At 40.5% G+C, this 124160-nt stretch overlaps 7 protein-coding genes across 9 annotated transcripts; 5 read left to right on the forward strand and 2 right to left on the reverse strand.

Annotated features, from left to right (window-relative positions):
• Positions 1-2293: 2293 nt before the first annotated feature.
• Positions 2294-16855, reverse strand: LOC133531455 (V-type proton ATPase subunit e 2-like). The gene is made up of 4 exons (XM_061869682.1): positions 16663-16855; positions 16526-16573; positions 14418-14505; positions 2294-2685 (listed from the first exon to the last, which is right to left on the reverse strand). The coding sequence occupies exons 1-4, from the start codon at positions 16758-16760 to the stop codon at positions 2659-2661; spliced, it is 261 nt and encodes an 86-aa protein (XP_061725666.1). The 5' UTR covers positions 16761-16855; the 3' UTR covers positions 2294-2658.
• Positions 16856-17069: 214 nt separating this feature from the next.
• On the forward strand, positions 17070-47405 carry LOC133531319 (uncharacterized). The gene is made up of 18 exons (XM_061869454.1): positions 17070-17504; positions 21263-21397; positions 22734-22830; positions 23588-23731; positions 23985-24668; positions 25260-29664; positions 30543-31134; positions 31445-31463; positions 32154-32274; positions 33513-33571; positions 33853-34193; positions 34718-34909; positions 35201-35240; positions 35655-35757; positions 36272-36402; positions 37395-37481; positions 41040-41242; positions 44292-47405. Exons 1-18 carry the CDS (start codon positions 17383-17385, stop codon positions 44347-44349), a joined length of 7533 nt encoding a protein of 2510 aa, XP_061725438.1. The 5' UTR covers positions 17070-17382; the 3' UTR covers positions 44350-47405.
• Positions 47406-48388: 983 nt separating this feature from the next.
• Positions 48389-64709, forward strand: LOC133531633 (phosphate carrier protein, mitochondrial-like). Its single transcript, XM_061869954.1, is given in 10 exon segments — positions 48389-48535; positions 49567-49663; positions 51111-51210; positions 58643-58812; positions 59075-59236; positions 59783-59962; positions 61878-62015; positions 62759-62890; positions 63955-63985; positions 63988-64709. Coding segments are annotated over 9 exon segments (1059 nt in total). The 5' UTR covers positions 48389-48535; positions 49567-49570; the 3' UTR covers positions 64041-64709.
• A 6072-nt stretch (positions 64710-70781) lies between these two features.
• Positions 70782-86063, forward strand: LOC133531382 (cytochrome P450 4d2-like). Of its 3 annotated transcripts, none has more exons than XM_061869576.1 (11): positions 70782-70996; positions 73715-73901; positions 75758-75847; positions 77249-77362; positions 78293-78478; positions 79167-79363; positions 80091-80139; positions 81448-81646; positions 82008-82159; positions 82632-82811; positions 83882-86063. In XM_061869576.1, the coding sequence occupies exons 2-11, from the start codon at positions 73745-73747 to the stop codon at positions 84076-84078; spliced, it is 1521 nt and encodes a 506-aa protein (XP_061725560.1). In that variant the 5' UTR covers positions 70782-70996; positions 73715-73744; the 3' UTR covers positions 84079-86063. The 3 variants fall into 3 exon arrangements, with proteins under 3 accessions (XP_061725560.1, XP_061725562.1, XP_061725561.1); XM_061869578.1 differs by having other exon boundaries at positions 70904-70922; XM_061869577.1 differs by lacking the exon at positions 70782-70996 and adding an exon at positions 72139-72505.
• Positions 86064-86374: 311 nt separating this feature from the next.
• LOC133531383 (zinc finger protein 664-like) lies at positions 86375-92640 on the reverse strand. The gene is made up of 4 exons (XM_061869580.1): positions 92145-92640; positions 89990-90127; positions 89442-89561; positions 86375-87472 (listed from the first exon to the last, which is right to left on the reverse strand). Exons 1-4 carry the CDS (start codon positions 92236-92238, stop codon positions 86505-86507), a joined length of 1320 nt encoding a protein of 439 aa, XP_061725564.1. The 5' UTR covers positions 92239-92640; the 3' UTR covers positions 86375-86504.
• Positions 92641-92691: 51 nt separating this feature from the next.
• Positions 92692-99342, forward strand: LOC133531664 (zinc finger protein 184-like). Its single transcript, XM_061870012.1, has 4 exons — positions 92692-92982; positions 95085-95252; positions 96191-96487; positions 98432-99342. Exons 1-4 carry the CDS (start codon positions 92931-92933, stop codon positions 99061-99063), a joined length of 1149 nt encoding a protein of 382 aa, XP_061725996.1. The 5' UTR covers positions 92692-92930; the 3' UTR covers positions 99064-99342.
• A 2514-nt stretch (positions 99343-101856) lies between these two features.
• LOC133531570 (luciferin sulfotransferase-like) lies at positions 101857-119752 on the forward strand. Its single transcript, XM_061869875.1, has 7 exons — positions 101857-102836; positions 105047-105175; positions 110090-110189; positions 113196-113458; positions 114848-114942; positions 116590-116764; positions 119220-119752. The coding sequence occupies exons 1-7, from the start codon at positions 102767-102769 to the stop codon at positions 119333-119335; spliced, it is 948 nt and encodes a 315-aa protein (XP_061725859.1). The 5' UTR covers positions 101857-102766; the 3' UTR covers positions 119336-119752.
• The last annotated feature ends 4408 nt before the right edge of the window (positions 119753-124160 follow it).

The following is a 124160-nucleotide window of genomic DNA, read 5'->3' on the forward strand; positions in this document are numbered from 1 at the left end:
CCAAAAGTGTTTTACAAAGTATATCTTTCACGGTTAGGTACAAGTATTTTTCATACTCTTTATTACATATGTATTGTTTAAAGACAGCTCTAAGGCTATTAGACAAGGAATTGATATATCACCGGAGGCCTAAGAGGGCAGACGCAGCAGAGGGTCATATATATTGTAGGTATGTAAAATTTGAGCCCCCTGGCGCTGCCTACGCCCAATAAGCACACCCAGCCGCAAAATTGCATGGCTACTTTGCAGCTCACTGTAGTTTGAATGCGTAGAGTCAGACCAAGATAAGTTCGCAGCGATTTTGAAAGCCCAGACGTTGTAAGTAATAAATAAGTACACTAAACGTCATAATTTCATATTAGAAGCGTGACGTTTAAAATAGCACTCCAAGGCACCAACGTCATTCCGTCAGGCCTCTGCATCAGGGGCGTTAACACATAAATTCTCACTAGGCCCAGGATTCTATTTAAGAATCCTTCGCTTCGTTCAAGATTCAATGTACGCTCTCGCCGTAAATATGTCATTTTGCTCCCTTGTGACTCAATCTATAATTAGGCGCCAATAAAGAGCGATTCTTGGTTGGATAGGAATAGCGCGGATTGTTGTGGCCAGTGTTGCCCGATGGTCTTATCTTATCTTCTAACTTTCGGGGGCACTTTTGGGATCTTTTGTGTAGTGTGTAGTCGCCCCCTAAGGAAAGATCCGTCAGCGAATCAAGAGCTTTTTTGACCATCTCCATGTGCCGGATGACGGAGCTTATGGGTGGCCTTTTGCTTCCAGATTAGCTTGCTCCAAAGTCCTTCATTCTTTGTCTGGGGAGGGCGTTGCCCTGTGGTCACAAAAGAAAGACACATTTATTATTTCTGCCCTGTGCGGGTGCGTCATTGTGCATGACTTTGATGTGGCCGCACTTGACCAGGTTCGTTTGCAAGGACAAAAACGTGACTTTTGTAATAAAAATGTGACTTTTCATTAAACGAAACTTATGACTCAATTCAAGAGCTGGTGCCGGTGGTTGTCAATTCACACATGTGCGCTAAATCGGCTCCGTTCTTACGGCTAATCGCATATCTACACGTCCAAGACTCTTGAGTCTAAATTTGAAGAACTTGACTAGTTTTAGGTACACGAGACTGTGCTAAAAAAAACCCCGAGTCTTAAATCTCGAGTCGAGTACTGTATTGATTCTTTTTAGCGCAACTCAAAGGATTCAAGCCTCCGAATAAAGGTTTCGTCAACAACGTTGTAGGTTTTACTTATCTAAATAAGAGGCTGCTACTCCTGTACCTATCCGTAATGAGTCACTTGTGATTGTAGCATGATTTAAAAAAATCCTTGTTTTATCTTCAACGGATTTACAAGAGATAAAGATAGTTTATTATTTAAGTAGGCAAATTACAATGCGCTTATGGCGGTGGCCTAGCGGTAAGAGCGTGCGACTTGCAATCCGGAGGTCGCGGGTTCAAACCCCGGCTCGAACTAATGAGTTTTTCGGAACTTATGTTCGAAATATCATTTGATATTTATTTACCAGTCGCTTTTCGGTGAAGGAAAACATCGTGAGGGAACCGGACTAATCCCAACAAGGCCTAGTTTACCCTCTGGGTTGGAAGGTCAGATGGCAATCGCTTTTGTAAAAACTAGTGCCTACGCCAAATCTTGGGATTACTTGTCAAGCGGACCCCAGGCTCCCATGAGCCGTGGCAAAATTCCGGGATAACGCGAGGAAGGAGATTACAATGCGCTTATGAACGTCAAAAAAAGCTACGCCACGCGCCGGCTCTAACCCGACATATCTGACCCGAGAAGATTTAAATCCCCCCTAAAATGGAGGAGGGTATCCCAGTATGGACCGGCAAGAAAATCGGCGGGACACATCTTTTCAAAAAATTACATGTTAATATTAACATTCATTTTATTCACTTTTCTTTATAGAAATTTGATTAAAAATATATATGTCCATCAAATTATACAAATACTTACGTAGTTCTTTCAGAAAACATATCGAATTCTTACAAAAGGAAATGAACACAATAATAGGGCACAAGGAAATGTCATGTAGCCAGCATGTAGCTCGCTCGAATCTGTTACAGCCTGCGAAATCTCTTTGCCTCACCGAAAATCAAAGCAGCTATAATAACGTTGTCGGTATTCAAACGTTGTGTTGGGTGCTCGCTTACAATCAGGCTGTACGCCTATTTGCTACGGCATCGGCATTGGCGTAAACAACAGTTGACGGTACGCTAAACCTATAAAAATTTAGAAAACGAACGTAAAATAAAACAAAAAAGCGTAACTCATATAACTTTATTGAAGTAAAATATCTACAATAGGTACATTAAACACTTCACACCGTGTACACAGCGAGAACGCGGAATGATAGTTAAATACTTTGCAACGAGCTTACATATACGTTTGTTTATTTTATTAAATTATTACATAAAATTCAACAGTCCCTTTTTGTTAGGGAGATATTCACGAACATAATTAAAGGTGTTTGTGTTATTTTATATTAAATCCAAGCCCCATGTTATGGAGGTATTCGCTTACACATATAATATATATTGATCCTTGAATGTTTTTGATGTTATTAAACAGTTCCTCGATTTTAGGAAAATAATTATACAAAATTAAATTAAATTATAAGTGGCCGCCGATCTATGCAGTCATGTTGATGGGGTTGCCCTGAAACAAAAACAAACAATTTTTTATATATAAATAGGGTATTTGACTACTAGTCAAATCAAGTTCCTTTTTCGAACTGTCAAAACGATTTTGTATACGGGTTTTAAAATAGAAGTTGTGTCTAAAAATAACTGTTGTCTACGTTTCTCTATTAATCTGCTGGAGTTTTATTTCATGCATGATGTAAAATAATTTATTTTAAATACATTTAAATGCCCTATGGGGTCATCCATTAATTACATCACACGTTTAGGGGGTGGGAGGGGGTCAAGGAAATGTGACATGTTGTGACAAGGGGGAGGGAGGAGTCACAAACTTTGTGACGTCACTTTAAAATCATCAATAATAGAATTTTTTATGTTATTTTCTATTCGTTTTGGAACGATAATCTTTATATTCGTTTAATTTTCCTTCCTAATCGGTTTTGTGTTATTAAATTACTAATATTTCTTTTAGCAAAAATATTTTGATAAAATATTAATAATACCTAATTCGAAAAATGTGACGGGGGGGGGGGGGTTGCTAAATGTGACCAAGTGTGACAAGGAGGCAAGTGTACACGCTAGGGGCCTTATAAGATAAAAATAAATTATTGATTATCCCCGAAATTAGTTAATTAGGATACCGGCGTCTGAGAAAGTTACTTAATTTAATCTCAGGAATGCACCCTTGAAATTACGGAAATAAAAAAAACACGGTGTATACTCGGGTCGAATAGAAACATTTGAACTTAAGGGAGTTTTCAGAAAATAGTGTGTCCCAATTTGCGTGAGTTGTTAAGAAAAGTTAATGACTGTCAGTTTTGTAACGATAATTAAGCTGTAAGTTTCTTAACACATTCACTGCCAGGAACCCACCTGGTGGGCGCTCGTGAACTTTGTTCAGATGCCGGACAACCCGCTGGGCGGGTTGTTTTGTACGCAGCTATAGACCACCGGTTTCTGGGGTAGTGCGCCGTTTTTTGTCTGGCACTAAATGTGTTAAGCTATAAGTTTCAATAACACTTTGTTTTGGTAACAACAAGCGATATTCCAATGTAAAAAAAATGCCAAAAAGTTGATTCCCATAAAGATTCCATGCAATTCAATTCAATTCAAATATACTTTATTCATGTAGGCCTAGCAACAAGCACTTATGAATAGTAAGACAGTATTACATATAATTATCTTAATCTAATTATCAGAGCAATTTATTGATGTTGTAAATATTATTCCATATATAATACTAATGAATATAATTCATACATCAAATTTAATACTAAAACTTTCACAAAATACAGTCATACAAAAAAAAAATGTATAAAAAATACTTGTCTAGATTGTTTCTAGAATAAATTCTAAATGTCAAACAAATATAATAAAAACAACAAAGGAAATACATGCATTGGAATATCCATTTCATCATCATTATTCAAATATAATAAATAATTAATCATTTCGAATCACAATTAATCCCACGTTGTTTTATCATTCATGTAGTCTTGTGTGGTATAATAAGCTTTAGAAATAAGTTTACGCTTTACATGACTCTTAAATTTATTAATTGGTAACTCAGTAATATGGTTTGGAAGTTTATTATAAAATCTCACACAATTACCCATGAATGATTTTTTAATTTTATGGAGCCGAGTGAAGGGCACGGCGAGCTTATGTTTATTTCTAGTATTAATATTATGAATGTCACAATTTTTCTTAAAATCGGCAATATTTTTATGCACATACAGAATATTCTCATAAATGTATTGACAGTGCACTGTCATGATGTCAATTTCCTTAAATGTATCTCTCAGTGAGTCTCTATGGTTCATTTTATATATTGCTCGAATAGCCCTCTTCTGCAGAACAAAAATGGTATTTATCTCTGAAGCACCACCCCACAGTAAAATACCATATGACATAATGCTATGGAAGTAACTAAAATATACTAATCGAGCTGTTTTGACATCAGTTAACTGACGGATTTTGCTTACTGCAAAAGCTGCAGAACTCAGTCTATTCGAAAGAGTAGCAATATGGGGACCCCACTGGAGTTTAGAATCTAAAGTTATACCAAGAAAAACTGTACTATCAACTAGTTCCAATTCCTCATCCTTCACAATGACACTTGTTTGTACATGCCTTACATTACTAGTGACAAACTTAATACATGCTTAATAGTGTACCCACTATTTTCTGAAATCTCCCTTAAGTTGTCTTAATAAATTAGTTTGCTTTTAACTACAGTAAGATAAGGAAGGTTTTCTTTAAATTAATTAGCTGCTGCATTGCCGGCCTTTAAGATGGGAGCACGCTCTTTTCCCTTAGAGTTCAATTTTTACATACAACCCCCTCTACTCCCTTAGGCCTCAGGCGATGTCAAATTTCCCCCCCTCCCCTAGTTCACTGGCTAGCTACGCCCTTGCACGGGGGCCCGTGAAGGCGTGAAGGGGTGCTGTTTGTGGAGACCGGTCTGTTTAAGCTTACACGGGGTACAGGTTATAGGGTAACTTTACTTTTGAGCGGCATTAACGTGAGACACTTCATTCGGTTCTTGTCTGTTTTAATTTTTTCTTTTAATTATTTATATAAGAATTCAAGCCTTGGCGACCCTCTACATCTCTAAGGATAATTTAATATCTTTTTTTTATATTTTATCTCTCGGAGTTCCACAGGGTTCAATTTTGGGTCCTTTTCTCTTCCTTGTATATATAAATGATCTGCCGAACCTTGTAAAACATAAATGTGAGATAGTCTTATTTGCTGATGACACCTCACTAATTTTCAAAGTTGACAGGAAACTGAGCGATTATAGCCAAGTCAATGAAACTTTGGAAAAGGTACTAGAATGGTTCACAGCAAATAACTTACTTCTTAATGCGAAAAAGACGAAATGTGTCAAATTTTCGCTGCCGAATGTAAGAAAATCTGAAACTATCATCACATTAAATGGCGAAACGCTGGACCTTGTCGAGAATACGGTTTTTCTGGGCCTTACTTTAGATAGTAAACTGCAATGGGCCCCTCACATATCTGCCCTGGCGAAAAGGTTGAGCTCTGCCGCGTATGCAGTAAGAAGAATCAGGCAGTTTACTGACGTGGAGACAGCTCGCCTAGTTTACTTCAGCTACTTTCACAGTATTATGTCTTATGGCATACTGGCGTGGGGCAAAGCAGCTGACATAGAAACCATCTTCGTTCTTCAGAAGAGGGCAATCAGATCTATTTATAACATGGCTTCTCGTGACTCACTGAGAGAACGATTCAAGGAAATAGATATTCTCACAGTAGCTTCACAATACATACTAGATGTGATAATGTATACGCATAAGAATATAAAGTCCTTTAAGAAACTGTCCGATATCCATAGTTATAATACGCGAAATAAACATAAGTTAGTAGTCTCCAAGTTTCGTCTACAGAAAGTTAAAAAATCGTTCATGGGAAACTGTGTAACATTTTATAACAAAGTACCCTTAGAGGCATGGAACCTGCCCTATACTTCATTCAAGCAATACGTCAAAAATGCACTTCTCAAAAAGGGATACTATAAAATAGATGACTACTTGGGAGACACGGAATCATGGCCAAGTATCCAGTCTCAAAAGCTGTAATAGTTTTGCGTGCAGTGTCCCGGAGAGGCATATGGCGCTGTTGTTTCTAGCTGTTCAACCTTATGTATTAATGTTTGTTATGTTTTAGTTATTTTGATGATGACATTGACATATTAAATACATAGTAGTTATGTATTCTGTAGAACTAGTTTTAAGATTGTTACCTTAACAGTCTCTTGACGTGAAATATGTATTTCATACAATTTTTTATTTTTTTTATTCTTTGACATTTGGAGAACCTTTACACCTCCAAATCTTATTATTGTGTATTATTATTTTTCTCAGACCGTGGGGACCTTATACATCTCCAAACTTAATGTATTAACCGTGGAGACTATACGTCTCTGTCATATTGTATAATATACTTGACTTGGTACATACTAGTTATGTACAGAATGTAGCATTAGTTTATGAGACTGCTAGTTTAACAGTCCAGACGCGGTTTATTTATTTAGTATAAATTTTATTTTGACACTTGGAGAGACTTTACACCTCCAAATTTTATTAGTATTAGTACTCTGACATTGGGGACCTTTTACATCTCCAGATTTAATGTGTTTTTAACCATAGAGACTATACATCTCTATTGTATTGTATTAATTATTTATTTTAAGATTATTATAATGTAATGTTTACCCAGGTATTGGCTGTTGTATTTATAAATGTTGTTATGTATTTTTCATGTCACTATATGATGTTACTATAAATGTTGTATTGACTTGTAAAAGAGCCCTTGAGGCCTACTTGCAGAATAAATTTTTGAATTTTGAATTTTGACACTTAGAGACTTATACATCTCTAAAGAATTTTAGTATTTTATGGTTTTATTTTATTTATCATAGTTTTTTTTGTGTAATTTGACATTTAGAGACTAGTATACATCTCTAATAAAGTATTTATTATTTCATCGATTCGATATTTGTAATTGTTTTTTTTTTGTTTGTAAAAATGGACATGTAAAAGTGCCCCTGTGGCCTATTTGCTGAATAAATGTTTGATATTTGACTTGCGCTTTTTCTACTGACAAAGTGGATTTGCCAGAGTATATTGTTGAGTAATATATGTGCACACATATTTTTACACTAAACTGTAGGTGAAAAAGACGTAGGTACATGACGTCACAGTGATCATCAATGAAACGAATAAAACCGTGCACCACAAGCAATTCTTATATAACGATCCGTACACATAAAAAAAACACTATGTCTATGCAATAAATTTACGAATTGTCATTGTGACGACTAGGGAATGCTAACCGGTTAACCGGTTACCCGGTAATTTGACCAATATTACAGTCGGTAAAATACCGGTAATTTCCAGCCGTAACCGGGAATTTACCGAATGTTTCTATAACGTGCTGTTGATTACTTTTAAAGGTTACTGACGAAAATAAGGACACAATCAATAATAATGCAAAATCAATGTTTTTTATTTCATAAACGTTAACCGGTAATTTACCGGTCAACCGGTTAGTGGGACCTCGCGTCGGTAAATTACCGGTAATGAAAAACGCCCGGTTATTGCATTCCCTAGTGACGACGTTACACAAAATGAAAGTTTTCGGGCGAGATTCCTACTATCACCGAATGTTTGAGTGTATTTCGGGAATGTATTTAAAAATGAGAGCACTTATTTAAGAGTTGGCATTATGCTCCGCAGACAACTATTACAATTTGTGATATGGACGGCCCCGAAAAAATAAACACTCTTTATTATGTGTTATAGGCATTATCGTTCTAAAAAAAGTCCTCATTAGACGCGGTCAATTCATGTGTCAATTTAGGTTCGGTTTGATAAAAATAATTAATAAGCTTGAATTAAACATAAAACATTATTTATTATTTATTATATTTTAAAAACATACAGTCGTTTACAAACAGTACTTATACAATATTGCTTTAGACCTAGAGTTTCATTTTTTACATAAAACCACAGTCTGTTTTTTTTTGTCTTTAAGATTACAATTTTAAATGTTACCCAAAACTAAACATTTGAGAGCGTAAAGAAAAGAAAACATGCATTATTACCTGAATAAAAGCAGGTTTTAAAGTATTAATGGAACAAGTAAATATATCTATGTTATACAGCTTGTCATTTTCGTTAAATAGTTTGCGGGCACGTCTTATGAATATTCAGCAAATAGGACACAGGGGCACTTTTACACGTCAAATTTATACAAGCAATAAAAATAAGCCAGAAATGTCAAAATACAATTTAATTTGTACTTTTACTTCGGGGCATGGGTAAGTTCAAAAACTTTTTGTACAAAGTATTTTAATATTGCATATTTGGACCATGCGAAGAACCTAGCGCATAAGGTGGTAAAAATTGGAACTAACTGCGGATAGCGTATTTAACATTTCGTACAAGTTATATGGCTCAAAATGAATAATAAATAAATAAATAATAAATATTATAGGATATTATTACACAAATTGACTAAGTCCTACAGTAAGCTCAATAAGGCTTGTGTTGAGGGTACTTAGACAACGATATATATAATATATAAATATTTATAAATACTTAAATACATAGAAAACACCCATGACTCAGGAACAAATATCCATGCTCATCACACGAATAAATGCCCTTACCAGGATTTGAACCCGGGACTATCAGCTTCGTAGGCAGGGTCACTACCCACTAGGCCAAACTGGTCGTCGAAATGAGACTTTAATTTACGATTACTCCTGAAATATTCATTTAAATTGTACGGTGTAAGGGACCATTGTAATCTGTATGAAATGTTTAATATAAGTAACGAATTTAATTTGATAATTATTAACACTGTATCCGTGTAAATAGCTTTGCAAATGCCACTTATTATGTGATCTTTTCCTAGAAGTTAAGAATGGGTATAGAAAGCTATCCCTAAAAGATAGACATTGAATATCGCGGACTTTTTTTTAGGCCCATGAATGAGAGACAGCCCCACCATACATTGTGTTGTTATAGCTCAAACGGATTAGGCAGCGTCTTCGATTAAAGCTCCTAGTCAGTGTGATTTTTTCCAACAACATATTTCAACCAATTTACACAAAATCTTCCTCAAGAATCACTGTATTGATAATAGATGGAAGTCGTATGAAAATCCGTTCAGTAGTTCTTAGTTTTGGAGTAGTATTATATGATTTAAGGAATTGACGTTTTCCCTTAGATTTGCGACTGCTAGGATGCGTGACAGTCGTCATAAATAATGTCATAGAAGTTTAACGTTAAAAATGTAAACACTTGCACTGTCTGGGCTGTGAAAATCGCTGCCAACTTATCTTGGTCGGACTCTATAAACACTAATAAATATGTAAACAGGCCCTAAGGCAAGTGCACCCGCTCGTAAGGATAAGATAAAAAAAATATTGATTATCTCCGAAATGGAGTTAATTAGAATACCGATGTCTTCGAGAAAGTTACTTAATTTAAGCTCAGAAATGCACCCTTGAAATTAACGAAAAAAAACACAGTCTATAATTACGATTTCTGCGTTAAACTTTGCTTACCCTCAAACGCCTTTGCAAATGTCAGTGGCCCCAGTTACATACCTTCCCAAATAGTCTCTCGACAGACTTGGCACGCGACAGTCGGCGCGCCAATTTTGGCAACAAAACGGGTGCCATAACTATAACACAGCTATATGAACCAGCAGTCGAAATAGGCCGCATGTATTTGTGGGAGATAAAGTACAGAATTTCAACAGCTAAATGCATGTTGTTCGAGTTTATGGCAATTTCTTTGGCACACGAAAACATGTAATTAAAATCATAGCCTCCCGTCGAGGCAGCTGTTATACCAGACTCAAAAAAGAGAATGTCAAATAAATATTTTTTTTTTATACCACGACGGTGGCAAACAAGCCTACGGCCCACATGATGGTAAGCAGTCACCGTAGCCTATGGACGCCTGCAACACATGCTCGTTGCCGACCCTTTAAAAACCTGAATATATTATAGGACATTATTACACAAATTGACTAAGTCCCACGGTAAGCTCAATAAGGCTTGTGTTGCGAGTACTGAGACAAAGATATATATAATAAGTATATACATATTTATAAATACTCAAATACATAGAAACGACTTGCCTATCGTTATAAAAAAAAAGAAAAAAGAAAAAAAAAAGAAAAGAAAAAAAAAAACATTCACAACATCCATGACTCAGGAACAAATATCCATGCTCATCACACGAACACATGCCCTTACTAGGATTTGAACCCGGGACCATCCGCTTCATAAGCAGGGTCACTACCCACTAGGCCAGACAGGTCGTCAAAAGGGGGTACATGCTTTAGATGCTGCTTTATATTCCTACTACCGATGAACAAGGCTCGGAAACCGGTTAAATTTCCAAACCGTTATCATGTCCTTGGCGCAAAACCTTTTAATTTCGGTTTCGCTCGGAAAACCGTTATTTTTAAACCAGTTTTCATGAGAACAGTTCTTGTCAAATTAACCGCTTTAGAATAATAAAAACCGGTTTCTTCCTAAGTCGGTGTCTATGTTTACGTGGCACACCACCAGGCCGACCGGTCGTTGCGTAGCTCATTTAATAAACCGTTTTTTAGGTAGCAATAAAGTTCCTAAAACGATCGCGGTCTTATAAAAGTTTGAAAAAAAACCGAAATAACCGGTATTTTAAAAACCGGCGCCGAGCCTTGCCGATGAGATTTTTTTTCTAAGAGCATAACACTCGTTCACAAAGAAAATTGCTCATCGCTACGCGCTTCTCGTCGGCGGTGGGATATGTGCCTAAGATAACTTTAATCGGTAGGAAATATTGGCGTCCTGCGCTTCCGCGTGCGTGGCGAGAATGGACGCCACACGTGGCGTGTTACACGTGTTGTGGCGTTATAACACGTACAATGTCGAACAGTTTCCATACCGCGAGTTTAACATTGACATTCGCTAGCGACAGCGTACACTAACTCACAATGCAGCTCCCTTGTACTGACATTGGTGCAAGCGAGATGCACTGCGTTTGAGTTGACGCAATCGCTGTTTTAGACAACAAAAAGTCTAATGCGGTGGGAGGGTGGTAACATTAATTGCATGTAAAAATACGCAAGTAAGTATAACGGGTTAGCACTGATTGACTAACACGTTATTTTCTCGCGGATTAGCAAAGTAATATTTCTTGCTTTAATTAGCATGGATTTCCGCAAAGTAACGCCTGATTCTATTAATTATTTGAAAACGGCTTGCGTAGCCGAACAGGCACGACTTTACGTTAAACTAACTAAACAACATCGTGCAGCTGTCCAGAATGTTTGGTTTAACCAACAGTGCAAGCGTTTGAAGGTTGTTCCTAATTACATCCATTTTCGCTGTAGTAGTAATTCTAGGGCTGCTAGGTTGGCTGTTAATGGGGCTCAGAGAATTTGGTTGAGCGAAGAATCTCGCCACTGGTTTTCAGTAAGAGATAATTTGAAATTACATCTTAAGGTGTTATATTCAGAACTTTCGTTTAAGTTGCATAATCTCGGGTTCGATATACTGGACCAAAAGGCGAGGTACTTTGCTTCTGAACTTGCACACGAGATGTATACCACCCAGCTTAATAAATTGCATAGGCTAACAGAGTCAAGTTCTAGTTCATTTTTAAGGAGGAGGGAAATGGAACCAACAACACACCATGATTTCCATCCTCGCGTAAAGAATTTAACTAATGTGGAGTTTGTTGAGAATGAAATTGGGCTTTTAGAAAAAGGATTAAAATATAATTTCCGGCCAAAAATAACTCGGGGAACTCTAGAGAATTAAGCAGTGGATTCAGAGGTTGCAATAGTCCGGGGCCGTGGTGATGTAGATACGAAGACAATGGTAGCTAATGTTATTAAGAGTTCTAGTCCAGCACAGGCTGAGGGTGCTGTTTCTGATGGTTTGGTGAAATCTATACAACAGAAAGTGCAAGACAATGATCTGGTGGTTTCAAAAGCGGACAAAGGCAATTGCATTGTGATCATGGGGAAGGGACAATATAATCAGAAAGTACTAGATCTCATTCAAGGTGATGGTTTTTCGAGCTTGCATAAGGACCCAACTCCGGGGTTCCAGAAAGATCTCAGACATGCAATAAAAATTCTTTGTTTGTTTTTGAAACCGAGCATCAAAAGAACTTGATTGTGCCTATGAATCCACGAGCTCCTATTCTTTACGGACTTCCAAAAATCCATAAGGATAATATTTCGGTTCGTCCAGTGGTCTCTTACTTGGATGCGCCAACTTATAATCTAGCTAAGAGGTTGAATTGTATTATTAGACAGAAGTCTCAGTTCCAGCCGAAATATTGTTTGAAGAATAGCTTGCAGTTAATAGAGAAAATAAAAGATATTAACATACCAGAGAATGCTGTCCTTCTTTCATTAGATGTAGACAGTTTGGTTACGAATGTGCTATATGGGGATACTTTGGATATTCTTAGGGGTATTTTTGAAAAGCAACGTTTGCATCCAGGGGAGGTAGATGAGTTGATAGATCTAACTGCGATTTGTATGAAACAAAAGTAATTCAGATTTGGGGGACAGTATTATTTGCAAAGTGATGGTTTGGCTATGGGTTCTCCGCTGAGTCCTTTAATGGCGGATATTTTTATGGATCATTTTGAGAACCAGCACATTGTAGGCAATTATAATATATTATATTATTTTAGATACGTAGATGATTTGATTATTTGTTGGGCGGGGAGCATGGGCCAACTGGATGCTTTTATTGCTGAACTTAATAGAGTAAACATCCGAAAATCAAGTTTAAAAAGGAACTGGAGCAAGACAACTCATTGAATTTTCTGGATTTAACAATTTCGAGAGTGAATAATAGGCATCGTTTCCAAATTTGCCATAAGCCTACACACACTGATTCGGTTATCCCGGCTTCTTCGACGCATCCATGGCAGCATAAGTTGGCTGCTTTTCATTCTTATGTGCATCGAATGTTGACTGTGCCTCTTTCTGATGAACACTATCGAGCTGAACTAAATAATATTTATCATTTAGCAGTTTCAAATGGTTATAATAAGTCAGTTGTGGATGGAATCATCAGAAAAAAGCGAAATAGTATAGTCAACAATATGTTGTATGCTGCACGATCCTCTGAACCGATTAAGAAATACAAAGCGAGCATAACTTATGTTGGCAAATTGTCAGATGCAATTTACAAAATTTTAAAATCTAACGTCATTCCTGTGGATTTTAGGACCAACAACACTTTGCACTCTTGCAATGGGAAAGATAAGATCGAGAAGGGAAAAAATCTGGAGTTTATAAGCTTACTTGTGATAATTGTAATAAAGTGTATGTGGGGCAAACAGGCCGTAATTTCACTACCAGGTATAAGGAGCATGTTGCGTCATACAGACACAACCATCCAGAAAAGTCTAATTTTGCGAAGCACTTGATAGACAGTGGCCATGCTTTACCTGAGAATCATTCTTTTGATATTTTACATGTTTGCGAGAAAGGATTGCGTTTGAGTGTTCTGGAACAGTTGGAAATAATTAGGTACAACAATAGGGGGATAATTCTTAACGAACAGTTGAATGTTGCGTCATCGCCGTTATTCCGAATTCACTTGCACCGTAGGGGGACTGGTCAAGGTATAAATATGGCCGACCATTCTAGACAGCTCAGTCAGTTGTCGGGTGTCAGACCGTCAACATCTCCAGCATCTCCTGAGGATGCCTCGTAGAGAAGCGAAACACGTGTCGAGTTTTGTACTTTTGGTGGTGGGGTGTTATATTTATTTGCGTATTTATTTTTGCGGTGGGAGGGTGGGAACATTAATTGCATGTAAAAATACGCAATAACGGGTTAGCACTGATTGGCTAAGGCCGGTTGTAGATGTCCGGTGTTTTCGCCGGAAACCGGACCGTGTTACGCGACTACGTCCGGTTTTGTACATGGCTACCGACAGCTACACCCAAGAAAACCAGACATCGTCGCCGAACCCGGACAAATGTCCGGTGAAAACAACGGACGTCTACAAGCGACCTCACACGTTATTTTCTCGCAGATTAGCAAAGTAATATTTCTTGCTTTAATTTGCATGGATTTCCGCAATGTAACGATTGATTCTATTAATTATTTGGAAGGAAGATGAGTTTCTGCTGGAATGTTGTTCCTCAATTTGTAGAAGGAAATTATAATGTTATTTACCCATTTGCGCGCCATCCAGATGAGCGTCTCGTTGCTGAGTCTGGGCCCGATGAGCGGGTTCATCTGCGCCATGTACGCGCACAGCCAGCTGGAATCACAAAGATGCAGAGTTCAGACATCACATTAAAGATTAAAAGGGTTATTTATAACCCAACCAATTCACTGAAAGTATAAGTTGGCAAAAGTATCTGCCGTAGGGAAACCTAACTATATTTTTGTTTTATTTGTTTCGGTTTGGTGACCATTAATATTTTTGATTTTGTAGATTTCAATACAGGGGTGACATCGTCACTGCGTGACGAAACCCCATTCCTTAAAAATTGATTTAAAAAAAAAATTACATTCCTTTACAATTGGCTCGACTGAAACAATTTGACACGAGCTGAATAGATTTGGTTGATAAGTAAAGCCAAAGTCTATTGCAATTGAGTTCCGTTTTACATTATGAAATTCAACAATATTTAAAAAAACTTTTAATTTCAATAACATAATATATATTTTGGTGATTCACAATATTACAACTAAAAATTTACACAAACAAACTGCTCCCAAGTGGCATGAAATGAATAAATTTCAAATGTCACCCTACCCTTTGTGTCTGGAAAACACTAATAATAATAACATGAAAAGTAGTCAGCAGGAAACAGCCAACCAAAACTCAGCTGACCTTACATTTGGCATTGAAAAAACTTCAACAAAAAAATGACATATTTTAGTAATTTACAGTTAATGGCTGGGGAATTATATGTTTTAAGGAGAAAAACACCAGGAAGACGATTCACGATAATGCCAACAATTTAGTCACTCCTAAGAGTCACTCAAGATCATCATGGAATCGTGGCACTAAGCTATAATTTTAGCTCACTATAGAGGGACCTGCAATTTTTTTTTATACTACAATAGTGGCAAACAAGCATTTCAGGCTCGCCTGATGTGAAGCCCCTGCAGCCTATGGGCACTAGCCACAAAGTGCAAAAAATATTCAGTCTCATATAAGTTTGTTTCAAGATATTTTAGCACACTACACTGTAAGATACCTATTCAAGAGAATTAAATATTATTGGGGGCCATATTACACAGATCAAACTTGCCCCAAACTAAACAAAACTTGTACTATGGGTACTAGGCGACGATATACGTACGTATATAGATAAATACATAGAAAACACCCAACAACAACAAATATCTGTGTTTATGACACAAATAAATGCCCTGGGATTCAAACCTGGGAACATCGGCTTCCTAGGCAGGGTCACTACTAGGGTTGCCAACGTCCCGCAACACGTGGGACGTCCCGTTTCTGGAGCCCTAAAGTATGCGACCCGCAAAGGGTCCGTGCGGGACACCGATTGTCCCGTTTTGGCTAGGCTAGCCTATAAGCAATGAAACGGAGGTTGCATCAGCGCGTGACTTTAAATTGAAGTTTTCAGAGATTGAACCAATCTATACCGAACTATGTTCTTTAATGTTTATGTCATAAAATGTATATGCTAGTGTGCTATAAATGTTTAGAAAGTGACCTTGGTTGAATTTTTTATGCCTTTCAATACATTGACGGCAAATAGGTATACCATTTCCCAGTTAGGCCGGGTGATGGAGTCCCACATTGTATACTCAAGTCCCACAAATTGATCGCAAATGTACCACAAAACTGTGCATTTAGGTTGGCAACCCTAGTCACTACCCAAGTACCCACTAGGCCAGACCGGTCGACAAAGATGTTATTGCAAGTGACTTTATGTAGTATTATTTCTATGACTTACTGTACCAATAAGATAAGAGATATAAGATTCGTATTCCTGGCCTCAATTACTAACACACTTATTTTTTTCTTTCTCCTTTTATCTATGTATTAACAGTAGCAAAAATTGTTTATAGAACACATTAATGGGTAAACTTAGTTAGGTTGATATGGGTGGGTTACCATTAGCATTCAAATAGCACAATATTTGAAAGATAGCATGGGTTTATATTATTTATATCATGTTTAAAATGAAAGCACCATACAGGATTTGTTAGTAGTTAGGCGTAAAGAGCTAGATTTGATCTCAACAAAATGAAGAGTGTCCATACAAGGTTAAGCACTTTTTTAAACGAGAAATACTTACAATAACCAACATGTGGCAGCTGTTAGCATCAACACCACCTGGATAATCCTGGAATATAGTGGCGAAACGTTAGTTTTATCACTTTTAGAGGCAAATATAGGTGAATCATTAAGTGCTTGGATAGACATAAAACTTACCCTCTGTTAGGACCCTTAGGGGCAAAGAAGGGGCACACAATACCGACGACACCCCAAAGGATGGTAAAAACAGCAATAGGAATCGCAGAGGCACCCATTTTGAGCGAGTGTTTGCTATATTCCCCTGGTTTTTCTCTCACAAACAAATGTCAGCTGCCCCCAGCAAAATGGTGGACGCCTGTAATGTTGGTATTACTGTTCATAGTCATATGACAATTCGACGTTTTGATACTGCACGTATGTGCGAAATCTTGCTTTGAAAAATAAAATCAAAGAAGAACCGGTTTTATTGTCCTATAAAAGAAATTGCATCACCATTGGTCTGAATTAAGTAAGAAGAACTATAGTCTGTCAAACAACTTTGTCAGTAGAAAAAGGCGTGTATTTCAAATTTTCCATGGGACGATAACCACAAGATAACTCTTTGCGCCTTCATTTTTTAAATTTGCCGCTTTTTTCTAATGACGAAAATAGGTTGACAGAGTATACTTGCACTATACCGTCCGATATAAAATATGTAGTATAACATAAATCCTCTTTAGCTCAAGCGGATAAAATTTAAGAAGAAAATACTCTGTCTAAAGATAACATTATTTGGACAGAAGCCAAAATAATGATGTGATTTCGGCTGTCAAAATTCAATATTTTAATTAAATTAAAATCTTAAAAAAATAATAAAGTGATATGAAATGAAAAGACATAAATTTTACGTGGTATCTAATGTTTAACCCAGTGGGTGTAGACGTAGATAGCTACTACACCTTATTTCTTTTCTGGCTTCAAATTTTCGGTGTCTATACGACACTTCTCGTTGTTACTGCACTTATTGTCATTTACATTTTGTAAGTATTACTGTAGAAATATTGTTTCATTCTTGTTTACCCTTATCACAATAACTCTCCTTTTGCTTCTCCGCAGTCGAGAAAAACTAGATATAGTAGTTATAAGTATTCTGCTACCTAACCATCTCAAACTTTTAGAAACAAAGGTTTTTACTTGGTTTTCGTTATGAATATTTTATTTTTTCCTTTTTGGGAATATATTCATCAAAATATTCTTACAATCATTAAATTTAATAAGAAAAATAAACTGTATAAATAAAAAACAGCCAAGACTAATGTCTCAATTTCTCTGAATGTGAAGTATAAGAAAAAAAAATACAGGCCAGCGGCGCTGTCAAAATGATTTGAAAATTGTACGTTGATGTTTGTGTTGTGCGTGCTTTTTATTGAGTTAGTTGTTTATACTTTACGTTTCAAATAATTAAAAGCAAGAGGAGTGTTGAACAATGATTTAGAGGTTACTGTGTAGTTGTTACTTAGTTGGTTCTTAAATAAAATGGACGGTTCAACGTCGAGGAAGTCCGATGCAGCGGCGACGTAAGTGATGTTACCACTTTTATCCGTAATATGCTTTCCTATCGGTAATATTGTTGAATACCAAATGCATCTTTAATGTGTATTATGGAACGGACTCGTTTGCCACGTCAAATCCTGCTAGGGGAGGTTGCAGACGCAAAAAGACTGGTCGGGCGGCCAATGCTGCGCTTCAAATATTGCGTCAAGCGTGATATGGTTGCGTTTAATATCATATGTAACCAATGGCAAAAACTGGCCGAAGACCGACCCGTATGGCGTCGTGCTATTCACGATGGTCAAGCCAAACACGACGATGCCTGGTTTACCTCTTTAAGAGAGAAACGTATGAGGCGCCACGAGCAGGCCTCCAACCCTTGCTCACCTGGGCAGGCATACACCTGCCGCGTATGTGGACGTGGGATCCTCTCTCGCATAGGGCTATACAGCCACGAACGCAAGTGTCGTTACCAGGATGCTGCTTAAAACATCTCACACAGATGAAAAGGCCTATTATATTATATTTATCCTAAGAACAGACCCCTGGTTTTGTAATCGACCGAGCGTTAGCGGAGGTCTCCGTTTAAGCTTTGACAAAAATGCTTCGTATGTACGGATGTTCTCCTCTGCAGGTTCGATGATCAAATAGATTTTTTATTGTTGATTTAGTTTTTAGAAGTTTTTCAAAAATCCATAATAAAAATTACCTCCTTTTTAACGAATACTCTGTCTACAAAGTTAAAATTCTTTAAATAAATATATTCATATTTTGTACATTATTTCCTATCCTGATGTGTTTCATAGTTTTAGTAGTTAATGTGATTAAAAGGAACAGACAAGGCACAAACTTCACATCTTGTAAAATTGACAACATTTCAATTTTCTGACCCTATTACATACATTTTAATTGAAACAAGGAATACGCTTTTTAATATGTACTTATTCCAAAATGGCGTAACTCCAGTTCTACGCTAGAAGCTAGGTCTTATCTCGATAGAAAAAAAAACATCACTTAATTAGTCAATTGTCTGTCATTGTCAATGTTTTAACTGGTCTGTTGTTGTTTTAAAACAATTTTGATAAAATATCAGATTTCTACAAAGATTTGGATATTATAACGGATACTGATACACTAATACAATACCAGGCTTTTATACGGATACAACAGATTGACAGATAAACACTAACGAATGTAAAGTAATGAAATGTTTGTCCGATATCTTCGATGAATCATTTTTGCAGTAGGTAAGAGAAGAAAAAGTATTCAGTATACTTCGGAGGAGTATATACCTCATTGACCCATATGGCTTGATCCATTTTAAAAACGTTTAGTAGATAGTAACTTAATTTATATAAATAAATTTCTCTTTGTGTTGAAATTCAATCCATAGTATTTAATTGACAATGGCAAATCCAATTTTTTTTTTTGTTTCGTGATGAATGGCAATGGCATTTCACCTATTGTGCCATAGAATTGGTAAAATCACAACATGTTTAAATTCTTTTGAATTTTTTGTAATATGCCATATTAAGTTTTTATTAATATATTGCAGTGTTTAGGAAGCAAAATACTTCCAAAACTAATGTATAATTTCAGGTTTTATAAAATTGAAATGTTGTCAATTATTGGGAGTATAGGGCTATATTATTGGCAATACAACCTATGAAGCCAATGGTTAGGGTCTAAGGGTATTCACTTTTGTGATGAGCATGGATTTGTTCTTGAGTCATGGGTGTTAGTATTTATTTAATATACATATTGTTGTCCAAGTACCCACAACACAAGCTGTATTGAGCTTACTGTGGGACTTAGTGAATTAGTGTAACAATGTCCCATAATATTTATTTATGGAAGAAAACTTATCTTCCTAGATTGTATGTTTCATTTAAGGTTTACATTATATAACTTAATGTTTAGTACATTGTATAGTGGAGTTCATAAATATGATATATTCTTTTCTTCTTTTTAGGGTTCCGTACCTCAAAAGGAAAAAACGGAACCCTTATATTATTATTATTATTTTATAATAATCTATAATTCAGACCAAGGATCCATATTTTGTTAGTAATGTACATAAAAACATAAAAAAAAAAAACATAGAAACTAGTGTTAGTGTATAACAGAAATAAAAATAAAAATAATGTTATGTAAGGGCATGGAGCCCAATCCACCTCTTCAACACAACACTGGCGAGTCCCAGCGATCAATAACAGCGCACAGGAGCGTGTTGCGGCTGTCGCGTGTGCGCTGCATCATGGAGGCGCAGCGCGCGTGCATAATGGCGGCGAAACCCGCCGTGCGCGACTCTGCGAACATCGCAGAAGCACTGCAGTAGCGCTTATAGGATCACTTGTTGTCTGTCTGTCCATGTGTCTGTCTGTCAAGACCCTTTATCTCGGGAATGTGTGGAGGTATCGAGTTTGAAATTAAAACCATCCTGCTACCAAACCATCTACTCTACTACTACTCAGGTCTACAGTCCCTTGAAGCTGTGAAGAAATCAAAATTCTAAGTTTACGTAAAAAAAAGATATATGGCCGTTTTTTCCTCAAAAAATTTATATTTATTTTGACACTCAAGGGGATTAAATTCAAGCATTTATATGGTACTTACTGTTGACCTAGAACTATGAAATTGGGCAACTAATACAAGTACAGATAAAAATAAATATTAAGTTTTTGTACGGAACTCTAGTCGCACTTGTTTTTGTTGTAAATGGGTGAAGAGATTTTTCTTGTCACTCGTTTGCGATGGTTCCGTTCTCTTGGGTTACAATAAAATCAGATTTTAAGGTATTTTAAGCCATAAGGCCTTTCTATAAAGTTCTATATAATAAAGCGTGTAAGTAAAACTTGGTATACAATCTCTTGTAACAAACTGCTACTTTTGTCCTCTGCTCTGGGTGATGAGACAGAATAATAAGAAATAGTTGATCCATTGATCCACCCAAATAACTGACCAGCTTGATTGACGACCCTAGTCACACCTGGCGGAAAGAACACAAGGCCTATGATGGAGCTCTTACTACTCTTGCTTTAAAGAGAGCAAGGACATATTTGTCAGGGAATACAGATCCATTGAGCTCGACTGTACTTTTAAAAATTTGGGATTAAGTAGGTTCAAATTTTCACAGATTTTTTGTATTTTTTACATCTACAATTGTCCAACTGTTACTGGTAACTTGTAAACCTTTTTGCGAAGATATTACACCAATGGTCAGTTAGTACATGACTATAAGTTGCAGGAGGAAACGTCGCTCATCAATCCTGAAAAGCCAGCGCTACGTCCGCGCGCCGCTGTCCGAGTTGGAGTTCAACGTGGCCACCCCCGACCAGACCAAGAGCCGCCGTGTGAGCTTCAGCCGCCGCACCGGCGTGGCGTGAGTGTACTACTGTTACAGGCAACTCTGATCCGCTGTGTGAGCTGCGGCTACCCCCGTTCAGACCAAGAGCCGCCGTGTGAGCTTCAGCCGCCGCACCGGCGTGGCGTGAGTGCACTACTGTTACAGGCAACTCTGAGCCGCTGTGTGAGCTGCGGCTACCCCCGTTCAGACCAAGAGCCGCCGTGTGAGCTTCAGCCGCCGCACCGGCGTGGCGTGAGTGTACTACTGTTACAGGCAACTCTGATCCGCTGCGTGAGCTGCGGCCACCCCCGATCAGACCAAGAGCCGCCGTGTGAGCTTCAGCTGCCGCACCGGCGTGGCGTGAGTGCACTACTGTTACAAGCAACTCTGAGCCGCTGTGTGAGCTGCGGCCACCCCCGATCAGACCAAGAGCCGCCGTGTGAGCTTCAGCCGCCGCACCGGCGTGGCGTGAGTGCACTACTGTTACAAGCAACTCTGAGCCACTGTGTGAGCTGCGGCCACCCCCGACCAGATCAAGAGCCGCCGTGTGAGCTTCAGCCGCCGCACCGGCGTGGCGTGAGTGCACTACTGTTACCGGCAACTCTGAGCCACTGTGTGAGCTGCGGCCACCCCCGACCAAGCCAAGAGCCGCCGTGTGACCTTCAGCTACGCCATGTATTTTTAAGCGGAGGAAATAGCAAGGTGTGCACTGTGCCTTGCACTAACTAAGCGCTGTGGTGTGGTGTTTTTTTAATAACAAATGGAGCTCTCTTAGGCCCCATACGCACTATGCGGCCAGCCGCGTGCGGTTGCGGCGGACCGCTTAGTGCGTTCAGTATTTATGGTTGAGGTTTCATACATTCTTAACCGTCATGCGGCTGTCCGCACGCGGCTAGCCGCTTAGTGCGTACGTAGCCTTATACTCTGTCTGAGCTCGTGTGCTAGCTAAAGTAAAAACGCTAAACAGGACGAATTTTGCTAATGGACACGCGATTTCCTATCTTTCTCACACGTGCATATTTATATTGCAGTCCCACTCGCACAGTGGCATTGATCGCCGGTATCATCAGCTGTGAACAATATACTTATGCGCTCGCGAAGATAGGAACAGGCTCGTCAGTGTACAAAATTCTTCGTGTTTAGCGTGCTTACTTTAAACAAAGATATATTGATTAACATGCGTAAAATCTAAGACATTTTCGTGCTTCGAATTTGACAGGCAAACGAGATGGCGCTGTACAGCTCCATACATTTTGACGTTTGAAAACTCAGTGACCGCGAAACATATGGCCTTACGTTTTGGAGGCCAATGGGCCTCTTTGCTTTAAATAAGCTACGTGCACTTTTAATATGTATTTTTTTCTGTTTACAGAGAGTTTGAGGTCACCGAAGCCACCACCGCTTGGAAGAATGTGTACGAGGAGCACAACAAGTCCCTGGAGACGTCGGCCAACGAGTCCGGCGTGAAGGTGAAGTCCCCCCTTCACTACACCGTTCTCGAAATTACCTCAATGCACCTTACACATGTTCATGTTGACGGAGTGAAAATGAAAAAAAAATATATTGCTTTTGCTAGCACAGAAACCTTTTAACAGGTTCGCCGACGTTGAAGCAATATATTACATTTTTAAACAACAGGGCCGACTTACTTGAATCTCTTGGCGATAATAACGTCAATAATAGTGGTCAAAAGATATCCAAACATAAATTTCAATTGCATTCACATAGCGAGCCACAAAAGACGCATAATTATCTTACAACCACCAATAATAATGCTTATCGCAAACCTATTGTTTGCCCTTATTGTAAGCAAAACCATTTCTTATTTACATGCGAATCCTTTCGTAAATTAGATTTTGATAGTCGGATAAAAAATGTAAACACTTACTCAGTATGTAAGAACTGTCTTCGCCCGGGACACTTAGAAAAACAATGTGTGTTGTCTCATTGTAAATATTGCAAACTTAAGCATAATACTCTTTTGCATAAACATGTTGACAAAGCATCTTCTAGCAGTGACGTTCCGGTGCCAGATGTTCACTTTAACGGCGATAAGTTGCAGTCAGGTATGGCAGAAAACCTTATTAACTTTAAATTTAGCCCGGCTTACTCACCACACTTCGGCGGACTTTGGGAAGCCGCAGTAAAGTCAACTCTCACAGCAGGAATCATTTAGGTATTATCTGAAATAACGCCTAAATACAAGTTTTGTATTTTTTATTTTAGGCGGCACCGCGTCGCGTGGGGCATCTCGGAGCGCGCTCTTGTGTCTTCCAGGACGAAGAGGCCGACCTCATCGACGTCTCCGAGCCGCGGGCCCCGCCCACTGCGCAGCTGGACGAACTGCCCGCCAACACTAATACTACACAGGTAACACCTCACGAGGCCGACCTCATCGACGCCAACACTAATACTTTTTTTTTCTTGCATAACATAGTTTTTCATTCCCACAAGGACTCCAAATAACAAAAAATACAGCTTTACATGACGCATTGTTTTTTAGGACTTTTTTTTTTGTAACATTTGACCTATGTATATGGATACTAGGCGACGATATATCTACGTATAGAGACAAATACATACTAAGACACATAAATAACAGCCATATTTTCCTATATTCCAGCTATTCCGACTAGACTCGAACCCGGGCCTGCGCGAGCTGACTGACAAGCTGGACGTGGACTTGTCGGCCGTGGCGCCGCTGGCGGACGACCTGGAGCTGCTCGCGCGCGACCTGCAGCGCGGGCCCAAGCGCGCCAACATCTCCGAAATCAGCATCGACGTCGACTTCAACGCCACGCACTTCAGCCTCAAGGTGGACAATGATGATATGTCCATCACCGACACGATCCGGAGCCCCGCTGTCTGTGCGGCTCACAAGCAAGTCGACGATTGGACGGCAGATAAAGAAAATATAGTTGTGAATCCGTACATCGCGCCTCCGCCTGCGGAATTCTCTTGCGAGGATATATTAGTGTTCGATGGGAAAAAGTGCAAGTTTCAATCGAAACTGGATCAAAGTGCGCCTTTAGTGTCTGAATCGGGGAATATTCCTCCGAATACCGTGTTTCTTGATGATATGACAGAAACGCAAGCGATACCCGTGAACATTTTACAAGAAAATATACTAGATAAGAGTGTTCTCAATACTGAGCGTAGAAGGACTGTTGTGTTTGGCGATGATGGAGATATGTCGGTAACTCAGGCCGTTGCTAGTAATATTATAGCCCCGAAAGCTGTACAGGAGGATAAAGAAAATCAGAAAACTATGTATTTCAATGATTTGGCGGATATGTCAGTTACACAAGTAAGTGTTAATACCATTTATTTTTACTTACATTATCCTACATATTTTTATATGAAAAGAAAAATGGTCACCGCTTCCGGCAAGACTCGAACTTGCGACATGTCTGATTCTTACGGTAATTGTCGCTATGCGCCTCCTTAAGGCGTGTGGACAAAAAGGATGGAATGGAAAGATTTACACCTGTCTGGTGAACTTCGGTAGCTCAGTTGATTAAGAGCACTCGGACCGGTGTACCGAAAAGCCGAATAAACTTGGTAAAAATGAGTTTATTAACCTGCCATCTCATAATCTTGCAAGTCGAAATTTATTAGACTGGCTAGTCTCGATATTTAGCATACCTAAATTATTCCGTTGACAAAGTATGGCCAAGGAATTTAATTTCAATACCATATCGTACTTTGACACACTGACAAAATAGTATGAGGTCCCTAGTGACTTTCATATTGATTGTTAAGTGACAAGGTAGGAAATGGTAGTGAAAATAAATCCCTGAGCGTACTATTGTCAACACATTTAATTGACCATTAAAAGTTGGTGTGACGAAAATGGAACCCAAATTACCGCATTTTTTTATTCATTATTTTTTTACAGGCCCTACCAGCGGATATCATTGAAAATGAACCCCAGCTCAAAACCATATTGTACGAAGACGATGCACATATATCCATGACGGAAGCTGTGCCAGCCCGCGTACTCGCGGGGCTTGAAAACCTTGGCCTAGAAAATAAAAGAAGAACTATTGTCAATGAAAACGCCGATGTTTCCACGACTGGCGTGGTATCGGGAAGACATGAAGTAAAGGGTAATGAAGATCGGAGAAAAACTATTGTTTATGGTAATGATGATGGGAATGTTTCCATAACGGGGGTATTGCCAGCGAATATTATTGATGAAGCTAAATTAGCCCCCCAACCAAATACGGATCGAAGAAAAACTATTGTTTATGGGAATGATAACGGCAATCTGTCTGTAACCGGCGTCTTGCCAACTAATATAATTGATGAAGCGAAATTAACACAACTTGATACAGATCGCAGAAGAACTGTGGTTTTTGGAAACGATGATGGAAATTTATCAATGACTGGTGTAGCACCAGTGAATATACTTGATGGAGCAAAAGTTACTCAAGGACCTAATACAGATCGAAGAAAAACCATAGTTTATCATGATGATGATGGAAATGTCTCTATGACTGGGGTTCTACCAGCCAATATAATAGATGAATCAAAAGTACAACAGCCAATTGATCGCAGAAAGACCATAGTTTACGATAATGATGATGGGAATGTGTCTGTAACTGAGGTTCTACCGGCCAATATTATTGATGAAGCAAAAGTAAGTCAACAAAGTACGGATCGCAGAAAAACGGTAGTTTTTGAAAACGATGATGGAAATTTATCTATGACTGGTGTAGCACCAATGAATATACTTGACGGTGCAAAAGATCCTAATACAGACCGCAGAACAACCATTGTTTATGGAAATGATGGAGGTAATATTTCAATAACTGGGGTAGTACCAGCCAATATATTTGATGGATCAAAAGTAACTCAAGATCCTGGAACAGATCGTCGAAAAACCATTGTTTATAATAATGATGAAGGAAACATTTCTGTTACTGGGGTAGTGCCAGGTAACATATTTGATGTAGCAAAGGAAATCCAAGAACCTAATGCAGATCGCAGAAAAACCATACTTCATGATAATGATGAGGGCAATATTTCAGTAACTAGTGTCCCAGTCAATATACTTGATGAAGCAAAACATTTGCCTACAGATCCTAGTAAAACTGTAGAATATGATAAAAATTATGGTAACGCGGCTGAGCCCGGTGTCTTACTCCCTATCCTTGATGATGGCACAAATATGCAACCTGTAATTGCAGAACGCAGAAAAACAGTAGTTTATGACGAAGACAATGGAAATTTATCCATGACTGCTGTAGCACCAGTTAATATACTTGATGGAGCAAACAAACAAAATACAGAATATAAAAATGTAGTATATGCAACTGATGATGGAAATTTGTCTCTAACTGTGGCAGCATCAGAGTTATTTGAGGATGCCAATGAACAACTCGATGAACAAGTCAATGCGCCAAATAGAGAATGCAGAAAAACTGTTGTTTATGGTGATAATGATAACAATGTACCTGCTAATATTATTGAAGAAGAAGCTAAATTGATCCAATCTCTAAATGAAGAACACAGAAAAACTACTGTCTATAGAAATGAAGATGTAAACGTATCTATGGCTGGAGTGACCCAAGCAAATATAATAGATGAAGAAAATGATAAACAACAGCCTAAAACGAATCGTGAAAGCATTGTTTATGGAAATATACCTGTAACAGGAGTTCTGCTTGATAAAGAAGATGTCGCATCCGCATTAGAAGTTGAAATGACTCTACCTTCGAATGCGGATCGCAGAAAAACCGTTGTTTATGAAGAAAATGATGGAAATATGTCTATTACAGGAGTTATTCCCAATATTATTGATGAAGCAAAATCTACGCATCCAATTGAACGCAGGAAAACTGTCGTTTACGAAGACAATGATGTTTCAATGACGGATATCGTTCCTGCAAATATAATGCCTGAAGACAACATCGTAGTACCAGAGACACAAACAAGTTTTATATGTGAGAATACTGAAACTCAAAAGAACGAACTCCAAGTTTTTGATGAAAAGGTTGAACAGGTTGAAATGATAGAGATAGTTACAATACCAAAAGTAATAGAATCTGATGAAGTGGGAGACGTTTCTATGACGCAAGCTGACGGACCACAGTCGCCAAAGAATCTTTGTTCAACCACATTAAATAAGTCATTGACCAATCAGGATATAACATCACTCAACGAATCTTTGGTCGGCCAGATAATTTCCGCCATGGATAACACAACTCACCAAACATTTGATCAGCCTCCGGCCGATCTCCACTCAGCTACTATTAACAAGTCTTTGGCTGGCCAGACTTCTACTGTGTTAGAAAAGTCGTTTCCTAGTCAAGAGCAATCTTTGGCTGGTCAGGTCCTTTCCACCACATTCAATAAGGCTGATGTAACCACAACATTAGAAAAATCCCTGGTCGATCCACATTCAGCCACATTTAACAAATCTTTGGCCAACCAAGAACCAGACATAAACAAATCATTACCTGGCCAAGAATATGTAGCCACATTAAATAGATCTTTAGCCGGGCAGAAATGTCCCACAATCACTAAATCTTTAACTGGTCACTCAACATCAATGAATAAAACTTTAACGAGCAATATTTTAGTCTACGGTGCCACGACAGGACGTGAAGCTAAGGGCAGTGAGGCTTCATACTTAGTAGAAGGCTTGAATTTAGAACACAACCAATCTCAAGAATCCTCAATCAACCCGTCACTTGTCCTATCTAAAAGTTCCACTGAGCGGTTGGCCAGGTCTCGGGTAGAAGCAGTAATGACACCACCAAAAGAATCTGTTCTCGATGTATTACTTGATATGTCACAGGCTTCAGGAGAAGATATATGGAAACCTCCGAGTAACACTGTAACGGAACCGGTCAGCAATATAACTGTAACTGTTACTGATAGCATTCCTACCTCTGAAAGCTACATCTTAGTCAAGGATGATGAACCCGATGAACCAGCGTTAGAAGTCACCGAACCTTTGGCTATAGAATACAAAAAGCAAAAGCATGGTATAGTGTGTAAGCTTCAACGGAAACTCAGTGAGCTAAAAGACACACTTCTTATCAAACAGAAATCTCCTAAAAAAGAAAAAAATAAGAATGAAAATCAGGATCTGACGCAAAATACTTCCAATTTGGATACTCCTAAAACAACTGATAGTTTTGAAAAGAGTAAACTGCCGAAACCTTCTTTAATGTCTCCAAGTTCTCCAAATAAGGATGTTCAAGAAAAGAACAAATCAGTGAAGATAGATTTGACTTCTGAAATGTCTGTAGATGAGGAAGTATCTCAGGTAGAAAATCAGATACAGGTGGATCTGACTTCCATCGAAGACAAGGAGGAAGCGGACACAACTAAATGCCAAGCCAACGATACTAAAGCCATTTTGGATGCTTTGTCAGACTTTACTGACACTAGACGCTCCGGAGACTTCGAACCGGCTCCAAACCCAGATAAAACTAGACGCAGCTCCGCTCCAGATAGAAAATCCATGGTCATATCAAGGGAAGACCTGCTTCGAGAGATCTCCATGGCCCAAGCGCTCATGAAAACTGAAATGGCGCAGACGGAGATAGAGCTAGATGCGACCGAAGGCAGTTCAGATGATCAGGAGCACAGTCCACCGCGTCTAGGCGGGGAGGTCGTCAAAACTCTTCGTTTCGAAGACGACGAGTCCATACTAGATTCAAAAATCCTTCAAAAACCACTATCACCCGATTCACCCCCTTTCCGTACTTCCTCAGTCATACCGACATACGAAATCAGCGATCCGGTGAAAGAGCTCATGAAGGATCTTATAAAACCATTGGCGGACGTGGAGCAACCTTCCCTGACCGAACCTTGTCAAAGCTCCCAAGCGGACCACTTAGATTCCAGCCAGATCGACTTAATTCCCGCTAAACCTATTTTAGTATCTCCTCGCTCCTGCTTAAGAAAGAACGAACAGGAAGTCGCTCACTCAGAAATGCATGTAGAATCACCACGAAGGGAACCGGAACCCGTAATAGTGTTCGATCCAAGTAATCCGCTGAACAATGTTGTCATTCCCCCGCTGGACCGGGCGGTGGCCCACAAGTACAACCCGGTGCAGTCCGGGCACAGCCTCAGCCCGAGCCTCCCGAGCATGGAGAGCCGGTGCTGCCAGACGGACGAGCCGGAGCCGAGGAGCGTGGAGGTGGGGCTGGTGCTGGCGCGGCCCACGGTGGACCGCGGCGTGGCTTCCGGCGTGAAGCTGGGCGGCGGCGTCGTGGACCGCGCCGTCTCGACCAGCGCTACTGTCAAGGATTGTGAAGTCAACACAACTATAGTTATGAAAGGTAATTGTATTATTTGTTTTACTCATTTAGATGTGGGAACATGCGTGGTGCGGCCTGCGACCGGGTGGGCTATCTAAAGCAGACTCTATTGGTTCAGCAAATCGCACGGGCATTTTGTATTTATGGTATTAGAGTCGGACCACGCTAAGTGTTCATGCCAAGCGCTACGTCAAGTAAGGAAGTCATTTATAGGAATGTGTGAACATTGCAAAGTTTGTGCAAACTTAGCTTGGTCTGAGTCTAGGTTTGAATATTCTCGAAAAATCCTAATCTTTTTTCAGGACGTTTTGAAATTTTCGATTTTTTCTGTAATTTTCAGTTTTTTTGGGAAACAAATTAAACTTTTATACTAATTATTATTATTAATTATTTAATGTCACTGCCATTAAGCAGGTACAGCTGCCTAACCTGTAGTTTAAATATGAATAGAAAAATTCACAAGTTCTTTTCAAAGTTCGTTTTTTTCCGATTTTTTTCGTTTTTATCGCAAAAATATAGACACTAATGGCATTGTTTTTATCAGAATAAAACTTTAAAAAAGAAAGCTTTTAAAAAAAACCGGCCAAGTGCGAGTGCACGCACGCATTCGCGCACGAACGGTTCCGTACCATTATTTAAAAAACGGCAAAAAAAATCCTTAAATATTTATTTTATTCTGTTTTTTAGTATTTGTTGTTATAGCGGCAACAGAAATACATCATCTGTGAAAATTTCAACTGTCAATCACGGTTCATGAGATACAGCCAGTTTTTTCAACCCTACTCTAGTAGCTCTTAAATTTTTAAATTATTAAATTAGAAGTGCGCTCTTTTACTGTAAAATCGTTGTCTACTATTTTATTTATTTATGTACAATAACGTCAATATTGTATAATGAAGGCAACCGCGAGCTGCTAGCGGAGAGCTCGTCGCTCACGCTCGTGGACGACGTGCTGCCGCGCTCGCCCGTGCGAGTCATCTTCAAGCTGGACGAGCCCGACGAGCCGGATTCGTCCGTCGTGCTCGACTCGGACCTGTCGTCCGTGCACGACTCGTCCGACAACGGCCGCAAGAGGGGCCATGTCGCCGCCAAAGGACCGGAGGTAACATACTCGCTGTCGTATATACACGACTCGTCCGTCGTGCTCGACTCGGACCTGTCGTCCGTGCACGACTCGTCCGACAACGGCCGCAAGAGGGGCCATGTCGCCGCCAAAGGACCGGAGGTAACATACTCGCTGTCGTATATACACGTATATACACGACTCGTCCGTCGTGCTCGACTCGGACCTGTCGTCCGTGCACGACTCGTCCGACAACGGCCGCAAGAGGGGCCATGTCGCCGCCAAAGGACCGGAGGTAACATACTCGCTGTCGTATATACACGTATATACACGACTCGTCCGTCGTGCTCGACTCGGACCTGTCGTCCGTGCACGACTCGTCCGACAACGGCCGCAAGAGGGGCCATGTCGCCGCCAAAGGACCGGAGGTAACATACTCGCTGTCGTCTGTACGACTCATCTCATATTTTTTATTTCTTTTTGCCTCGGAAATGCGTGGTGTAACTCTTTCAAGGTCCTCGTTGAGCTCCTTGTGTAATAATTGTGAGTTTTTAGTACTTAACTTACACTATAGAAATATTGCATCGGGTCGAAATATCTTCAAGTCGAAGATCGCTCGACATTCGCTCCATGACGGGGAGCTTCAACGGCACAAGTTTTTCCCGTGATTGGTTGGTTCGCGTCGGTCTGCCAGCGCATCCTGTTGAAGCTCCTCATTGATATATCTTCTTCTTTAAGTGCCTTCTCCATCCGGAAGGTTGGCGACCTTATGTCTACATGCCATTCTATCTGAAGTCATGCGAATTAGTTTCTCTGTACTGCCCACGTCCAACCAGTCTCTTGTGTTCCTTGTCCATGATATTCTCCTTCTCCCACGTCCTCGTTTCCCTTCAATCTTCCCTTCAATAATTAGTTTTAATAAGTCATATTTTGAGTTTGTATAATGAAGGCAAAAAATTAAAAAAGATCAAATATCGGGGTCTCGGCCCCGAATACGATTTCATACCTTTTGGCGTCGAGACCCTTAGCCCGTGGGGTCGGAATGCATCTACACTATTTAAGGAATTAGCCAAAAAAATAGCAGACGCTACCGGTGATCGTAGAGCTGGCAGCTTCCTCGCACAGAGAATAAGTATTGCGATACAACGAGGAAATGCTGCCAGCATCTACGGCACCATGCCGCAGTATAGTTTTTAATTATTTATTTTAAGATTAGTTTTATTTATTTTTAGATTTAGATTTTAAGTTTTATATATTATGTATTATGTTGTTGTGTTTGTACCCATTCTCTTTTTGTTTATTTTTCTTCATAAGTTTGGTTGTTTATAATATGAATGTAAAATTGTAATACCAATGTTATTTAATGTTATTTGTTGTTGTAGTTGATGATTTCACTAAGTTATAATATGTTTGGTTTGAATATATCACTAACTTGTAATTTGTGTAGGTGACGCCGAAGCCCGCCATGAAGGTGCAGAAGGTGTCCAACAGCACCAAGGTGTCCAGGAGACCGAGAAGCCAGTCTCCCAGAGGGAACGAAATCAAGGATAATAGTCCGTCTAGCAGAGGTTTGTTATTTATCATATTATTTAGGGATTTATTATACAAGGTGTAACAAAAATAGCGGGGATCCGTGAAGCAAACTACTACTCTGGTGAGATTTGGAACTATTATTTATAGCTGACAGCTGGACAGTTTTGCAACAGTTCTACCATAAGTGATGGACGAAAGTTGATTGTGATCTGTTTTTCCTAGTATGTAATCCTATTATATAATCTGAATTGTACAGTGCTTTGGTCTCGACTGTAATGCTGTATATTATTACGTTTAAAAAAAAAAAGAGATGCCACTCCTCTTAATTCCACACTCCATACGCAAAATGTATGGAGCTGTATAGCGCCATCTCGTTTACCTGACAAATTCGAAGCACGAAATTGTCTTAGATTGTACGCATTTTAATCAATGTGCAGTTGCTCTGAACCGTGCGATTTTGCTAATATGAATATCACGGAATGACTTGATTGATGACAATGTCAAAACACATTGTTTACATTTATTTAACTACCTAAAGAAACAGACTAGAGTACTACCAAAGAGAATTTGAAATAGAGATGGATTGGAAAGAAAACTTTGTTGCCACAGTAAATTTACTGCCATCTTTCGACACATGATTAAAACCTTTAGGACGCCATTTAGTTAGTTAGATTTAGTAGAGTTTTATCCTTATTATTTCACTGATATGTGTTCAATTTGTTAAATATCAAAAAGTGGCGCCATCTACTAGGTCATAGGCCAAAGGTATGGTATATTGTTTGATCGATGGCGCCACAACCTTTGGGTTATGCCCGGTAAGATGGCGCCACTTTTTGATATTTAACAAATTAAACACATGTCAGTGAAATAATAAAGACCGTGCGCGTTGGAGGGTCTGCCATCTTGTGGCCTGAATCGGAACCATAAACATGTACATTTACACGTCACGTATTTTCTTGTGCATAGTAGGTTCTGCCAACTTGTGGGCTACATCGGAACAATAAACATCACATTTACACTTCGCGTCAAAAATCTGACAGCTCCTGTGCTGCCTCCTACAGTTCATGCACGCTCCCTATAAGGATAAAAGTCAAATGGCGTTCTAAAAGTTTTAATCACGTGACGAAAGATGGCAGTAAATTTACTGTGGCTACAAAATTTTCTTTAACAATCCACCTCTATTTCAAATTCTCTTTGGTTAGTACCGCAACAGTGAAATTGATTTGATGATAAGTGTGTTAATAAAGTATATAATGGTTGTAATGCGCGGCAGGGTCCTCGGTGACGGTGGCGCAGCTGTACGCGTGCGCGCGCGGCGCGGCGTCCGCCTCGGCCACCGACTCGCGCTGCAGCAGAGGCAAGTTTTTTTTTTAATACTACGTCGGTGGCAAACAAGCATACGGCCCGCCTGATGGTAAGCAGTCTCCGTAGCCTATGTACGCCTGCGACTCCAGAGGAGTTGCATGCGCGTTGCCGACCCAACCCCCCCCCCTCGTTGAGCTCTGGCAACCTTACTCACCGGCAGGAACACGACACTATTAGTAGGGTCTAGTGTTATTTGGCTGCTGTTTTCTGTAAGGTGGAGGTACTTCCACATTTAATTATTTACATTCATGAAAGGCATCATCATTATGACGAAAGCTTGTCTCACTCCCCGCTTTGTTCATGTCGTTAGTTTATCTTTTAATTTAAGATATGTGTTAAATATCCAAACGGTGTCGCCATCTACTCGAGAATATGCTGAAGGTATATCGCCATCTATTCGAGCTTACATTTTTGATTGTTTTAAGGCACTTTTTTTTCTTAGACTTGATTTATGTTATACGGAGTTATATATGTCAGTGTCCGACTGGCGCCCGGAGCTGCTGCACGAGGCGAGCTCCAAGAACCTGGTCGCCGAGCAGGAGTCCGGCGTCAACGTGGTGGCCAAGATCGACGTGCTGCCCTTCATGGGGTAAGTCCGTCCTAAAATCATATATAAAGGTCAATCTTTCGTTTCTTTTTTTTGTAAGGAAATTATACCACACTTAGTATAGTTTTATATTTTAATTGAATTTATTTATTGAGAAGTTCTACAGCGTTTATAAGCATAGCCAATAACAGGACTCCAATATTTATATTTTATTTATTTGTAAAAAATGGGTATACATAAAAGATCTTATTCTATAGACAGTTTCTCCATTTTCAGCCTATAACAGACATACGAATTAAATAACCTTACAACTATATTTACAGAACTTATATCGATATTTACATTGCTTCGCTTTCTCAATGACATGATTTATTTATTTATTTTCTTTATTTAGAAACAAACAGTCTCTTATATTGATAAATGACATGATATGATGATATGATATGATATGAAAATTCCGAAACAAGTTTTCTGTGCAAATAAGCTCTTTTGAAAAGACTTCTCAAATGATTATTAAACTTTTCGGAGGTTTATGACGCCAACAATCTTTTTATTTCATATTGCAGCACGTCGGAGTGCGAGTGGGAATCCCGCGCGGCCGACACTTGGACGTTCCGACTGCTGCGCGCGCAACTACGACTGCTGATACGACTAGAACATAGAGCGACTAACACGACCAGGGTGCTAGTGCGGGCCGACACGCCCGTCAGACTAGTGACGGTACAACATGTCGCCGTCGACCAAGGTAGGACACACCTGTACTAGCTACTACGACTAGAACATCGAGCGACTAACACGACCAGGGTGCTAGTGCGGGCCGACACGCCCGTCAGACTAGTGACGGTACAACATGTCGCCGTCGACCAAGGTAGGACACACCTGTACTAGCTACTACGACTAGAACATCGAGCGACTAACACGACCAGGGTGCTAGTGCGGGCCGACACGCCCGTCAGACTAGTGACGGTACAACATGTCGCCGTCGACCAAGGTAGGACACACCTGTACTAGCTTCTGCGACTAGAACATCGAGCGACTAACACGACCAGGGTGCTAGTGCGGGCCGACACGCCCGTCAGACTAGTGACGGTACAACATGTCGCCGTCGACCAAGGTAGGACACACCTGTACTAGCTTCTACGACTAGAACATCGAGCGACTAACACGACCAGGGTGCTAGTGCGGGCCGAAACGCCCGTCAGACTAGTGACGGTACAACATGTCGCCGTCGACCAAGGTAGGACACACCTGTACTAGCTACTACGACTAGAACATCGAGCGACTAACACGACCAGGGTGCTAGTGCGGGCCGACACGCCCGTCAGACTAGTGACGGTACAACATGTCGCCGTCGACCAAGGTAGGACACACCTGTACTAGCTACTACGACTAGAACATCGAGCGACTAACACGACCAGGGTGCTAGTGCGGGCCGAAACGCCCGTCAGACTAGTGACGGTACAACATGTCGCCGTCGACCAAGGTAGGACACACCTGTACTAGCTACTACGACTAGAACATCGAGCGACTAACACGACCAGGGTGCTAGTGCGGGCCGACACGCCCGTCAGACTAGTGACGGTACAACATGTCGCCGTCGACCAAGGTAGGACATACCTGTACTAGCTACGACGACTAGAACATGAGCGACTAACACGACTAGGGTGCTAGTGCGGGCCGACACGCCCGTCAGACTAGTGTTTAAATACTCGCCTGTGATTGGCTTAGACCGGGCTGTGGAAAGTTTGTAAAATATGAAATTAATTATTTAAAAATCATAACATATGTGACGAACTGAAAGCCGACGTGAAAATGACAATTTAGATGTCCATATTTTTGTAACGATTGAAGTGTATATGTCTTATTAAATATCTTAAAACGGGTCACTTGCGTAATTTAAGTCGAAAACGCTCGTCATGGTGAAACATGACGAGCGTGAGTCGTCGTAAGATGGGTCACTCACGTGAGGCACGTAAACATTTAAACATATTTAATATGTCTGTGTCTCACGGAAGTTTTGTATATGTCTTCTTCGGCACCCTGCCCGCTCAGGTATATCTGCTGCTGACTGTACTGATTGGTAGTTATTTGAAGGTTGTTAAGCTGATGTTTGTTTTCAGATCGCACGGAGCCAGTGGCGGCACTGTGCCTCTGCCTCGCGGCGGAGGCGATGCGCCGCCTGTGCGGGCGCGGCGTGGCGCGCGCCGGCGCGGTGCCGGCGCTGCTGCGGCGCTGCGCCGCCGTCGCGCGGGTGAGCACTGCCATGAAGAACAATAAACCGGCCGAGAGCATGTCGGGCCACGCTCAGTGTAGGATTCCGTAGTTACTCTTCCGTCACAATAAGCTAAACTGGAGCTTAAAGTATAGGAAATTGTTAACCAAGGGATGAAACCGTACCTTTCACCCGAGTTAAACTAATAGGCAAATTTGCATAATCAGTACCTAATTAAAGTAAGTCTTTTTACTATGAAGGGAAAACTTTTTGCGATAACTCAAAAACAGCTAAACTGATCATGTCCGCTATAGTTTTCATTTAATGTCTTTCTTAAGCTCTACTTTCACGATTTTTGTCATATTTTTTGGACCTATGGTTCAAAAGTTAGAGGGGGGGGGACACATTTTTTTTTCGTTCGGAGCGATTATCTCCGAATATATTCACTTTATCAAAAAATGTTTGTTGAAGACCCCTATTAGTTTTCAAAGACCTTTCCAACGATACCCCACACTGTAGGGTCGAAGCAAAAAAAAAAAAATCACCCCCACTTTACGTGTAGGGGAGGTACCCTCAAAAAAATTAAACTTTTAAATTTTATACTTTGTCGGCTTTATTGTTTTATTTATCCATGCCGTATTTCAGCTTTCTAGCACTAACGACCACGGAGCAAAGCCTCGGGCAGACAGACAGACGGACATGGCGAAACTATAAGGGTTCCTAGTTGACTACGGAACCCTAAAAAAGAGTAGTAACTATATACATCAGTTTTCTTACCAGAACGCAAGTTATTTCGTAGCCGACATCTGGCGTCAAGTAGCGGTACTGTTAAATCCACTACTTGCCATTCGATGTCGACTACGAAATAACTCGTGTTTTGGTAGAAAATCTGATGTATGGAGCTCTTACTGTTTCTTTACTTATATTTTTCTATGGCACTACTCCACACGAACATCACGAAAATAATTGAAATAAATCAAATAAATAATATGGAATAATAATGTTGTGTGTGTGTGTGTGTGTGTGTGTAGGTGGCGCTGCACTGGGGGCGCTGCATGCGGCAGGCGAGCGCCGCACTCGCCTTCTCGCTCTCCGAGGACGGCTGTCTCTCTCTCAAGGTAATCCAAACGTCAAGCTCTTATAGGGGGTATTACTGCAATGTTTTGCCGCTAGAGCGCAGCACTGGCACATATTGTAAACCATAGAGTAACTTAACTTATACTTATATATATGCCTTAAACTGTTTCTTGAGAAGTTTTCACTATAACATTGATGCATCAAAACGGTTTGTTTACAAAGGGCCTACCACGAAACACAAATCGGAATTTCGTTATCTGCCTCTTCATCGCTCGAATATGTAAGTGATAGAGAGGCAGGTAACTTAAGGTATTAAGATTTTTGCGTTCCGCGGTAGGCCCTCAAATCGTGTTGTAGAGTTTTGCGTAATATTCCCTATTAAATAAATAGCTTTTAACAAAAAATCGACTTGACAAAATGGTAAAAAAAACAGTTTATTAACACGCTTTTATTAGGTCGAGCTGTATGTAACTATGTAATGGAATCTAAGGTAACAAATTTAACCATCTTCCAAGGGTCGTAGCGTCATGAAAATTGGCAGCTGTATGTAGTTCTGATGACAATACAATAATATGGTACTGTCGAACTGATCTGATGATGGAGCCGGAAGATATGAACTTCTTCTTCTTCTCGTGTCGATGGTTACGTATTTATCGTCATATATATACGGTTTTATATTAAGCGGGACCAGAAGGTAGCGACGCTTAACGCCCTGTCTGTTGCGTCCCGTAGATCTTGTTCGGAACATGTGTGCGGGTTTGCTGGGCAGGACAGCATGTGTATCATCGTTTGGGGAGCCGTGCCACATGTGCATTGAGTATCTGAGCCGGAACTGGAACTTCATGATGGAACATCGTATCGTAGCTGTGTTTGGATTTGTTAGATAAGTCTTGTAATGAACTTTGACACGATTTTTACGTGCATTTATAAAACCGTGTTTTTCTAGTGTTTTTTAAACTAGTAATTCAGCAGCAGTTGCACTTCATCGAGTATTGATTTTTGAAGAAATGGGTCAAAAACGTTCGGGAAGTGGCGTCTTTTCTCTGATTAAAGCAACAAATATTACTTTGTTGATTTGCGAAAAAATAACGGATAATCAATCAGTGCTAACCGTTATATTTACTTGCGTTTTGGTTGGTGGCTTATTTTTGCGGTGGGATGGTCGGAACATTAATTGCATGTAAAAGTACGTCCTCTTAATTCCAAGTACCATGACTATGGGCACTAAAACACAGATATCTTGTATTTTGGATTGTGACCCTCAATTATAGATCAGAGGTTCTGCAATTGAACGGGTAGTAGAGGCTAGGAACCTAGGTGTAGTGGTTGATAGCCAGTTGAGGTTTGAAAAGCACGTAGGTGAACTGGTGAATTCGTGTTTTTTTTCGCTTATAGGTCCTGTAATTGGGTTTTAAATGAGAAAGTCCGCATGATTTTATGTGAATCGCTGGTTTTCTCCAAGTTAAATTACGATGATATCGTCATATGGTCCACGTTTGCTGCAATAGACTCGTCACACGGTGGGCTGGATGGCTCGAAGAGGACATTCGCACTTTTTTCAGAAAATCATTTTTTGATAAATGCTATCCGATACAGAATTATATAAGGAACAATAAATGTGGTATACGTTTTTTCGAAATAAGGCATATTGACAGCAGAAAAAAATAAAGTCTGTTTTTTTTTGTATGGGACCCAAAAATAGGTATCTTGTTTCTCAGAAACTATTAGAGGTCCCGTCTTCTACCTTTCAAGAGTTTCTGAGAAATAAGATACCTATTTTTGGGTGTGCGTCACTTAATCCAGAGAGAACAAAATGCATGTTACAGATTTTGTTACTCAATACCCCGAGATGCCATATCACGCCGTATTTAAACGAATTATCCATTCTGAACATGACTTCTCGAAGACATTTACACCTGGCATGTCTTCTCTTTGACGTTATAAACAATAAATCGCCGGAATATCTCTTTTCTAAGATGAATATTTTATCCTTTCACACCCGTCACGGCACTAGAACTACTCGGCGTTGTCTCCTAGAAATGTACACTCATAGAACGGTTGCTTTTACCGGTTGTTTCTGATATCTCGCAACCAAATGCTGGAATGATATCCCTCCACCTGTAAGACGGCTGTAAAGTAAAGTAAGCAAACTTTCAAACATAACTTTAAAAAGTTATTATTTGCAAAACAGAAATCGGGGATACCATACGGCTTTTTGGTTGTGGATTTCAGAACATAACAGGTAGGTACTTCGGAGGATTTTTAGGAGATATTACACCGTACTCACACACTTTAGATATATTTTTTAAAGTTTTTTTGTTATTTTTTTGTTTCTGGTACTATTTCGCTTATTTATATTATTTAGAAGAAATTATAACTTCAAATCTGCAGCATATTTAGTATTATCCTTTAGTACTTCATCAACACTTTTATGTCACACTCACCACGTGATCTGCATTCCGGTAGAATATCAGTGATTTGTTCCAAAGAGTGTCCCAATTTAATCTGTTAATGTGCCATTATTGTTTTATAATTGTTAATACTTATAATTATTAGTTAGTTTAAGTTTCGTGACGCATTGGTTCAACTGTAATGTCATGTAAACATTTTTATCAATAAAAAAAAAATAAAAAAAAGTGTACAGCTGAGTCGGCACCCGTTTGTTGTTGCCGCGTAACTACTGCAGGTTGTTCCACTATTCCTGTTACGACCGTAATATTTAAAATAATTTGTATTTGGTTTTAATTGATTGCGTATTTTGTTAATAGGGTTGTTTCCAATTTTTTGATATCCTTGTATTACGTTCTATTTTAACTAAAAGTTGCCCTAAAATTCAACTTGTATACTAAAAACGGCTTTAAATATGTTAAATTAACAAAATATATTTTGACAGATGCTTTCGCGCCCAAAACGCTCTTTGAAAATTGTGTGACGTCACAGTTTACGGTTTGACACAACTACATACACACGTAGAAGATATGAACTGTCAACTGACATTTGTCATTTCTTGTTTATCGCCTAACTGTCAACAATGTCAATCCGAGAGTTGTGACGTCATCAGGATCTTCAATGGCGTTTCGAGTTTGGTCACGTGACTTCTGCCAAAAGCTATTTTAAATTCAATATTTACAAAAATATGGTCATTACAGGTCCCCTAAAAGTAGTTTAACATGTTCTTATAATCCAAAAGAATTTATTGGGATACAATTCTGCCCTAAGATTTGTAGATGGAAACAACCCTATTGTGTATTCCTCTGTTTGTCAAAGTATTTCTAAATTGTGTATATTTGCAGCAATCAAATAAACGCTTTATCTATCTATCATAAAAAAAAAAATCTATGTTTATATGCTGTATTGGCATACATCGTATTGACTATTTTATTTATGTATTTTTCATGTCATTATACAAGGTGTAACAAAAATAGTAAGGATCCGTTTAAGGGAATATTCGGTCTCGTGTTTTGATTAGGAAAAAGTAAAAGCAAAAAAAAATGCACTAGATACTTTTCTGGAATGCCCCACTTGCAGAAAAAAAAGAGCAATGTAATTTTTATGAGTTTAAAATTGTATAAAATGGAACGTGCATCAACCACCTCCAGGTGGCGAACATCCCGCTGCGCTCCATCTGGGAGATCACGCTCCGCATCTCGCTGCTGGACGACGGGCGCGGGGCGCCGCACCCGCGCGCCGCCGGCGTGGCCGTGGCGCCCGTCGTGGCCGCCTGGGCGCCCGGCGCGGCCGAGCTGCGCGCCCTGCTGCACGCCGTGCCCGAGGACTGGGGGCACGTGCCGCGCACTGTGTGGTGAGTGCCCGTCCCCAGCCGACCGTCGTCTCCGCCTGGGCGCCCGGCGCGGCCGAGCTGCGCGCCCTGCTGCACGCCGTGCCCGAGGACTGGGGGCACGTGCCGCGCACTGTGTGGTGAGTGCCCGTCCCCAGCCGACCGTCGTCTCCGCCTGGGCGCCCGGCGCGGCCGAGCTGCGCGCCCTGCTGCACGCCGTGCCCGAGGACTGGGGGCACGTGCCGCGCACTGTGTGGTGAGTGCCCGTCCCCAGCCGACCGTCGTCTCCGCCTGGGCGCCCGGCGCGGCCGAGCTGCGCGCCCTGCTGCACGCCGTGCCCGAGGACTGGGGGCACGTGCCGCGCACTGTGTGGTGAGTGCCCGTCCCCAGCCGACCGTCGTCTCCGCCTGGGCGCCCGGCGCGGCCGAGCTGCGCGCCCTGCTGCACGCCGTGCCCGAGGACTGGGGGCACGTGCCGCGCACTGTGTGGTGAGTGCCCGTCCCCAGCCGACCGTCGTCTCCGCCTGGGCGCCCGGCGCGGCCGAGCTGCGCGCCCTGCTGCACGCCGTGCCCGAGGACTGGGGGCACGTGCCGCGCACTGTGTGGTGAGTGCCCGTCCCCAGCCGACCGTCGTCTCCGCCTGGGCGCCCGGCGCGGCCGAGCTGCGCGCCCTGCTGCACGCCGTGCCCGAGGACTGGGGGCACGTGCCGCGCACTGTGTGGTGAGTGCCCGTCCCCAGCCGACCGTCGTCTCCGCCTGGGCGCCCGGCGCGGCCGAGCTGCGCGCCCTGCTGCACGCCGTGCCCGAGGACTGGGGGCACGTGCCGCGCACTGTGTGGTGAGTGCCCGTCCCCAGCCGACCGTCGTCTCCGCCTGGGCGCCCGGCGCGGCCGAGCTGCGCGCCCTGCTGCACGCCGTGCCCGAGGACTGGGGGCACGTGCCGCGCACTGTGTGGTGAGTGCCCGTCCCCAGCCGACCGTCGTCTCCGCCTGGGCGCCCGGCGCGGCCGAGCTGCGCGCCCTGCTGCACGCCGTGCCCGAGGACTGGGGGCACGTGCCGCGCACTGTGTGGTGAGTGCCCGTCCCCAGCCGACCGTCGTCTCCGCCTGGGCGCCCGGCGCGGCCGAGCTGCGCGCCCTGCTGCACGCCGTGCCCGAGGACTGGGGGCACGTGCCGCGCACTGTGTGGTGAGTGCCCGTCCCCAGCCGACCGTCGTCTCCGCCTGGGCGCCCGGCGCGGCCGAGCTGCGCGCCCTGCTGCACGCCGTGCCCGAGGACTGGGGGCACGTGCCGCGCACTGTGTGGTGAGTGCCCGTCCCCAGCCGACCGTCGTCTCCGCCTGGGCGCCCGGCGCGGCCGAGCTGCGCGCCCTGCGGCACGCCGTGCCCGAGGACTGGGGGCACGTGCCGCGCACTGTGTGGTGAGTGCCCGTCCCCAGCCGACCGTCGTCTCCGCCTGGGCGCCCGGCGCGGCCGAGCTGCGCGCCCTGCTGCACGCCGTGCCCGAGGACTGGGGACACGTGCCGCGCACTGTGTGGTGAGTGCCCGTCCCCAGCCGACCGTCGTCTCCGCCTGGGCGCCCGGCGCGGCCGAGCTGCGCGGCCTGCTGCACGCCGTGCCCGAGGACTGGGGACACGTGCCGCGCACTGTGTGGTGAGTGCCCGTCCCCAGCCGACCGTCGTCTCCGCCTTGGCGCCCGGCGCGGCCGAGCTGCGCGCCCTGCTGCACGCCGTGCCCGAGGACTGGGGACACGTGCCGCGCACTGTGTGGTGAGTGCCCGTCCCCAGCCGACCGTCGTCTCCGCCTGGGCGCCCGGCGCGGCCGAGCTGCGCGCCCTGCTGCACGCCGTGCCCGAGGACTGGGGGCACGTGCCGCGCACTGTGTGGTGAGTGCCCGTCCCCAGCCGACCGTCGTCTCCGCCTGGGCGCCCGGCGCGGCCGAGCTGCGCGCCCTGCTGCACGCCGTGCCCGAGGACTGGGGGCACGTGCCGCGCACTGTGTGGTGAGTGCCCGTCCCCAGCCGACCGTCGTCTCCGCCTGGGCGCCCGGCGCGGCCGAGCTGCGCGCCCTGCTGCACGCCGTGCCCGAGGACTGGGGACACGTGCCGCGCACTGTGTGGTGAGTGCCCGTCCCCAGCCGACCGTCGTCTCCGCCTGGGCGCCCGGCGCGGCCGAGCTGCGCGCCCTGCTGCACGCCGTGCCCGAGGACTGGGGACACGTGCCGCGCACTGTGTGGTGAGTGCCCGTCCCCAGCCGACCGTCGTCTCCGCCTGGGCGCCCGGCGCGGCCGAGCTGCGCGGCCTGCTGCACGCCGTGCCCGAGGACTGGGGACACGTGCCGCGCACTGTGTGGTGAGTGCCCGTCCCCAGCCGACCGTCGTCTCCGCCTGGGCGCCCGGCGCGGCCGAGCTGCGCGCCCTGCTGCACGCCGTGCCCGAGGACTGGGGGCACGTGCCGCGCACTGTGTGGTGAGTGCCCGTCCCCAGCCGACCGTCGTCTCCGCCTGGGCGCCCGGCGCGGCCGAGCTGCGCGGCCTGCTGCACGCCGTGCCCGAGGACTGGGGACACGTGCCGCGCACTGTGTGGTGAGTGCCCGTCCCCAGCCGACCGTCGTCTCCGCCTGGGCGCCCGGCGCGGCCGAGCTGCGCGCCCTGCTGCACGCCGTGCCCGAGGACTGGGGGCACGTGCCGCGCACTGTGTGGTGAGTGCCCGTCCCCAGCCGACCGTCGTCTCCGCCTGGGCGCCCGGCGCGGCCGAGCTGCGCGGCCTGCTGCACGCCGTGCCCGAGGACTGGGGACACGTGCCGCGCACTGTGTGGTGAGTGCCCGTCCCCAGCCGACCGTCGTCTCCGCTCCGTCTGGGAGATCACGCTCCGCATCTCGCTGCTGGACGACGACCTAATGTTTTCCTAAAACCGGTTAAACATGACGGTTTTATGTACAAAATCTAAATTAAATGATTATGCACCAGGTACATGATATTGATAACAGTTTGGAAATTTAACCGGTTTCCGAGCCTTGACGCGTACCAATAATAATTAACTTATCAACGACGAGTCCTTTATTAGTGCGTTTTATTACAGGAAACTATTCAAATACCTGAAGAACAAGAGGCCAGAAGACGACCTGCTCGTCATGTAACAACATCACTTACACATCCACACAGCCATACCACAACACACCGCATTCACACTAGACCGCGGTTCAGAAACTGATTTCCGTGACCAAAAGCATCCCGGGCGTATTTTTCTCAACCACCAACGAAGCGTCAGCTGACGTCCACGAGGACTCTTTACACAGCGCCAGGAGTTAACGCCCGGGATGCGATGCCGAACGAAATTAGCACCTGGCCCGCGGCCTATATATACACATATGTGGGTCACATGGAAAGTTTCTAGAATGAACCACTGAGAGATCATGTAACCAGCTAAAGGGTGGATCAACTTTTTAGCGTTACTCATTGCCATGGTTACGTTTTTTTGTCCCATGGACAACCACTCTTGAGATCCTAATTTTGTGGTATTTTAATGTATGAAACATGCAGTTTTATGACATTTCTATAACAGGCCATCCACTGAGCACACTTCGAACAAACTGTGCCAATATTGTCCCTTGGACAACCAGACAGAAAACACAAAAAAAGTTGATTCGCCCTAAAATGCAGCGAAAAGTTTTATCATGTAGCCATTGTAACAGACTATAAGATTAGCCAAAATCGACGCAGTAATTTTCACGCTACGTTGGTACACGACCATAACATACCCACATACATAAGTATTCATTTAGATTTAAAAACTTAGTGCTATAAACTTAAGCGCAAGATTTGAGCTGCGACCGCAAGACTGATTGTTAATAGACTTTAATACTAACACTAACGAGCCGAGGTTTTCCCGAGGGGCTGTTAAACGTCCCACTTTGTCGCTTGCCAGAAGAACGAGATCTCCTTGTATCTTTATATAAATAACCTGTCAAGGCGTCCTTATGACAAGTGACAAGGTGGGATGATTTGCCGGCTGCAGTTTTTCTTACTTAAGGGTAGAAGCGGGTCAAAAACTGGCAATAATAGGGGCTCCCCGCAATTTTCATAGATTTTTGACGAGTTTTGAGTCGTTACTCCTACATTAGCACTATAGATAGACTTATAAGACAAACAGCTATCGGTTCTTCAATCTTTTATCTCTATTCTGGTCTGCCGGATTTTGAAAGAAATGAACACTTCTTTTTTTATGTATTTTTTAAAATATTGTCTATAAAAACACTTTTTTCGTTACTCGCAATCGAGTCAAGGATTTTACATGTACGAAATCTACACACTCGGGTTCGTCTTTGACGTCTCTAGAAACTGGTCAGAGATTTTAATTTTAAACTAATAAACACAAAAGTTATGGCCAGAAAACCAATTTTTTGGCCTAAAATTGTTCAACTTTGATGCCAAATATCTCGAAGACAATGAACTTTGTAGTAAATATGGGATACTATCGAGGTTTACCCGAGGGGCTACAGTATGGTGTTCTTCAAAAAAGGAGTGTACAGGTTTTTAAAGGGTCGGCAACGCGCATGTAATATATCTGGTGTTGCAGGTGGCCATAGGCTACGGTGACTGCTTACCATCAGGCGGGCCGTATGCTTGTTATATAAAAAAAAACTATATTGCTTAAGGCCGTTGTTGTTAATATAAAAAATATTAGAAAACTAAAGGATTCAGATCGAAGGTCATTGGCGCCAGAGAGCCCCTTAAGTAATAAATGATTGACGCCTATGGAAATAGTTTCTGTCCCGGGGAAAGACGTAGGATAGTTTTTATCGATCATCATTATCATCATCATCATCCGATGCAGTATTTCTCTGAAAACCTTTCCAATTTGTTGGTTCTATTACGTGACTATTAATTCACTATTGTTAGCTGGGGTGTTGTATATTTATTTTTACAGTAGGGTCAAGGAGGGAACAGTGGCTCGTTAGAAAATAGCCGGGTACAGTGGCTCAAGCCATATATTTGTGTGGTAGAGCACAGCACAGCGGATGTCATTCCAGATCTAGAGCAGAGCCCAACTGGGGAAGTACCTCCACCTTACTCAGTGTTGTGTTCCTGCCGGTGAATAAGGTTGCCAGACATCAATGAGGGGGGGGGGGGGGGGGTTTAGGGTCGGCAACGCGCATGTAACTCCTCTGGAGTTGCAGGCGTACATAGGCTACGGAGACTGCTTACCATCAGGCGGGCCGTATGCTTGTTTGCCACCGACGTAGTATAAAAAAGTCACTGTTCCCTCCTTGACCCTACATATGGTGACAGACTAAGATAACTAAGATAAGTTGACAGCGATGTTGACAGCCCAGACGGTGCAAATGTTATTTTAAACGTCATTCTTCTATGAAATTATTATGTTTACTAGGCTGGGCTATCAAAATCGCTGCCAACTTAGCTTGGTCTGACTACTTTCCCGCACTAGTGCGGGAATGAGCACTTTTCGTGCCTATGTCGAAAGTTGAAAGGGCCATATGTACTCGAAACGTACGATATACGTGCGAATAGGTAATTCGCAACTCGTGTGGATTTCAAACACCCTTCAGTAGGGCTAAGATGGTCGTCTCTTTATCATTTGTCACCATACCTGTCACGTTCTAACAAATATGTAAGCGCGAAAGTGACGGGCACAGTGACAAGTGATAAAAATGGAACCATAATACCGCCGCAGTTCGGTTTTAATTTATCGACACTCGTTGCGAATTGCCTACTTTCCGCATTTATATCGTAAATAACTATAGGGACCGTGCGCGTTGGAGGGTCTGCCATCTTGTGCTCTGAATCGGAACCATAAACGGGCACATATACACGTCAAGTGTTTTCTTGTGCATAGTAGGTTCTGCCATCTTGTGGGCTACATCGGAACAAAAAACATCACATTTACGCCTCGCGCCAAAAATCTGACGGCTCCTGTGCTGCCTCCTATAGTTCATGCACGCTCCCTATTGTATGTGCGTGACGTACCGCATGGAATCAAAGGCTTATTATAAATAAAATTTACTTTTAAAATAATAGGAACCAGGATGTAGCGTTCATGAACATGCGAGATCATATATGTAGTTGGATACTACGAAATAAACAAAGGTAATTTTGTATTCTATATTGAATTGTGTTTTATTCGTGCATTTATTATGTTGAATTTTGATATGAGAAATATATTGTGTGAACGTAACTTATTGTTTTTCTACTTTTCTGTTCTTCTACTGCTATCTGTCATTTGTACATTCATCACTAATATAAGGACAGGACATACATAATAGGTTTGAAGATAATTATATCTGTATAATCTGTAATGTCTATTCCTCATAACAGTACGTGTGCTTTAAAATCGCTAAAACGACACTGCTATTTATGGCTACCAACCTAACAAAATCAAATTAATAACGTTTTCAAACTAAGTGCATTGCTGCCAATCTACAAAACATTTTTTTGATAATATCATCACCTTATATAAAAGATTAACGTCAATTAAAAACAAAGTTCACCATAGACAATGATTTGCATTTTTATTTGTAAAATAATAGTTATTTGTGCCGACTTAATAATAAAATGTATGGCTTATAAAATAAGATTAAAAAAAAATAGTTATTTGTTGTTTATTTTCTCATGCTAATATTGATACTAGAGCAAGCCAAAGATTCCAAAATTGAGCCACAAGCGTTAGCGCATGGCTCAGAAAGTGGAATCTTCAGCATTGCGAGGGTTAAACAAAATTTGCTACAGAGTGAAACACAAAATCTTTCAACCACATCAACTGGAGAAAAATACTGACTGTAAACCATTACAAATTAAATCAATAAAAACTCTATTAAATATTTATCATTTAAGTCAGTTCCACCCGGCAACATTAATAAGTGAAATTAAAAAACATTCGTTTTTAAAAGAATAAAGAGATACGATGTTTTTAAAATAACTTCTTTAAATTAAGTGACTGAATTTGACGTTAATGACGTTGTGTAATGAACTAACTAGTACTGCTACTCGCCGACAGATGTCAGAATTATCAAATATTTCACATATGTATAAATATTGTATATTTTTATGGAAGTATATTCTCATGATTTAATGTGATTTTTTATTTATTTCTTTCAACAGATATTATATTCAGTAAGCGTTTGGAATCCTTTGTTGTTCATTGTATTTTCCTTCTATATTGAACGCATCCATAACCAAACGTCAAAATGGTTCCACGTGATTACATAACTTCCGTCAATGGCGCTCGCTTCGCCCCTGCATTTCCTTTAGCACTGTGCGTCAGGCGCGGTGTGGAGTGTTGAACGGTGAAATAGGATTATAAGACATGTAAGTAACGAAATTTCCATTATTTTTATTGCGTGGCAAGTCTAGGAATAGCACGGGATTCTGTTTGTCAGTGATTGATGTATTTTTTAGTTTAAACTTGAGTTTTTCCTTACGTAATGTGTTAATGGACTTATTTTCACGTGACCTTGCCCTATATTTTAGGGTTTTATTAATTTTAATATTGGAACTATTTTTATAAAATGCCCTTAAATGTTTTGACGGTCAATGTCTTCAATTGGCGCAATATCTAGACGGTCACTGCGTCTACCCGGTTACAAGCAGTATTGATTATCGTCATTATTTTTTGTTCAACTGAAAAGTTTTGCTTTTTAATCACATTACTTAACCAATTGTGTTGGGAAATGAATTACCAAGCTTCAAACAGTGCTTTAGTGAAATATATTTAAGTTAATTTTAACAAAAGAAGGTTAGGTATTGTAATTACCTAACATTATGACAGAACGTCTTAACGGTCATGACACGAAAGGTTTCCTTCAATGTTAGTGTGTCGAATCGATGTCAGTACTTTTAAGAGTCTCGTAAAGACAGAAAATACTGTATGGTGATGCCTACTGCCTATACCAGTGCTCAGTACTCATCATGTTGTAATTAAAGCAATTGATAAAACAAGAAACGAGGCGTAGTATACGAGAGTAGGTACCATATGATTTAGGTACTAACCGAATCGTGGTACGTTTATGTTTATTTACATTGAAATGAAACAACTAAGCAAGTTATAGTAAATTGTGTCTAAATTACACATAAAATGATAAAATTTATTTATAATTTTGGATACTTGTTCCAAAGCCCAGACATGGCATTTCTAGTTAAAAAGTGGTGCAAATATTGATTGATAATATTACAATAGAAGCAGCAGGTAACTTACAATAGCTACACCTACACAGTTTAGCTTGTGATAACCTGGTTATGTCCATTTTGAGAATCAGGACATGGTCTTAGATTCTTCTTTCTTGACATATTTAGAAAAGTGGCCTTGAATAGTGTGATTTAGAAGTTGAATGGTGTTCCAGAATAATGTTCTCCTCACTGCTGGAGGCGGCGCGCAGCTCGCCGTTCCATGGCCCGCTCACTCCTGCCAAATGTGATGCCATCACTGCCCCCTCACAGGTTTGTGAAATATATTTTTTGGTAAATCAGCTGTAAAAAATCATTGCCAATTTTTTGTGTTGGAAAGACACCCTTGCTGCCCTAAGATTAGCTTGAACTTGCTGACAGTGACAGATTTCCTGCTGATTTATTATTTGAGAAAAATTCGTTTCGTTATAACATAAGTTCTAAGTTATTACACTTGTTTTTTTCTCTTTAAAGTTAAGTAGGCCTTAATACAAGCACTTTTGAAATGTCACGTATACCTAAACATAAAAATACAAGAATAAAATCTGGTTCGGAAAAATTGTCTAAAAGCGCTGGGCCGATGATGAGAACTCATGCCAGAGGGCCACCGCTGCGCCGCTCGGCTGCGCTCGGCGCTGCCCGCCGCGTTTCGTGTCTCAGTCTTTACTTGTGGAGTTTATTCTCCAGACCACAGTCTCGAGCCGGCGCGTGTGCGGCGCGGCGGGGGGCCCCGTGACCAATGATTATGAGATCTGAGGGCTTGCTTATATTGTAATAATGTATTTATTATACAGAATGTCGCCATCACTTTGGGTCATATGAAGGTTCATTATATGGGGCCTTAAGAGCTACTGATTTAACCCCCATGTGTTCAGCAAAACCATATGATTCTGTAATTGTTGAACCATGCTAACTTAGGCTTGTAACTTGATTATTTCTAAAAGTATGAATGTAAGTAGACTGCACGTATAAAGAATAGTCACAAGTCCATAATTTACTAAAGCCCGACCAGAAATATATGATCATATCATATCATTTATTCCAATTAAATCATGTTCATTTGTACATTTAGGTCTTATATATATATCATTATATATATATGATCATTGTCAAGAGGGCGCTGTTATTCTCATGTATAGGTTGACAGTTCAGTTTAGTATGCAAAATGTAGTTCCAATGAAATTCCGCAATATGGCGCATGATCATATATTACTGGTCAGGCTTTATATGTGAGGAGATGAGGAGCTAAATTTCGAAAATATGACAAAAGTAGCTCTAAAAACAGCTCCCCGTTATTGGTCTTCCTTTGATCCATACTTAAGTCCACAGCAAGCTCGGTTCTCCATATAAACGTAGTTACTCTCTCATTTTAAAATGACTAGCTAGCCTGCTCTTAAACTTAGAATAGGATAAGGTATACCTTATAGGCCTAGATATATCTATGCCTGTAATTATTTTATGTAGCTTCATATGCTATAAAAAATACAGGGAATTTAAGTTTTCCTCATTGTCATTGTATGTACCAAGTTTCATTTCAATCCAACACGTAGTTTTAAAATGAAACGAAACTGTATGCAAAGGTGAAATTCGCCCGAGCTTGCTGCGGACTCAAAGCAACACTGTATAAGTGCATATGTAATTTTTATTGAGAAAATACACGAAGTTTCCCTTTAGAGTAGTAATAATGTGTCTGAATATGAATGATTTGTAATATGTACAGGCCATGGCCGCTAACGCGGCGACGGAGCTCGGAGACTCGTGCGAGTTCGGCTCCACCAAGTACTTCGCGCTCTGCGGGCTCGGAGGCATCCTGTCCTGCGGTAAGCATTAAAGGCATATTGTTGAGCAATACACTTTTCGCCAGTGGCGACACTTGAGACATCTAGTGTCAAGTAGCGGTACTGATTAATCCGCTACATGTCGATACATGTCGGCGAAATAACCCGCGTTTTGCAAAAAAAAACTGATGCAAGGAGTGAGCAGTATGCTTACTTATTTCTCTATGGTCGTGAATTATCAGGAGCGCTGCTTGTTGCCCTCGTACATTCAATGTACATTAAAAAAAAAATAACGCCCGACGCAAAAAGGTGTTATATGTCTGACGCCAATGTCTGTCTGTGGCATTGCAGCTCTCCAACGGATGGAGCGATTTCGATGCGGTTTTTTAACGTGAAAGAGTTTTCTCGCGGTGGTTCTTAGCTATGTTTAATAGTTATCGATCTAGCAGTTTGAAGAGTATCAGCCTTTTTAAATGATGTAAGGCATTTTTGGATTTAAATGGATTTTATTCGCGTATAGCGTAGGGGTTCTTAAAATTAATTGAATACCTATGTATGAAAACATTTTCAAGCGACATCACGCTTTCTCCGTATAATTTGCACCTCTCCATTAGTATAGCGCCCTCTGTTAAAAATAATTGCCAATTTTGGCATTTTATTAACCAAACGATCTCTATTAATTGTAGAGTATTGTGTTCTCGTGACCACTTTCAGTTCACGAGGTTAATGCACGAGCTCCTGACGGCCGTTATCTCGATGTTGTGTCTATCCTCGCAAGGCCCAATGTGCATTAGAATGTACACTCCGTTTCAATCTAATTAGAACCTGTTATAAACCAAATAGAAATGCATTTCCTACGTTTCATTGCTTTAACATTACATTACAATAATCTTAAAATAAATAATTACTACAATACAACAGAGATGTATACTCTCTATGGTTAAAAATACATTGAATCTGGGGATGTAAAAGGTCCCCAATGTCAGAGTACTAATACTAATAAGATTTGGAGGTGTAAGTCTCCAAGTATCAAAATGAAATTTATTTTAAATAAATCAATCGCGTAACTGTTAAGCTAACCTCATAAACTAATGCTACAGAATACATAACTAGTATGTATCCAACAAGTATACAATATTACAGAGACGTTTATCCTCACCGTTTAAGTCCACAAATTAGTATAGGTAAAAAACTTAAGTAAGTCACCTGTTGTATGTAGTTGTGACGTGTTCGAATAGACATTTGTTTTGTATGTGTGTGTCTTTTAAACATGTATTGTCTATTCGAACACGTCACAACTACATACAACAGGTGACTTACTTAAGTTTTTTACCTATAAACACATGTAATCAATGGCGGTTACATCTAGATATTTTGAGTCCTATCCGCGTACACGCATGACGCAACGTTCACGGCGACGCTCGCGTAACGGCGAGGCCGTGAACTCTTGGGCGGCTGCCACCGCAATCATGTTAGTGGCGCAAAGTCACTCGTGATGACGATCATGTACCTATAGTTAGAGTAGCGAAGCAATGCGGGTCATGCGGTGCACGAGGAAATGTAGCGAGCCAATGGCACTTCAAACTTGACGTTCCAAATATAGAATATAAGTACCTGGGCGAATAACTATTTATTGTAATATGGTGGTGTATAAGTGATAATCTTAACTACATTTTTTTACTAAATTAAACTTGTCTAAAACAATAAAAAAAAAATATATATATATATATATATATAAACTTGAACATATAAAAAATAAAAAATAGTTAGTCACCGGGCGAGATTCGAACCCGTATCACTCGTTTCTAGCCGTCCGCGTCTTAACCCGCTGGACCAGACGGACAGTGGACGGGGCAACACGAAATTAGCGACCATATTCTGCGTCGAAAGAAAAACGCATGAAAACTCGTAAATACGCGTTTTACCAAACATAAGACTAATCTAGATCGATTGTATACCCCCAAAAACTCCCATATACCAAATTTCAGCGAAATCGTTAGAGCCGTTTCCGAGATCACAGAAATATATATATATATATACATATATACAAGAATTGCTCGTTTAAAGGTATAATATTACTGTATATCATAAATCTAACTAGTTTCGTTGCTCAATAAGGCTCGTTTTATGGTATCAGATATATCAGAGCAGTCAAAGTGCACGAAAATATCTGAGCGAGCTCATTTTTTACCTTTTTTTCTTATTTATTTAAACTTTATTTGCACATATTAACAAAAAAGAGTACCAATGGCGGACTTAACGCCTTAAGGCATTCTCTACCAGTCAACCATTGGGCTAAACAGAGACAGTTTGCTGCAGGATTGCAAAAAGTGAAGTGACTTATGAAGTTTTATTGTTTAATTATTTTTCTGTTAAACACCGATTTAATTTTTTTTTACACATTATTAACTATCACACGGGACTTAACCACGTATAATTTAGTTAAAATATTTTTCTGTTGATGAATTAACAAAGTTCAAAGGCGTTACAATATTTGTGAGCACGCTCGCCGCTCTGATATATCTGATGGCGACTTCTGGTTCTGTACAGTTTAATAGCGGAGGAATGTGGAGAATCCTTTACACGCGCTGATATAAGCAGTTGGCACGTTATGACGCGTATATTACGTATTCAAATTTATGTTACTATTTAGGCAAACATCGCCTTAATATTACGTAATCAAATTTATCTTACGATCAGTACACCTAGTGTAAATAAATTCGATTTCGAAACGTGACGTACGCGTTTGCGTTTAGTCTCATTTTGTATTGGATTTAGAAAGAGCGCGCCAAGCGGGACGTTTTGGAAACTCAAAATCCTATATAAAATGAGACTTAACGCAAACGCGTTCGTCACGTTATGATGTCGATCAAATTTACACTAGGGGTACAGTATTGCCGTTATACGCGTCTGTTCGCGTCCATACTTCCGTCAAGTTCTTTAATATAAACTATTACCAAATATCCCGTGAGATGGCGCTGTACCGGGAGCAGCGATTTCTACATCACGCTATCGAAATGTTTAAAGGGATTGTATATAGGGGTTTGTGAATATTTTGAATATATTTGTTCATTTTCATAGTCAATCCTCATAAAGATCGCCCTTTTTAGGGTTCCGTAGCCAAATGGCATAAAACGGAACCCTTATAGTTTCGCCATGTCCGTCTGTCTGTCCGATGCTTTGCTCCGTGGTCGTTAGTGCTAGAAAGCTGAAATTTGGCATGGATATATAAATCAATAAAGCCGACAAAGTCGTGCAATAAAATCTAAAAATTTAAATTTTTTAGGGTACCTCCCCTACACGTAAAGTGGGGTGAATTTTTTTTTACGCTTTAACCCTAGAGTGTGGGGTATCGTTGGAAAGGTCTATCAAAACTAATAGGGGTTTTCAAGAAACATTTTTTGATAAAGTGAATATATTCGGAGATAATCGCTCCGAAAGAAAAAAAAAATGTGTCCCCCCCCCTCTAACTTTTGAACCATAGGTCCAAAAAATATGAAAAAATCGTGAAAGTAGAGCTTAAGAAAGACATTAAATGAAAACTATAGCGGACATGATCAGTTTAGCTGTTTTTGAGTTATCGCAAAAAGTTTTCCCTTCATAGTAAAAATACTTACTTTAATTAGGTACTGATTATGCAAATTTGCCTATTTGTTTAACTCGGTACCAATTACGGTACCATTTACTACACTTTAAGCTCCAGTTTAGCTTATTGTGACGGAAGAGAAACTACGGAACCCTACACTGAGCGTGGCCCGACATGCTCTTGGCCGGTTTTTTGAAAGAGTTAAGAGTACATACACGTCACCAGCAATACCAGCATGTTCATCCGAGGTCCGCTGCCAGGTGGCTTGGGTTCGACGACGTTGCCGCCCTTCCCCAAATGGATTGAAACCCCCCTTTCTACTCTAAAATTTTTCAATTTGTATTTTAACTTTAATGTAAAATTTATGCTAAATAAATTAAATTTAGTAATATAATTTAATTTATCTTACTATTTAGGCAATAATCGCTTTATTGATAGTGGCTCACTACGCATAACTTAATGCTTTCATGTTGTTTTAAAAAGGATAATTCTAAAACTGTACACCGTGTTTTTTTTTATTTGCGTTAATTTCGAGGGTGCATTCCTGAGCTTAAATTAAGTAACTTTCTCAAAGATACCGATATTCTAACTAACTCCATTTCGGAGATAATCAATCATAAATTTTTATATTATAAGGCCCTTACGAGCGTGTACACTTGCTTTAGGACCTGTTTACTTATTAGTTAGTGTTTAGTGCGAGTTCATACATTTGCTACTAAACGTACGTACTATCTCGGACGATCGATGTTAGAAATGACATTGATATGTCACAGTTTTCAATTGTTTGGTTGAGTTAAATGTAATGCCCGTGTTACAACAACGCTATATGCAACATTTAGTTACTTTTTATAAAAATAAAAATAGTAAAAAAAAACAAAAAAAAATATTTTTTTTTGAAAATTAACTATGCCATTTAGTTTCCTTAAACGTACTTACCGAAACCCCGGAGTTAACGCAATTCAATAAAAACACGGTGTATATTACCTACGTCGTCGCAACTTTACAAATATATGAATAAATAAAATAAACCCCGCTTTTCATAAAAGTCGAGGTGTTTTTCGTCCTATTCGAAATGCCGTTTTAATCCTTTACCACATATGCAACCATATATGGCAGTTATAATATTCAACTCTATTGACAGCTATTAAATTTAATTTTTTATTGCGCTAATGGGTTAAATGTATTATAGTTAACCCTTTAAATGCCGCTACTGTCTTACGCGGCATGTCATCGTGAACCTTCCAAACCAAGGACAAATGGGCTAAATTCCAATACAATACAATATAATATAAATATAACTAGAATCAGCGCTATCAGCGGATAATTTTCGTGCACTGCACCTAGAGTAATTAAGTAATAATTTATGAATATCTTCTGCACCAACATATATTCCATTTGTGCCCAAAAATCTCCTGCGACCGCGAAGTCACAAGCTTTTGGCCGTCCCAATTACACGCACTGTAGCACATAAAAACTGGCCTGCTGTGCGGGCTCTAAGGCTGCTGAACTCCCTTCTGTCATGGGCACCAGATTGTGATAAGTCGATGGACGGCTGTGTATCAGATGTGTCTGCGGTATTGCGAGGTGATGGACGAAAGTTGATTGTGATCTGTTTTTCCTAGTATGTAATCCTATTATATAATCTGAATTGTACAGTGCTTTGGTCTCGACTGTAATGCTGTATATTATTACGTTTCAAAAAAAAAAATATGACTGTTTGACCCAGTGGTTGACTGGTAGAGAATGCCTTTTGGCATTAAGGCCGCCATTTGTACATTTTTCTTTGTTTGTGCAATAAAGTTTAAATAAATAAATAAAGTACGACATGCGCATTATTTACTTGCTCCCCGATAAGAATGCGAGACGATAACCGGATAGAATATTAGAAATAATCCTGCGTTCAATCACTGGTAAGGTCAGATACTGTTATCTACAGACTTTTATCAATTTGCGTTATGTAATCGGGCAACTATTTATAACTAAACTTTGTTTTATCGTAAAGAAATAAGTAAGCAGAGAGTGCTCTCTCCATACATCTAGTGTTTATACCAAAACGCTTGTTACTTTCGTAGTCGACATCTAGCATCGAGTAGCGGAATTATCAGGGGTGTGTAATGTTTTTAATAACAACTTTTTGCGAATATTCATTTAGCATAATTTGAATTGCATAATTTTGAATTGCAGAAATGATGATTCGGTATAAAAATAAGTGAAATAAAAACAAATTGCATAATGTCGAAAGTAATAATAATTAACTAGCATAATAATGTATTTTCATAACAGGCAACCAGCATAATGTTTATTTTTTATACAATTTATTATTCAGAAGGGTTTTCATGCATCAAAACTAATATCATAATATTGAAGGTTATAAACGCCTAGTGAAAATGAACTATATTGTCCAATAAAAATCAATACTCCGAATGTGAATTTTTGCGAGCCATTGCTTCAAATTTACAATTAAAATAAGTAGGTAAAACTCATTATCAGATTACATACATAATTAAATTGCATCAAAATAAACTTATCTATGAATAAAAATGTTGTTTTCTTCTATATCTTTCTGATTTATTTTGTTACCCTCTTAAAAAGGAAAGCTAATAGGTATTTAAAAAAATTGGTTCTGTCCATATGGTCACAGTTCTACCTAACACTCCTCCTCGCTTCGCTCGTCGTCGTACCTAACCAGCCTTAAAGTTCAATGAGTAGATTTTGTATAATTTAATATGTCATAGAAAATTATGCCACCTGATAATTCATTAAAATTTAGTTCTACATTTTAATCATAATATGAAATGAATGTTATTAGAAGTAAAATTATTCCTGAGGATTGTTATGAAGAATGTTTTTATGGCTATACAGTATTCTGTAATTTAATTAGTATGACAAACAACATTCTGTGGTTTGTTTTTATACATAATGTTTATTATGAGTTTCCATAGTAGTTAAATGAAATTATGCTAAAAGTTTGTATTAAAATTGAACGGCAACCCGAATTATCAGTACTGCTACTTGACGATGGATGTCGCTACGAACGAAGTCTAATGCTCAACAATTTTCAGCTAATATTGTAACCGGATTAACCGGAACTCTATTTTCAACTCCTGCTTTTAATATTACTTTTAAATTGTTGGGCAATACAATTTTCGTCAGTCGCAACACTTGAGACATCTAGTGTCATGTGGCGGTACTGATAATTCCACTACTCGATGCTAGATGTCGACTGCGAAAACGATAAGCGTTTTGGTACCAAAACTGATTTGTGGAGTGAGCACTCTATATTTACTTATTTGGCTATGCTAGAGACTTCTGTTAATTTGGGTTATGTAATTAGTACTGCGGGAAGCGCTGGTGGCCTAGCGGTAAGAGCGTGCGACTTGCAATCCGGAGGTCGCGGGTTCAAACCTCGGCTTTGTACCAATAAGTTTTTCGGAACGTATGTATGAAATATCATTTGATATTTACCAGTCGCTCTTCGGTCAAGGAAAACATCGTGAGGAAACCGGACTAATCCCAACAAAGCCTAGTTTAACCCTCTGGGTTGGATGGTCAGATGGCAGTCGCTTTCGTAATAACTAGTGCCTACGCCAAATCTTGGAATTAGTTGTCAAGCGGACCCCAGGCTCCCATGAGTCGTGGCAATATGCCGGGACAACGATAGGAAGAAGGAAGGAGTACTGCGGGAAAGTGGCGACCCGATCAACGACGCCGTCAACGAACACTAAAGCAAGCATGACATCAAGCTGCCAGACTGTTTGATTGATGATTATAATAAACACCAATTGTTCCTCCCGAACGACCGTGTAGACAACCATCTTATGAGCTCTCTCCCCACTAACCACAACCATTCTCTACCAAACCTATACTAATAAAGGCGCTTGTCTGCAGGCATCACCCACACGGCTGTAGTGCCCCTCGACCTGGTGAAGTGCCGTCTCCAGGTAGACGCCGACAAGTACAAGAATGTGGTGAACGGCTTCAAGGTGTCCGTCAGGGAGGAGGGCATGAGGGGCCTGGCCAAGGGCTGGGCTCCCACCTTCATCGGATACTCACTGCAGGTACAGTAGCAGTTTACAGGTGCCACTGTGTTAACTTACTGTAGACCCTCGGGAAAACCTCAGAAGGGAGCTCATTTCACAGCCGGAGCGTCCGCGGGAGGAAATTCCTCTCATATGTATATTTATGTATATGCAATGATTTTAGTAAAATACCAATTGTTCCTACCGAAGAACCATGTAGACAAACTTTGTATGAGTTTCTACATACCTAAAATGGAACCTCCCACCATCAACCGTTGTCTGACATTCCTCCTGCTTCCAGGGTCTCTGCAAGTTCGGTCTGTACGAGGTGTTCAAGGTGGGCTACAACAACCTGCTGGACGAGGAGACGGCCTACACTTACCGCACGTTCGTCTACCTCGCCGCTTCGGCGTCGGCCGAGTTCTTCGCCGACATTGCGCTTTCACCTCTCGAGGCCGCTAAGGTAATATTCATATAAATTTTGCAGTAAGGTATTTTCGTATGTATGTAAAAAAGTTGGCTAAAAATAGAAGCAATTTAATTATAATACAACGGTTTTTAATGTTTTACTTTAATAGGCGGGTCCACACAGAGCGAGCAAAACCCGTCGAATCGGCTGAGGCCCGTGTACACTGGCCGGTTTGTGCGTGAGGAAATTGCCTGGCGTGTATGCTCGCTACGTGTGGACCTGGCTAATTATGCACAATTTTCTTTCTAAAAATCATCGTCTTCACACTAAATTCATGGGTTATGCACAAATCATATAAAAAAAATTCTTTGTGTTAATCGTAAATAAACACGTAAACAAGGTTTGACGAAGTCTTTATTCGAAGACTCGACTCCTTTTAAGTTACACTTAAAGAACTCAACAAGGGGCTCAAATCGGGACTTGAAACTCGTATTTTTTTTAACTGGACTGGAGTTTTTAAATTTAGATTTAAAGGACTCGAGTTCTTACCAATTGTATGTCTGAAACATGTATAGGTACATACCGTCCTCGTGCCCGCAGGTCCGCATCCAGACCATGCCCGGGTTCGCCAGCACGCTGCGCGAGGCGTGGCCCAAGATGGTGCAGAACGAGGGCTACGGCACCTTCTACAAGGGCCTGGCGCCGCTGTGGGGCCGCCAGATCCCCTACACCATGATGAAGTTCGCCTGCTTCGAGAAGACTGTGGAGCTGCTCTACAAGGTAGGTTTTGATGACCCGTCTGGCCTAGTGGGTAGTGACCCGGCCAGTGAAGCTGATGGTCCCGGGTTCAAATCCTGGTAAGGACTTATTTGTGTGATGAGCATGAATATTTGTTCCCGAGTCATGGGTGTTTTTTATGTATTTAAGTATTTATACATCATTGTCTAAGTGTAAGATGTATTTATTTATAAATAAGTACATATTATAGGGACATTTTTACACAAATTGACTAAGTCCCAAAGTAAGCCAAGAAGGCTTGTCTTAAGGTAATACAGGATATGATTCGCAACAAAGGCTGGTTGCATCTGGAATCATTAGGAAGACATTTGTACAATGTGGACCGATTTTTCAATTCCCAGATAAGTCGCCGAATACTTATCTCAGCGATAAAAATAACTGACTGTTTATTTGTTGGTTAAAGATTTTCAAATTTTCATTCCTTTTTTATCCAGAGAATAGTTATCTATGGTCTTAGCCAGCTAACTTCGTTTTAAACAAGTGTGAGCAGGATGCAAGGATACAGAATTCAACATGTTAGAGTGAAACAGAAATACAACGCTTGTTTGACATTTGACGTTTGTTGCCAAACAAAACATATTCATATTTCATATTCATATTCCTTTATTGATAAAATTGCAAATTTTACAAGTCAAAAGGTAATACAATATATAATTAGGTCTATGTCAATTTAAGTACAATTAAGATAATAAATAATAATAATCAAATTCAATTACAGTAAAATAAAACAGTATAAAAATAATCAAAACAATTCAAATATCCAATAAATTAAATTAAATTATAATAATATTCTGACATGTCAAAATTATCAAATTAAATAATATAAAATATAACAATATAAAATATTAATAATCAACACAATTCATACATCCAATAAATTAAATTAAAATTCAAATCATTATTATAATATTCTGACATGTCATAAAAGGCATTTGTAGTCAGCCATTTTTTTAATCGATTGTAGAATATCAGGTCATTTTCAATCATAACCTATTACATTACTACTCGTATAATACCCCCGTAAAATACGTACGACAGTGTCGTGTTATTTTATTATTATTTAAAACCGAGTTGCTTTGTGATCATTTCATTTAAAAATGAGCGATATGAAGAAACATGAACGTTCCTCCAGCTTTGAGAAATCGGAAGTGCATTTATTAACCGAATTTTAAATAATAAATAAATACGTAATAATTATATATATATATATAATCAATTTATATATATTTTTATGCTACATGTATTAATAAAAGCAGATCAAGAATATAGTTTGCTTTAGATATTTACTTTTTAACACATTAGTACTATTATTGTTAATATTTTTCTATTAGCATTCTAAATTTTTGTTCTAGTATCTTATATATATTTTATCTACGGCGTCAAAAATATCCGTTAGGTAGCCAGTTCAAGATCGTAACATAACTTTAAAACGCCAGTGTAGACGTGTTATTTATGGTGCGCGTGGTTATTTTGTTCGTACTTAGATTAAAAGTTGTCAAAACATTGGAAAAAATTAATATAGTGTCGCAAATTCGCAAATTGTCGTGTCCTTTTTTACTTCCTCATTTTGTTTTGAATTGATTGAAATAGCAAAATAAAAGTAACGCAAGCCACTGCTGTCATTACGAACGGCGCCATTTTGAACAGCTGTCTGAGCGACGCCATCTTGCCGAGCAAATTGGCTCGGCCGAGGCAAAAGTTACACGAGCACGCGGCCGCGCGAGGCCGGCCGTATTCCGCGCGGAGAAATTTCCTCGCGAGGCTGCTCGCTCTGTGTGAACCCGCCAAAAGCAACATTTTTAAAATTTTATTAGCAAAAACAAAAATGTTTAACCATCGAACCATTCAGACATACGAAAGCATTTTTGCCCAAACTGAAGCCTGTCGTTTCTTCCAGTACGTGGTGCCGAAGCCGCGCGCGGCGTGTTCCAAGGGCGAACAGCTCGTGGTGACGTTCGCGGCCGGCTACATCGCCGGCGTGTTCTGCGCCATCGTGTCCCACCCTGCTGACACGGTCGTGTCCAAGCTCAACCAGGTCTGTATCGTTACGTTCCTATAACAGTACGATTACAGCAGCTTCGTTGTTCCGTTGAGTAAGTAATATTTCGTAGTAAAACTTCTGCATGTTTTGGCTCATCAAAATAAATAAGTTGACTTGAAGAAATTTCTTGTCCAATTAAATACCTTATTGTGGTTTGCTAACATTTTTTAAAATACCTACAGACTAGCTAGAGTAACCTGCTTGCAACACAAAACAGAGTCCGTATGTCTGCACTGACTTGGCGGCGACCAAGTTTAGCAAATAAAACGTCATATTTCCATAAATTGGGCACACTTCATCACATGCCAAATCAGTGGCCGTGACTGAGTTGACTTGGCAGTCTTCTGCAGCCTTCATATTTCATCATCAGCTTAAGCATCAATTCAAGAATTTATTCTGCAAGTAGGCCTCAAGGGTTCTTTTACGAGTCGATACAATATTTATAATAACATTATATTGTGACGTGAAAAATACATAACTATAAATACAACAGCCAATACTTCGGGAAATATTACATTACAATAATCTTAAAATAAATAATTACTACAATACAATAGAGATGTATAGTCTATATGGTTATTAAATCTGGAGATGTAAAAGGTCCCCAATGTCTCATAAACGAATGCTACAGAATACATAACCAGTATGTACCCAACAAGTGACAAAGACGTATAGTCTCCCCGGTTAAATGTAAAAGTTTTCCTCCGACACTGAGTCATGTATGATGTTATCGACAGGACAAGACCGCGACCGTGGGCTCCATCGTGAGCAAGCTGGGCTTCGCCGGAGTGTGGAAGGGCCTCGGGCCCAGGATCATCATGATCGGCACCCTCACCGCGCTGCAGTGGTTCATCTACGACGCCGTCAAGGTAAATATTACTTGCTAGCTTCTAAAAACTTGTGAAATTCGTGTGATGTAATTTATGGATGAGTCCCCAAATTCTCAGTATTAAAATAAAATCAACGCATGCACCTAATAGGGGACGCAAAACTCTGCATAGAGGGCGCTACTAACACACTCGGAGGGCTTACCACGAAACACGAAAATCGAAATAATTGACAACATTTCAAAATTTTCAATATCCCTACATCGAAAACCATTTCGAGAGGGGCTCCTGTAGATTACAAAAAAATAAATTTTATATATTTTTTACGAATTTTTGTATTCAAAATAGTTAAAACGGAAATTGACGTCACCCATCTCCTTCAGTTCTGCCACTACAAGCAAAAAAATGACTTCCGATTGGGTTGACATTGTCATTGTCATTGAAAACGGGATGAAAACCATCGTTTGACTTGAGTTTTGACGTTTGTGACACTTGTTAATTTGTGATTTTATTTTTAACGTTTGAGGTTATGTCACTCGCACTGTTCGCTGTCTATGCTCAAATGTAAATTAATTCAACGTTTTTTCCAGTGTATGGAAACAGATCCGTGACGTCACGATTCTCACAAATGACGTTTGTTACATACGCCCTTTTGTTTCAAGTAACAATATAAATAGATTTTATGACCAAAATATAGGACAAAAAATACGGGTACCTTAAATTAGTGCGTTCTTTCGATGTAGACAATAAAAAGTAGCACTTAAAAATATGAAATGTTGTCAATTATCGGCCTCTATCACTCTTGCATATTCGAGCGATAAACAGGCCGAATAACGAAAAACACCGCTTTTATCTTTAAAAACTTGTCAAAAAAATGAAATTTTTGCCAAAAACTTATTCCGAGTTTTTTAAACGCTAGTCTGATCCTAAACGTTTGTCATAAATATTTTGCGCCTTTTCGTTTTCAATGTAGTACTCGATGATTAATAAATTTACCCAATTGTTCCTACCGACGTCTCTGTGGACGCCATCACTATGAGGACTTCTACTACTCATATATATCACAACCTTTTCCATACAAATTGTAATAAAAACGTGTATTGCAGGTGTGGCTGCGCATGCCGAGGCCGCCGCCCGCGAGATGCCCGAGGCCATGCGCCGGAGGCTCGAGGCCGAGGGGAAACTCAACTAAACCACACGCGGCCCACTGTACTAAATTATGGACAAGACTTTAGTACTCTAGGGTAGCCTCGCCGACCGATGGATTATACTTTTTTATTAGCTGAAGTAAATTATTCACTGCCAAAGCTTTCGTGGCGCTACGCTCGTAGCCGATCCCAGTGTTTTCCCGCCGAGCGGGTTTCCAGCACTTAATATGTAAAAATATTAGAGTCAGTCCAAGCTAACTTCGCAATGCCTTAACATAACAAAGTGAGGAATGTCTTTATAAAGATCATATTTTCATAGAAATTTGACATTAATGACAAAGCATGGCTTTGTCATTTCTAAGGGCATGCTTGCTTCGACCGACTAGAGATATGTCCATGCCGATTTGCGGTATTCCCTTTAAGATATATAAAATCGTCATGGACCATTCAACGAAGCCAAGTTCTCTAAATATCAATTTACTTCAGCTAATAATATAGTGTATCGCGCCGAGGATTCCGTACCACACTGTATTAATAGACCCGATGTGATTATAATTAATTACCATGTTGCAGTATAAGTGAAGGATCATGTTAATTTATTTTTAAATAAATGATATTTTTATTTATTTATGTATTCCGTTTATTTTGATGGCTGCGATAATGTAAGTAGTTGATCGTTGAATGAAAAACGGTAATAAAAATTCATCTCAACACGGGTTTTGTTTCAATTTAACTTAATATACACAGAGTTATACCAGTGGGAGGGGGGGGGGGGGGGGGGTGGGGGGGGGGGGGGGGGGGGGGGGGGGGGGGGGGGGGGGGGGGGGGGAACTGCAGGTTCGGGCTTTCTCGGCTCTGTTCGCCAGCATTGCCACGGTCAATTCGGGTTGCACTTAAATTTTGACAACTCTAAGTAGCCGAAAGGGATAGTGCCATGCATTAGAAAGGGACAACACGATTCATCCCTGAATCGCTGTCAAACTTCGGCTTTGTAGGTAGTTTCCTTTCTGTACGGTACCATCGTGCTTTGCCCCAAAATGTAGAGGAATTTCATACAAAATTGAAGACCTAGGCCGGGAAGTATTTTTTATTTAAATTTTAATGTAAACATGGCGTCTTCATGAAGAGGCTAAACAGCTAAATTATAATTTTTTAAATATATTTTTCTTTTTTTTCTATTTTGTGTTTTATTATGCTTTCATCTTAGGCTAGGATTTTATAATATGGATATAAAAGTAAATTACAAAAAGTTATTATTAGTAAACAAAAATAATATAGCTCAACGAGGGGGGTGGGGTTAGGGTCGGCAACGCGCATGTAACTCCTCTGGAGTTGCAGGTGTACATAGGCTACGGAGACTGCTTACCATCAGGCAGGCCGTATGCTTGTTTGCCACCGACGTAGTATAAAAAAAAAACTTAAAATACATATTATTATTATTATTTGGTGGTTTTTAATAGGGAACGAAAATTTGATTATTTTTGCGTTACGACGCATGGTTTAGGTGATACAGCACAGCAAAGATTTCTAAACCGTGCGTCGTAGCGCAAAAATTACGTAGGTATTTATACGTTTGTTGCGGCGTAGCTGACGTCGGGTGTTCTCGATAACTACCTCAATTTGTCATTGTTGATATATATTTAGACAACTTCAACATTTATTCAGCAAACGGGCCACAAGGGCACTTTTACACGTCAAAATGGAATTTACATATAAGCAGAAAAAGTACGTTAACAAATTATAAAATACAATTAACTGATAATATCAATGCAAACTAAAGTACCTATTATTATTGTTTAGAGATGTATGTATTCTCTTTATGTCGAATTACTAAACCTAATCTAACCTAACTCTTGTAATAATAAAAAAATAGAAAAAATCAAACGTGCTGTGGTTGTTTTTTTTTTATACTATGTCGGTGGCAAACAAGCATACGGCCTGCCTGATGGTAAGCAGTATCCGTAGCCTATGTACGCCTGCAACTCCAGAGGAGTTACATGCGCGTTGCCGACCCTAACCCCCTACTCCCACCCCTCGTTGAGCTCTGGCAACCTTACTCACCGGCAGGAACACAACACTATGAGTAGGGTCTAGTGTTATTTGGCTGCGGTTTTCTGTAAGGTGGAGGTACTTCCCCAGTTGGGCTCTGCTCTAGATCTGGAATGACATCCGCTGTGCTGTGCCCTACCACACAAAGCGAGATGACATTCACAATGCCCATACCTCTCTTGTGGACGTAGTTTCAGGACGTACCCGGGTCCAAAAGATACACAGACATCTCAAACGCTTCGCTGGTTGATATCTATACAACAAATTGTGTCAAAATATTTTCAATAATGTTAATATCCAGAGAGGAAAATGAGGACTACGTTTGTATGATACGGCGTCTTTGCGCCGGTCCTCTACTTTCGTTTAAGAGGATGGTGGAGCTGAAAAACAGAATTTGAGAATTTTAGGTGAATATATAAAATTAATGCGATAAGGACAACTAGGTACAACTTAGGCGAAAAATCCTGCGTAGAAATCTCTAAAATCGAGGTTTGGTACTCCACTGTTTCCGCCTCCAAAAATTAACCAATCGTATAGAAATTTTGAAATCAAAATGGGAATAAAATTATTTGTGTCGGACTGTTTTGCTTTTTGGGCTTATTGATAAAGGTTGTGAATACCATGCTTTTCTTTGCGGCCTAGTCAATTAAGCCGTTTTGCCATGTTTGGAGGGCTCGAACGCTCAAAATAATTATATGTATATATAAGGAAGTATAAAGTTATAGGATTTTTGAAATTTAGAAAATAGTTTAGGTATATAGTTGTGATATTATATTATGTACAAAATTAACATTAGTTCCTAAGTTATACTAACAAATATATGGATGTACTTAAATCTTAAATAAAAAATTTCAACATGTCGGGACATGCTCAGTTCCGTATAGTTACCCGTAAAAAAATAAACTTAGTGCAGAAACTCAAAATCGGCTTAACCGATTAGGTTCGGTATAGGTAGTTTATGGTTCAAAAGTGAGGGGCACAATGTTTTTCATTCAGAGCGGCTATTTCCAAAAATGTTACATTTATCAAAAAATGGCCTTTGAAGACCCGATTTGAAAGACCTATCTAACGACATCTCACACTATATGGTTGAAGCAAAAAAAAAAACATCCCCCCTTTTTGTATAGAGGAGATACCCTAAAAAAAACATTTCCTATTTTTAATTTTACGACTTTGTCGGTGTAACTAATTTATATAATCGTGCCAAATTTCCTGCTTTCTAGTACTAACGATCACAGAGCAAAGACAGACGGACATGGCGAAACTATAATAGTTCCTAGTTGACTATTACGGAACCCTTAAAAAGTAAAACAGTCCGACATAGATACTGATAATATTAATCTGTATTTTGCTCTAGGGTCTAGGGTCAAAACGGAGGAAAGAGTCGAGTAAGTTTGTGTGGAGAAATGACCACTCTCCTATATCATCTTAAATAATGTATGGAAATAGTCACATGACTTTTCTTAGACTTTGTCATCCCTATTTTAGGGTTCCGTAGTCCACTAGGAACCCTTATGTCTGTCTGTCCGTCCGAGGCTTTGCTCCGAGATCGTTAGTACTAGAAAACTGCAATTTTATACATACCTATATAATTAACCCATCCGACGAAGTTAGTAAAATAAAATCTAAGAAGATATTTTTTTAGGGTACGTCCCCTACACGTAAAGTGGGCATTACTTGTTTTCGCTTGAACCCAATAATGCGGGGTGTCTTCGTATAGGTCTTTCCAAACGAATAACGCAGCGGCTTGAGTAAGCGAATAACTCGCGAACGCGAAACGGCGCGGCGCGGCGCGGGTGTTTCAATCCCTTGATACCTATGGAAGTGTCCTACGTGGGCGATCTCTTTGCAAACGCGAATGCCGTGGGCCTGGGCCGCCGCGCCGCGCCGCTTCGCGTTCGCGAGTTATTCGCTCGCGTAAGCCGCTGCGTAAGGGTCTTCAACAAACACTTTTAGATAAAGTGTTTTTTTTCGGAAATCATCGCTCCGTAAGAAAGTAAAATTGTGTCCCCCTCTAACTTTTGAATAAAACACAGAGCTTATGACAGACATTCAATGAAAACTGAAAGCGAATACTCACTTTTTTTAACAGCACAGCTCAGCGGATGTCATTCCAGATCTAGAGCAGAGCCCAACCTTACAGAAAACCGCGGCCAAATAACACTAGACCCTACTCATAGTGTTGTGTTCCTGCCGGTGAGTAGGGTTGCCAGAGCTCAACGAGGATGTGGATGTGTTAGGGTCGGTAACGGTAACGCGCATGTAACTCCTCTGGAGTTGCAGGCGTCCATAAGCTACGGAGACTGCTTACCACCAGGCGGGCCGTATGCTTGTTTGCCACCGACGTAGTATAAAAAAAGTACAGAGCGATAAAAGCCTGTACCAAAAATATTTTTCGCAATCGTTTTTTCTTTCCCTTTAGCATTTCTCAATGTACAGTCAGCGGCAAATAATTCGTAGCAGTCAAAGTAGCCAAATAGTTCGGTACACCATATATTTAGTATGGTGTACCGAACTATTTGGCCACTTTGACTGCTACGAAGTATTTGACGCTGACTGTACACTGAGCTGCGGAATTGCATGGAATGCATGTATACATAATGAATGAATTAATTGATAATAAATAAATATTATAGAACATTATTACACAAATTGACAAAGTCCCACAGTAAGCTCAATAAGGCTTGTGTTGAGGGTACTTAGACAACGATATATAAATATTTATTAATACTTAAATACATAGAAAATACAAATGACTCAGGAACAAATATCCATGCTAATCACACGAATAAATACCCTTACCAGGATTTGAACCCAGGACCATCAGCTTCATCAAGGCAGGTCACTACCCACTAGGCCAAACCGGTCGTCAAAATCATCAGTCATTGATAAAGTCGCCATGCACTTTTACGGCTGATGGTACGGTCATTTGACTATTAGGCGCACAATATAGTTCGTGTCATCCACGATGGCGCGCAGATTTATTTTTATTTTATTTTTATTTATTTGGAGATCCAACAGCTGTGACATTAACAGATTTGTCAAATTTTACCTTTAATAACATGTCAAACGAGTCAAAGGCACGCGTCATCGTGCACGACACGATCTATTCAGTGCAAGTAACGGTCTCAACGTGCTAGTGATTAATGTCTTGCGCTGCGTATTCAGTTCAAACGAATAAGGTTGTTTTTTTTTTAACCATTTGCGTAATAAGAGTAGGTACCCATTGACTGTCTGTGACCCCTGACAATGAATAAACATTGTAGAAGCGACATTCCACGTGTGAAGGCGGACCTTAGTCTTAGACTTAAGTCTGTAATGACCATGCCTGCGACGCAGGGGGTCCCTGGTTCGAATCCTGGTAAGGGCATTTATTTATGTGTTTATGACAAATATTTGTTCCTAAGTTATGGATGTTATCTATGGTAACATATACAGTTCGTATTGTTGGTGACCCCGATCTCACAGTCGGTTTGAAACCTCTCAGTCTTCGGAGAGACGTTGGCTCTCTATGCCTGTTCTACCGTCTGTACAATGGGGATTGTTCTGAAGAACTTTTTGAATTGGTGCCACCGTCACGTTTTTATCACCGCACCTCCCGCCAAAGAAACAAAGTTCATCCTCACTTTCTCGACACGTGGCAAACCAAGAACAAGCGGGCATCTCGCTCGTTTTTTCCCTGAACGTGCAACTTGTGGAATGAGCTACCTTCTGAGGTGTTTCCCTTGCGCTATGACATGGGGTTCTTCAAGAAGCAGGTTTTTAGGGTTCTCAAAGGTTGGCAACGCATAAGTGGCTCCTCCGATGTTACTTATGTCCATGGGCGGCGATGACTGCTTCCCATCAGGCGGCTCGTCTGCTCGTTTGCAGCCTATTACATAAAAAAAATACGAGTATGTATGTATGTATGTCACTGTATTGCACATAAATAGGTTGACATAAAACAGACAAAACAATACAAAAAAAAATGTTATGTACAAAGGCGAACTTATCCACAATAGGGATCTCTTCTAGCTAACCTTTACAAGCAACAAGTAACAAGTATTTAATTTATATACCGGGTGTCCGGTAATCAATGGACTTGGACAACCAACCTAACCACCGACAGCAGGCTGGTCCAGAAAATGGACTGATAGAAAGTTTCATGCATGGTGGTCGAGATAGCCGGACGTTTCTTTCTTTTTTAATACCTATCTAGCTTTATTTGTAAACATGTAAATAATTTGGGAGGTGATTATAATATTTTATTGCTGCATAATGAGGGTTTTTTGCGATATATTTCTAATTTTGGCCCGGGTTATTCAAGTTTATATAGTGCTTATGTATATACTGGCCCGAGAAAATGGCTAATGCTAGCCTGTGGAGACTGCAATGGATAAGTGCCGGAAATGGAGTCGGATTGGGCATACACTCCGAAGGGATCCTGACCAGTCTGACCACATACCGAGGCGAGCCCTAGACTGGAATTCCCAAGGAAAGAGGAAACGTTGCCGTGAAGGCTATGTCAGCTATGTGGAGTAGAAGTCTGGCGCGAACTCAAGCGCGAAGCTCAAGACTGATCCAGATGGCGGCGCACTGTGGACGCCCTCTGCCCCATTTAGGGGACATAGAACAATAAGCCAAGTAAGTCATAGTGCTTATGACATCACTAGAGTTGACTTAGCCACTTACCATCACGGTCCGCGTGCTTGTTTGCCACCATTTTATAAAAACGTCACGTCTTTACGAATAATCTGTGTTGTAAATCGTACGTTGGTGGTGACAAGCGTATATTAATCAGTTACATTGTTTTCTTCGTCTTCGTCCATTATTCTGACGACTTTAGTGGACCTTGTGAGTGCCGTGGAAAGCAACGTCTCATTGTTTTGTGAGTCAATGTAAGTGTCTGCGGGGTGATTCAGGAGCCGTGAGCGGGATCAAAGCTGGACATTCAGTAGGCGCCATTCAATACGTAAGACGATTTTTGCCAGTTTTTGAACCTTCCCTCACCTATGTAAGAAAAAATAAGAATAGGCTGACCTCCTACCCCCTGTATTACGTAAGAATCTCAAATATAAATCGCATCTATGTGATCTTACGAAAGAATTATGAAAACCCACTCCCTCCCCCTTGTAAGAAAAAATAAGACATGTTCAAGCCCCCCCCCCCACCCTAAATCATCTTACGTTTCGTACCTGTTTCGTACCAGTATTAGTGATATTACCGTTCGTATTTTTATTGTGTTAAAAAAAATCATTTATTTGCATGATCACTTTACAATTAGAATACTTCCGTATTTCTGTCACTTCCGTCCAATTCCGATACTCTTTGCTTTATCCGTGACAAGTATCAAATTGAATTTCATCAGAGTTTGGGGTTTGACTTTTGAAAAATCGTATCTCCCTATAGTGTGATGATTTTTTGTTTCATAATCAAGTTTTAAAGAGGTTTTATTTTTATTAATTAAGTGTTGTAGGTGATCATGATTGTAAAGAATTAAATTTGTCCACACTAAAAAGTTAAAAAATAGGACAAAGGTGTAATTGTTTAACTTATATATGATGGTGAACGATTAATTACTTAGATAACATTTAGTGAGTGTGTAGGGTTAGCCCTAAACACCTACGTCTCACAAGTCACCCAGTATTACACATTATAAACAGGTGACGTCAATAGTAGATTGTTAACCAAGGAATTAAAGGCACTCATTTATGACTGTGTTCGAGCGCCAATATTAGTCCCAGACTGAAATGGTACCTTTCACTCGAGTTATACACTCTACTTTTCATTTCGAATACGAGTAAAGTAAAATACACGTATATTTAAAAACAGATAACAAAGAATAAACTTTTATAGTATTTCTTGAGGTACTTTGCATTAACAATTTAGGTAAAAATATCGGTATTTATGGAATGGGGAGTTAATCAGAATGGAAATTGTACAACCAATCCATTTAAAACCCATTTTTTTATCGTAAAAAAAAGAGAAAAAGAACGTACTTAGAAAGCACAATGCTCTAGAGCAGAAACGTATCATTTTTTGCACACTTTTTAGAACAACAACGACCCACTTTTAGAGCAGTAGAAATTAAAAGTACATTTATATGTATATGTAGGGTATCATGTTGCAACTATTGTACCTAGTGAGTAGTGACCTGGAGACCAACATGACAGCAATAAAGTTTCTATTTGCATCTATGCATTGAGAGAGCTCTGATGTAGTGAAAAAGACTGAGGTTTCGTGCAAACTTGCGCAATCTGTTGGTAATTTGTGACTGGGCTGACCCCTAACTACTCGACCCGGACCTCATTATTATACAGCATGGAATACATACATTAATTATACACACGCACGCATTACATTTATTTAAATGTACCAATGCTGTCACTGAGTAAAATAATTCAAAGCAAAATAATTGCGTCCAAACCTAGTCGGTCGTGACACTGGCGTACGGAGCAGGCGGTCCTGGGTTCAAATACTGGTAAGGGTGTTTATTTGTGTGTTTACCACAAATATTTCGGGAATTACGGATGTTTTCTATATATTAAAGTATTTATATAAGGCGCTAACATATTAGTTAGGTACCGATATTTTAAGAGTGGTACGTTTCACTTAAAAAAATAACTTGGTAAATATTCTTTTAGAAAACTTTATATACTTATATTTTTTTGTTTTCATTGCGAATGAGCGAAGCGAGGGTTTCTAAGTCAGAATCTTGAGCGTAGCGAGGGACTCAAAAACACGAGATGTAAAATAGCTTTGCTCTCCTGTGACACATACAAATATTCACCTCAGTAGTGAGAACATATTAAAGGTTAAAAAAATTCAACATTAAGTTAACCACATTTATTTACATTCATGAATGAAATAAAATTATTTATTTTGCCATGTCTCTGGCAAAATAAATAATTTCAATTTAAAAAAAGGCATCATCATTATGACGAAAGCTTCTAGAAATATTCCTGTATTCATGGCCTTCACTAAATTAAAAAGCTACTTTGTCTCACTCCCTGAAGTGACGAAAGTAGGCTCGTTCGAGCTGCTGAGGTGAGAATGTCATTGTCATCGTGTCATTTGATTTATCAACGTGAAGGGGCCAATTAAGTGTTAGGTAAAAGAAGTTCTAGAATCTGTTCAATGACGTCTCATTTAATTATCTCATTAACAGGGTAGTTTTACGTAGCAACTTTGTTTTAAAAATTTCTCCAAAAAACTAAATTACATATACTCCGGGAGCCGAGTAAAAATATCGGTAGCTAATTTGTATGCATCTTATATAATAACTATTATTATGTATGTCGATTGTCGTCATCTAGTACGACACCACAAGCCTTTGAGCTCACTGTGGGACTAGATAGGTCTGTGTATAATTGCCCTTACCATTTTGTACCATTTGGCGTTGAAACTCTAGGTCCATGGGGTCCCAGCGCGCACAAGTTTTTTGGTGAAATCGCGAAACGTCTGGTTGACGTAACTGGTGACCGAAGAGCTGGCGGCTTCCTCGCACAACGTATCAGTATTGCGATACAACGAGGAAATGCCGCCAGCATCCTTGGTACAATGCCTCAAGGGCCTATTTTAGATATAAGCTAGTTATAGTAATCATCTGTATATATCCATTATGTATATTGTTATTGTCAATAAATAGATTACGTTTATTGTCCTATAATATTTACTTATTTATCCCCAGACCGGTATAGCCCCGTGACAGCGTGCCGCCATGTTCTGGCCGCTCCTCCTCCTGGCCGCGGCGATCGCGGCCGCGCTGTACACGCGGCAGAGGCGCCCGCTGTACGCGTTCAGTAAAGCCTACCCTTTCGGTTTGCCGAACTACCCTCTCATCGGCCAGTCCTATATATTCAGGGGTACGGATGAAGGTAAGACGAGGTTATTTTTATTTAAGGTCGCTGAGAAAATCTGCTTATAAAATTGTATTGCTGGGAAGGCCGTTATAGGCTTATAGGTGACAGTAGTGGCAGCATGGTTCCATTTTGATCACTTGTATACGGGTATAGTGATACCCGTCACTTTCGCGCTTACATACTTGTTAGAACGTGTTAACAAATGATAAAGAGCCGACCATCTTGCCCCAACAGGTCTGATTTCCGGTTTTTCGCGACAACTGCATTGAAGATGCGGGATTTGAGGTTAAAATATGAGATGGGCCGTCTTTTATTAAAAATCAACATTTTTTTTAATAAATGAAATTTGGCATAATCAATTAAATAACCTACGTATACAATTGCTAAATTTCTTAACGAAAGACTTTAAAAACTATATTAAATATTATAAAACACAGCAATTTTTTAATCATCTTGAAAGGAAAATGTGAAATAATGATAATGATATAATGATATGTGTGAATGATAGGTATTTTTATCATTTTTAATTAATTTAGGTAAGTCTATTTAACATACTTTTTAAGATTTATTTTATTTTTTATGTCATACTAACAAAAATGAGATCACTGTTGTCTTAAAAATAATAAACAAATTGAATTGAATTAAATGACAATGAATCATAAAATTACGGGATAATGTACTATCCCGTATTGGTTTCGCCAAATAAGAAAAATTCGTGCCTGAAATACGAGACACCCCGTAAAATACGGGACATCTGGTCGCCCTAGTTATAGTGCAAGAAGTCTCGTATTTATATGAGACGTACAGTCGCCATCAGATATGTCGGAGCGGCCAAAGTGCTCACAAATATCTGAGCACACTTATATCGTCGTCTTCGTTTCTGACTGCATGTATCGTCTCCCAGGTACATGCAGTCAGAATGGAAGAGCTTCATTCCTTCTGCTCTGCCGTCCTTTTGTAGAGTAGGTGTAAAAAGGCACGAGGTAAAAGCGACGAAAGAGCTTGTAGACGATCTTCCTGTATAAACGGTCTTCTCCGCATTGCCGTCATCGTAAAATTATTAAAATATTAGGTGCACCAAAAATGGGATGAAATTATCAGAAATTCGCAATGTCACATAATAAATTCATATATTGTCTATGACACATATTTTTTATGGAATAATCAGAATCAGTAACACGTCCAGATTCTGTGTTACTGTTTCTATAAGAAATTAAAATAATACATAAATATGTTACAACGGGTCACCGCTCGACATGTTTCACTCCGTGCCGAGATTTGCGCAGAAGGCTGCGGCCCGTAGTCTGCGCCGTCCGTCAACGCAAGCTCCTGACGACACTACTCGGAACGGAGTGAAACATGTCGATCGTTTTCGACTTAAAATACGTGAGTGACCCGTTGTGATTTGTTTATGAAATACTTAAATAAATGTAAATACTTACCTAGCCCTAAATAAAATAAGCGCTGGTGCTGGTGGCCTAGCGGTAAGAGCGTGCGACTTGCAATCCGGAGGTCGCGGGTTCAAACCCCGGCTCGTACCAATGAGTTTTTCGGAACTTATGTACGAAATATCATTCGATATTTACCAGTCGCTTTTCGGTGAAGGAAAACATCGTGAGGAAACCGGACTGATCCCAACAAGGCCTAGTTTACCAGAGGGGTTGGAAGGTCAGATGGCAGTCGCTTTCGTAAAAACTAGTGCCTACGCCAAATCTTGGGATTAGTTGTCAAGCGGACCCCAGGCTCCCATGAGCCGTGGCAAAATGCCGGGACAACGCGAGGAAGAAGAAGAAGACTTACCCAGCCCTAAATCGTAGGTTTTATTTACATACTGTATTTAAAATATTCGGCGTTATTTCTTACCTTTTCAGACCGAATGAACGCATTTATAAAAATGGGCGACGTGTCGCTCAAAAACGGCGGCATCACAACGGTGTGGCTGGGGACCAAGCCATACGCAAGTAAGTCGTGAACCACTTACTCGTATAAGTTCATCCTACTAGCCAACATGAGGAAACAACTCAATAATTACTTTGCCAATCTTGTGGATAAAATGAAACTTTGCTATCTGTTTTTGACGAATGAAGAGAGAATCTCCGAGCTGATGTACCAGTAGTGGACCAGTGATAAAGTGTGGCAATGTCATAATTAATATCAAATTTCTATGAAAACATTAAGTTTATAATGACAAACCCTCACTTGGTTCGATTTACGTCGATGTAACGCTAGCTTACCTCTCGCGTCGAATGATGGTCTCCATGACAATTTATTGGGTTCGAATCCCACTTCTGACACCAAAACTGTGGGCCGGGTGAATCGAAATAACTCAATAATTACTATAAAAACTCATATTTTTAATAAAACATTAAAATCACACCACTGCATCTCTTCACACGCATCTTACTTACCTGCAGTTACCTGGCCTTTCTACAGGTTTACCCCAATTTGATCAGAGAAAGTCCGCCGAGGTCTACCCCTTCCACCTCCCTCTTCTACTTCTCCCTTATACACTCATTGTTAACCTTCTTCCGCTAATTCCTTTCACGTGCCCAAACCTACATTTTCGTTCAGTCCACACTTTTTCCCTTATCACACTGTTCATAATTCTATCTTGTAAGAAAACACCACAAACACTTCTCAACGCTCTCATTTCCACTGCATTCTCTTGGCTCTGATGCCTCTTCTGCCATACCCAACTTTCACTACCATACATAAGTGTAGGCACCAATACCCCTCTATGCACAGCCAACCATGCCTTTTGTGATATTTTCTGGCGGCTCATAATAAGCATTAAGTGTCCCATTCATACGATTTCCAGCATTCACTCTCCTTTCAATGTCTTTATCATGCTTACCGTCCTTAGTGAACAAGGTTCCCAGATACACAAGCTCTTTCACTTGTTCCAACTCTTGTTCTTGGCATCAAATCAAAATTTCAGTAATACGGTAAAAACTCTTCTTTAATATTGTTTAAAATTAAGCGCAACCAAAAGAAACTTGATGGAACTGTCTGTTTTGACGACCGGTCTGGCCTACTGGCTAAGGACCCTGCCAATGAAGCCGATGGTCCGGGGTTCGAATACCGGGAGGGGATTTATTTGTGTGATGAGCACAGATATTTGTTCCTAAGTCATGGTTATTTTCTATGTTTTTAAGTATTTATATGTTATATATATCGTTGTCTGAGTAGCCACAACACAAGTCTTCTTGACCTTACCGTGGGGCTTAGTCAATTTGTGTAAAAATGTCCTATAATATTTATTTATTTAACTGTCATAAGGGCCATCATTGACGCGAGCGGGTCCTCTAAATACCTCGTCCTGCTTTTTCGTAATTGCTGATTAAAATTGAGTATGTCTGCAGCCATCAGCGACCCCGAGCTGCTGGAGGTGGTGGCGAAGGCGTGCCTGGACAAGGACACCACCACCATGAAGTACCTGAGGTCAGTCCTCGGCAACGGACTCATATTCGCACCGAGTAAGTCAAGCCTTTCTCACTCTAACTTATAGCTGTGTCCTTATCTAGAGCGTGCAGAAAGACACCACCACCATGCAGTACCTGAGTACATGAGTACCATGAGGTTGTTTTCTAGACAAATTAAAAATAGCAGCTATCCAACGATTTTTTTGCGACACTAAATGATTTTTTTAAACTCACTTTTTAGTACCTTGCTGACTACAGACCAATCGCTCACTCTCTAAAACATATTTGAAAGATGCCTGGTTGACCGAATTTATAACTTCCTAGAAAAGTAACATGTTAGAAGAGAACCAAACGAAAAATAATACAATTTAGACCTGCCGCTTTGACACCATTTCAGCTCGAGTTGCTAGACCGAAACATAGAAGGTGAGTTTGAATGCACCCTATTAGGAATTACTAGACTCTCACCTTGCCTGCAAAAAACATATATCTAAAATAAAAACGAAACTTTATTATTTACCTTTAGTCAAGTCCAAGTCAAATACCCATACTGAATGCGGCTTGTCTGCCTACTACTCTTAGTTCAAGCCTGGTTATGCTATGGCATTATATATGAAGGGGACTTGTTTGGTGTCCCCTACCGTTCATGCATCCCTCTGTCTTTCCCGGGCTTGATAATCAAATGAAAACTCTTTGTTTTTAGGCAACTATTGACCCATAAATAAATACCTTAAAGCTAGCTAGTTTATAAAATAAGACTAAAAACACGCATTATGGCTACGATGCATTTCGCAACCCCGCTGTGCCAGAGAGCCGGCCGCGGAACCGCCGGAACTTGACACCCATGGGCAAAAACTCCTCCTTGGTGAAAGTCGCTAAACGTTCAGTTGGAACTGGAACGCTTTCTACAAAATTATTAAAACGCATTGTGTCGATAAAAGCAGACTCTTATATATTATGTAATTAATGTACTCTTGCTTCACAGTTAAGATCTGGCGTCCCCGCCGCAAGATCATGGCGCCGACGTTCAACATGAAAAATCTACAGGAGTTCGTGACGGTGTTCGACAAGCAGAGCAGCATCATGGTGCAGCAGCTGCGCGCGCACGCCGGCGGGGGGGACTTCTCCTTCTGGGAGTTCATTACTGCCTACACTTTCGACGCTATCTGCGGTAAGAGCGGTGTTCCACCAGCAGAGCAGCATCGTGGTGCTGCTAGCAGAAGCCAGGGGCTTCTTTTATCCGAATTCACGAATCCGTTCCTGCTATCATGTTGTCTGGCGGTGGCGGTTTGCGACGTATCCAACGTGTTGAACCTTCGTGCGGATCTTACCAGCTAAGAGCAATGCGCCATCGCCAGTTTCGCTCGCTCCGGCGATGAATTTTTCTATTCATCCTTCATAAGCTGCAGTAGGTTTACCCTGTAGAGTTTTTGAAAAATTGTAAAGCTTTTTTTATATCATAATAAGAAATATGAATAGCAATCTTGAGTCCTTTCTCTGAATAGTAATTTAATCGATTCGAAATCTTAAACAATTTTCACTTGATAGTAAAAAAAATTAACATAGGTCTAAAGCGGACCATTAAAAATTATAACTATTTTTGCACAATAGCTTTTGACTGAAAATTGCTTCTAAAAATGAGTACCTAATACTATTTTTGATCGAACTCATCGATTACTTTTTAATGTTAAATATAACAAAAAAAGAAAAATTCACTAACAATGATATCCGCGATCCCGGGTACGCACAGCCGTTGGGTCAGTGCATAGCGAGCTGCGTTCGGAGAAGGACCTGAACTCACTGCACCTTATCATAAGCTGGCTGCCTCTTCTAGATGGTTCTCCGTTGTATCATTTCAGAGACAGTACTGGGCATCGAGCTGAACGCGCAGAAGCAGCGGCACCACCTGTTCATCACGGCCTTCGACGTGATCATCCAGATCCTGGCCAAGCGCATGCTGTCGCCCTGGCTCTACTGGGACTGGGTCTTCAGGCTCACATCCAACTACAAGCCTTTTATCACGCAGAGGAAGATAGCTTATGACTTCTTTGATAAGGTTGGATTGAGATAAGACTTATTTAGTTGTTAAAACTGTGTAGATACGTCGTAGAACTCAGGTCTTATTAATATCAAAAAAGTCCATCAGTTTGCCCATTTTTCTCCATTTTTCGGATTTTATTTGTTCACAACTGACCCTAGCGTGATGGTGGGAAGTCTACGCTACTTTTGACAAAACTTGCTGTTATAGAGCAATTGGCACCAAGTATGAGGCATTAAAGACAGAATTAGAAGTATTTTTGATATTTCACTAATACCTAAAATTTATACCGCTTTGCGCATTAAAAGTGGAATGTCCTATTCGTCCTATATGTTTTCGACGTATTTAATGAATGATACTGCAATCGGTTTCAATATAATCCACAAATTAAGACTACGTTTTTTTCTCCAGTCATTTTTTTAAAACAGACAGAAATTAATGCAACAGCTCTATGGTTATTGTAAAAATGTAAAGTGTTGCCAGTGTTAAAAATCAGATGTTAAATACCTATTTGACCTTTTCGCCGCCACGGTAATGATAATGAAGTAATAAAGTAACATCAACGTCACGTCAAAACTTTCACGTATACAAACCTGACCAAAACCACGACTTGATATGAAGTCACGCGAAATGTAGGTACTGACTTTATATCAAGCCAATGGCGGCGAAAAGGTTAAAGTCTCATTATTGGTTAGTGCCACGGACATTATCCACTGTAACAATGACTAATTTGTGTTCGTTACAGGTTATACGTGATAGAAGAAAAGAACTGGCGGAACAGGGAGCTGACGAGGGTAAGTAATTGAATACTAAGAGGAAAGGAGAAACGTAGTCCCTATTTTCCTCTCCGGATATTAACATAGACAATATGTTTGCACATTTGATGAATATTAACCGCTAGAGTTAGATCAAGTTAAGTTGGCAGCGATTTTGATAGCCGAGAATGTGAAAGTGTTATTTTAAACGTCAAACTTCTATGAAATTATGACGTTGAAAGAACACTTGCACAGCCTGGGCCAGGGATCGGAAACCGGTATTTTTTGTATGGGAACGAAAACGGTATTTTTTCGTTCTTTGTTAATTACTTCATTTCTAATTAGGCAATCTAATAATACGAAGTCGTTATCTGAAAACACAACTGAGTCCTACATTTAGAGTATAAAATAAACCGAAATATATGGATATGTCGATGTTTTTGCAAAAAAACCGATTCCGATCCCTGGCCTGGGCTATCAAAATTACTGCCAACATATCTTACTCTAACTCTATGCCCCTTCGTTTATTTATTTTTTAGTTATTCAATTCTTATATAAGTAGAGTTTTTTTCGCTCCTAGTAAAAAAATCGAGAAAAGTCAAACGAAGGGACATAGCTACGGTAATTATACATCCCAGTCAGTACCCAGAGAGAAAAATGGGGACTACGATTTGTATAAAGAAGCCGTCCCTCACTATGCTCTTAAAGACGAAGAACAGTGATGAATGAAGCCGAGAAAGAACCCCCTTCAGTCCCTATATTTTATTTCTCTTAAGAAAACCATTTGAAATATTTGCATTGCGTCACTTGCACCCACTTGATAAACAAACTTGGAAACCATAAATAAAATGGCAAAAATTATAACTGAGTACAGAAATGGTATAAAAATTTGGTTTTATAGAATTTATCAACGATAGCAGGATCATTGTCATTCTGACAGTCGGAATGGCGGGTGAACTGTTTTTTGGTAATATCTTTAAGTACCGGGAGGTACTAATTGTTTTAAAGCAGGTACTAAATAGTACAAATCGTCAACCTTATTTTAGTACTAATTGGTTCATGGCTATTGTGGTGCTTGTGGTGGTAATTAGTGAGTTTTGCATGTCACCTGACGAAATTAGGTACAAAAATAATATGTGGTATGCATTTTGTTTATTATTATTTAGGTAACCCGCCATCCTGACTCTCTCGAAGCATGCCGTACGTAAGACATTTTGGCGGTTCTGAAACTGCAAGAACTTAATCGCAGTGTGTTCTGAGCCTTAGACTCACTTCACATGGTAATGCTGTATTGACATGAGGCCTAATACTACTAAATATACTTACAAAATAAAGTTTTGAATTTAGATCTCAAAGACCGAAAGAAAACGTTCCTAGACATGATGATCGTGTCTTCCGGAGGAGCGCGCGGCTACACGGACATCGAGCTGCGCGAGGAGATCATGTCCATCGTGTCGGCGGGCACGGACACCTCGGCCGTCGGCACCGCCTTCGTGGCCCTCATGCTGTCCCGGCACCCCAGGGTGCAGGACAAGGTCTACCAGGAGTACGTGTCTTTTGTTATCTTTAACAAAAAATAACCTTTAAGATACTGTCTAACGTCACTAACGTGCTATTTCGTGATCTTCATCAGCAGTTGTGGCATTTCACCAAAGTATAAATACTTACATGTGTATATCCGTGAACTAAAAATACATCCCAAATATTAAATTCGGAAATAAACACGTACATTAAACCCATACCCAATCCCATTGACCCATTACACGCGTTGCTACAGCCCAATATAAACCTTCGCGCATTCCGATAAGGTTCACGATGACGCGCCGTGCACGACAGGCGTGGCGGTCAAAGGGTTAAGAAAATATTTTTAGTTAGGCCATTGTAATATGAATATATTTTCCTGCTAGATTGAAGGAGGTCTTCGGCGACTCGGACCGGCCGGTGACGTGGCAGGACCTGCCGAAGCTCAAGTACATGGAGGCCGTCATCAAGGAGACCCTCCGGCTGTATCCCCCGGCGCCCGTCGTCGTCAGGGACGTGCATGAGACTGTTGTACTGCGTACGTATTCAATGGACCTGCTGAAGCTCAAGTATTAAGGATCCGAACTAAACGAAGGCTTATATTTCTGTAGCACAGAGGTATATTTTTTTTATTGACGACCTCAAAATCACCAATCATGGTCCTAAATTTAGCATAAGTATAAGAATTATCTGAAAATATCGAAAATTTAATTTTCTTCTAAACTGAGAAAGAAAGATAGCCATGGTCCATTAATTAACATCTTTAACGTAGCATCGTGACGAAACCTGCATACATCCGCGAAGAAATTCAAAGGTACGTGACGTATGTGAAGTCCCTTACCCGTATTAGGCCAGCGTGAGGACTATAGCCCAAGCCCTCTGAAAGGAAGCCTATGCCCAGTAGTGGTGTATATACAGGTTGAATTATTATTATTTTATTATTAAGGTAGCATCACAGGAGACCGTGTTTAGTGTATACAGGGATTAAGTTTTTCCTTTTGTGTTTCTAGCAAACGGCGCGACCCTACACCCCGGGATGGGGCTGGTGCTGCACTTCTGGGCCACGCACCGCAACACCAAGTACTGGGGAGACGACGTGGAGGAGTTCCGGCCCGAGCGGTTCCTGGAAGGGCCGCTGAAGCACCCCGCGCAGTTCGCGCCTTTTAGCTACTCGCTGAGGAACTGCATCGGTACGTACAAGTTGGTGCTCTCCTGCGGCTCGCTCCACAACCCCCAGTATTGGGGATTACGGTCCGAGAGGCTCTTGGAAGATGAAAGCCGGGCAGTTTGCTAGCTTCAGGTTTCGCTTAACAAGCAACAATTTATTTATTCAATAAACAACAATGGTAACACTTAACATTTAAAACATATTAGTGTTAGTAGAACAAAAACAAAAAGCGAACAGTACAGCAAAAAACAATCACCTGGTAGCGATCATGATATACTCAAAATGTCTCACAACGGTGAGTCGTATCGGCCCGCGACAGTAGCCAGATGGGGTTGGAGCTGCCGCGCACTCTGCAGACCAACGAGGCAATTTTCTTTCGTTTCTTGGAGACTGCCCTTGTAAATATAATCTATGTAGATTTCATGCGATTTTTTTCATGGAATTTGCCTTGGCAATAACGTGTAACAATTCAATATAAAAACTAGTTTGCGGTAATTCTCTCTTCAAAGTGTCGTTGGTGCTCCGATGTTGTGAACATCTGAATAGTGATGATGGACACATGTTGAGTTTTATAACAAAATCTAGTCAAATAGATAGCAAATGGGCAATTTATCCCAATAATGTGGATATTGGAAATAAGACTGCTGCGCCCTTGCAGGGTACATATTATGTAATTTTGTGTACTTACCTAATATGATTGCAATAAATGCTTTGTCTTGTCTTGTAAATAAATACCTGAAAGTTTCAAAATTTAAGTTCTTTTTTAACTTTTTAAAAGTAATAAAGTAAGGGACTAACTATTAGCAACTCACACACGCAATTTTTCATCGACAAAATCGCATTTTTCTTGTTTTCCATACTTCAAAGATGGGCCCAGTGACCGTGACGTCACGTTCACTTATCGTTTTGTTAGGAGCATTTCGTGAATGAAGTACGATTCGGACATCGGACTTTGACTGTCATTTCTGACTTGTGTATTGCTTTAATGCAATGGGTCCCATATAGACATTTGAAACTAAAAACAAACCTGATCGATTGATACCACAGTATAAATTGTTCATCTAGCCTTTTTAAGTAAACCGTAAATTTCAGGTGGTAACTACGCCATAATGTCGACAAAGACGAATCTATCGAACCTGCTGCGTCGCTACGAAGTGCTGCCGCCGCTGAGCGTGCCGCCCGACCAGCTGCTGGCGCCCTTCCGGGTCAAGTTCGACGTCATGATGAAGCACTGCGACAACTTCGAGCTCAGGATACGGAACAGACACAATGGACTCAGGAAAAAGTGATCAAGCAAAAAAAGTGCGCGCGAATGTGGGTCTAAGATGGATGTGCTTTTATTGTCTGTGAAAGTAACTGTCATTTTAACAAGTAACTATAGATAAAAGAGCAATCATTCTATCCGTGAGGGTTGTATTCCGGGGAAGTTTCTCTCTAGCGGCCAAAGTTAGGCTGCAGTAAACTCACTTTCTTAAACGTTTACATAAGGAGTTTCAACTGACTGTGTCAAAACGTCCAGTTTCCAAAATAATTAAAAGGAACAAAACATGTATAGTGAAACACAGGTCGTAAGAGCAACATTCTTAAGGATTTGACACATGCGAGAACTGTCCAGGTCCGGGTCGATGCGTCCGATACTTCCTTAGAAAGCATCATGTGGTCGCTCATCCTAGATAACTAAATGTCGGACGTCTCGACCCTGACCTGGACAGTTCTCGCGTGAGTCATCCTTTATACCGGGTGTGGCCTGTAGCACGAGCAATACATTTAACTGTAGCCTGTACTCCTCAAACTTACCAACATTTGTTCAAAGATTTTTGAAAATTATGAATTCTTTAGATTTGCTATTTTTCATAAAAAATTTATATTACCTTCAATGTGTACGCTATCATGAGTGTAGTTGACGTCATGCTTTAAACTTAACTAAATTCGCAATACATTGCGTCTTAGAATAAACTTTAATGTTCTAAAAATAAAATAAAAAGTTATTTTGAAAAGTAGCTAAACAAATGTCAGTTAGAGAAGTAACATCCTACAGTATAATTTTGCGCATGTTACGGGCCACGCCCGGTATACCTAAACTTTAACTAGACGTGATACCATAATACCTAAAATTTATATTAGGTACGGAAATCCTACATTATTTTGGCAAGTCGGTTGTTGAAGGAAAACTACAGTTTAATATTTGGATATTTTGGGACTTGGACGCTTTGAATCAAAGTCTGTGTGATATTTCGCCATTTTAGGGATAAACCATTTAAAATTTAGGCATTGTGGGATAGCGTTTGAGATTTAAGTAGTACATACCATCAGATATATCGGAGCGACCGAGGTGCTCAAACATACCTGAACAAGGATTATTATAATACGGGTCCTAGAGTGTGTGTCATTATAACTAAAAATATCAAAATTTAAGAGCACGGGAGCCCACGAGGGGATTTGCGTAATTACTCGAACCTGTCAGATTAAGATATGAGTGATATCTTGCTACCCGTGGAGTCTACCTTAACCACTTAACAAGGTAAATCACGAAAATGCGTACAAATAATTGTCAGATTAAGTAGCACAATCGTAGCATCAACGTGGATCAAACTAATGAAATCCACAATCTACTTAACGATTTGTTTTAACTGACCCCCAACCGACCCACCAACATAGATGGCTAAAAGTGGTTAATAAGGTACACTCCACGGGAATTATATCACTCACATCTTAATCTGACACGCTGGAGTAACTACAATCCCCTCTTGGGCTCCCCTTCCATTAATAAAGATTTGTCATTTACGATGACATTTCAGCACTTTGTAATTGTAAATGCCACGCAGAGTTAGTTTGGTATAAGAAATATATAATATAAATAAAGTGTAACAAAGCGATATGCCTTTGGCCTATTCTGGAGTGGATGGCTACACCGTTTGATATTTAACACAAATCAGTGAAAGAACATGGGTCATGGGTCCGGCTCTGTAGTGTTTGATTATCTGGTAATAAAAACCGAAGAGTCCGAAGAGGATTATCAGTTGTATTACTAAAGTTAATGTACTGACTGACCACTGGAAACCCTTAACCCTTTGGCCGCCATGCTTGTCGTGCGCGGCGCGTCACGGGAACCTTGTCGGAATGTACGAAGGTAGATGTTGGGCTGTCACCGCGTGCGTCATTTGACGTGTTTGGCGATAAAAGGGACAGTTGTAGTAAGGGTCAAAATGTTCAGATGTGTCGAAGATGATAGATAATAATTGTTTGTTTTACGAATAAAAATATTTGTACATAATACACGACTTTTATTTTTATGTAACTTACAGATAGTTCTAGTAATACCGTCAAATGGCATAACTGAGGACAGGAGGGATAACGTTAGACAAAGGCAATATTGCTAATTTATTTGTACGTGGCTGTATACTTTTTACTATCTTTGAATCAGGATTTACCATTAGAGTCAACTTTTCAATTGTCTAGATTAGTTAATAGTAAAAAAAATGTGTGTATAAAAGTTACCCATCTGTCTCCGGTTACCACACTTGATGGTAACTAGATTAAGGTTATCTTTCCGACGGATCATAATCCAGTCAAAAAAAGCCAATATATCTTTTATTCAATTTTTTAAATCAAATATTAAGACTCACAATCGTAAACAGATAGTTAGGTTAGGTTAGACAGGCTATGTTGGCAACGATGCGGCGTTCAAACCGCATTTACTCACACTCCAACAGTGTTACCTCATGTGAGTCCGTTCATGCCTTCTTAAACCGCACGATTCCCTAAAGTCTTTATCACATATTGTACACACGTAAGGCCTTTCACCAGTATGGATTCGTAAATGATCCCTCAGGCTGCTCGATTGCCTGAACTCCTTATGGCAAATGTCGCACGAATATGGCTTCTCCCCTGTGTGAACTAGTTGATGCCTGTAATAACTGCTTGATCCCGTAAACTCTTTTTTACAGATTTCACATGAGTAGGGCTTTTCACCAGTATGTATTCGCTGATGCTTTTTAAAATCACTGGAATTAGTGAACTCTTTCTTACAAACTTCGCAGCAGTATAGTTTTTCTCCGGTGTGAATTCGTTCATGTCGCTTTAAAGTGTTCGGTCGTGTGAACTCCTTTTCGCATATTCCGCACACATAGGGTCTCTCACCCGTGTGTATACGTACATGTATTTGTAGATCTCCCTGTAGCACAAATTGCTTGCTGCAAAATCCACATGCGTATGGTTTTTCTTCCATGTGAACTCTTTTATGTTTATTTAACATACTCGATAACCGGAACTCTTTTCTACATATTTCGCACGAATACGGTTTTTCACCAGTGTGAATACGCTCGTGTTTCTTTAAACTGCTCGTTTCCGCGAATTCTTTGTTGCATATTTTACAGGAGTGTGGTTTATCACCCGAGTGTGTCCGCTCGTGTGTCTTTAAATTGCCCAATTGTGAGAACACTTTTTTACAGATCCTACACATGTAGGGTTTTTCCCCAGTGTGCGTTCGTTCGTGTGTCTTCAGGTCACGGGGCGTCATGAAGCGTTTGTCGCACATGTCGCAGGCGTAGGGTTTGTCACCGCTGTGTATTCTCATGTGAGCCTTGATGTTGTAGGATTGCTTGAACTCCTTGCCGCAGATCTCGCACGAGTTGGGCCCGCGGCTTACTTTGACGTGATTGGACGGTTGTGGCTGTCCAGATTCTGAAACAAAACACAGACGAAAGCGTCAGCTTCCAGGATAGCTTTAAAATGCCGTATACGAGTACTATAGCGGCAGTGGCCATATATATATAATAATTCAGCCTATATACGTCCCACTGCTGGGCACAGGCCTTCTCTCATGCGCGAGAGGGCTCGGGCTATAGTCCCCACGCTAGCCCAATGCGGATTGGGGACTTCACATACACCTTTGAATTTCTTCGCAGATGTATGCAGGTTTCCTCACGATGTTTTCCTTCACCGAAAAGCTAGTGGTAAATATCAAATGATATTTCGTACATAAGAGTATTTCGGCAGTGGCCATATACATGAAAAATTGGAAGCAATGAAATTTGAATAATTAGAAATTATAATACATTAAAATAAAAATCAGTTTATATATAAGTAATCCGCAAGGCAGGCTTCGTCAGGTGGCCAAAAATGCAACATGTTACGTCCCAAATATACCAATGATGATATCCGCATCAGGCTTCGTCAGAATTATAATTGTTTCTTATTTGTTTTACACTAAAATGAAATAGAGCAAATGCAACTCTGTTCCATTTTTTTTCATCCTAGCGTTACTCCCGGCTTATTGCCACGGCTTATGGGAGCCCCAAGGGAATCCCAAGAATTGACGTAGGTGACGAAAGCGACTGCCTTCTGACCTTCCAACTCAGAGGGGAACTAGGCCATATTGGAATCAGTCCGGTTTCCTCACGATGTATTCCTTCACCGAACAGCGGCTGGTAAATATCATGCCATATAGTAACATACGTTCCGACAAACTCATTGGTACGAGCCGGGGTTTGAATAGAACCCGCGACCTCCGTATTGAAAGTGGCACGCTAGGCTACCAATACTTTTAACTCTGTTCAATTCAATAATGGTTTTAATTTCATTGCAGGTACAGTCAAAAGATTTAATTTGTGAGCCATTTCGTACCTTGTCACAGTGACAAACAACATGAAACTCTCTAGAGACCTCATACTCACTGTGGCAAGGTACGAAATGGGTCACAAATGAAATCTTTTGACTGTACTATTAGGATGGGAGGACGCTAGAGGATAACAAACAGTTTTCACACATAAGAGCTCTTATATTTTCTAAGCGTTGTGCTATTGTGCGAGTATTAAAAAATAAGCTAAATTAATTCAAGAAGCTCAAATCGTAAAATTGAACTCATATCAACCGAGAGGCCGCTTTTTATTCCACACTAACTTCTGCCCGAGACTTCTTTTTTATACTACGTCGGTGGAAAACAAGCATACGGCCCGCCTGATGGTTAGCAGTCTCCGTAGCCTATGCATGCCTGCAACTCCAGAGGACGTCGCCTGAAAAAACTATTGTGTGCCCTTCATCAGCAACTATCTTTGTTAAAATTCGTCTAACTCGGTTCAGCTGTCTAAACGTAAAGAGGTAAGAGACAGACAGACACACAGAGTTACTTTAGCATTTATTTATAATATTTGTTAATATTTATTTATAATATTTTAGGGGGTAGGGTTTTAAGATTTTCAGAAATGAATAACGTTAACCGTCTAAATCGGTTTCTTTTCTCCCAATACACTCTAAAAATAAATGCAACTGTAACCCGTGCCGAATTTCATGTTATTCTCCCATACAATGTATGAAAATCACCCAAAACTTGTTTTCTCCTTTTTTAGGGTTCCGAACTCAAAGTGTCAAACGCGACCCTATTACTGAGACTCCGCTGTCCGTCCGTCCGTCTGTCACCAGGCTGTATCTCATGAACCGTGATAGTTAGCCATTTGAAATTTCTACAGATTATGTAAGAATGCCTATATAGATATTCAAGGTGCCTTTTTCTGATTTTTGCTCATATCTTTTATCATATCATATTATAATAACTTCAGACAAAAGTTTTGATATAAAATTTCCTACAAATTTGGTTATGTTTATTGTATAAATAATAATAATGGTATACATACTAATAAAATTTTATAGTTACCTTGCGGCGTTTGTTTCTTCTGCGCGGTCTCACTCTCGCACTCGCTTGCTGTCCCGCTCCCGCCCTCCCCGTCCCCCGCGGGCTCCAGCTTCACGCACTCCACTTCAACCTTGACTGGAACTGTAACAACACGCGAGTGCCACTACACCGAAGACCAAACCCCGTTAACATAGCAGGGGCAGGACTTTTTACAAGCTTTTATTTGACTTGCACCGTTAGTTTTACCAACATATAATAGTGTGGGTCAAATCTTTAAAGATAAATTTGACCCACTTCTCGATTTCCGATGTTGAAATTTTGGATACATACATATGTAAATCGAATAGCAATGCAATATTCTGATGACATGGAGCTGATCTGATTATGGAGACAGGGGGTAACCATGGAAACTATGATAAAACAACGCAAACTAATTGTGTTTGACGTTGTTAGAAGTATTAATTGCCCGTATTAGTAGGGTCTCTGCGTAGGGCGACTTCGAACGAGGAGGGCCGACCCCAGATAAAGGGACATGGCAAACAAGAAGAAGAAGAATAATGATTACTTACCGTATTCCTTAACCACCTCGTCATGTGGCTGCACTCCACCCTCAGTCTCGCTGAGTTCGCTGGTGCCATCTTCCCATACAGGCTCCTGCTTGACCTGCATTATCTCGCACTCTGATGGTGGAGCCGCTGCAACATCATCTGCAAGTTGTCATAATGTACATTTATAGTGATCAAGTGATCAATTTAAGTACCGAATACCACCTAACTATACTCCAATGCTACAACCAGGTCCAGATGTTCAATACGCAATTATTAATATGTAAATAAATAAATTTTAGAGGGAGGGAGGGGGTCAAGAATATGTGACATGTTGTGACAAGGGGGAGGGGGAGTCAGGATTTTATTTTTAAATTTTTATTCATTGTAAAGTTAAATAATGAGTTTTTGGAATGATATTCGTTTAGTTTTCTTTCCTAATCGGGTTAATATTTCTTTAATCAAAAATAATTTGAATTAATTCGAAAACTGTGACGTCACACCAGGGGGGGAGGGGTTTGCCAAATGTGACCAAGTGTGACAAGGAGGGAAAGGGGTCAAAAAACCAAAAAAATCGTGTGATGTAATTAATGGATGACCCCAAATGGAATTATCAGCTACAGACTCTAAAGTACAAGTTAGCATTGAATTTTCTATTGAGATAGGGCGATTTGGCTTAGTACGCCAGTATACTTTTCACAACTTTAAATGCACGGACACTGGCAGATTCGAACTTATTCCCATGTTCAGAAACATTGGGCTTGTTCTGTTTGCGGTTTCTTTATGGTTACAGTTGAGGAAAATAAATTATATGTCTAAAGTACCTGAATTTGAGTTGAGTGAAATGGATGCTCAAAAATTAATCATTTAAACAAGTTACTTTCGTTACAAAATTTTAGTTTTAATGAGAGATTTCGGCTTTTGGATCCTTCGATCCAACCTGCACCCATAGGGTAAAACGGGACCCTATTACTAGGACTCCGCTGTCTGTCCGTCTGTCCGTCTGTCTGTCACCAGGCTGTATCTCATGAACCGTGATAGTTAGACAGTTGAAATTTTCACAGATGATGTATTTCTGTTGCCACCATAACAAGAAATACTTAAAAAAAAAAAAAATATTTAAGGGTCCTCCCATACACCAAACGTAGTTTTTTTGCCGTTTTTATAGATACGAACGGAACCCTTCGTGCGCAAGTCTGACTCGCACTTGGCCAGTTGTTTTTTCTAAATTATGTCCCAATATGGGAATATGGGATTACTGCATTATAGATAGTGTCATTCACGAAGACACAAAGACATATTATAAAAGGCTTGATTTGACAAATCTGCGCGACAGTGGATGACACAAACTATATTTTTTATTTGGTTTACTAATAACTGTTGACACTAGCACAGAAAGAAAATAATACATACAAGCACTTTTACAATTACTTAAAGGTATACCCAGCATGCATTTCATACAAAGAAAAAACAAAAAAGATCCGACAAATAAAACTTAACAACTACAATGCAATGTTTTTTACTACACATGTTTCAATATACTAGTTGTATTGTATTGTGTACTAGTTGTGGATAGACAATTATGTACTAGTTTTTTTAATTTGCTTAGCGAATCAAAGTGTATATCCATATGAAACCTTCTGGCCTAGTGGGTAGCGACCCTGCCTATGAAGCCGATGGTCCCAGGTTCAAATCCTGGTAAGGGCATTTGGCATTTATTCGTGTGATGAGCATGGATATTTGTTCCTGAGTCATGGGTGTTTTCTATGTATTTAAGGATTTATATATTATCAATATTATATATATTGTTGTCTAAGTACCCTCAACACAAGCTTTATTGAGCTTACTGTGGGACTTAGTCAATCCTATAATATTTATTTAATTATTTATGATCACTGCATGCATTTAGAATCTTAACCGCGGTATGGGTGAGTTGCTGCCAAGAACAGTTTGTCTAAGAGGGGGACATAGAGGAGTAATGGGTTTTTCGGGGAGTTCGAGATGGAGCACGGAAAGACAGAAGCATTTAAATATTACTTTTTATGATTTATGTGATCATACCTGCTCAAATCAAAAAGCATTTTCAAATTACTATCAGTTTACTCGTAATAGTCCTAATTCTGTTTATTAGTTGCAAAAATGTAATAAATGGGTATAATGACATTGTAATGCAACTCACCATGTTGGGCTGGAAGCTTTGCGTGTCCCGAGGAGCCCTCGGGCTCCGCCGGAACCTCCCACGGGGGCTCCTCCTTCACCCATACCATCTCCATCCCGAAGATCAGATTATCACAATACTATTATTGTGAAGATAGTCACGGATATGATACAATACAAGCGTGAAATATACGGGTCCACATTAGCGAACTAACGGCAAACTGAATAAAAGCAGAATAATAAAAACTAAAACATAACATTACGGACTCAGGGACTTTCAGTTCAACTATTGATTGACAGATGAAAGTGACGTTTTCAGTGTGACCGGCTTTGAATATAAGTAGTCATCTATTTTCTTTCTTATCTGTGACATCTCCACTCATCTGGGGGCCTACCGCAAACATCGGAGTACGCAAATTGTGGGCATCTTTTTCTTTTACTCCTATTAAGGCGTAATTAGATTGACAGAGAAAGATGCTCGATTTTGCCACTTCGGTTTTTGCGGTATTATATATGAGATTATGGAGTGTGGAATTAAGTTTAATTTATCTCCACCTTCCGTATATGAAATTATAGAGCTGAGCATGATTTGAGAGTGACACTGACAGTGACAGTGACAATCCGAAGCGCTGTTTATGGACTAAGGGTTCTGTAAAATTTTATTTTCATTTACTTATACATAAATGTTAAATGAAATAAACAATTTCTTGAGTTTTAAACATTGACATAGATACAATACTATTTATTTAGTTGACTTACGATAACTTTAGTCAATAATAATAAATTAATAAAAGTAAAAGGTGGCGGAATGTCGCTGGAGCATCGGATCAAGGAGGAGCCTGATCTTGGGGCCGATGAGGGTAAGTGGTCGACAGTCAGAGCGTTTTCACATTACGGGTGGAGGATACATGAGATACATCCTTAATCCTACGGTGAGATCCTAGATCCTCCGGGATTAACTGTGATTGAAAATAATTAATTATTTATTATTATGTTAATAAGGATGAATTTGATAACCCAATGTTTGGCTGTTCGACGTGGGAATGCCACTGGTGGTTTCTTTTTTTTATATTATTATTGTACTCACTTTTTGTTCATTAGTTTTGACGATGCATGTTGCAGATGACTTATGTGTATATAGACAATCTGTTTTGACGAAACCTGACGTGGATGAGCTTTCTGTAATGTGACAAAGCCTGCCCTGTGGATCAGATGGAATAAAATTTTTTGGTTGATAAATAAAATAGGTACCCTTCTTAATATTCTAAACATTTAAGAATACAATTTTATTCTAGAAAGTTTCTAGACTAGTATATTTTATGCTTACAATTTTGGTGTTTGACAATCGTTTTGTGGAAAAGAGACAGACAAGAAAAATGGAGCAAAATCGTAAAGAAAGAGGTTGCACATGGAGCCAGAGGAGACCTCGAACAAGATGGGAGGATGAACTCAAACTCACAGCGGGCCCGAACTGGGGAAGAGTGGCCCACGACAGATCCCAATGGAAAGAGCTGGAGGAGGCCTTTGCCAAGCGGCACACTGAGTTAAGAGACATACTCTAACTCAAAATAAAAGGCCTTAATAGATAATAGATAGATAATATTACATTTGACATATCTATAATAATTCAATGTTCTTTAAGAACAATAATAACTGCATCAACAAATTGCTCTGATATTTAGATTAAGATGATATTTGTAAAACTTGACAAATTAAATGTGCTTGTTGCTAGGCCTATTTGAATAAAGAATATATCGACTTTGACATCCACAATGTCTGGCTGCAGGGTGTACTGGTGCCAATTGATATTGGATGTCGGATCGCCCCATGAGGAAGACAGCTGTTGGAGAGTGCCCTGTGGCATGAATTCCGCCTTTTCTGGTTAATGGTTTGCTTTTTCTATGAAGATATTAAAATAAATTTGCGTGCAGTTAGATATAAAACCATGAAAATCTCTTCACAAAGAGATACGGCTACCCTTTGTGGACAGTGTGCCTTATTTACTTAATATATCTTTGGAATGTGCCACAAGATCTTACAGAAAAATATTACTAACCATAAAGATGTGCAAACTGTACAGGGGCCCATTTCTCTAACCATTTTAGGCAAATATTATTAGTGTGTTGTCATGGAAACCCATACGATTTGACAGTTTGTGACCTAACAATATTAGTCTTATACCATTCTAGAAATAAGCCCCATCAGGTTAAGTAATATTTGTACTTCATTTAGGAATACACACTTTACTGTTTCATGATTTTAAGGTTCCTGTACAGACTGTTTTCCAAATCTACTACTACAAAAAAGGAGTGTACAGGTTTTAAAAGGGTCAGCAACGCGCATGTAACACCTCTGGAGTTGCAGGCGTCCATAGGCTGCGGTAACTGCTTACCATCAGGCGGGCCGTATTCTTGTTTAACACCGAAGTAGTGTAAAAAAAGGGGAAAGGGATATCAGAAAATGAGATGGGAGGATGAGTTCCCACCAAAATGGATGAGGACCGCTCAAAATAGAGATGGTTGGAAAACTTTAGGAGGCCTCGTCGGAAACCCCGACAGGGGCGACTATAGCTGACGCGTCGAATCTCTATGACAGTTCCTTCAAGTCGCTTTTATTTAGGCTTAATTTAAATAATTGTAAAAATAAGTTTAATCATATTAAAAAAAAAAAATAAATTATTACATAAATCTAACATTTTTGAAAAAAAATGTGCCATGCTTTCAAAAAATGTCTTCAAACATGTTACGTGACAGCTGTTCAATATAAGAATGAACTGTCATAGGGATCGTCATTGGACGCGCGAGGTATAGTAAGGACAAACAAAATAAATAAATTAAATGAATGTAATATTATATTACTAAAACTATTTACTAAGTCAGTGAATAAAGGCTATTATATTAGTGTTGTTGTTACTGTATTTTGTATTGTGTTGCCAATAAATAAAGGCACCTCTTTGTCACAGCTGATGGCAATGGCCGAGAGCTCTTTGAGCACGAAGTAATGGTGCATATAAAAGAGGAGCCGCCACGCTCGGACAGCGAGGGCTCCGAGGGCACGCCGACCACCCCGCAGGAGCATGCCGTCGAGGAGCGCGTGGTGGGAACAGGAACCCTCCAGCAGCCTGGCACAGGTAATGATCTCTGTGGTAAGTCATTTTTCTGCCCTCCGGGCGGAAAGCGTCAACTTTGCTCCCGCTGCGCTAAACGAAGTTGTCGCTTTCCGCTTCCGTCGAGCAGAAAAATAGTATGCGCACCACGGGAAACGTAGAACATTCCATCCCGCGTGTTTGCCACAATAACATATAACGAATATTTGTTCCTGAGTTATAAATGTTTTAAGTGGCTGATAGACGGGCGAGTAAGTTCGCGAACTTATGGCTCGACGACTTTTTTCGCTTGTAAAGTACGCGTACTTAGGCTCACACACGAGCGAAAAAGGTCGTCGAGCTGTAAGTTCGCGAACTTACTCGCACGTCTATCCGGTACTTTATGTATATATCAGTATTTATTATATATACTTATATATCATACACGGTGCTGACGAGTAACCCGAAAGATTTTAACTAGAGATGCCCCGAATAGTGGTTTTGCTGAATACCGAATATTCGGCCTCTCTCCTCTTCGACGACATGTCTGGCCTAGTGGGTAGTGACCCTGCCTATGAAGAAAATGGTTCCGGGTTCCTGGTAAGGGCATTTGTTTGTGTGATGAGCATATTATATTTACCGTTTTTGAAGTACGCACAACACAAGCCTTATTGAGCTTACTGTAATGTCCTATAATATTTATTTATTTATAATAATTCAGCCTATATATGTCCCACTACTGGGCACAGGCCTTCTTTCATGTCCGAGAGGGCTGGGGCTATTGTCCTCACGCTGGCCCAATGCGAGTTGGAGACTTCACATACATCTCTGAATTTCGTCACGATGTTTTCCTTCATCGTATGAGTGGTGAATATCAAATGATATTCCGTACATAAGTTCCGAAAAACTTATTGATATATATACGAACCAGAATTAGAACCCGCGACCTCCGGATCCTATAATAATATAATATAAAATTCCAGCGGGCGCCACACAAGCCGAACCGAATGTCGCCAAAGTTCGCGTGAAGCGAGAGCTGATCGACCAGGAACGCTTAACGCAGGAGATATCGCCCTGCGTTTGTCAGATCAAAGTTGAGCGGATAGACACGGTGGGAGAGGGATGCAACGATCTGGAGAGATCTGTTGTGGAGCAAGTTAAACAGGACACAAGCCCTCGTGTGGAGCAGGTCGTTACGAATACAAGCCCTGGTGTGAAGCCGCTCGTGGACCCCACAGAGGGGAGCAGGCGGAGAAAGCTGGCTCGCACTCAATCTGAAGGTAACTTATCTCTTTTACAATTGTTCATATCATAGGGTTAACTGACGATTATTACCCTTGTTCATGAAACTTAGCAACATGTTATAACCTCTTATGGCCCAAGGTCCTACTTATAGGACTTATTAAGTTCGATGAAATTTAAATCATATTCAATTGGAACAGTATTGCATTTGTTTTGTTACATTCCGTTTTCCCGTATTCCCTGTCCCATAGGCTCAAATTTCAGTGGCAAATTTTGGTTTTTCATTTGTTTGGCTAGGTTTTAGGAGGATAAACTTGTGTTAAATTTTGTCCCTTACAAACAGAATTGCCTAAATGACGATTATTAACTGTTAGAGTTGACAGACGTTTATGTATAATGCCATTAACACTGACATAAGGTTAGTTAAGGCTCTGTTTCCACCAGAGATGTGTAAGGATGCGTAGCGAAGGATGTTTATCATGAACCAATAGTAACTTAATTTACCTATCCTCTCTCAGCGCAGCTCTAGTGGACACAGCTCAGCGGAGCGAGGTCTTTGGACGGTCGAGGAAATCGCGATTCTTTAGCAGTTTACGGTTCACTTTACATTGGACAGCTCTTAGCATAAGTATGCACAACCAAATTTACTTGAACTGCAAATTGCTAAAGAATAAATTGACATGAATGTGATTTGTATTGCAATCGCATGTTGTGTAATAAATTTATTCAGGGACCGTAATTTTATATCCGCAACGCAGGCTTCGTAAGGTGAACGTAAACTCATAATCAATGCAGGTACAATGTAATAAATAAATCTGAATCAATTTCCTCGACACATACAAAATAAGTGAAAGATGTATGCGAGGAATGTGTTGCGAGGAATGTGTGCGAGGGATGTGTTGCGAGACATAAGCAGCGACAAGTGGCGCGCGCTCTCCGCTCCCGCCTCACCGCACCACGCTCGTTTGTTCGAAAAGAGCCCGCTACACACCCTCCTTACGCAACCTCGCACATCTGTGGTGGAAACGCAGCCTAAGAGTGTTAATGTTAAAATTCCAGCAATAGGCTAAGCTGTAATAATTATTGTTTTACAAGGGGGCAAAGTTGTTGCTTAACCACTAGTGCTAATATTGATACCCGAGCAAGCGAAAGTTTTCAAATGGTAGAAGAGCCGACGGCAAACTTTCGTACCGACTTGATACCGCGATGAAGTGCACAATGGTTTCGCATGAAAGTGATGCTAAGTCCGAATTGTATAGTCTGCCACGGCCAAAGAGAATTATGAAGACCAAGAGTGCTCGCTCCATACAACGGTTTTGTTACCAAAAATACTATTATTTTCGTAGGCTTCATCTAGCGTCAAGTAGCGGAACTCTCAGTACTGCTACTCGACAATAGATATCGCGGCAAACAAAAAGTCTAATGCACAACGATTTTCAGCTAACCAGAGTAAGCGTAGGAGTTGAAAATAGAGTTCCGGTTACTCTGTTTATAATATTAGCGGTAAATCGTATCGCAGTACTGAGACTTCCGCTACTCGATGCTAGATGTCGACTACGAAAATAATAAGCGTTTTGGTACCAAAACTGATGTATGGAGTGAGCACTCTATTACTTCTTATTTCTCTATGGCCACGGCGGAACTTGCCGAAAGTACAAAAAAGAAAGCCTTCCCTGCACGAGAGTCGGCTCCAACCAAAAGTAGCGATTAGTGGTTCGAAAAGTGTACAGAAGGTTCCAAGGCATGAGAGTTAAACAAACTTTGCTAGAGTGAAACACAATTTTTTCTCCATAAAACATTACAAATCAAATCCAATAGAACGTTATTAAAAATATATCATTCAAATTCGTAATTTAAAAGTCAATTCTACCAGCCAACTTGAGGAAACAACTCAAATTTGCCTCAACTTTGCCTGTGGATAAAATGCAACTTTCTCATTACTATTTATTATGTTTGTGTAACTCGGCTTATTTTTTGTCTAGTGCGTGATGATTCCGCTGCGAAGTCGTCTACCGGGCGACAGAAGAAACCAAAAGAAAACGGCGAAACTTTGATAAGGAGTCTAAAAAAAAGGCAACCAGGGCCTCACCTGTGTGATGTGTGTAACAAGGAGTTCAAGAAAGCGAACAAGTTACTGATACATAAGCGAACACACACCGGGGAGAGGCCGTACACCTGCAACATATGCCAAAAACAGTTCTCGTATTCCAATGGTTTGAAGGTACACCTAAGAACCCACACTGGGGAAAAACCACACGTGTGCCAAACGTGTAATAAAAATTTTGGACAGTGGAGCTCTTTGAAAGCCCACGAAAGAATCCACACAGGCGAGAAACCATATTCATGCGATATATGTAAAAAAGAATTTGCACAACTAAATAACCTGAACAAACATCAGCTCGTTCACACTGAAATAAAGCAATACTCCTGCGAAATATGTAAAAAAGAGTTCAAAGACAATAATAGTTTAAAAAGACATGAACCGATTCACATAGATGAAAAACATTTTCCATGTGGGAAATGTAAAAAACACTTTGCAACAGCGCGCCATTTACGGGACCACGAGAGAGCGCACACAAGGAAAAGAAAACGTCATTCCTCTGGGACTAGTTAATATAAGTTTTTACTGTCGATAATTTATAGGAATATGAGAGAGAAACCCTTTTCTTGCAAAATATGTAATTCACTAACTCAATAATTAATACCAAAGAAACATTCGGAATTGAACCTAAACTCTGAGATGGCTCATTCCCAAAGTTGGAGGACATCTAAGAGTCAAGCGTACAGGAAACACTCAGCCGACCGCCCTGAATAACCATCACGCGGCGTTCCGGCCAGATCCCTCCCCTGCGGTACACACTACACTTTTTAACAGTTTTCAATAAAAAAACATCATTATAAAAAACATGGTTTTATTTTATGTGACCCTGCTCTCAAATTCAAATAATAAATTAATATTATAGGACATTATTACAGAAATTGACTAAGTCCCACAGTAAGCTCAATAAGGTTTGTGTTGAGGGTACTTAGACAACGATATATATAATATATAAATATTTATAAATACTTAAATACATAGGAAACACCCATGACTCAGGAACAAATATCCATGCTCATCACACCATGCCCTTACCAAGATTTGAACCCGGGACCATCAGCTTCGTAGGCAGGGTCACTACCCACGAGGCCAAACCGGTCGTCAAAATATGTCAAAGTATTATAAAAGAGTTTTTGATTGTATTGTGGTGAAGGTGCTCGACGATGTGAACGATTGCTTTCGGTAGTTTATTCTGCCACGGTACGGTAGAAGGTCACAACCACAATGACGTATAAATTAAAATATTGTTTGATTTAAAGGAATAATGGAAATAATTACCGTTAAGGGCAAGACTCAAACTGTGACCTTTCGGAAAACCGGGCTAGGCGCATTGTTAAAAAAAAAGTAGTATCGTTAACTTGATGATAAAATATTTTCATTGTAGCCATTAGTTTAATTACCTTAAATTAGTTTTGCCGACCATAGTTTTTTTTTTTTTTTTAAATCTACGTCGGTGGCAAACAAGCATACGGCCTGCCTGATGGTAAGCAGTCTCCGTAGCCTATGTACACCTGCAACTCCAGAGGAGTTACATGCGCGTTGCCGACCCTAACCCCACCCCCCTCGTTGAGTTTTTCGAGAGCGAGATTCTACATAGTGTCGGAAATGCCGTAACCCAACTTATTCATCGTAGCAATTTAAGAAAAAGGTTTGTTTGGATGCGTGATAATTCGCCACAATTTTAAATTGATTATAAATCGTAAGAAAAAGATAATTAATTATCAAACAATGTTTTTTTTTTGTTTCCGTAATCGGTTTTGGTAGTTAACTACGAAACAAGATTATTTCCGTATTAATTGTGAATTGGGTACAAAACATGAATTATTTTCCTCTGTTTCATAATTAATTATCCAACAAAATCTTGTTTTTCTGTTTCCGTAATCGAGTTTCGTAGTAGTTCTACGTAATAAGACTTTTTTCCGTATTTATAGTGACCTGGCTACGAAACATGAATTATTTAACAAGGGAACAAAGTTGTTGTTTAACCGCTCGTGCTAATATTGATACCCGAGCAAGCGAAAGGTTCCGAAATAGAAGTGGAATCTTGAGCGTTGCGAGGGTTTCAAGGCGAGAGTTAAACAAACTTTGCTTCCGAGTGAAACACATATTTCACCACACCAACGCGAGGAAAGTACTAACTATGAAATACCAAAAAAAAAACAAATCAAATCCAAATGAACGTAATAAAAATGTATCATTCAAATCATCATTTTAATTTGCATCTGAGTACAGTGATTACTTTACCCCACATGTGGATAAAATGCAACTTTTTCATTATTTTTTTGAAGAATCATGAGGGTCTTTACCAGTTCGTGTGGTGAAAAACATATTTTACCAATAAACAAATTAAACTATTTAGCCAAGGTTGCAGGTAACGCATTATTGTGTTTACCCAGCTGCTGGCCAGCAAACTATATAAATGTGTAAATGCGTCTTACGGTACGAATTGGTTTAGCCAATGGAGCAGATGTGAATTATATTATTACTTGCTCTTAAGTGCTGTAGTAGGTAAGTACCCAATTTTTTACTTTTGGGTCCTCTTTTAACTCTACACTAAAATATCATTAACATTTGTATAAGTATATAGCACTGGTCTTTTGGCTATTTTTGTCTGTGATTAAATAATTTATTAAAATTTTTGATTTAAATTAATTATTTGGTTTACCCCTAAACTAAAACTTGCCGGCCCCGGGGGATATCCCTGCTGGCAACCGACTTCGGACGATAATTCCTTCGAATAATACATCAGCTTCTATAGATACTCATAACACAAAGCAAAGTATCCCTGTTTAAGGAATTGAACGCATTATTGAATTTATTGTAAATGTTTTAGCTGGTTTCTTTCAAGCCAGAGACTGAAGTGCCACGCTACAGACTTTAACATTATTTTAAGTACTATTGAACCATATGACCCAAATCAACGATAATACGTAATGAACCTGAGACAGCCTGTCTGCATCAGTTAGTAATATAACCGCATGTTGGCAATATCTCGTCTCGCGTGACTTGAGAGAATATATATTAATATATACCTTTACAGTACATATGGGGCTACTTTATAGCACTAGTGCGAGAAGTAGCATATTACGTTACTGTGTCGAACATTTAAAGGGCCATATGTACTGTAAAACGTTGTACGATACATGTGCGAATAGGTAATTCGCAACTCGTGTCGATTTAAAACACTCCCTTCGGTCGTGTTTTAATTTATCGCCACTCGTTTCGAATTTCCTATTTTTCGCACTTGTATCGTAATGTACTATTTAAGTACTATTGAACCATATGACCCAAATCAACGATAATACGTAATGAACCTAAGACAGCCTGTCTGCATCAGTTAGTAATATAACCGCATGTTGGCAATATCTCGTCTCGCGTGACTTGAGAGAATATATATTAATATATACCTTAACATACCGTCACATATAGTAGAGGTATAGCTAAGCACCACACACGCCAACGACGATACCAAAATATATATATCGCTGTCTGTCTAGCACCTACATTGTGAGGGAGACTAAATATACCAATTTTTTTGACGTGACAACGTCTTATAAATCTTATAATTCGATGGAGCCGGCTGACGCACGAAAAAACATGACTCATGCGGCGTTACCTCGCTCTGAGGCGTTCCATTTAAGGCTTGAAGTGCAAGCGAGAGCGCGCAACGAGCGACAAAGAGGCACAATCGGCCTCCGCGTTCGGCAGCAATTGTATTTATGCGTACAAATAAATGTAACTTGATCAATTCAATTGTGATTTCCATTTACCTCCTTCTCTATATCCATACAAAATATCTATCAAACAAATAAAATTAAAATTTTCTTTTGAAAAATGAAACCATTCCATCAGTATTTTCTTATGACGTTGTCACGTTCAACTATCTTCCGACTTTACAGACAACTGTTTTTTTATGATAGAGGAGGCAAACGAGCAGACGGATCACCTGATGGTAAGCGATTACCGCCGCCCATGGATACCTGCAACACTAGAGGGGTTGTAAGCGCATTGCCGGCCTTTAAGATGGGAGTACGCTCTTTATAAATATATCGTAATATACCGAACTATATATCGCAAGGTATCTCAAGATGCCTTGCTATAAGATATATTTTAGTATATTATCGCTCCGTCTGTGACGCGCTTTACTGTTAGCGTATAATTATATAGGTAAGTTATTCATTATGAAATAAATAATAATCATATTCAATTTCCAGACACAATGTGCGATAAAGTTAAAGTTCAAGAGTTGGATTCTGTTACTCAGGAGCTGATGAAGAGTATGTACGAAGGTACGTACGCTATTTAACAATGTAACAATTAATATTAATTGTAGGTTAAGAGCAGGCAGTCACGGTATTTTGTAATTATTATTTTTTGTTTGAAATTTCACAAAAAATACGTGATACCCGTGGCCCGGGCAAAATGCGTAAGAGTAGTGAAGGTATGTATTTTCTGGCTCAGTTTAGGTATTTATCTCACGCGTCAGCCCGCCGCATTCCTGAGACAAGGTAGAGGTCGAGGTCGATGGCCTAGTTTTAAATATCTGGGAGACCGAGCTTTGCTCGGAAAACATATAAAACTAAAAATGTGTGTTTTCCCAGAGATACGGCCTAGCTAAATCGATTTTCCGCCCCCCGAAAACATCCTATAGCAAATTTCATCGAAATCGATAGAGCCGATCCGTGATCTCCGAAGTATATAAATATATACAAGAATTGCTCCTTTAAAGGTATAAGATTTTATGGTCATTTGTGTTAGTGAAAATAAGTATATAATTAAATGTATCAAAACCATGTTTATTAGACTCAAACTAAAAGTTGTTGTGTAGGTTAGTAATGTCCTAGTCTAGCCATAAATAAGAGGGAAGTTTTGCTAATCAATATTAATGCCGAATGATAATTCGACCTATTGTGTTTCGACCAATGGTTTCTTGGGTAATTATGAGAGTTACTAAATGATTATGCGACGAGAAGTAAATATGCGTATCAATGTTAACACTGTGTAAGAATAATAGACCGCGGGCCAGTAGCATATTTCGTCAGTCATCGCCTCCCGGCAAATCATCTGACAAAGTATCAACTTTGTCAGATGATAGTTTAGATGCTGTTTTAAATAAAATAACCGGCCAAGAGCATGTCGGGCCACGCTCAGTGTAGGGTTCCGTAGTTACTCTTCCGTCACAATAAGCTAAACTGGAGCTTAAAGTATAGTAAATTGTTAACCAAGGGATGAAACGGTACCTTTCACCCGAGTTAAACAAATAGGCAAATTTGCATAATCAGTACCTAATTAAAGTAAGTCTTTTTACTATGAAGGGAAATCTTTTAGCGATAACTCAAAAACAGCTAAACTGATCATGTCCGCTATAGTTTTCATTTAATGTCTTTCTTAAGCTCTACTTCCACGATTTTTTTCATATTTTTTGGACGACTTTGTCGGCTTTATTGATTTATATATCCATGCCAAAGTTCAGCTTTCTAGCACTAACAACCACGGAGCAAAGCCTCGGACAGACAGACAGACAGACGGACATGGCGAAACTATAAGGGTTCCTAGTTGACTACGGAACCCTAAAAACTGCCAGCCGGTTGTATCGCGGTGGAAAGACCGTCAGCTGTAAAATTATCATTAAAAATACGCGCCAATTTATGTCCGTAAAGTGTGCGTAATCCGTTTATGGCGTTTCAGGCGTTTCACCTGATGAAATGCAAAGTTTCATGATTTGTTATTGCTATCATAAAAATGTAAAGCGCTTATTTTTTACATGTTCATGCGATCAGCTGACGTTCTTACCACCGCGATAGAACCAGCTGGCGATTTTTTTTATTAACAATAACATCTGAACTATCATCTGCCAAAATATCAAACGGGAGGCGATGACTTTTTTTTTACGTGTTTCGGTGGTGACGAGGGTTCATCATACATAGCCGTTAACCACTATACGAGTTTTCGCCTGGGAGGCTGTCTATAGAGGCGGTCTGTAACGAACGGTTGAAGCTACAACAAAACTAAGAAAGAACAATATAGTCTTCAGGCTGTGGCGAGCCTTGAAGCACGCCCTTGTAACGCAGAGCCGCTCTCCTCGGCTCAATGTACCAGCTGGTTGTAAAAAACGACTTTCGGTAATCTTCCGACATAGTTAGTGCTAATTTTTTTTTAAATAAAATACTCATTATTCCTTTTTCCCCACACCAACTGGTAAAGGCCCTCTTCATTGTTCGAAAACGAATGAGAAAGTTGCATTTTATCCACATGTGGGGTAAAGTAATCAGATGCAAATTTTGAGTTGTTTCCTTATGTTAGCTCGTAATTTTGTGCTTCACTCGGAGGCAAAGTTTGTTTAACCGTCGTGCCTTGAAACCCTCGCAACGCTCAAGATTCTACTTCTCGAACCTATTTCGGAACCTTTCGCTTGCTCGGGTATCAATATTAGCACGAGCGATTAAACAACAACTTTGCCCCCTTGTAAAACAAATAACTATTGTTTGTGACTTTGCAGACCAAACGTATGCTCGTTTCGGCGATACCGGTTATCTGTTGCCTGCGAGCTACAAAGATGATGCCGACCAGACCAGACACATGATAGTTCGGCCTGATGACGTATGGCTGACCTCATATCCTCGATCAGGTAATGCAAAAGTATTGTGACTATAAGTACAAACTAGTATGTTGCTTTGTGCGCGGGGCCCGAGGGCCCCGCGGTAGTCGTGTAGTTTGTTGTTTTGTTGTTTGTCATGTTGTTTATGTTGTTGTTAATGAGTTGTTGTAGTTGGTGCTGTTGTTTAGGTGTAAAAGTTTGTTTTCCAAAGGGAAAAGGTAAAGCAGTTCGAGTTTTGCTTGGTACTGGTGTGCGTGGTACTGTTGTTTTGTAGTTGGTACTGTTGTTTATGTTGTTGTTGTAGTGTTTGTTGTTGTTGCTGTTGTTCAGGTGTAAAATTTTGTGTTTTCCAAAGGGAAAAGGTAAAGCAGTTGTACTTTTGCTTGCAAGGAATGGTCCGCGTGCGAGCACGCACTCCCGCAGCTCGGCCTTCGGCCTCGCGTGCCTGGGCGATCCAATGGGACGCTCCGGGCCTTCGGCCCTACGCGGAGCTCGGCCTTCGGCCTTCGCAATATAGTTACTTTGGGGGTTGAAGGGAAGTTGGAGCTTAAACACGACCCAATAGTAAAAGTGTCTTGACAAGCTCACGTCGGGCCTACGGCCTTCGGCCTCCGGCCCGCCGTTTCGCTTGTCTAAGACACTTTTACTATTGGGTCGTGTTTAAGCTCCAACTTCCCCGCTGGCGAGCCTCGAAGGGGACGCTTCGGGCCTTCGGCCCTACGCGGAGCTCGGCCTTCGGCCTTCGCTAGCCTCGACGCTTCGCCGTCGGGCCTTCGGCCCGCCGGCTCCGCTTATTAAGACAGTTGACTTGTTGCCGGTTCGCTTTATAACTTTTCCCGTTATTTTTGTTGTTATTAATATAAAGAAGATTTCTTTTCCAAAGGGGAAAGTTAATGCGGTTGTACTTCCGCTTTGGGCCGCACTCTCGCAGCTCGGCCTTCGGCCTCGCGTGCTTGGGCGTTCCAATGGGACGCTCCGTGCCTTCGGCCCTACGCGGAGCTCGGCCTTCGGCCTTCGCTGGGTTTCGAAGCTCAGCGTCGGGCCTTCGGCCCGCCGCTTCGCTTATTAAGACAGTTAACTTGTTGTCGGTTCGCTTTATCACTTTTCCCGTTATTTTTGTTGTTATTAATATAAAGATTATTTGTTTTCCAAAGGGGAAAAGTAATGCGGTTGTACTTCCGCTTTGGGCCGCACTCTCGCAGCTCGGCCTTCGGCCTCGCGTGCTTGGGCAATCTAATGGGACGCTCCGGGCCTTCGGCCCTACGCGGAGCTCGGCCTTCGGCCTTCGCTGGGTTTCGAAGCTCAGCGTCGGGCCTTCGGCCCGCCGCTTCGCTTATTAAGACAGTTAACTTGTTGTCGGTTCGCTTTATCACTTTTCCCGTTATTTTTGTTGTTATTAATATAAAGATTATTTGTTTTCCAAAGGGGAAAAGTAATGCGGTTGTACTTCCGCTTTGGGGTTCACTCTCGCAGCTGGGCCTTCGGCCTCGCGTGCTTGGGCAATCCAATGGGACGCTCCGTGCCTTCGGCCCTACGCGGAGCTCGGCCTTCGGCCTTCGCTGGGTTTCGAAGCTCAGCGTCGGGCCTTCGGCCCGCCGCTTCGCTTATTAAGACAGTTAACTTGTAATTGGTTCGCTCTATAAATGCACTTTTCCCGTTATTTTTAGTATAAAGAATATTTGTTTTCCAAAGGGGAAAAGTAATGCGGTTGTACTTCCGCTTTGGGCCGCACTCTCGCAGCTCGGCCTTCGGCCTCGCGTGCTTGGGCAATCCAATAGGACGCTCCGGGCCTTCGGCCCTACGCGGAGCTCGGCCTTCGGCCTTCGCTGGGTTTCGAAGCTCAGCGTCGGGCCTTCGGCCCGCCGCTTCGCTTATTAAGACAGTTAACTTGTTGTCGGTTCGCTTTATCACTTTTCCCGTTATTTTTGTTGTTATTAATATAAAGAAGATTTCTTTTCCAAAGGGGAAAGTTAATGCGGTTGTACTTCCGCTTTGGGCCGCACTCTCGCAGCTCGGCCTTCGGCCTCGCGTGCTTGGGCAATCCAATGGGACGCTCCGGGCCTTCGGCCCTACGCGGAGCTCGGCCTTCGGCCTTCGCTGGATTTCGAAGCTCAGCGTCGGGCCTTCGGCCCGCCGCTTCGCTTATTAAGACAGTTAACTTGTTGTCGGTTCGCTTTATCACTTTTCCCGTTATTTTTGTTGTTATTAATATAAAAATTATTTGTTTTCCAAAGGGGAAAAGTGATGCGATTGTACTTCCACTTTGGGCCGCACTCTCGCAGCTCGGCCTTCGGCCTCGCGTGCTTGGGCGATCCAATGGGACGCTCCGGGCCTTCGGCCCTACGCGGAGCTCGGCCTGCGGCCTTCGCTGGGTTTCGAAGCTCAGCGTCGGGCCTTCGGCCCGCCGCTTCGCTTATTAAGACAGTTAACTTGTAATTGGTTCGCTCTATAAATGCACTTTTCCCGTTATTTTTAGTATAAAGTATATTTGTTTTCCAAAGGGGAAAAGTAATGCGGTTGTACTTCCGCTTTGGGCCGCACTCTCGCAGCTCGGCCTTCGGCCTCGCGTGCTTGGGCAATCCAATGGGACGCTCCGGGCCTTCGGCCCTACGCGGAGCTCGGCCTTCGGCCTTCGCTGGATTTCGAAGCTCAGCGTCGGGCCTTCGGCCCGCCGCTTCGCTTATTAAGACAGTTAACTTGTTGTCGGTTCGCTTTATCACTTTTCCCGTTATTTTTGTTGTTATTAATATAAAAATTATTTGTTTTCCAAAGGGGAAAAGTGATGCGATTGTACTTCCACTTTGGGCCGCACTCTCGCAGCTCGGCCTTCGGCCTCGCGTGCTTGGGCGATCCAATGGGACGCTCCGGGCCTTCGGCCCTGCGCGGAGCTCGGCCTGCGGCCTTCGCTGGGTTTCGAAGCTCAGCGTCGGGCCTTCGGCCCGCCGCTTCGCTTATTAAGACACTCGGGGAGGGTTGGTTTCGCTTCGGGAGTAGTGCGGGAAGTTGGAGCTTAAACACGACCCAATAGTAAAAGTGTCTTGACAAGCTCACGTCGGGCCTACGGCCTTCGGCCTTCGGCCCGCCGTTTCGCTTGTCTAAGACACTTTTCCTATTGGGTCGTGTTTAAGCTCCAACTTCCCCCTCTCAGGTGACGCTTCGGGCCTTCGGCCCTACGCGGAGCTCGGCCTTCGGCCTTCGCTAGCCTCGACGCGTCGCCGTCGGGCCTTCGGCCCGCCGGCTCCGCTTATCAAGACAGTTGACTTGGTAGAACGCTTGGGAGCACCTTGTGCACGCAGCTCGGCCTTCGGCCTCGCTTTAAATTACTTGGGGTTGCACGCTTGGGGGTCGGGGTGAAGTCTCCGGGCCTTCGGCCCTCCGCCGGGGTCGGCCTTCGGCCTCCCGGCCTGAAGCTCGCCCTTCGGGCTCGCTTAAGACAGTTTTTATATAGGTTTTCGCTTTGTTCCTCACTCCCGCAGCTCGGCCTTCGGCCTCGCTCAAAATTACTGGGGGTAGGGCGCGCCCGGCCACTCGGGGTGAAGCTCCGGGCCTGACGGCCCGTCGCGGGGTCGGCCTTCGGCCTCCCAGCCTGAAGCTCGCCCTTCGGGCTCGCTTAACCTACTCGAAAATTTGATTTGCCCCTGTCCGCCGCCATTTTGGATTTTTCCAAAAATTTTTTTTTACATGGTAATCTTGGGCCCCCACGCTCGCCGCATGCCAAATCTCAGCGCGCTCGGACCATCTTGAAAAAAAAAAAAAAAAAAAGTCGGCCATTTTGAAAATTTTTAGATGCAGTTTTTTTTCTCTCGGGGCCCTCTATGACATTTGGTCGAGCACCCCCCACCTATCGCGCACCGTTTCAGAGTTGCCATACAAAACTGAAGTGGCCATTTTTTCCGCCATCTTGGATTTTTTTCAAAATTTTTTTTTTCATAGGCATCTAGAAAGGCCCGAGATTCCGTGACCAAAATTTCAGCGCGCTAGGACCGTTTTGAAAATTGGCCGCCATTTTGAATCCGCCATTTTGAAAAAAAAATGGCGGCTCTAGAAACTGCCCAGGGTCCTCTATGACATTTGGTCGAGCACCCCCCCTCTAAGTCTTACCGTTTAGCCAGGCTCTTATGCAGGTTTTTGGTCTTTCAATAGATCGAAAAATCCATATTTTTCCGGACCTAAGTTTTGGGACCTCTATACGATGCCATCTTCCTTCTCGCTCTAAACTCAACAGTCTCCAAATAAAACATCTATATATGAAATGAGTCGGTTTGCAGCTATATATATTATTAATTACACTCGGAAGCAAAAAAAGACTTGTGTACACGATTACTTTCACCACTTTACCCGAGGTAGGCTTCTCTAGTCAAAATTACTTGTTTGGACTGAAATTAATTTTCTGCCCTCGGGCGGAAAGCGTCGACTTTGCTCCCGCTGCGCTAAACGAAGTTGCTGCTTTTCGCCTCCGTCGAGAAGAAAAATAGTATGCGCACTACAGGAGGAAACGTAGGACATTCCATCCCGCGTGTTGTCCACCCTCGCCTTCGGCTCGGGTAACAATTTTACACGCGGCACGCAATTTCCTACTTTTCCTCCCTTGGGACACAAATAACTATTGAATAATTAGTGAAAACTAGTTTTCACCAAGGTACTTTGTGAATGATTTATTGTGACATATATTGTGATCAATTAGTAGCAGATACAACTACGAGTACGTAGGGGAAACAAGTGCATTGAGTATTCACTTTTGTCTCAGCTCAGGCGATGCCGCTTGGCACTGTGATTGTAAAAAAAAAAAAATTTCATATTTTGTGTGTATGTGTGGAAGTGACAGATACTTTAAACGCACTGATTCTATCCTCTACTATTAACTAATGGTGATTCTATGATCCAATGACTAGAAATTGCACCTCAAGCTTGAACGGCTTTTTATAAACTCATTTTGAAACACAGGAACAAATTGGACACTAGAATTGATGTGGCTTCTCATGAATGACATTGATTTCGACGCATCTAAGAAAACTCCAATACACAAAAGGCGTATACTTCTCGAGTAAGTAAATATTTCATTGAATCACTTCTCTCAGTAGGTACTTACACTAATTTGATGTTCTATTTAATTAACTTCAAAATGTAAAAGGATAAGATACAATATTTATAAAAAAAAGTAAACAGTAGAATTTGTTTTTGAATCAGTTAGGTATATTTTAGGCGACCTAGGTTTAGGTAATCTGAACCCCTAGTGTAAATTTATTCGATAGCGTGATGTGACGTACGCATTTGCGTTAAGTCGTACGGGATTTAGAAACAGCGCGCCAAGCGGGACGTTTTGGAAACTCAAAATCCCATACAAAATGAGACTTTAGCCAAACGCTTACGTCACGTTTCGATATCGAATTAATTTACACTAGGGGTACAGGAATGGCTAAATGTATTAGGGTAGTACATCCCAAAGGCATAGGTATTAACGCAAGTCTGGGTATACTCGTATGACGCGAGATTATGTCGATATAATAACCAATGTAACAAGACTATAATTACAATTAACATCCGGATACAAAACGAATTAACTAAGTTAACACGTTCACTGCGGGACAAATCTTAAAGAACTTTCAACTGGTGCGGTTGAGATCGAATCAGCCCAAACCTAAGCTCTTTTTCAGTGCGGGTGAGGCCTAATCGACCTCGAATTTCAGTAGGTAATTAAATTCTTCATAACTTTGCCTGTACTCGGAATAGGTGTTTTTTGTTATGTGCTATACATTCGTCACTAAATGCTTAAAATACCCTTAGCTTCGCCTTTGGTTCTGACCTTTGGTTAAAGAAAAAATACCTAAAGAATCTTTAAGGTCTTTTAGGCCTCAAAACGCACTAAATTTTATCTAAGTCTAGTGAAGGGAATGGCAGTTATCGCTAAACTATCGATGATCATCATCTCATCGACCATCTTCGATACAATATTTCAGACGCCATTTTAAGTTAATCTAATGCATTTATGCTATACAGGGTGTAACAAAAATAGTGGGGATCCGTTTAAGGGCATAAAAAATTTTTTCTATGGGGCAGGTCGTCCGAGTCGGCCAACCCTCCATGCAAAGTCCAAAAATTTTTTTTTCTACTTTTTCCTGATCAGAACACGATACCGAATATGCCCTTAAACGGATCCCCGCCATTTTTGTTACACCCTGTATTTATTATTTCGAGTTCGAATCCCAGTAAGGTTAGCGGCCCAGTGGATGACACTATAAGGAGGGAATTCACACATTTTTACAAACAACTTCTGAACTATCAAACATACAGACTGCAAGCCTGTGCAAATAAGTAAACCACTTCTTTCTACATGCTATGCGGGCCATAAAATGTATTATACTCTTACCATCGTCAAATTATTTCAGTTTTCTGCAATCTCTCAAATTGTATTAAAATTTTGTTAGAAAGTTAACAAAGTCTAGGATTAAATTTAAGACTAAATTTTAGTATTTAAATTGAATGAATGTCTCGGTTACGTGTGTACAAATGTACGTTATTTTAACCTATCCAACGGTCACGATCGTTGTCGTTTTTAGGTTATACCTATTATTTACGTAAAACACGCGTGGTTCAATATCGATAACTATGGCCGCACTAACGTGAAGCGGTCAACTCCCGCGCCGCCCGCGTCACGCTCAGTGCGGCCTTGAGGTCACTTTCTTGAGACATTAATAAACCTCAACCCGCACTGAGTGAAAATAAAATATATCTAGTGCGGTTGAGGCTTATTAAGACCTCAAACGTTTTTTTTTGTACCAACGAGTCCGGCTTTGGAAAACATAAAGAAATGTATATTTGACTCTGTCGTACGCCTTGTAGTTAAACGGCAGAAGTTCCCGCACGAGAGAGATAACACGAACTTTTAGCCCCGCACCAGCGTAAAGTCGAGATTGAGGCGGATTTGACTCAACCCGCAGTGAACGTGTTAAGACTACTAGGCGAAACGTAGTCCCACGGTTGCGTGTTCAATGCGCTAAATCACAGGAAAGAATGTCCATCGCTCGATCGCTGCCCTTACGGCCTGGCCTGGCGCCTACGATTGGCTTCGCCACAAAAAATCACCAACATTATGAATTAGCAAGCCCGAACCGTGAGAACACATCCAGACATTCCAGACGATACTTTAAGTGCGCCGAATGTCGCCACATTCAAGTGGTGTTTACTTTGCATCGTCTATTCGTTTAACATCCTAATGGTGACCCGCGCAGCGGCGCCAGTGGCTTCGAGTTTTTGCATCAAAGCACAATGAGGAAGCTCGACCTCGCAGATATCCTGCTTACAGAGCACTTGAACTAATAGCCTATAAATCCCGGTCTTTTGATAGGCTTTGCGTGTGGATATAGATCCAACATGTAGAGGCCCCTTGGAGAGCTTTAATGTTATGTAGAACGCCTGCTGGAACTCGTTCACAGGCGCAACAATAGACATCCATGAACCAGTCGCAGCATGCATTGGGACATTGTAGAAAAAGCGAACCGTATGACGGTCTATGGATTGAAGTTTGGGTGGACAATGAGAGTGGGTTATTGCAAAGACGTCCGGACACCTGCTATAACAATGTTTTCACTAGTCATCGAGGCAGGCGGTGTGTTGCCGCCCACTAGATGGGCTGAAACTGCTTTCGTAAAGACGACCAGGAGCTACATTTAGGTACTTTATTATTATGATTTAAATCTAACAATGAAACTAGTGTGTTCGCATATAAGCAATAAATAAAAAATATACAGCACTGCTTCGCAACTAATCCCATGAATTGGCGTAGGTACTAGTTTTCACGAAAGCGACTGCTATCTGACCTTCCAACCCAGAGGCGAAACTAGGATTAGTCCGGTTTCCTCACGATGTTTTCCTTCACCGAAAAGCGACTAGTAAATATATAAGCCCCGAAAAACTCATCACTACGAGCCGGGTTTGAACCCGCGACCACCGGATTGAACGTCGCATGCTGTTACCGTTAAGCTACCAATAACGCTTGTATAGCTTAACTTTATTAAATTTAATTATTCATTATGTATCTATTCCGTTTCAGAAGTAAACATTTGCCAAACAGAGAATACTTAGAACGTGTAGCTGTGTTTTATGATGAAACTGTCAACGGGCCCTCTCCACGGTTCATCCAGACTCATATCGCCTTCTCTCTGCTGCCTCCGCTTTTACTGGATACAGCCAAAGTGGTGTACATCGCACGAGACCCGAGGGACGTCGCTGTGTCATACTACCATTTGCACCGACTCCTTTATAAATATTCTGGTGATTTCAAAACTTTTTGGAGTCATTTCCTGAATAATTTAGGTAAGCATTGATGTCACTTAACTCGCGTGTCAAACTTATTATGTGCCTGAAGGGTGACAATCGGAAGTTAAGGCTAGGTACGCACTATCCGTGGGTTGCGGTTGCGCTTGCGGCCAACCGAACGGCCAGCTGGATAGTGCGTACAGCGACCGCGCGGTCAAGTCGACTCGACCCTTTCAAAGATGGACGTCGAAGAGGCTGTCGGTATTTATTATATTTACGCGCGTTACATAAAGAAAAAGAAACGAAGACACAGATTCTGGGTGCATCAATTTCTGTTAACACGAGATTAGGCCAAGCATGTCGAGATTTTCTTCGAAGAACTTAAAAAGTAGGTACATACGACGAGTCGACGATAACGCCGTGCACGCGTTTGCTTTCGATGCCGACCGGCCGCAATCTGGCAACCGCAGTGAAACCGCGTAGTGCGTGCGTACAGCGACCGTCCGGCTACCCGCCCGAGGGGCCGCAGTGCTGCAACTTGGGCTTCAGGTTAGCCGTGCGGGCAGCCGCAGTGCGGCCAGCCGCTAAGTGCGTACCTAGCCTGCGATGTCCGTCCGTCTGTCTGTATGCTACTATGGTATGCTAATACCTAGTATGCGCAATATACGCGATTAGTTCTCATTTAGATGTCAGTGTCGATTTATTTATTACGAATCACGACTCCTCGACCAGAGTTGATCACTAATGTGACGTCATGGAAGGGTCCACCTGGAAAACAAGGTACAGGAAAACCTATTGGGAAGTTGTAGAGAGCACTTCAAGACTCTAAAAATACTTACTGTCACTTTATTTATGAGTTTGCCCTGGCTGATTGTGAAATGTTTTTATGTCATGATATAATTTATTATTTGAGTAAGTATTTAAATGTTTTCCATGCCTATTTGTTTTTCTCGTTGGTATTCTATTGTATAGGTGTTCTTAAATAAATAAACTGAAACTATTATCTAGACGGGAAGATGAAATAAAATATATCGGTGACCAAAACTGGATACAAACAGCCTAAGACAGGTAGGTGGAAAACTTGGAGGAGGCCTTCACCTGCAAAGACCGGGTTTTTGCTATAAAAAATTAACATAATTTTTTTATCATTAATTTATTATTTTTTAGGGATTATCAATACTAACATAGGATAAGTTTACTTAAGATAATACTAACTCTTCGCTTCGTTCGCCATCTCACTATCTGAAGGTTGTCTGGAAGAGATCGCTGTTTAGCGATAAGTCCGTCTGTTGTTACCTACCAATGTGTATATTTTATCAATTTCTGTATCTGTTTTTTTATGTAGTGTGCAATAAAGAATTTTATTATTATTATTATTACTAACCACCAAGCAATGTAAAATTTGCAAGATATAAAATGCTTTTATTTATTATTATTTATTTTTAGTTCGTTTCACCCCGTACTTCCCGCACGTGAAAGAGGCCTGGGCGCTCAGCCACCATCCGAATATGTTGTTTATTTTTTATGAAGACATGAAAAAGGTAATTTTTACTATTTTCTGCAATATAGCGTCCTACACTACTTAGAAAATTAATAATGTTAAATTATGCAAACAAAACGCCTAATTTCAAGAAGGTATGCACATTAAAACACAATAAAATATCCGATTTAAGAAAATGAGTAATTTGATGGGTTTAAATTAAAAGGGGAGTAATTAAATGATCAGCCGTTTACAAAACTAATCTGCAAAAAAATTACCATTAAATCATTTGTACAGCCTACAAATATTACGCTGGCAATAAAAAAAAATTAGCTACAATTCTTGTTCAACAAATAATTCTCAAACGATCTGCTTCTGTTATAATTTATCTGCTTAATAAATAGTTGAGCTGAAAAATTGTTATTTGGTCAGCAATAATTAAAATTTGGTTGGTGGAAAAACATGTCTCTAAACAGTTTAATTGAAAGGTATCCATATTAAAATAATGGTAATCTGATATATTAAGGTGGCTAGCGTTTGATCAGGTAAATTGTAATCCAAAATGAAATAATCCGCTTACCCACTGATTGCTCAACAAAATTTGATGATTGGTGGATCACTTAAATAAAATAAAAATACCATCATTACTTTTTTTTTACATTTCCTTTGCATGCATGATAATATTGATAATAGTTTTTAATAACACATTCCTTTGTATTGTATTTAAAATATACGTATTGTTTAACATAGGTAAGATAGTAGTATTATTCATAAAATATTTGATTTAACATTTTGTTTCAATTTGTTCTATATTATCTATTTTTATCACAGTCCTTTAAGTTTAAAGCTATTACATTAAGTTTAAAGCTATTCACTATTACAACTATTAACTATATCATTAATTATTTGTATAAATGTAATAACTACCAGTAATTTAATATTCATTTTTAATACTTAAATAATTATCTTTTATTAATTATGGAAGTCGCCTCTTTGGCGTAGGCCTCCCCCAGTGTTCTCCAAGTGTCTCTATCTTGAGCTAATCTTCTCCATACTGTTCCACAACGTGGTGGATCACTTACTGCCGATCAAATAATTAATTTGCCAACCAAATCAATTTAGAGCAGCTCTATTCAGTATGGCATTAATTGCGAATTAGTTTAGAAATATAACCTGAAAATAAATGTCATATACTAAGAAAAAGTGACCAAGGCCTCCAGTGCCCCAGACTGGAATCGAACCAGCGTCCTCTGCTATCGCGGCAGGTGCCTGAGCCACTCGGCCACCGGGGTCACGGCAGCATTGATCGAATTTCAAATATAAACAAATTAGAATATTTTCTAAAAAATATTTTTTTTTAATACTACGCCGGTGGCAAACAAGCATACGGCCCGCCTGATGGTAAGCAGTTTCCGTAACCTATGTACGCCTGCAACTCCAGAGGAGTTACAAATTTGTTCTAATACTTCTAATACTTAGTTTAGAAATACTTGCTAACCTTAAGTTGCTGACCAAGTATACATTTTGGCTGACCAAATATATATTTTTGTTCATCAAAATAGAAATATTTCGCAGATCGATTAAATTATACCCAAATAAAAATAGTTCAAATAATATAGTATTTACCAGTACCAGGACTCGTATATATTTTTTTGTTTTCAATCCTACAATTAATTTATTAACGTACCTAAACGCAAACATGTTTTAGGATTTGCCCTCGTGTATAAGACGGCTAGCAGATTTCCTCAGTAAAGAAGTAACGGATGAACAAATGGTGAAACTTTGCGAGCACTTGGACATTGAGAACTTCAGGAAAAATGAGTCTGTGAATCCGTCGTGGGTCAACAAGATTAATCCGGCCGCCGAGGGCTTCGTGAGAAAGGGTAAGGTATATACCAACGACCTGGGTGAGAAGAGTAGGGCGATAGTATAACAGCTTAAAACAAATTGGTGATTTGCAGGACGCGAGACGAGCTTGCCACGATTACGCTGCAAGTACAATCGAGTTCACAACAGTTATTTGTGCAAACAGAGAGGAAAGTTGGTCTTTCTTGCTAGTGTTGATTTTGAGTCCCGAATAAGCGAAAGATTCTATAATTGAATCACGAGCGAAGCGAGTGATTTTAAGCCAGAATCTTGAGCGTAGTGAGGGACTCAAAAACACGAGATGTAAAATAACTTTGCTCTCGTTTGACACATACAACTTTTCACCTCAGTAGTGAGAACATATTAAAGGTAAAAAAAATTCAACATCAAGTAAAGTTAACCACATTTATTTACATTCATGAATGACAGGCGTCATCATTATGATGAAAGCTTCTAGAAATATTCCTGTATTCATGGCCTTCACTAAATTAAAAAGCTAGTTTCCCTCACTCCCTGGAGTGACGAAAGTAGGCTTGTTCGAGCTGCTGATGTGAAAACATAATTACAAGCCAACGTCCCATGAACAAACAAACAAATCATTTACTTACCAAACCTTTTTTACACATTGACATAACAGATTGAACTTAACATAAATTAACTCCATGGGGTCCCAGCGAACTCTAGGTCCATGGGGTCCCAGCGCGCACAAGTTTTTTGGAGAAATCGCGAAACGTCTGGTTGACGTAACTGGTGACCGAAGAGCTGGCGGCTTCCTCGCACAACGTATCAGTATTGCGATACAACGAGGAAATGCCGCCAGCATCCTTGGTACAATGCCTCAAGGGCCTATTTTAGATATAAGCTAGTTATAGTATTCATCTGTATATATCCATTATGTATATTGTTATTGTCAATAAATAGATTTATTCTCACATAAATTAGATTTTACAATTAAGCTAATAAGTATCCATCGGCCCCAAACTAGGCGCAGCCTGTATCTCGGGAACCGGGATAATAGAGAGTGATTTTAACTAACCTGAATATGATGGTCGATTTTTGAATGAGAAATCTCAAATACATATAAAATTAATTTGAGTATGTCTCATTTACGATTTTAAATCTTTATAATGTAAACTTTAAAGTATATTAATTACTCTGTTATAGTGTGAAGTTTAGATAGTTATTTTATTTGTTGATGTGGTGTTAAATTAATTTGTAACATTTGCGCTTACTTGTAAAGCATGCTGAGTGCACTTGTTTTGGATCTCGTGCTAGATTCCAAGCTATGATATGCTATTGTATGTTTCATGATATTGTACGATTTCTGTTAAGTGTACCCAATAAAGTATAATAAAATAAAAAAATAAATTCAAGTACAAAAAATGCATGAAGAAAAAATACAAACAAAAAATAGATATATTGGATGGAATGAAATAAGTATATATATGTACACGCCTCTACGACACTGACAATAAGGTCGAGTAAATATATTTTTAGAACGTTGGTTTATTACATGTTTTGGAACTCGACCGTACGTAACGATCTCGCCGCGAATGTGCAAGGTTTTTTCACCGAATTTAATTCAAATTGTTACGCGCACTGATAGTGGGTATTCTTACCAACACGAAGTTCCAGAGAATATTTAATATAAAAATATACATAAAATTATATTTTTATTCACTTCCTCATACAGTTAGATACCTTCTGTTTGCACCCATTCACATTAAAACACCGTATAAATTAAGAAACTCGATAAAAACATACTTTTTTTTCGTAAAAAATATCGTCAAGTGCAGCCGCAACCTCCTCTTCTGACTGTATGGATGTTACTGACAAAATAGCGGCGCAGGCGAAAACAAGCGTTGTTGCCGGCTCTGATGTGTTGAAGAAAATCATACTAGTGCAACTGCTATTTTTGAATGCTGGGCGTTGTTACCCGCCGGGCCTTATATGACTTACCTACCTTATATTATTGTATCTATATTAATCTACCCACAACACCTAGCCTTATTTAGCTGACTGTGGGACTTAGTCAATTTGTATAATAATGTTCTATAGTAATGATTTATTTAAGAGTCATAAGAACTCGCCCCCAAAAGGCCGCTCCCATACGTTCTCGTTGGAATTTTCATGTCAAATTTCAGGTTATATCAGAATGTCGTTTTAATATGAGATCATAACTTCGCCTTATACTCGTATGGCGGCGGCTATGTTTGTTTGTGTGACTGACTGACTGAGCGTCCCAGCCTGCAGTAAGTAGGGACTACTTATTTTAAAGTAAAGTCAAAAAACAAAAAGAAAACATATTTTCATTAACTACTTCGAATTTTAATATTTAAATCCCTCATCACGTTCAGCATTTTAGTCGTATTTGAGATTCTCCTCGTAAAAGATAATTTTGCTGCATTGGGACACAATCTACTACACCTGCCAGTGTGTGTGATGTTAAAATAACTACTGCATTTATTTCAGGTCTGCCGGGCGGGTGGCGTGAGTACTTTGACGAAGACATGACGACGCAGGCGCAGCGCTGGGTGGACGACAACCTCGTCGGCTCCGACCTGCGCTTCCCTGCCCATACGTTCTAGTCGCCGGTGGCCTTTTGTCCGGGTCTGCCTTAAACGTAGTCTGACTAATTCGCGTTATGACAAAACTTCATTTGAAATTCGCTATTCGTCTAAATCGCTATTGACCTATTACTTATATTACCTATTTCGCAATATGTCCCAAACGCAGTAAGCCTAAGTAGCTGTTTGTCCATTTCGCTATACGCCTAATTACCAGTGAGTAGCTCGATCTACCCCTAAACGCGTTTGTTCCGCGTAGCGAAATTCCTAGTCGCCCCCCAAAGTGTAATGTTTTCAGGGAAGTCACAATTAGTCAGGTTAATAGTTAGGTAGGTTAGGTTCGTTAGGTAGCTTCAGATGCCCGGAGGGCAAACTACCCAGAAATAGGAGCCCCGCTTTGCGGGGCTCCGTCTAGTTACGTTTATGAGGAAATGTTCTTGAAAATCTATTATAGGAGAAGTAACACTAGATTCGCTTTTGGATACAAACTTAATACATAAGTGTAAGTCTCTCTGTACCAGATTCGCTTTTGGACAATAATTCAAGAGGCCTATATAAGTCTTCTTGTGCCAGATTCGCACTTGGACAAAAACTCATTAGGCCTAAGTCTCAGTGCAACTATTTCTCGGTTGGTCTAGGCATAACGCAAATTAGTCAGACTACGTTTTAGGCAGACCCAGACAAAAGGGCCGGTGGCTCTGTCCACTGAGGCGGAGCGGAGCGGAGGTGTGGGGAATCAACCAACACTTTACCCATTTTTTTAAGGCAATATATGTCATGTTCGGATACCTAGACGTGATATTTTAGATTAGATTAAAGCTCTGATTAAAGATATGGTTTAGCTAAACTTTCACATATGTATTTGGTTAAGTTTGTATAATTTGTTTAGAATCAGCAAGAATGTTTTACCAACCTAACCTAATTTCGTTCATTTGTTATTTGAATCATTACCTAATTAACTTCGTATTTTTTTGTTGTTTAAATATTGTCGAATAAGTTTGTTTTTGTGCCTACCAATACATAATTTTATAGAAATTCGTGGTTATGCATTTATTAATTTTAAATGTACGACGAAATGTAACATTATCATATTCAATTAAAATAGTACATTACGATACAAGTGCGAAAAATAGGAAATTCGAAACGAGTGGCGATAAATTAAAACACGACCGAAGGGAGTGTTTTAAATCGACACGAGTTGCGAATTACCTATTCGCACATGTATCGTACAACGTTTTACAGTACATATGGCCCTTTAAATGTTCGACACAGTAACGTAATATGCTACTTCTCGCACTAGTGCTATAAAGTAGCCCCATATGTACTGTAAAATAATTAAAAAGCCCTTTAAATACTTTTACCCTCTCAACTCTCAATACAAAAAATAATCACCACGTTCGAGGCTGCGGTATGGCGATCGCATTATTTGCCCAAAGAATCTGAGAGCCCTCTCCTGGCAGTTTGTTGAGAGTCGTTTGGTGATTTTTAGTTCTCTCAAAATTGACTCATTTGTTCTCATTGTGGTCCATGGGATTCTTAGCATCTTCCTCCAACACCACATCTTGAAAGCATCGATTTTGCTCTGGTCCAAGCTTTTGATGCACCAGGTTTCTGTACCGTACATAAAGATGGGGAATACCAGCGCCCGTACTAATTGTACCCTGGTACCAAGGCCTACTTACCTCGATTATTCCACAACTTATTGAGGTTAGTCAGTGTCTAAAAATGGCGCCCAAAAATGGTGCTTGGTCTGGGACCCTACGTGCGTCAACACCTTCGCCGCCATATCAGTCGCACGGCCGGAACGTAGGCCGAGCCTTAGGCGGTGCTGAAGCGCCAAAAGTACACTGCCTGGGGTCTATTGGGGTATAATGCAATAAATGAGATTACAATAAATTAACATGTTAATTTATTGTAATCTCATGTATGTGAACTGTTCTGTTCTTATGAGAATAAATGTCTTTAAACCGAATAAATACAATATAATACAATACAAAATATACGGGGGCGGGCTGCTGGGGCGCTGACGCGAAACAGTTTGTACATACAGGGCTTCCAAATACCGGACCACTTGGAATATCGGTATTAATACCGAAACCCTCTTCATCAATCCCGGGATTGCGGTAATTATTAATAATTCTTTTTTTTTTTTATTAATAATTCGGAGTTTTATTAAAAATTTGGAGCTTAATATTACACCACATAAGTTCTAATAGTTTCAAATAATAATGTCGCTATCTCCAATGGTTACATTTTGCATTTAGCTGCTTGTAAGGGCTAGTCACGGTCACACGTCACATAAGTATTATGTAAACTACCTACCTGTATGTATGTACCTGTTACGGATATTCAGAACAACTTTATAACTCGCTTAATGTACTAACACCTGTCACCACTTACATGTTTATTCTATTTATCGGTACAATGGGTCACAAAGATACAGAATAAATAAATAAAAATATTTTATTTCATCTCACCAAGGATAATTTTACAAATGAAATTTTAATTTCATTTTTACAATGAGCTTTGTCCTCACAACTGAAGCTTGAACCTGTACCCCTAATGTAAATTTATTCGATAGCGAAACGTGACGTACGCGTTTGTGTTAAGTTGTCTAATTTTGTATGGGATTTAGAAACAGCGCGCCAAGCGGGATGTTTTGGAAACTCAAAATCCCATACAAAATGAGAAACGCGCACAAACGCGTACGTCACGTTTCGCTGTCGTTTAAATTTACACTAGGGGTACTGTAATACAGATCTTCAGGTCCTCACCCCTAAAAAACAAGTGGCAGTGATAAAATTACCGCAATAAAGTGGTGACATTGGTAATTATTTATTTATTAATTTGGAGATCCAACAGCTGTGACATTAACATAGAAAAATATAGTAGATACAGGAAGCCAATTACAGGAACTCACAGGTAGAGACATAATACTAAACTAAGATTACGCACTATTGCAACCACATATGTGAACAAAGCGAATACAAATGATACTTAATAAGGATAATGTGGGAGTTCAAAATACTAATTAGGTAACTTAGTAACATAATGAGGTCTAAGGTAAAAGTATAAATAATAAATAAGTAAGTAATAGGTATTCAAGAAGGCGAATTTATGAGATACACAAAAAGTTAAGTTTAAGAAAATAGGGTAATGTGCACTTGGCTATTTTAGTTTAAATGCGTGTGTTGCGCGCGCGTTTGTGTGTGTGCTGCGTGCGTGCGTGCGTGCGTGCGTGCGTGTGGGTGTGTGGGTGTGTCTGTGTGTGTACTGAAAGGAGTTCCTGTGTTCGAATGTAACCAGCCAATTTGTAACTTTGAATTTGAATTTGAATCTCAATTTATAAATTCCAAGTAGCCTATTTATTCTATTAATGTTTTAATAAGTTGCTTTACTTATATATTATGTTGTAAATATTTTTGTACAATTTAATTATAATACACTAACGCTGCTTGTGTACTTTGTAGAACACATGTTTTGATAAGACAGAAAAACCTTGAGTCGGCTAATTTAATGCATTTACTTAGTTGGTTAAATAGAATGTATCTAAAAAGGCTCGTATTGGTGTACATAGTGGTCGGTACTAAATAGGTATATCTTTTTTTTACTTGAAATGTTTCACATCTCCAATTTTAGCAAATATGGTTAAAATACGTAGTTAGGTTTTACATAAAAAGATGTTGCTTAGTTCTTACTTCTTACAGTGAATTTAAACCTGTTAGTTAATAGCTCTTTTTGTACAGGTTGCCCTGTATCTGCCAATGTTAAAATAATATCTTATGCTATGTTATGTTAGGTTGCATACCTATGCAATATAGGTTTTTAATATCTGGGTCTGGACAGTTAACAGTGTGGGTCATGGTACCTACCACGGTACCTTCCATGGCCCACACTGTTAACTGTCCATCGGTGGACCTTAAAGTAAAATGATTCAAACCGAAACTTTGCTTAACGCATATACTTAAAAAGGATAATATTATATTTCATCCTTTTTGACGTCGGTTTTCTTTTTTTATGTAAAAAAAATCGAAAATAACCGTGTATAAAATGTGAAACGTTGATCGACTAAACATTCCTTAAACGAAAAGATTACTCTGCCAAATGAAAATCGTCCAATAATAGTTCTGCTAATTTACACAGAAGCGAACTGAATTGTATGTGAACCAAGAGTATGCGTAACGTTAGTCGACCAAAAGTTACATCTACAAATGAATAATTCTGCGAAACGATATTCGGCGAATCGTTGTCTGCAGTCAGAAAAATATACATACCAAATTTCATGAGTTCATGACTGTTCTAGAGATTTCGAGGTTGGTCTTAATCCGATTGTGCTAAATAGATATCAGGTTTATTAAGAACATTTGAATCTTTCGGGAAGTAGATTCGATTGCCATCATTCAAAAAATTCATGCATGAAGCTAATTGCAGCAGCCAATATAAAAATCCACGCGAACGAAATCGTCTTAGTCCGTCGCTGTAAACAGATTTCATTATTAAACTTTATTAAACGCATTAATATTCCAAGGTTAACATCTTAAGTAAATAGTATGAAGTGAATACATTTATGGTTTACAAAATAATTCACGCCGCCGACAGCTTTAATTGGGTGCCTTTGCTAGGGTGATTCTATTATTATGTGAAAATCTTAAGCTTTTGGTAAAAAAAAAACGATTAGTGTTAGATAAAGAGCCTACTTATCTAAGCCGCACCAACTTGGCAGTAACGACATTTAACAGCGACACTACTATAAATCCCCCCTCGGGGGAAGCCTATATCCCTAGAGGGCGCGTCCCCAGATGGCGGACAGGGGGATGCTCACCGCTCTTTTTTCAAGACGGGCGGA

The sequence above is a fragment of the Cydia pomonella genome, chromosome 25 (assembly GCF_033807575.1).
Source record: "Cydia pomonella isolate Wapato2018A chromosome 25, ilCydPomo1, whole genome shotgun sequence".
Lineage (NCBI taxonomy): Eukaryota > Metazoa > Arthropoda > Insecta > Lepidoptera > Tortricidae > Cydia > Cydia pomonella.

Excerpts from the sequence above, each read along its gene's own strand:
- LOC133531455 (XM_061869682.1), bottom strand. The coding sequence starts at position 16,760 with ATGGGTGCCTCTGCGATTCCTATTGCTGTTTTTACCATCCTTTGGGGT. Across the intron at positions 14,506-16,525 it reads GCTGCCACATGTTGGTTATT|CTGGCTGTGCGCGTACATGG; the intron begins GTAAGTATTTCT and ends TTGTGATTCCAG. Across the intron at positions 2,686-14,417 it reads TCTGGATGGCGCGCAAATGG|GGCAACCCCATCAACATGAC; the intron begins GTAAATAACATT and ends TTTTTGTTTCAG.
- LOC133531319 (XM_061869454.1), top strand. The coding sequence starts at position 17,383 with ATGTTTAACCCAGTGGGTGTAGACGTAGATAGCTACTACACCTTATTT. Across the intron at positions 21,398-22,733 it reads AGCCGCCGCACCGGCGTGGC|AGAGTTTGAGGTCACCGAAG; the intron begins GTGAGTGTACTA and ends TTCTGTTTACAG. Across the intron at positions 35,241-35,654 it reads CGCCCGTCAGACTAGTGACG|CTACTACGACTAGAACATCG; the intron begins GTACAACATGTC and ends CACCTGTACTAG.
- LOC133531382 (XM_061869576.1), top strand. The coding sequence starts at position 73,745 with ATGTTCTGGCCGCTCCTCCTCCTGGCCGCGGCGATCGCGGCCGCGCTG. Across the intron at positions 78,479-79,166 it reads CACTTTCGACGCTATCTGCG|AGACAGTACTGGGCATCGAG; the intron begins GTAAGAGCGGTG and ends GTATCATTTCAG. Across the intron at positions 82,812-83,881 it reads CTCGCTGAGGAACTGCATCG|GTGGTAACTACGCCATAATG; the intron begins GTACGTACAAGT and ends CGTAAATTTCAG.
- LOC133531383 (XM_061869580.1), bottom strand. The coding sequence starts at position 92,238 with ATGGAGATGGTATGGGTGAAGGAGGAGCCCCCGTGGGAGGTTCCGGCG. Across the intron at positions 90,128-92,144 it reads AAAGCTTCCAGCCCAACATG|ATGATGTTGCAGCGGCTCCA; the intron begins GTGAGTTGCATT and ends GACAACTTGCAG. Across the intron at positions 87,473-89,441 it reads GAAGAAACAAACGCCGCAAG|AATCTGGACAGCCACAACCG; the intron begins GTAACTATAAAA and ends GTTTTGTTTCAG.
- LOC133531664 (XM_061870012.1), top strand. The coding sequence starts at position 92,931 with ATGTCGCTGGAGCATCGGATCAAGGAGGAGCCTGATCTTGGGGCCGAT. Across the intron at positions 92,983-95,084 it reads TGATCTTGGGGCCGATGAGG|CTGATGGCAATGGCCGAGAG; the intron begins GTAAGTGGTCGA and ends TCTTTGTCACAG. Across the intron at positions 96,488-98,431 it reads GGCTCGCACTCAATCTGAAG|TGCGTGATGATTCCGCTGCG; the intron begins GTAACTTATCTC and ends TTTTTTGTCTAG.
- LOC133531570 (XM_061869875.1), top strand. The coding sequence starts at position 102,767 with ATGTGCGATAAAGTTAAAGTTCAAGAGTTGGATTCTGTTACTCAGGAG. Across the intron at positions 102,837-105,046 it reads GATGAAGAGTATGTACGAAG|ACCAAACGTATGCTCGTTTC; the intron begins GTACGTACGCTA and ends GTGACTTTGCAG. Across the intron at positions 110,190-113,195 it reads AAAAGGCGTATACTTCTCGA|AAGTAAACATTTGCCAAACA; the intron begins GTAAGTAAATAT and ends ATTCCGTTTCAG.